Source organism: Eulemur rufifrons, chromosome 9 (assembly GCF_041146395.1).
Source record: "Eulemur rufifrons isolate Redbay chromosome 9, OSU_ERuf_1, whole genome shotgun sequence".
In the NCBI taxonomy this organism is placed as follows: domain Eukaryota; kingdom Metazoa; phylum Chordata; class Mammalia; order Primates; family Lemuridae; genus Eulemur; species Eulemur rufifrons.
The window spans coordinates 45,993,669-46,136,546 of NC_090991.1; the positions used below are offsets into that span (position 1 = coordinate 45,993,669).

At 48.2% G+C, this 142,878-nt stretch overlaps 1 protein-coding gene across 1 annotated transcript; it reads right to left on the reverse strand.

Moving 5' to 3' along the window:
* Window positions 1-44,975: 44,975 nt before the first annotated feature.
* Window positions 44,976-106,932, reverse strand: RGS9 (regulator of G protein signaling 9). Its single transcript, XM_069481646.1, has 19 exons — window positions 106,696-106,932; window positions 95,222-95,318; window positions 91,243-91,293; window positions 89,965-90,071; window positions 89,558-89,609; window positions 89,229-89,287; window positions 88,364-88,440; window positions 84,686-84,767; window positions 77,354-77,416; window positions 69,311-69,340; window positions 68,392-68,453; window positions 65,367-65,480; window positions 64,027-64,142; window positions 60,286-60,373; window positions 58,234-58,372; window positions 56,451-56,536; window positions 54,090-54,207; window positions 46,748-47,232; window positions 44,976-45,386 (listed from the first exon to the last, which is right to left on the reverse strand). Exons 1-19 carry the CDS (start codon window positions 106,750-106,752, stop codon window positions 45,236-45,238), a joined length of 2,034 nt encoding a protein of 677 aa, XP_069337747.1. The 5' UTR covers window positions 106,753-106,932; the 3' UTR covers window positions 44,976-45,235.
* Window positions 106,933-142,878: the final 35,946 nt, after the last annotated feature.

Sequence of the window (142,878 nt, forward strand, 5' to 3'; positions counted from 1 at the left end):
TTGTAAAACATCAGCCCCTGCACAAGGCTACTCACAGCTTGGCCGAGATGCCAGGAACGTTGGAGCAGAGCCCTTATCATAGGCAAATACACAAAGGGTGGCTTTTCTGTAATGCAAATGGGGAGCAGGTGACAGCTTGGGGCAGGTTGATTTGATGTGGAGGGTGTTAATCAGGAAGGACCACCCTCCTAGGCATGTGTGTCCCCGCTCCCTCCCTTTGAATAAGGGTTTACAGCCCCTCATCCGGGTCCCGGAACCACGTGATGCAGAGAAATGCAGCCCATGGTTCTGGTTAATTGCCATAATTTGCAAGTTCAAATAGTCAGCTGTAAGGTGGATGGAGAAGACAAGATAACCACTTCCTAGGAAATCACCAGCCTAAATAAAAGACAGCGAAGGAGATTGTTCCTCGAATGTTCTGCCAAAGACTGGGGTCCACCACGGCCAGCAACGCCCCCGGCACCCCTTTCCCTCAGAGAAGGATATCGGGGCTGGGGTGGACCAGGAATTGCTGGTGGACGGCTGTTCCCGCGGCGTCCTCAGCCTGTGCCCTGCTCTGCTCGAACAACTCCCATTTGATTTGTTCTGAATGGGGGCCTCATTCTCCATGAAAGCAATCAACAAACATTTACGGAGACACAGCTGTGCCGTGTGTCAGGTGTAAGTTTTAGGAAATAGTAGAAGCTTAAGTATGATCACCATCTTTCGCCAATGTGGGAGGGAGACCCCTGACCTTAAAATGCTCTGTCTAGTTATTCTAGTGAGTATTTTCATACAAGGCAAGTCCTTCCCAAACAGGATGAGCGGTATTTACAGACCCCAAGCACGCGGAAGTCCTCCCACACTCGAAGAGTAGAGAGCTAAAGACACGAAAGCTAAGGCGTGACACAGTCTGTTAGAAACAGTTTTATATCAGTGTCCTCAAGACAATTGGATGATTATTCCCACTTAATTGGTACAGACAGGTTCTGACAACGAGAAAGGTCACCATGGAAACCCTGAAGGCTTCTGGGAGGAGGAGGGATTTAAAAAGGTCTTCAGGGGTGAATAGGTTTTGACAGGCGGAAATCAGGAGGGGAGATTGCCAAGCGAGGAGAGCTGTGCAAGGAGTCATAGCCATTTTCCTGGAACAGGAAGTAAAACTCGAGGTGACGGGCCTCTATCAGGTGGACTGTGGCCAGTTGGCAATAGGCTTTGATGCTCCGACTCGAGTCTGGGCTTCCTCGGGTGCTTGGAGGCAGGAAGATTAGTAGGATCAGAGCAGTGCGTCTGGGAGGTCGCAGAAGGGAGACGGGAGTCAGGAAAAGGGATGAAGAAACCAGTGAAGTGGTTCTAGGGTGGCACAAACAGCAGGACAGCATGACCAGTTGATGCCCAAGGGGTGGGGCCCTGCCTGATCAGCCGTTATGGAGGCTTGTGGCATCTTTCCTCCCTGCTGCTCTTCATAGGGCAGCGAAGGAGATTATTCCTCGAATGTTCTGCCAAAGACTGGGGGCCACCATGGCCAGCAACGCTCCCGGCACCCCTTTCCCTCAGAGAAGGATATCGGGGCTGGGGCGGACCAGGCATTGCTGGTGGACGGGTTCAAGCATGGGACATATTTAAGGGGGCACCGTCAGACCTGAGCGTGGTCTTAGGGGATCAGGTGCAGCAGAAGTTTCCCCAGGGACGGTGGAGGGGCAGGGTCGGATAAGATGGCAGCTGACCCAGCAGACTGATTTCACCATGTTGCCTAAAGGACTGAACGCAAGTGGGGACAAACTCACTCAGCGCTGTCCAGTGGAAATATAATTCAAGACCTATGTGTAATTTTAAGCCTTCTAGGGGCCACATTGTAAAAACTAAAAAGAGGCCAGGCGCAGTGGCTCACACCTACAATCCTAGCACTTTGGGAGGTGGAGGTGGGAGGATTGCTTGAGGCCAGGAGTCCAAGACCAACTTGAGCAATGTAGCAAGACCTTATCTCTGCAAAAAATAAAAAAATTAGCCAGGCATTGTGGCATGCACCTATTATAGTCCTGGGTACTCAGGAGGCTGAGGCAGGAGGATCACCTGAGCCTAGGAATTTGAGGTCGTTATGAGTGAGACCCCTGTCTCTAAAAAAAAAAGGAAAAGAAAAAGGAAAAGTACAAAGAAAGAAGTGAAATTAATGTTACAATATATTTTAATTAGTGCAACATGTCCAAAATACTATCATTTTAACATGTAATCAGTGCTTAAAAATTATTATTTAAGGTTTTTTTGGACTAATTCTTTGAAATCTAGTGTATATTTTATACCTAGAGAACATCTCAATTTGGACTAGACACACTTTGAGTGCTCAAGCGTCACATGTGGCTAGTGGCTATTCAACACTGAGCTAACCACTAGAATATTGCTTCTCAACCCCAAGGACATTTGGCAATGTCTAGGGACAGTTTTAGTTGTCACAATTTGGGGTGAGGGGTGCTACTGGCAACTTGTGGGTAGACACCAAGGATGCTGCTAAACATGCTGTTAATACAATGCACGGGACAGCCCCCCACAACAAGGAATGATCCAACCCCAAATATCAATAGAGGCAAGTCAGAGCTCTACATAACGCTGGAGGAAGTGGGTGCTCAATGCCATGTTGTCAGGGAGATGTCACTCAGGAACCCAGGCCTCGCCTCAGACAGGGCAGCTTTCCAGGCGCCAGTGTCAGGACTTCCTGGTGCTTTGTGATATGGCCTGGACTACACCCTGAGCCATTCAGATAAGCCTGATTGTGTTTGTAATGATTTTAGTCCTGCAATTACCTTCACTCCACCCCACCCAAACCTCAGCATTATGATTGCCATACAGTGTAATTCCATGCAGGGCAACTGTTTGATGGAGAATGATGTGAACAGCACCCCCTGCAGTTGTGCAGGGCACGACCTATGCAACTGTCCATGGCAGCTCCATTCCCAGAAGCCAGGGGGCCGTGCCTCATCATCATAGCAGCCTTTTCTAGTTTTATTCTTGGCAATACCCACACTTAGCAGCCATAATGAAGTAGAGCAATTGATATTCATGCATGTACTAGAAAAAGGCTCTTGCTTTCAACTTGCGGGCCATAACTGGGAATTGGAAATGTCACCAAATTTCTGTCCAGGTTCCTTCTCTTAAGACAGGGCCCCTGGTCTGTTCACAAGAACAACCTTTCCTTCCTTTTCTCTTCCCTGCCCTTCCTACAAGTGTTTATTGTGGTGCAAAGTTGTGAGCTATAAGGGGGTTGGGTTAGGTCTCTGAGCAGATAAGGGCAGAAAGATCGTGGCTGGTTGCACAGACATCTTTGCGGGAAACCAAGATAAACCTAGAGCTGTTTTCAACAGAACCAGCTCAGTTGATGTTAACAGGTGATACAATTAAAAACAATCTGTCATCAAAAAATAAAGGCAACTCTGAGATAAGACAAAGAGTGTATACAGCATGGTGGTCACAAGCACTCACTCTGGAGCCAGGCTTCTTGGATTAGAAACCGGGATTCCCTATTTGTTAACTGTATTACAAGTTACCTAAGTGCTCTATGCCTCAGTTTCCCTGTTTGTGAAATGCGATAATAATTTCTACCGCAGAAGGTTATAGCGGGAATTTTAAAAAATTAGTATGTGTAAAGTGCTTAGAATCATGTTTGCCAGACAGTAAGTGTTTACTAAATGTTAGCTTGTAAGTTAAACAGGTGTTTGGGTTTTTTTTTCCCCCACTGTAGAAATTCTCAGAGCTTTTGACAAGCTTACATGCACTGTGACCCTCCTTCTAAGTGGAGAGGGTAAAATATGTATTATTTCCTAATCTTATCTTACCACTTTGGGACTGGGCCCTCTAGAAAACAAAGCCTAAAGAAAGCATGAAAGTGCTGACACTTTATTTGTAAAGCCCAGGGCAGTGCAGGTGAAGAAAGGGACAGGGAAGTGAGGAGACACGGGGAGCAGCACCACAGTGATAGCTTTGCTCAGCAGGGGTGGCTGCATGCCAGAGGAGTCCCCCAAAGAGAGAAAGAGGAAGAACGTATGTGCCCAGCTCCCTCTCGTGTCCCATTGGTCAAATTTCCCTCCACAAGGAGCTGGCCTCACCTGGTCGTGTCATCTGGTCCCTTTGCAGCCACTGCAGGTTCCACACCCAGAAGAGTGAGTTTCCACTGAAGTCTGAAAAAGGAGGAGTGGCCCGGGAGGTTGGCACTCTGGCCCAGAGGGAGAAAGGGCAATCTGAGAGGGCGCACGGGTTCACGTCTAATACGACCACAGAGCCATTCCGGGGAAATATTCCCTTAGTAGATGCCCTGCCAAATACTCTGAGCGAGATCTACCTGGAGAGGCTCCGAGAGCCACAGTCCTGAGCCCTCGCCTTTGAGGAACTTGCAGCTGGGGGTGGAGGTGAGGGGAACAGAGGACCAGCAAGCAGGAAATTGCTACAGCATGAAAAAATGTCATGTGTTTTGGGAGAAGCCGAGCTTTGGGGAGGTCAGGAAGCCACGTCTGATGTGGTGAGGCGGGAGGATCTGCGGGAGGTCGGCCGCCAAGGGAAGCCGGAGTGAACGTGGGACCGGGCAGCGGAGAGGTGCGGTCCGTGGCAGGGGCCACGGTCTTACTTGGCTGGGTTGGTATGAGTTTCCTAGGGCCGCCATGACACAGCACCTAGCACAAACTGGCTGGCTTAAAACAAAAGAGATATTTTCTTTCTCAGGTCTGGAGGTTAGAAGTCCAACGTCAAGGTATCTGCAGGGCCAGGCAGATATCTCTGAAGGCTCCAGGGGAGGAGACCTCCTGGCCTCATCCTCAGTTCTCGTGATTGTGGCCAATCCTTGGCTTTCCTTGGCTGTGGCTGCATCATTCCAATCTCTGCCTCCGTCTTACATGGCCTCTTCTCCCTCCAACCCCCCGTGTCTCTGTGTCTCTTCTTATCAGGACACTCGTCCTATTGGGTCAAGGGCCAACCCTACTCCAGCACGACCTCATCTTAACTACTTGTATCTGCAATGACTATTTTCAAATAAAGTTCTTCATACATTCTGAGTTTCTGGGAAGGACATGAATTTTGGAGGGCACTATTCAACCCAGTACGTAGCATGGGCAGAAAACAGGATCAAAAAAGAGGGCCAGAGTGGCTAGAGTGTCTCTTGAGGGCAGAAGCAGCCAAAATGGGACAGGATAAGAAGCGAGGATGTTCCCCAAGAGCTCTGAGAGCCGTTGGATTCTCCAGAGCAGGGGAGCACTCTTGCCAGATTGTCCTTTAGAGAAACCTTGGGCACCACATGGAGTACAGTTTGGAGGAGGCTGAGTTGGACAAATGCACCTAGGACGGCTGCAGGATACATTTGAGATCTGAGTTAGGTCCTGACCAGGCACCAGATTGGCAGGGAAAGTGGCACGGACGTTCCAGGTGGGCGTGAGGGTCCGGAGCCAGGAGCAGGTTGGATGTTGGCTCCACAAACACTTTCAACGCGGTTCTCATGGAGGCGCCATGGTGGGGCAGGGACAATGCGAGATGGACTCAGAGATCCAGGATGGGGCGTCCTTGTCGGAGCACAGACCCACCCACGGTGGCAAGACGACTCCGCTGGCCTGTGGGGTGGGCCCGTTGCCTCTGAAGTCGGACCTAGCTTGTCCTGAGCCATGGTCCTGTGGCTCCTGACTCTAGACATTCCCCAAAGGGCCCCAACATCTCATGGCAGCTTCTGGAACCTTTCCTAGACATGGGATTTTTTGAAAAAAAGCCACAGAGGAACTGCTGCTCCCTGTCCCTGGTGAGTGGCTGAGCCTTCCAGTCCCTCTTGCCCCCGCCCCTTCGTCTCTGGGGCTCCCTTCACACAGAGGTGGGGACGCAGAAGGAAGCTCTTGGCTGGAGAATGCTGGGGTCAGGAACTCCGGGAAAGAATGTCAAATATGAGAGGGTTCTGCTGACACGATTTAAGATGTGGGTGGCTGGAAGCTGCAGGGGATTTTAGATTAAAAGAGTTTCCAAAGACACTTCTTCAAGGTCAGTGACAGAAGGGTCCAGGCACATCTTGTGCCTCCTGCCAAGAATTCCAGAGGCCAGGACCCTCTTCTGAGAGCCGAGGTTGGAGAATTTCCCATGGAGCCCCCTGATGAGGGCAAATTCCAGCTTTACCCGTATTTTCCTCCTCTAGAATTCAAAGCGAGGGAGACTTGTGCTTGGGGTGGTGCAAAGCAGGCAGACACGGGTTTGAATTCCAGCTCCCCGCTTATGCGTGATCTTGGGCAACGGACCTAACCTCTCTGAGCCTGTTTCTTCGCTTACGAAAGCAGATGTGAAGATGAGCAGAGGCCTGTGCACAGTGTGTGGCACGTAGGACAGATGCTCACTGTCGTTTCCCCTGTGGCCTTAGGGGCCGGGGCGTCCAGCAGAGCTGCTCTCTGCTGTGGTTCTGTCTCACTGACCGCCTGTCGAGCCACTTGTTCAAAACATGGCTAATGGGGCAGGATTATAGATTATGGACCTCGCTACCAACGGGGACAGACCCGCCGGATTTCATTCCATCATTCATTCATTCATGTAACAAATAGTTATTGGAAACTACTATCTCCCAGTCACCGTCTCGGGCACTAGGGATTCACCAACGAGCCAAGCAGAGTCCCACGGGGCATGCCCTCTGGTGGAGGGAGACAGAAATAATCAGATAAATAAATATATCATATATCAAGTAACAATAAGTGCTATGTACATATATATACATATAAAATAAAGCAGTGCATGGGACCAGAAGCTGGGAAGAGACGCCCGGGAAGAGAAGGGTGGCACGTTAAATAGGGATGCTGGAATGTTCTCAAGTCAGATACCTTTAAAGAAAGTCCAGAACAAAGTAAGTAGCAAGCCAGACAGAAAGGCAGGGAAGAGCAGGCCGAGCAGAAAAACTACAAACACAAAGGCCTTGGGCAGAAGCAGGGAACAGCCATGAGGTCAGGGCAGCTGAGAGGCAGAGAACAGACGGGTGAGGGCAGGAGGTGAGGTTACAAAGATGTGGGCCCACGGGTGGAAGGTCTTGTTGACCACAGCAAGGACTTTGGATTGTACTCGCAGTGAGATGGGAGCCATCCTACCAATCCTATTTTCTTCATATCTGATACTAATTGGACTGTTCCCAGGTGCCAGGCATGGGGCTAAGCCCTTGACATACATTTAGCTCTTACAGGAAGCCCATAAGGTGTGCACCATTGCTGTCTCATCTTACAGATGAGAAGCACAAGTGCAGAGAATCAGAGCCAATGGCCCAGGACTCAGCTCAGAAGCCCCTGACTCTAAAGCTTCCTTCCAACTTAGGTTACGTTCCTGCAGTGCTCTAGCTGTCCCACTCGCTTCATTGCTATCAGAAGAAGGCGGCCAGGTAGAGACCATGGAAGATCGAGGCAGAGATTGGACTGATGAAGCGTCTACATCAGCCAACAAACACAAAGGATTTCCAGCAGCCACCAGAAGCTTGGAGACGGGCATGGAACGAACTCTCCCTCGGAGCCTCCAGGAGGAACCTACCCTGCCAACACCTTGATGTTGGACGCCTGGCCTCCAGACTGTGAGAGAATAAATTCCTGCTGTTTTAAGCCACCGACTTTGTGGTAATTTGTTATGGCTGCCCTAGGAAACTAGTACAGATTTGTGTAGAGTAATGGAATCAGCCCTGTATTTAGAGTCAGACAACCCAAACTTGAGCCCTGGCCCTACACCTCTACACCTCTGGCTAGCCACATATCCTTGCATAACTTCTTTACCTTTCCCCAGGGCTCAGTGTCTTCCTCTGTAGGATGGGTGCACGATCACCTGACTCCCAGGGTGATAGTGAAAAGGAAATAAAGTCTGGGATGTTGCAGGTGAAGAATCTGGGAGAGTTGGTAGAGCTCCTACTAGGTGGAGGCTGGTGCAGGTTTGGGGGGACGAGACAAGGAGATGGAATCCCTAGTGCTGGGGATAGCACTCAGGACAGAGGTTGGAAGTAGCAATTCCTGGGCATTTGCTTCCAAAGGCTCCAGTGTGTTTTTGGCAAAGTGGCATCTCCCTGACATCATCTCCTGAAGAGGGAGCGCCCCGCTCCTGGGCCAGGCAGAAGTAACCGTTTGGAGAGTGAGTCAAGGAGCCCTGGCACTTGGATACTCAGTCATTCCTTCCTGCCAGGAGTCTGGGTGTGTTTTTGGGAGGGAGCCCTATGCCAAGGGAGTCTTTAGGCTTCAAAGCCAAAGAAAAGGCAATTAAGTTTATGGTGGAATTAGTCAGGAAACTGTAAACCCAGGACATTGCCCCTGTACAGTAGATTCTTTTAGCACCATCTCAGAACACATTAAACAGTCTGGGCCTTGGATCCAAAATTGTCTCTTAAAAATCTATTTAGAGTCTAGACAAGGTCACCATGATTTCCTTGCCACCCGTAGGACTTCATATGTCACCAGGCTGAGGTATGTGCCCAGTGATAAACCACGATGTTTCAAGTTGTGGACCCCTAACCCAATCCTACCCCACCCTGGATCTAGCTTCCATTAAACCCCTCCCAATGGGGAGACGTAGGAAGGAAACTAGACCAGGTGTGGTGCGCAGCCCATCAGAGTGGGCCAGGCATGAGTGTGGCTTGGCCTCCCACAGTGCACTGACCTCACCTGGGGCCCCACAGTCTTAATAGGTGAAACTAAAGCAACCAGAATGTTGCCTTGTAGGCCATGGGCCAGGTATGAACAAAATCATTTCATAATGATAATGGGATCAACTAATCAAGAGGACATAACAATCCTAAACAGTTATGCTCCTAATGACAGAGCTTCCAAATATATGTAGCAAGATCTCACAGAACTGCAAGGAGAAATAGACAAATTACAATTGTAGTCAGAGACTCCAATATTCCTTTCTCAATAATTGATAAATCAGACAGGAAATCAGAAAAGATAGACTTGAACGACACTATCAACCCATATTGACCTAGTTAACCGGAAATAACCCAAATTGCCATCAACAGGTGAATGAATAAACAAATGTGGTATACGCAAACAGCAGAATACTATTCAGCAATACAAAAGAATAAACTATTGATCACTCAATGATGTGGATAAACCTCAAAATGCTTCAGTGAGAGTAGTGAACCAAAAGAGAGTATATACTATATGAATCTACATATATAAAACTTTAGAAATTGCAAACTAATCTATCACAATGTAAAGCAGATCAGTGGTTACCTGGGGAGGAGGGTCAGGGAGGGATTACCAAGGAACATGAGGAAACTCTGGGAGAGATGGATATGTGCATAATTTTGCTTGTAGTGATGGTTTTATGGAGATATACATATGTTGAAATTTGTCAAATTACACACTTTGTGTGCAGCTTATTATATGTCAATTATACGTCGATGAAGCTGTTTTTTTAAAATGTCTTATGCCTGTTCAGAAGGTAGGGGAAAACATCTCCACTTGGAAACCTTGTTTTGAAGGTTGTACAATCTGTCCGGTGCCCAAAGTCATGTATTTTGCTGCTGAGATACTGGTAGAAAGTATCAGACACCCAGCTCAGCATTCTCAGTTTGGAGTCAGCATTTCTGGGAGCCCAGTGTAAAGTGCCAAGTGTCCCAGGTAAAAATCTCTTCCATCCAAGAAGGGACTATGAAAATAGACACTTTGCAAACAACTGCAAAGATTTTACTGGGGGCCAGGCACAGTGGCCCATGTCTGTAATCCTAGCACTTTGGAAGGTCAAAGCAGGAGGATCGTTTGAGGTCAGGGCTTTGAGACTGACCTGGGCAACATAGCAAGATCCCATCTCTACAAAAAATAATTTAAAAAATTAGCCAGGTGTGGTGGCACACACTTGTAGTCCCAGCTACTCAAGGGTCTGAGGCAGGAAGATTGTTTGAGCCCAGGCGTTAAAGGCTGCAATGAGCTTTGATTGTGCCGCTGCACTCCAGCTTAGGGCAACAGAGAAAGACCCTGTCTCAAAAAAAAAAAAAAAAAAAAAAAAGATTTTACTGGGCCACAGTGACATACAGTTTTTTGGGGCACCAGGATTGGGCTTCAGGTACTCTTAACACCTGGAGTTGCAATACTCAGTTCCCCAAATGTCTCCATCCATCTGGGTCTTCGTAGGGACTGAGGACCTTCTAGGGAGAAAGCTTCTTGTACACAACCATCATTCAGCCATTCGCAGGCATATCTGGCAAATGTTGGGTGGTTGTGCCGGGAAGAAACCAGACGGAATCAGTCACATTGGCCAGTGGGGGTCAGACTGAGCCACGAGACCTGAAGATCAGGGAGGAGGGTAGTTTTGGGCAGAGTATGCTGGTCAGGTACCCTGATGCATAATTGTGAACCCTGGGGAAGAAAAAGGTTTTTTGTGTGAACCAAAAAAAAAATCATTCCTCTGACACCAAAGCCTATGGTCTGAATGATATAACATATTGACTTCCCAGACTACGGAGCTGCAAACCACTGCCCACAGGCCAAATCTGGCTCACTGCCTATTTTTATAAATAAAGTTTTATTAGAACATAGTCCCACCCATTCATTTACAGGTGGTCTGTGGCGGCTTTAGTGCTACAACAGGGGAGTTTCATAGTTCCGTGATTGCAAAAGAGACCATATTGGCCTGTAAAGGCTAAAATATGTACTATGTGGCCCTATAAGGAAATGTTTGCTGACGCCTGGCCCTACATGTCAGGCCTTATTATAGTGTGAATAATCCTTTTAACTAGTAAGTAACTTAAGACATTTTATTTAAAAGAAACAGATACAGACCAACAGATAAACGGAATGTGGTAGAGAGTACAATGGAATACTGCTCAGCCTGAGGCAGAGAGGAAATTCTGACACACGCTACCACATGGATGCACCTTGAGAATGTTATGCTGCGTGAAATAATCTACTCCCCAAAGGACAAATACTGTCTGATTCCACTCATGGGAGGTACTTAGAGCAGTCACACTCATAGAGACAGAGAGTAGGATTGTGTCACCAGGCGCTGGGACGTGGGGAGTGGGGAGTCAATGTCTAATAGGTACAGAGTTTCAGTTTGCAATATGACACGAGTTCTGTGGGTGGATGGTGGCGAGGGTTGCACAACAATGTGAACGTACTTAATACCGCTGAACCGTACGCTTAAAAACGGTTAAGATGGCAACTTTTATGGCATGTGTATTCTACTATAATTTTTAAAAAGGAAAGAAAAAATGAAACGGATATGTGAGGAGGTAAAACGTAATTTTCTATGAAATTTTTTTAGATAAAATATAACATTTCAAAATTAGCCAGGTGCGGTGGTGCACTCCTGCAGTGCCAGCTACTCAGGAGGCTGAGGAAGGAGGATGGCTTGAAGCCAGAAATTCAAGACCAGAATGAGCAACGTAGTGAGACCCTGTCTCTAAAAATAAAATTTTTTTTTTTTTTGATTAGCCAAGCATAGTGGCACCTGTCTGTAGTCCCAGCTACTTGGAGGCTGAGGCAAGAGGATTGCTTGAGCCCAGGAGTAAGAGGCTGCAGTAGGCTATGATTGTGCCACTGTACTCCAGCCTGGGCATAAGAGTGAGACCCCCATCTCTAAAAAAAAATATATATATATATATATATACACTATACATACATATATATAAATATTATTCATATACACTTCAAAGAATTTTTAGACCCCTTCCTACCTCTGCTGTTAAGGACAAGCAGGTGGAAGCCGTCAAGAAGCCCTGTGACTCCAGCCTTTCCAGGTGCTCTGAGGAAGTCAGTCAACTGCATTCTTCTTTGGTACAGGTGAGTCCCATTGGTTCATGGTGCAAATAAAGGCCATTAAGCGCAGGAGGGTTGGGTGGGGGGATGGTGGCTGCCTGCAGACTCCTGGGAGGGGCTGCCCGACACGGTGGGTGGGGTTCCTTGGGGGCGACATCAGCTCCAAGCCTGGCATCTTCCCCCCCCACACCAGCGGGGGTCTGTTGGGAGAAGCAAAAAGGATAACAGAAGCAGATATGAAAGGCTTTTAAAGGTTTAAAGCACTCGATGATGGCTGGCTATTTCTTCAGCCGCCAAGGGGCCCATCTGTTTTTGCAGGTGGTGCGGTGGTACTAGCATGGGCGAAGCACTCAGGGGGCCTCCAATCAGGCCCCAGCCGGCTCTGCGACCTACTGGCTTTGTGACCTTTGGCAAAGCACGTCATTGATCTGAGCCTGTTTCCTCGTGTGTGCCGGGGCACAGTAACACCTCTCGGGGTGGCCACGACAAAGCCAGAGCAGTGTTCTGCGAAAGCGCCCAAGCGCTCTGCCAAGGCAGCACCCTAAGTCACGGTGCTCCAGCGTCGGCCCAAGTTCTCAAGGACCAGCCAGCCCGTGGGCGACAGGCAGCTAGCAGATCCCCCTGAAAGCCACTCCAGAGACTGGCCTCTCTTGTGCCTCAGACCCGAGGGGGGCTCTTTACTGCAAGGGTGGTCTGAGGGAGGTGACCAGACACCTGCTCGGGGTGGCAGAGAGGCGAGCATCTGTGTAAACTGCCCCCACCCTGTGCCCACAGGCCTGCCAGCGTGTTGAATGAAGCCGTCGCAAGAGATCCCACTGTTCAGCCGACTTCTAAGTGAAACGGAGCTGGGTGGCGTGGCCTGGGGCGGCATTGATTATTGTGACAAGCTGATCTGCACTTGTCAGGATGGAGCCTTCTGCGCTAGGGGGCCCTCGGCCCACAAACAAGACTTCTGCAGCACAAGACACCCTCCTCCTGGCCTCTCCAGGGACTGCACCCATTGCAGCTGCTCCAGGGCTCCCTGTCCGGTGGTGGCCTGGAGCCCGTGACTCTCTCTGCAAGGGCTTTGGAAGGAGGCTGCTCACCACGGCTTGGGGCACAGAGCAGAGTCAGCTGCAGTCTCCTAGAGCTGACGGGCCACTGCCCTCAAAGTCTAGACATGCGAGATCTGGGAGATCAGAGCCCCTTCCTGTTGGAGCTGGGGTGACAGAACGGGGGGTGCTAGGTTGGATGGGGCAGATGGAGACAGACAGGACAACCAACCTGGCTTCATGGAAATGCAGACTCCTTGGTCTTATTTAAGAAGCCTCATGTTGACCCTTATAATCAAAACAGAAGTTAAAACCTAGAAATGAAAACAACAGTATTTCTGTGGAGATTTTTAAAAAATTAAATAAAGGGTGAAAGCAAAAGATAAAATAAAGCCGATGGCTCTGGGCTAAGTCTTCTCATCTGACTCTCAACCCAGTCGGCACGTTTCTGAGAGGACATTCACTCTTCTCCTCTCTCTGAATGCGGTTGAATTGTCAAATGACACTTTGTTGAAAATATTAAAACCTAGAGGTCACGCTGAACCCAGCTTGAAAGCAAGGAGACATTCTTTCGTCTTAGCACGAGTGCATATTTGGAATTGTAAATGCAAATTCTTTGGAGACAGACTTGCCTTCCTGGCCGGCAAGTACAGACAGAACATTTGAAAGCAGGTCTCGCTTTAATTTTTGACAAGTGTTAGGAAGAGGTACTCTTCGCAGCTTGAGAGCGAGGGGGAACAAAAGCCAGCCCCGGGTCAGAGTGTGTGGAGGGAGGGTGGAGAGAGGGGGACTGGCTTCTGGAAGAAGTATCTGACTCAGTTTCCACCCCTGCTGAGGGCTCCCTCTGATGATACGAAGGGGGTGGCAGGGAGGTCACTAGAAGTCAGGTGTCACCTTGCAATGGTGCAGGTACCTAGGAGTCTGGCAAGCGATCCAAATTTTTTTTTTTTTTTGTTGAGACAGAGTCTCACTTTGTTGCCCAGGCTAGAGTGAGTGCCGTGGCGTCAGCTTAGCTCACAGCAACCTCAAACTCCTGGGCTTAAGCGATCCTACTGCCTCAGCCTCCCGAGTAGCTGGGACTACAGGCATGCGCCACTATGCCCGGCTAATTTTTTCTATATAGATTTTTAGGTGTCCATATAATGTCTTTCTATTTTTAGTAGAGACGGGGTCTCGCTCAGGCTGGTCTCGAACTCTTGACCTTGAGCAATCCACCCGCCTCGGCCTCCCAGAGTGCTAGGATTACAGGCGTGAGCCACCGCGCCCGGCCAGCGATCCAAATTATTCTAGGGGAGGTGAGGAAGCAGCAGAGGCTTGGGTACCTGGAAACACATTGTAGTTCCCGGGCTTGGGACATTCATCCAGCTCCGAATCTTAGGGTTCAACTGCATTCTTATAGGGCTCGTGGGAAATTGCCCTTAGAAAAAATCTAGACCTGCGAGATGTGGCTGTGATCAGATTCCCCTCCTGTTAGGAGCTTCGGTAAGGGAAGGTAGGGGATGCAATCTGCCCTTCAGCCAGCCTTCCCCTGCTTGTGCTTTCTCATGTGTAAACACTGGGCTGTCACCACCCTGGGAAGACAAGGAGAAGGGAAAAGCAGGACACTAACATCGTGCACCACGTGCCTGGATCTTGGCACTGAGTCCTCCCACCAAGCTGGGTTATGGATGAGGAAATCGAGGTTCGGGAGGGCCAGGTTACTTGCCGAGCGTTTCCCAATGTGCAAAGGGCAGAACCAAAATTCAGTACAACACTGCCTGCCTCTGAGGTTCCTGTTCTTTCTTCTGCACTGAGCCACTTACATGTATAACAGAATATAAGGAGAGGTCCATTGACCAGATTAAAGTTACCCAGCAAGAGCCAGGTATGGTGGCTCACACCTGTAATCCCAGCACTTTGGGAGGTCAAGGCAGGAGGATTGCTTGGGGCCAGGAGGTCAAGACCAGCATGAGAAACATAGCAAGACCCCATCTCTACAAAAAATTAAAAAAAAAAAAAATTAGCTGGGTGCGGTTATGTGCACCTATAGTCCTAGCTACTTTGGAGGCTGAGGCAGGAGGATCATTTGAGCCCAGGAGTTTGAGGTTGCAGTGAGCTGTGACTGTGGCATTGCACTCTAGCCCAGGCAACAGAGCTAGGCCCTGTTTACAAAATAAAAATAAATAAAAAATTAAAAACCACACAAAAACATAATAAAGTTACCCAGGAAGGAAAGAAATGAGACCAGTTTGGTCCAATGACACTATGGACAAGTGACCTCTTGGATGTACCACTTACATTTGATGATTAAGGAAAATCCTAGGGTGACCAGGAGAAATGAGTTTCCATGCCTCCTAAGCTCTCATTTGCCCCTGTTAGCACTCTTACTCTATCCCCAAATTCACCTCCACAGTCTTCTCTAAAAATTGAGGTATAATTCATACACCATCAAATGCACTCATTAAAAGTATACAAGTCTGTGGTTTTTCATATATTCACAAAGTTGTGCAACCAGCACCACCATATAATTTCAGAATATTTTTATCGGCCCTGAAAGAACCCATTAGCAGTCATTCCCTACCCCATCCCCAAACCCCAGTCCCTGGAAATCATTAATATGCTTTCTGTTTCTATGGATTCACCTATTCTGGACATTTCCTATAAATGGAATCATATAATAAGCAGCCTGTTGTGTTTGGCTTCCCCAACTTCACATAATGTTTCCAAGGTTCATCCATGTTATAGTACATATCAGTACTTCATTCCTTTGTTATGACTGGAAAACATCCCATAGTAGATATACCACATTTTGTTTATTCATTGGTTGATGGATATTTGAGTTGTTTCCATCTTTTGGCCATTAGTCTATGAACATTTGTGTACAAGTTTTTGTGTGGTCATGTTTTCCATTCTCTTGGGTATATACCTAGGAGTAAAATTGCTATGTCTTATAGTAACTCTGTTTGAATTTTTGAGGAATTGACAAGCTGTTTTCCAAAGTGCGCCATTTTATATTCCCACCAGCAATGCATAAGAGTTTCAATTTCTCCACATCTTTGCCAATACATGTTTTTATCCATCTTTTGATTATAATCACCCTAGTGGGTATAAAGAGGTATCTCATTGTGGTTTTTATTTAAGTTTCTCTAATAACTAATGATATTGAGCCTCTTTTCATGTGCTTATTGGCATCTTCTTTGTATATCTTCTTTGGAGAAATATCTATTCAAATACTTGGCCCAGTTAAATTGGATTTTTTGTCTTTTCGTTTTTGAGTTGTAAGAGCTCTAGATACTAGACTCCTATTAGATATAGATATTTGCTTCCATGCTGTGGGCTGTCTTTCACTTTCTCGATAATGTCCTTGGAAGCACTTAATTTTGATGAAGTCCAATTTATCTTTTTTTGATTGCTTGTACTTTTGGTGTCAAATCTAAGAAATCATCACCTTATATGAGTTCATGAAGATTTACATTAATTTTTTTCTAAAAGTTTTAGCTCTTGCATTTAGGTCTTTGATTCATTCTGAGTTAATTTTTGTATACGGTGTGAGGTACGAGTCCATCTTTGCTCTTTTGCATATGCATGGCCAGTTGACTCAGCAGCATTTGTTGAAAAGACTGTTCTTTCCCCCATTGAAGGGTCTCGGCATCTTTGTCTAAAATCAATTGACCATAAGTATTTGGGTTTATTTCTGTATTCTCAATTCTATTCCATTGACCCATAGGTCTATCCTTCTGCCAGTACCACTCAGTCTTGATTACTACAGCTTTGTAGTACTTTCTGAAATTGGGAAAGTGTGAGCCCTCCAACTTTTTTTTCCAAGATTGTTTTGGCTATTCTGGGTCCCTTACATTTCCAAATGAATTTTAGGACCAGGTGGTCAATTCCTGCAAAAAAGAAAGCTGGGATTTTGACCCCGTGACATTTTATCTTTGAAAAGGGAGGAGAAGAAAAGCTGTGGGCAGTTAAGGGAAAAAATAGCGAATATGTGGAATATATGCCTCCACTTTCCCAGCACATGGATAATGGGAACAAGACAACGTCCTCCAGGCCAATTGTCTTATACAGGCTGACAAAAGCTGATGTGGCTGTGACTTACTGTGACAACCAAATAACACGGCTTTCTATACTAGTCAGCACAATAGGGGAGCATTTTATATTTGTCCACCCATTATTCTACGGCCACTTGCAAAGGAATGAACTGATTTCCACCAAATTTCATCTATGACTAAGAGTGTCAAGGTGAACAATCAATGTGATTTGGGGTCAGGCACGCCATCTTGAAATTAAATGGCATATCTTTGGTGATTTTAACAAAAGTCACTAAAAATTGGGCAAAGTAATGAAAGTGTGATTGTACTAGATTAGATCACTAATTAATGCAACAGTTAAATTATGTATGAATACTCTTAGACGTGGGCCTCAGTTTCCCTATCGGTAAACAGAGATGAGTCTTTGGTCTCTTTCAGCTCTGAAGGTCTGTGGTTTCAGTAATTAGCAGAGTTATGGTGAATGAACGGCTCCTTTCCATCTCTGGTATTTTCTCAGCACATGAGCCACCACCTCCCCGTGGGGCTCCTCATAAATGCAACTCCTCTAAGCTACTTCTTGGCTGAACATAGTGATGAGAGAGGACTTGCCTTGCTTGCCCACCTCCTGCTGCTCTGTGAGGTTCTCTAAGACAAAAGAGTAAACGTCTCTAAGGAAGGGGAAGATCTCCCCATTAGAGACCCTTGGGCTACCCTCCTCACACAGCTTTAGGTTATTTCAATTCAGGAGAGGCTCTTATTATAGGATCACCAATACTCAGCTTTCGCAGGGTTTCCTAAGTCCTAAGTCACTCACCAGCCTGCTTAATCCAGGCCCATGCGAATCCTTCCCAAGGTCTAGAAGTCTTTCATTGTTATCTTTAGGTTCAGAACAATGCCAAGCAAGCATCCTCTGACCTTCCCCTCTAGAAATGTGCAGTCTATATCAGGGAAGGAACTGAGTTTTTTCCTGTGCTAACTCCCATAGATTGGTAGTGGCTTCTTAGAGTACTGTGTTGAGAAGGATTCTGAGCTGGAGTTTCAGGCTTAGCAGGAAAAAAGGTGTCATGATGGAGTAGGCAAAGGTTAAGGGCCCGGAGGCATACAGTACACATATTTGCTATCCTTTCTTTAAATCCAATAGCAAATTCCCAATTTTTGTGAATTCTGAAGTAACTGTAAAAACTATCAATTTGTCTTTCTACTGAGCATTATTTATAGAATGAATTAGTAATGTCTTGTACATATATGTGCAATGATTTTCAAATATAAATGGATACAGTAATAAAATGCAAACTTACTTCAAAAAATTATTTAAAAATTCAGAATGGATTTCTTTCATTATATATTTTCTTTGTCCACAGATAAAGTAAGTCCAGCTACCAATCTGTGGGGATCCATTCAATATCTAAAAGGTATTCTCATCCTGAGAAAGGTGGGGAACCACTGCTTCATAGCCTTCCCATGAGCAAAGGCTGCAAGACGAACAAAGGCATCCGATATAAACATATCATGATGATTTGGCATGAATCAAAATGCTGAATGTGTTGTTTATACTGTGTCCTGACGTCAACATGGTTTTCCCAACAGCCAGGGAAGTCTATCTTAACTGTCTTGGGAGGGAGATCCTGATGCAGGAAGTTAACTCTATCCCATGATGATGGGTCCCTAGGGGTGAGGGAATGGCCCTTAATCCGAACTCTTCCCAACTTTGATCTCATAAAATATCAGAACCATGGAAGCTTTGAAATGTCTATTTCACTGGTTCTCAAATAATGCTGTTAGTAGCAGATTTCTTTTTGTCACGAAATTTCATCCAGAACTACAAAATATAAAGCAGATAAAAGACATCATTATGGTTGAGTGCAGGAGGAGGGATTAGACGACTCCTTGTTGAGCACCCCCCGGGTACGCCTGGCAATGCCTGCACGTTTCCAGGACTGGGTACCAACGGAATCTCAGACTCCTGACCTCATGGCCACCTCTAGCACATGGGGTAAGGAAACCAAGACCCGCATCCTCAGCCCCAAACCTCAAACCGAATCCTATCCGACTGCCCGGAGAAAGCCCAGACAGGCCAAGCATTGTTCTCCATTGTTCTCCCTTTTCCAAACTGGTAAGCTAAAAACAGCTGTGCATGGTGCATTCATGTTGGAATCGTCATGACACCAAAGAGGGTGATAGCCAAAATCTTGAAGCCTGAGCCCCACAGTGATCCTGAATCTTTCCAGCTTTGAATTTGTCTCTATCTTAAAAACTAATAATAATAATAAAATAATGTAAAAACCAGATGCCAAAATGCAGGCCTCTCGTGTCTCATTTATATCTTGTTATCGTTAGTGTGAAAACTGCGCAGAGACTCCGCCCCCTTCCCTTCCTTCCTTTCTCTCCCCTCTGTTCCCACCGCTTTGTTTTTCCCTGGAGCTGGGTTTGAGTCGGCCTCGCCTGCAGCAGCCGGCAGAGCAGTGAGGGCCCCCGACTCCATTCCATGCCACCCCCTGGGCAGTTCCTTGGCAGAGATTTGAAACGTTTCTATTTAAATGACATTTGAACAAACGCGGAGGGGTTCAGTTGCACTTCAATCAGATTCCGTGGGATCCAGTTGGGAGCCGGGTCCCCGTGGACAGTGCGCACGGAGTTCCCTCTGTTTTCTGATTTGAATTGCTTTGTTCACGTTCCAGGAAGGGGGAAGGAGGGGGATGCATTTGGCCTAAAATGAAACATTTCCCTTTTAAGTCAAAAACTTGAACATGGCTTGGAGGAGAGAGTTTAAGCTCCATAATCCCCGGTCCTGAGCAGAGCAGTAACATGCCTGCAATTTCCTTTTTGGAAGAGAAAACTCAAGGAAACAGCCACTGGGCAGAGCAGGCTGGCGCCCTCCGTGAGCCTGCTCGGAGCAGGCGTTTCACATGCTCCTGGGACCACTGCTCAGAAGTGGCGTCCTGCAAGGCAGCTCGGCCCGTTTTCTTTCGAAGTCTGCGTAGATACGTGCTGTGTTTCAACTGTTGAGAAAACAACCTCGCCCAACAGTCATCGCAGCGTCTCTAAGATACCATCCAGTCATCAAATCATAGCACTGGAAGGGATTGGAGCAAGTATCTAAGTTAGATTTTCTTGTTTTGCAAATGAGAAAGAGGGTATCTAGCTGAGCCCTGGCTTCCAGGCAGGAAAGTATCTTGCTAGTTTGACCTTGACCTAGTGAGTCAGACCCTCTTTCTTAATAGACTTGTGTCTATTGTTTGTTTAAACTCAACAGATACTTGTTTAATTAACGGGCAAATGTAGAGATGGATAGAAGGAAGAATAGCAACTCTATCAGACTAACAAATGTTTTCTATCCTGCCCAGGATTTCACATTAGTTATTATCTGAATGTTATGTCCCCTCAAAATTCTTATGTCGAAACCTAATCAACGATGTGTATTAGTAAGTGGGGCCTTTGGGAGGTGATGAATGTGATTAGTGACCTTATTAAAGAGGCTCTAGAGAGCTGCCCTCCCCTTTCTACCATGGAAGGCCACAGCTAGAAGATGCCATCTATGAACCAGAAATTAGGCCCTCACTAGACATTGAATCTATCGGTGCTTTGATCTTGGACTTTCCAGCATCCAGAACTGTGAGAAATAAATTAAATGGACTAAGATACTATCATAATAAAATAAAAACTACCAGAAACAAGTGTCACAGCAGAACCAATTCGACATGCCCCATCTTTCCTTAGCCATACAAGGCTCACTTGGCCATCATCCATTTTTTTCAGGCCCAGCCTTGCTTCAGATTTGTTCATTCTGAAGGAGGAGGAGATATTTTACATGGCAATTTTATGTCCTTGGAACATGGAAATTTTTTCCCAAGGAGAACATTGCAAACCTCTGATTCGATTCCTCCATGCTAATATTTATGGAGGAAGCTCACTACATCAATCAGAAGACTTCTGATTTCAAGTGTAAGAAACTAACTCAACCTGGCTTAAGCCCCATAGAGAATGTATTGGCATATATGCAACAAAAAATCCAGAGATAAATTTCCTCTGTGTATAGTTGAAATCAGTCCCATAAACCATGTGGTCAGAAACCCTACTCTCTCTTCAGTACGCAGTTTAGCTTTCCTCAGTTTTGACTTCATTATCAGTCAGGTTCTTAAACATGGAGCCTTAAACAGATGCTACACACCAAGTAGCTCCTTACAGCCAATTATCATAGCAAAAGGAAGAAAATCCCTTCCCAGTAGTTCTAGCTAAAATCCCAGGGCTAACTCTTATAGGCCTGGCTTGTGGCAAGTGACTATTCCTGAACTAATCACTGTGAATGGAAAATTAGAATAAATATTCTAATCAATCAGGCCAGGTTTGTGGTGGTGGCTACCTGTGAATGAGCAAGGACAAGTTCCAGAATTAACAGGAAGTGTTCTAAGTCCAGAAGGAGAGATAGAGACTACATAAAGATGCCAGCTGGCCACCACCCTGACTTACCTGTCCTGCCACAGGCTACAGCAACGTTTTCTCCACTTCTCCCTCGGACATATTTACCTTCATAAAAGTCACTACTATTCAGGAATAAATTTAACCAAGGAGGTGAAAGATCTGTACACTTAAAAGTATAAAACGTGGATAAAATTAGTTGAAAGAGACACGAATAAATGGAAAAATAGTCCATGAGATGGAAGACTTAATATTGTTAAAATGTCCATTATACCCAAAGTGATATACAGATTCAATGCAATTACTATCAAAACTTCAATGAGATTTTTCATAGACATAGAAAAACAATCCTAAAATGTTTGTGGAACCACAAAAGACCCTGAATAGCCAAAGCAGCCTTGGGCAAAAAGAACAAAGCTGGAGGCATCACACTACTTGATTTCAAAATCCACTACAAAGCTACAATAATCAAAACAACATGATACTGGCATAAAAACAGACAAAGGAATAAAATGAGAATCCAAAATAAACCCATGCATAAATGGTCAATTGATTTTTGAAAAAGTTGCCAAGAACATACAATGGGGAAAGGATAGTCTCTTTGATAAATAGTGTTGGGAAAACTGGATATCCACATGCAGAAGAATGAAATTAGACCCTTATCTTACACCATATATAAAAATCAACTCAAAAAAGACTAAAAACTTTTTTAAAAGACCTGGAAAATATAAAACTACTAGAAGAAAACATAAGGGGAAAGGTTCATAACATTTGTCTAAGCAATGACTTTTGGATATGACCCCCAAAGCATAGACAACAAAAGCAAGAATAGAAAAATGAGATTATATCAAATTACAAAGCTTCTGGACAGCAAAGGAAACAATCAGCATAGTGAAGAGACAGATCACAGAATGGGAGAAAATATTTGCAAACCATACATCTGGTTAATATCCAAAATATGTAAGGAACTCAATTCAATAGCAAGGAAGCAAATAACCCAACTAAAAAAAAATGGACACAGGACCTGAATAGATATTTCTCAAAAGAAGACAAACAAATGGCCAACAGGTATATTAAAAAGTGCTCAACATCACTAGTCATCAAAAATACAAAAGATAACAAATGTTGGTGAAGATGTGGAGAAAAGGGAACCAATGTAAATTAGTAGTCATTATGGAAAACAGCGTGAAAGTTTCTCAAGAAATTAAAAATAGAACTACTATACTACCATATGATCCAACAACCCCCCTAGTGGATATATATGCACAGGAAATAAAATCAGTATGTTGAAGAGATGTCTGCATTTCCTTGTTCATTGAGCATTATTCACAATAGCCAAGATATGGAATCAACCGAAGTGTCCATGAACAGATGAATAAAGAAAATGTGCTTTATACACAATGGAATAGCATTTAGCCTTAAAGAAAAAGAAGGAAATTCTGCCATTTGCGATATGGCTGAACCTGGAAAACATTATGCTTCCTGAAATAAGCCAGACACAGAAAGATAAACAGTGCATGATCTCATGTATATGTGGAATTTTAAAAAGTCAAACTCATAGGAGGAATGGGTAGAATGATGGTTATGGGGGGCTGAGGGTGGCAGGGAACTGGGGCGATATTGGTCAAAGGATACAAAATTTCAGTTAGGCAGGAGGAATAAGTTGGAGAGATCTATTTTACAAAGTGATGATTATAATTAATAACAATGTATTGTATACTTGCAAATTGCTAAGAGAGTAGATTTTAAGTGTACTCACCCCCCATAAAGTATAATAAATATGTTAATTAGCTTGATTTAGCCATTCTACAATGTATACATATTTCTAAACATCCTTTGTACACCACAAATATATATACTATTTTTTTGTCAAAAAAAAGATAAAAAGTATTTATGGCATGAATGAATAAATAAACATGATATGGATGAGTCCAAGTCCCAGCTCTATCATTTATAGAAGGCAAACTACAGGAGCCACTAAAATGTTCTGGCATTCAATCTCCTCCTCTCTAAAATGAAAATAACATACTCTGTTTCCCTCTTGAAATTGTTATTAGAAATGAGATAAATTTGTCAGCTGATCTGACTGATAGAAACAGGTGTTTGTGCCTAAGCATGACTTGGCCTGCTGGAGAGGTGACTCCGTGCCCCTGAGCTTGTCCCATGCCCACTACCCCTTCCAAACAAAGTGGCCGGAAATGGTCTCTGTGTCTTGTAGCACATTGTCTTAGTCCATTTAGTATTGCTATAAAGGAATACCTGAGGCTGGGTAATTAGTAAAGAGAAAAGGTTTATTTGGCTCACAATTCTGGTGGCTAAAAAGTTCAAAATTGGGCACCTGCATCTGGTGAGGGCCCCAGGCTGCTTCTGTTCATGGTGGAAGGGGAGGGGAGCGGCATGTGCAGAGATTGCATGGCAAGGACAGAAGCAAGTGAGGGGGGAGGGGCCAGGCTCTTTTTAACAACCAGCTCTTGAGGAAACAGAGAACTCACTCACCACAACCTCCAGGGAGGGCATTAATCTCTCCATAAGGGACTGCCCCCCTGACCCAAACACCTCCCATTTGGCCCCACCTCCAGCACTGGGGATCAAACATGAGGTTTGGAGGCAACAAACATCGAACCCATAGCACCTGTGATGCTGACACAGTTGACTGACATGAAGCAGCCATCGTGGCTGGCCCATGGCCCTTGAAGTGGTTTGGTGCAAGAGCTCTGTTTGCAGAGTGCCCTACAATGGCTGTGCAATCAGACCTCTGCCACTGGAAAGTAAGGCCTGCAGAGAAAGAGAGAGATGCAATTACTGGGGTGGGAAAAGCCATGGAAAGACACATGGAGAGAAGATATTACACAGAAGCCACAGAAACTCTGAGACTGTGGAAGCCTTACTGTGGCAGAATCCAGGAAGTGGGAAGAATCTAGTACCACTTTGTCAATTGCAGCAGGAGTCTGCTAGCCAAGCATCTAACTGATGCCTTCTGCTGGGTGACTGAAGTATCTGTTAAAACACCAGGACTCCCTGTGGTATGAGATGTTCCAGTTCTTTGTGGGGGTTGGCTATGGGACTGCTGAGACATTTCTTGTCCCCCTAGATTCCCTGTGTACCCATATGATAAGCCCCACTAACCACGGTAACCCAAACATGCCCCTGTTCCACACATCTGAAAGAACCTATCATACACTACACTCTACCTCTAACCTGCATTTTTAGCTAGCTAACATCTTAACGCAATAGAAAGTGTGACACAGACATTTATGCATCAGTGTAAAGTCTTGTGGGTACATGTAGTTTTGAGCAAGGAAACATCAAAAACCACACCACACAGACCACAGTGTCTAATTAAACCAATTGTAGATATCAGAATTCTACCATCTACAAAGAACTATAGTAATTATTCTTAAAATAGTACTCTCTAGAAAACATTTGAACAGAACTTCACAAAAAAGAATATCCAAATGGCCAATAAACACATGAAAGGGTATTCAGGTGCTTGATTTCATTAAGACAATGACATACCCACCAAAACAGAAAATACCAAGTGTTGGCAAAGAAGCAAAGCAAGAAGAGACTCTTACACACTCCTAGTGGGTGACTGTTGATACAACCCACTTGATACCACCACTTTGGAAAACTTTTTGATGGTATCTACCAAAGCAGAATATACACATAACCTATAACTGAGTGATTCTGCTCCTAGGTGTACACCCAAAAGAAACTCAAACATATGTTCACCAAACAACATGGAAAAATAAAAAGAAACAATGGAATGCCCAACAGCAGGAGAATGGGTAAATTCTACTGTATATACTCACATATGATAAATATATTCACTCAATAGAATACTATACATCGATAAGCATGAACAAACTTTATATAAACATCATGCCTAAATCTCATTAACACACTATATGGTCCATTTATGTAATGTTCAAAAAGTTCCAACTATATAAAGTTTAAAAACAGGCAAAACTAATTTCAGCTGTTAGAAGTCAGAATTGTTGTTACCTTTATTGAGGAGTAAGTATTAATAACAGGTTGAGAGCATGAGGGAGCACCTGGTCTTCCTGGAGTGCCTATTCTCCATCTAGGTGCTGGTTACATGGGTGTGTTCACTTTGTGAAAATTCACCACGCTGTATCCTGGGACACTGTGTGAACCTCTCTGTTTATGTCAAACTTCCATGAAAAATGTACCTTAAAAAAAACTGCCTAGTTCAGAAATTATACTGAGTAGATCAAGGTTGATGGGATCCATGTGCCTTTGTCTTTCAATAGTTCGGTTCTTTCAAGAACGATCCTTCCATTGCCACATCACTATAATCCATCATGGCAAGTTTTTCTTCCTCCCTGTACAGACAGTTATGTCTGCAGGCCCCACGCTGGCCACCCCGCGGAGGGCTCTTCTGCTCCCTGGCAAGGCCAGCTCTGCTCAGCACCTGCGTGCATTTGCAGTCTCTAACCCCATCCCCAGACACTTCGGCTAATTTTGCGTTCAGTGGGGAAAGTTCCCCTGATGGACAACGGGGTGAGGTATAAAGAGCATGGCATTTCAAGTTAAATAGACCTGGACTGTACCACATCTCTGCCACTTCAGATGAATTGCTGAACTTTTCCTAGCCTGAGGAAGCAATGGGGTAATATAAAGTGTCCAGCCCAACGCTTGACACATTAAGCTTCCTTAATAAATGCACGCTAGCATTGTTGTCATTGTTGGTGGAGGAAGAAGTAGTGGAGAAAGATTTTAAATAACATCTAATTTCAAAATTAATGTTTTATTGCAAATAAATAAATAAACACGGAATGCACAGGAAAGCACCAAGAAGAAATCACTCAGGGATAATCAGTGAATCCTAATTTTGTGATAGGTCCTTTTACCCTGTTCCTATGCACAAGGAGTGGGCATAAACCCCAGTCCATAGCTCCAGGTGTGCAAGAAACAGATCTTTATTTCCTCTAGCTCAATTCGATTTCTGTTCTGAGCCCACGTTCCGCTGCGGGCAGGACTCCAGTCTCCCCGGCTGAGTCTCCCGTCTTGGCAGAGGACAGGGAGGAGTTGGGGGTTCGGGGATCTGGCCCTGGATGGATGCCTAGATCCACGGCGCCTTGCCCCCAGCACCTCCCCTCCTACGTTTCCACTGCTTTCTATTTCATTTCCCTTCCCTGAGGCAAAAAGCACCAAAGAGCTGAACCTTAATACAGAGGATGGGGGTAGGGAGGAGAGTCAGCAAACGGTAAAAGGAAATGCAGACACAAAAATATTCCTTAATGCTTTAAAAATTGTCTACACACATACTCCCACACACGCCAGTGTAATGTAGCTTGGTGGCCTGATTTTTCCACTTAGCAGGGTATTGTGAACTCATCCCTGTATCATATAGCATTTTTATTGTCCACACACTATGCCATTCTGTAGAGCTACACTGTACTGGAGAAATGGATTATTTCCATTCATTACCATAAGTAACATTGCAACGAACATCTCCTGGACATGCCACTCGCAAGCTATGGGTTCAAAGGCAAGGGTAACAACCTCTCCAAGCCTCAGTTTCTTGACTTACAAAATATATGCAATACTTCACAGAATGGTTGAAAGAATTAAATGAGACGATATATGTGAAATGTTCAGTAAATACACATCCAACAAAGGATGACGGTGGTGATTTTGATGACAATGACGACAACACAACTTCTTACAAGTCCACAATATATTTCTCAGGATAAAAACCGAAAAACAAAACTGCTGGATTAAGCAACAAGCACATTCTCTAAAGTCTCCTGGTAAATAATTTGATTTACCCCCCATAGTACCTTGCCCAGAGCCCCTTGGCCAGGGTGACGCCCCCCTCTCTCTCGGTTGCTGTGTGTTGGCTGTGAACGGCCCAGAGCTGTCACCTGAAGACTAACTGCCCTTGGCCTGTTGCAGCAGCCACCTAGGTGGGGAGTGTCTGGGGTATCAGTCTGCCCCCCTAGAGGCAGCCGCAGCCCATGGCTGACTGACACGGGGTACAAAGGCCAGCCCCTTGTGGTCTCAAGCCAGGGCTACCGTGCAGTACCCTTTGTACAATGGAGCGCCCCATGGGATCAGGCTAAGACCAGACCTCAGGTGAGCCACACCTGAGCTTGGCTTCCTCCTGTTGTCTACCCTGCTTCCTTCACTTCCTTATAGGTTGTCGTCCCCAGAGCCTCCTTCAATAAGTCACTTGCACGCGAATCCCTGCTTCTGGCAAATCTGTCCTAAGAACACTTCCAATGCCAGCGTGTGAGGGTGGCAGGAGGGGGCCTTTGTGTAGTGTTGCTCTTTAAAGCTGGTGGAATGGGGTTGCAGCCCCACGGCACCCCTGCTCAGAATGGTTGCCTCTCCCCCTCACCCAGGAAGCCAGGGGACGCTCCGGGCCGGTGCTGAGAGGGGAGGACACGGAGCTGTCCCGCCCTTCACAAAGGGAGGCCACGGAAGCCATGAAAACAGAACCCGGGGAGGCCAGGGGTGGCGATAGGGGTGGGCCGACTGAAGGTGAACATCAAAGTAGTCAAGATCAAGTTCAGAATGGGGCCAAGGTGAAAAGGGAACAAACAGTCTGACCTGGTTCATGCACATCTGTTTAACAAGGACACGCATTGCTGAGCGAACCACCTGATGCTTGCATTGGAGAAAAAATAATAATAAAACACCTGGTACTGCCTTTGGGTTGATAAGCCAATATCTTTAATCTTTCTCTTTCTTTCTCTCTCTCTCTCTTTTTTTTTTTTTCCTTGATGACTGAAGTACCCTCTCTGTGCGGCCTTCTGCTCAATCCACACTGGTAATAGTGACAAGACTTTGATGTCCTCCTCCTTCAACAGAATGTTGTTTAGTTCAAAGTCAAGAACAGAGGCAACTCTTTGCTTTTAAATTATTAGCTCCCTAAGTCTTCTGTAATGATATAGTTTGACTGAAGTGTGCAGTTTATTAACTACATAAAGACGACATTATCAGAGCAGAGAAAGGCCGCTGTGAGTTTTGCCTTTCAGCCTAGCAGCAGGGGTTCCTGATACTTTGATCTCAATCAATGCTAAATGTCTTTGTGAGATAGAGAGAGAACTGAAATTATCTTTGGCATGGCGGCAGCATCAATTATTCAAGCCCTTCTCCTTATGAATTAAAGTGTTCTTCAACTTCCACCCCACTTGTGAGTTTGGGTTTCTTTTTTTTTTTTTTTCTTTCTTTCTTCTATTGTTGTTTTTCCAGCCAGGAAAGGCACTTGGAATAAGTCTCTAAGAGTTCCCTAATCAGACTCTGCCTGACCTTTGAAAACCCATATCCACTTATTCTCCTCCCCCCTCCTAATTGCTCTCTCTGCCCTCCATGCCCGGCCCTGGTCTTCTCTGAGGTGACCCGAAGGACTGTTCAGAGAAAAGGGAAACATTGTTTCCATTGGGCTTCATGCCAAAGTGGTCAGCAAAGACCAACCGGGTAGCCCCTTGACGAGAGGCGTCAGTTCAAGATTCAATGACATGAAGGCGTCTACAAAACCCTCCCAGCTGACCTCAGCTGCCCGTGGTGCTGGCCAAGGAGCAGTTCAACTATCAAATTATGCTCATGACCAAGACCCAGTTCTCCTCACTACGCCCACCCTCTGGATGATGATTTTCCAACTACAAGCTGAGACCCATGAGTGGGTGATCAAACCAGTTTAGTAGGTCGTGTCCGGCAGAAGAGAAGAGTGCATTTGATGTATCAGTGGAAGCTTCTGTTTCAGACATGAGTGGGCCGGATCACTAGACATCGTCACTGTCTCCCTTGGCCCCAAAGAGACCCTGAGACAAAGATTTCAGAGTAAGTAGTTCATCTGGGGAGGAGGTGATTCCAGAAAGTACTGCATGTGCGGGAGTGGAGGAAAGTCAGTCCGGTGTTGATGACTGGGCCACCACTTGGGGCCACTGGAGCTCAGGCCCACTGAGGCCCCTTGGAGAGACCCTGGGGTCTACCTAAGAGTTGTTCTGCCAAAGGTGAGGAAGCGGAAGCGTCCGTCCACAAATGCCCACCCTGCGTCGGTCAGGGCCTCGCCTGGGTGTGAGCCCCCTAGCACTTTTAGGATATCCCTCATATGGACCAAGTACTAGAACGCCCACAGGCAGAGAGACAGGGCAGCTGTCAGAGTGCAGAGGAACTTTCTATGGTGACCTTGGGGTAGACGGAGGGGATACCCATGGAGCACCAACAGTGTCAGCTCTGCTGCGTAAAATGTATTTCTTACCTGGTTTGATCACCCACTCATGGGTCTCAGCTTGTAGCTGGAAAATCATCATCCAGAGGGTGGGCATAGTAAGGAGAACTGGGTCTTGATCCTGAGCATAATTTGATAGTCGAACTGCTCCTTGGCGGGCACCACGGGCAGCTGAGGTCAGTGTGGAACCACAGACGGATCCTAAGCAGGGTATTAGGATGCTCAGGTCTGTGTTCTTAAAAACTCATGCTGGAGGTAGTGTGGAGAGTGGGTTGGGAGGATTGAAGGCAGGGAGTCCAGAGAGTAGGAGGTAGGCTCTGCCAGAGACTGCCATGATTAAGACAAAAGTTGTAGCAGTTGGGTTAAATAGAAGGTGCTTCTTAAACTGTAATACCCGGTGTTACAGAGGTGAAAGGAGAACTCTCGCATTCTGCTGATAGTATTCTCCTGGAAAGTAATGACCAACAGGTATCGAGAGCCTTACAAACTTTCTTCCCATTTGACCAAGCAATTCTACCCCTAGAAACCTTTTTAAGAAACACATCTAAAAGTAAAAAATTAGAAATATCCCAAATAGCCAACAAAATGAGACCAGTTAAATAAATTCTGCTATATCTCTACAACTGAATATAATCCTATTATTAAAAATGACATCGAAATGAATATTCATTGGCATGGGAAAGTGTTCATGACAAGTGGGGAGAAAGAGCAGGTATTAAACTGGGGGAGAGGCTTCTAACCAGCAGTACCTGGGACTCTCTCTGAAGGCCTGCCCTCAGGTTCCTGGAGCTGCTTTGTCCAAACATGCGGAGGTGGAAGTGCTGGGCTCACGAGGCGAACCTCACACTGCAGAGTTGCCCTGTGAGCGGAGACTGAAGGTACCGTGCGTGCTACCGAGAGCCCACCTTGCTTGGCTGCTCCCTTCCCTGTCCTGCGTCGCCACCTCCCAACTGCTTTCTCCTGGAAGCACGTCTCTAATAAATCATTTGCACGTGGGTTCTCAGCTCAGGATCTACTTTTGGGAAACCACCCAAGACATGGCTGTTGATGTTTTAATGCATCTCCTTGCATTCTTTTTTCTATACATGTTGTGTGGCTCCCACACCCAGTACTTTATGGGAGATTTGGCTCTGATCTTCCCAGAAGCTGGAGCTAAGGGAGAGTCATGAGTGGCCACATGATTCATTGCCTCCATGGGATTAAAAAAAAAAAAAAAACTCATGGCTGAGGAGCAGCAGAGGTATTTGGGGGCACTGAGAAAAAAGAAAAATTTGTCCTGTACATCACAGAGAACCACATCCTCAACAACTTCCTGTAATAATCACAGAGACAAATTCCATAAGATGGTGGCAAGGAGCCAAAGCAGTGTGGTTGAGGGAAAGACCTCTCTTATGCCCTAATATGATCCCAGGATTAAATTCAGCATTTAATCGGGGATCATACAAGCAAATGCCTATGGGGACAAAACAGCCGTATGATGTAAATGAGGCACCATGTAAGGAAAAAATAAGTTGAGGGCACATTTCCTGTTGAAGGGAGCCACTGCTCAACTTCGGTCAGCAGTTGCCATGTGGGAACATTGTTGCCAGTCTTCCAGTTTTCAAGAGGACCTGGGAATCAGAATTTATATGAAAAATGTCTCAGTTTTAAAATATTGAAAATAAATTCTTATTATTTTTTAAACACTGTTTTAAACTTATTATTTTTTAAACTTATTATTTTTTAAACACATATGACCATGAGCCAAATTAAAACCATGATTGACAATTTGCAACCAAAGTTCTAAAGGGGAAAATAATGCATGTCGTTCAGATAAGCCATCAAAAATCTACCTGTCACAAATTAGCTTTTAATTGTATTTTTTCTATATTCTGCTATTTTCATTTATATCATTTATCTTTATATCAAGCATTTTCGTATATCATTAAACACCATTTATAAAAAAAATTCAATGGCTACATTACTCAAGTACCATGATTCACTTAACCATTCTCCATGTTTGATAACTTAAAAAGTGTTGGTGTTTTATGTGTTAGTAAATAACATTGTATTTCAGCTGAAAATGGCTGAAGCCAGTCCAAACTGCCTCAAACCAGACCAGACCAGATGAAACTAGTTCAAATCAGCTAAAATCAGAACAAACTAGCTAAAACCAGCTGAAACTAGAACAAATAAGTCCAAACTGGTCCAAGCCAGCTGAAACTGACCAGGCTTGTCCAGTATGGCTGAAACCAGCTGAAGCTGGACCAAATCAGCTAAGACCTATTGAAACCAGTCTAGATGGGGTAGAATCAGCTGAAACCAGTTGAAACTGGTCCAGCGTGGCCAAAACTAGTCAAAACTAGCTGAAATTGCCCAGAACTGATTGAAACCAGCTGAGACCAGTATAAAATGGCTGAAACCTGTTGAAACCAATTGAAACAGGCTCTAACTGATTGAACCCTGTCTAGACCTACTGAAATCAGCTTGAACTGATTAAAGCTGGTTGAAGCCTGTTGTAACTGGCTGAAACTGGCTCTGACTGGCTGAAGCCCGTCAAAGCCAGCAGAAACCTGTTGACACCCATTCTATTCCATTTATAATAGCTACAAAAAAATATACCTAGGAAGGAATAAATTTAACCAAGAAGTGAAAGATACCTACAAGGAAACTTATAAAACACTAATGAAAGTGGCCAGGTGCGGTGGCTCATGCCTGTAATCCCAGCATTTTGGGAGGCCAAGGTGGGGCAGATCATTTGAGGCCAGGAGTTCAAGACCAGCCTGGGCAGCATAGGAAGACCCCATCTCTACAAAAAACTTTTTTTAAAGTGCCTATAGTCCCGGTTACTTGGGAGGCTGAAGCAAGAGGATCGCTTGAACCCAGGAGCTCCAGGTTGCAATGAGCTATGATGGTACCACTGCACTCCAGCCTGTGACAGAGCCAGACCCTGTCTCTCTCTAAAAAAAAAAATTAAAACTAATGAAAGAAATTAAAGAGGACACAAAATTGGTATGATATCCCATACTCATGGATTGGAAGAATAAATATTGTTAAAATGTCTATATTACCCAGAGTGAATTCAACACAATCTTTATCAAAATACCAATGACATTCTTCACAAAAATAGAAAAAAAAAATCGTAAAATTCACATGAAATCACAAAAGACCCCAAATAGCTAAAGTGATCCTGAATAAAAAAGAACAAAATTGAGGTGATCAATGTCACATACCCTGATTTGATCATTGCATATTGTATACATATATCAAAATATGACATGTATCCCCAAAATATATACAATTATGTTATATCAATAAAAAAATAAGAATTTTTTAAAAAAATAAACATAATGGGGAAGATTGACATTGGATTATATGGATTCTATTAAAATTAAGAACTTTTGTTCATCAAAAGACATTATTAAGAGACAGGAAACAGAATAGGAGAAGATATTTGCGACATATATAACGGACAAACATCAAATCAACAAGAGAAAGACAAACAACCTGCAAGAAAAATGGGCAAGAGACTTGAACAGGCACTTCGCAAAAGAGAATATCCAAATGGCCAGGCACAGAAGATGGCTTCATTCGTATCACATCAAGGCCATGAACATGGGCTTCAGAGTTGGGCAGATCTGGGTTCTAGGCCCACCTCTGTGGTCTGTGACCATGGGCAAGTTACTTAATTTCTCTAAGCCTCAGTTTCCTCCTCTGTAATATGGGAAATGTTATAGGCTGAATTGTGTCTCCCCACAAATTCATCAGTTGAAGCCCTGACCCCTAGTCCCTTAGAATGTGACTGTATTTGGAGACAGGGCCTTTAAAGAGGTGATGAGCTTCATCCACTGGTGGACATTGAGGTTGTCTCCACTTTTCAGTGGTTATCAATCATGCTGCTATGAGCATGCATGTGAAAGTCTTTTATAGACATGGTTTTGGTTCCTTTGTGGGTCACATAATAACTCTAGATGGGCTACACATTCTAAAAGAATAAAACCACAAAAAAATCTTCCCTTGACCCTGCTAGCATCTCCCATTGGCATCTTCAATCATTCTCTTTGCTGCCAAATTTCTCAGGCCTACACCATTCGTTCCTTAACTCTTGAATTTGGGTTCCAGAAATGAGTGGCTTTTTCTCAGTCTTCAATCCTCTGGAATTCTCTGCTGGAAGTGACCATGTATGTAGCAAGTGCTTAGCACATGCCAGATGCTTCTGGAAGCTTCTCCATGTGCTTCTACCACGTCACTGCCCTTCCTCACCATGATCTTCCTCACTGACTTATCTTCCGAAGGCCAGCTTCTTTTCCTCCAGATTCTTTTATGCTTCTTCTCTCCCCTCCCTCTACTCTTTCCTTCAACACCTTCTTCTATTCTAGGACATCAATATTTTTATTATTTCTATGAGGATGTCCCCAAAGGCTGTATCTCCAACTGTGTCTTCTTTCCTGGAGCCAATTCAGTAATTTCAAATTTAACGTGGTAAATTCATTTTCCCCCAAACCACTTCCTCCTCCCGATTTCCTAGTCCCATGCAGTGGCAGTGCCTTCTCTAACGCACTGGGTTTCATGGTCTCAGCCACCATTGACTTCGCCTCTCTTTTCCCCCGGGGTTGCATTGTGTGTCCTGTTCACCCCCTTCTGACTGTTCTTTCCTCTCTCAACCCAGGACTGTCATGTCACCTAACACAGTCAGTCCCCTTACCTCTTCAGTCCTATGGAGATTTCGAAGACTTACGGTCACTTTGCTTCTCAGTCCATCATGCACCTGCCCCCAGATTCATTCTCTAGAGCGTACCTCTGATCAGGCACTATCAGGCTCAAAAGTCTCCTGTGGCTCCCTATTGCCTATTGGATTAAGTGTAAACTCCTCAATTTGGCTCTGGATCAACCTCACTTTACAGCATTATCTCCTACCATCCCTTTAATAAACTGGACTCCTGTGGTTCTCCCATGCCCCCCGCCCACTCGCCACACTGTTGTTCTCACCGCATCTTCAACTAGATGCTTCCCTTTCCTCTCCCTATCGTTTAAGGTTCAACACAAATTCATCTATGAATATTGCATCAGTGGGGCGATTCTCTCTCTCTGAAATGCTGCAGTCTCTAGGCAATTGATCACATTCTGCTTTGTATTACTTCGGTGCATGCTTTAGTGCCCTGACAGCTTGGGAAGTCCTCAGAGCCAAAGCCACGGGAGCACTTGCATCCCCAACATCAACCACACAGTAAGTCCTCAGTAAATGGGTGTTGAATGAATGTGGAGACTATTAACAGTACTGAGACTAAGCTAGCCCACACCTATTTATAAGCCACCCTCTTCCTTAGCTCTGCTACTGAACACACACATAAGCCGTCTCATTTGCGCTTTTCTCTCAAGTCAAGCAGTGCATACACATCCCCTCATTACAGCCCCGTCTGACTGCTCTCTCTTCAGATGAGATCTCTTGCCCTTAGGCTCGAGCCAACTCCCTCAGACGAGAAGAGAATCGCAGTCTCAGGGCTTAGCCCACTTCTGAAGGCCTCGTTCTCTGTCTTGCTGTCCCCTGCTTTCTGCTTCTGGGACAATCCCCAGGCCCAGGAGCAAAGCCAAAGCTGGGTCCCAAGGCAGTGTCCCCTTAAAAGCAGCTAAAGAGCAAAAGAAACCCTGCCTTCCCTGAGATCAAAGCTTTGTGCAGCAGGATCACCGGTGGCCTAATGCCACGCTGCCATGGCAACGTGAATTTTAAGCAGTCATCGGCAGAACCTGCCTCCTCTATTTCAACAACCCCAGAGCCAGCCTCTCCAGGGTGAGACTCCCCACAGTGAGGGGCCGGGGTGTGCCTGAGGCACCTGAGTCATTTTCTGGGGTCAGGCTGACCTGCCCAGGTAGCCGACATCCTGAGGCCTGATTCGATAGGGGAGTGGGATGTCACGTTTGCATTTCCAGAGACAGAATGCAGCATTACTGGAAAAGACATGGGGGCACCCGCAGTCTCGGGGCAGAACCCCAGCAAGAAGGCTGAAACAGCTCCCCATTTCTGCCCCTCCGGGAACAAGGCTCTTCTGTATCCAGGGACACAAAGGACACTGCACAGTTCCCAATCCCCTGACTTCACAGGCTCTCAAGGAGATAAGTCACATACTGAAACGATGCAACGTGTGATGTGACTGATATCATAGTAAAGATTCTCTGATTCCTATTAAGCTTTGCACTAAGATCACTAATGATGGTGGCACCAAATGAACACAAAAAGCCCCACCGAGGATGGGTCGTCTTTGAAGGCTGGGATGTCCCAGAGAACAGGCAGGGAGGCACATGCCTGGCAGTCTGTCTGGTCATCCTCACTGTCTCTGTCCTCCCAGGGTTAGGAGTCTTCTGGGGACCAGACTCCTGACATTCTTGGCCTGGAAGAGTGTGCTTAGGCCCAGGTGGTCTCACCACTGCAGTAAACACTAGCCCTGACAATGTGAAAGTATTTACAACAGTTCTAGCGAGGATGTAAGGAAATGATAAACCCTCATCATGCGTTGTCAGTAGCAATCTAAATTAGCATAGACTTCTAAAAAGGCAATTGGTATGGTGGCTTGGTCTTAACATATGCACACTCTTTAACCCAATGATTAGTCATTTTAGTTTTTGTCCTGGGATACTTAGAGATGTGCACAGACAAAATGTGCAAGGATGTTCTTTACAACAATGTTTGTTTTCATGAAAAATTGCAAACAATTTATCGTTCATCTGTAAGAGAATAATCAAACTATGGTATAATGCAAGCATACTGTATGAGTTTCCCAGCACAAAGCTAGGTGGCTTAAAACCTAGTAATAAACAGAAATTTACCTTCTCACAGTTCTTGAGGGTAGAAATCTGAAATCAAGGTCTCAGCAGGGCCATGCTCCCTCTGCAGGCTCCGGGGGCGGGGAGGCCCCTTCCTTGCCTCTCCCAGCTTCTAGCAGCTCCTGACAATCCATCGTGTTCCTCGGCTTGTAGCTGCCTCATTTCAATCTCTGCCTCCATCTGCAGGTGCCTTCCTCCCTCTGTGTGTCTCTGTGTTCTCTCCTCTTCTTATAAGGACTCCAGTCATTGGACTTATGGCCCACCTCACCCCAGTATGACTAGTGATTCAGTAAAATCACCTGCAGGGATTGTCTTAGTCTATTTAGTGTTGCTGTAAAGGAATACCTCAGGCTGGGCAATCTATAAAGAAAAGAGATTGACTTGGCCCATGGTTCTGCAGGCTGTGTGTGCAGCATGGCACCAGCATCTGCTTCTGGTGAGGGCCTCAGGCTGCTTCCACTCGTGGTGCAAGGGAAAGGGAGCCGACCTGTGCAGAGATCATCGCACTCATTATGTATGTGTATGCCCCTCCCCCTCCCCCTCCCATCTGCCCGACACCCAGTGAATGTCATTCGTATATGTGCACTTAGGTGTTGATCAGTTAAAACCAATTTGATGGAACGTTCACGGTCACTCAGCTAGGACAGGGTAGAACCTGTATCTGACCTGAGGCAGTGTGATGCCAGAGTGTGCTTTCGGCTGTCATGCTGTGCATGCTCTCCTAATATAGTGTATTGTAATTCTTTGTTTAAAGTATGCTCCCATCTAAACTATCAGTTCTTGAGAGTGAGGCCCAATTTTATTCATGACAGCATACAAAATACCGAGAGGGCCCTCCATGAAACTTGGCTGGGTGCATGGATGTGTGGATATGTTCAAAGGAAGAAAAATGTTTCCCTCTACCAACTTTGGTTCAGTGCTTGGGGGCCTGCGAATTAACTGACAAAATACAGATTAACAGGAGGAAAGACCAAATTTATTTGCATACATGCAAGTGCACATAGAACTGGCTCTCCGAACAGCTAGAGTTAAGGGTTTATAAATCATCTTAACAAGAAGGGGGATTAAGACTTTAAGGGAAAGCAAAAGACAGGAAACCAATGAGAAACAAGTGGAAGGTATGGAAAGTTTTGACAAAGTTTTGTTTATGTAATTAACCTTGGTGGGAGTGGTCCATCTCCTTCCTGGCTATGAGGCTCCTGGAGAGGGGTTTGTAGCAGCTACATGTTTGGGAGACTTTGTCAAATCAGCAAGAAAAGTTTAGATAAAGGATTTTGTGGTGTGTGTGTGGCTGCTGTTTGTTCCAATGTTTTCAGCTTAAAATAACCTTCAAATGACACTAGTGGGTCCAAGTGGACCATATCAGATGGATGGACGGATGGATGGATGGGATGATGAGGGTGGATGGTGTGGACGCATTTGTGTGTTCAGGATGGAGAGTGAAGAGACATTTCACAGCAGGGTCAGAGCCAGAGTCAGTCTCATAAGGTGTCCGCCGAGGAGTGTAAATCTCCCTGCCCCCAAACCACCTCCACAGTTTGTTGTGGTGCCTACAATTCTAAGTTTGGAGATGCGTGCTTTTGAGCCAGAGGTCCCTGTTAAAATGGAGCTTCATGGAAAGGAAAACACTGTGATTTGACAACTTAGAGCTCTGTGTGTGTGTGTGTGTGTGTGTGTGTGTGTGTGATATATATAGGAGTTCATGGGAAATATATACATGTAAATATATGATGCACGTGCAGGCAGCTGTCTTGTGGTGGAAAAGAAAGCCCTGGGTGGGCTTCCAGCTCTAGCAACAGAACAAGCTAACATGGACTCCCCTCTGTTACAAAATACTGATTGAAGAGAACAATTCTTTAGTACATAGGCCCCAGGGGAGAGAGCAGGAGATGGCCTGGGGCCCAAAGTCTTGGAGGACCACACCTAAGACTCCTCCATCGGCTGGGATACCTGAAGGGCTTCCCAGGACAGGAAAAGGAGATGGAGAAGAAAGGAGGGGCTTCTCCCTAAGGTATAACAAACATGTAATGGGAGCCACCAAAAGAGAGAACAGAGAGAATGGAGGGGAGGAGGGAAGCCTTATCCAAAGAGGAAATAGATGAGAATTTTGAGAATGGAAACAAGACATGAGCCCTCAGGTTGAAGAAGCACCGTCCAGAGCAGGATAAACACAAACACACGTGCACCTACACACTGCAGGGAGGCTGCAGAACACTCAAGGCAAAGACCAGTTCTTGGAGGCAAAAATAGAGAAGAAAATCTATAAAGCAACGGCAACTGGGCTTCTCATCAGCAGCAAGACGGCAGAAGATGATGAAATAGTATTTGAAGTGCAAAGGGGAAATTACTCTCAACCTATCATTCTTTATTTCTTTTTCTTTCTTACTTTTTTTTATTTTTTTTTTAAAGACAGGGTCTCACTCTATTGCCCAGGCTGGAGTGCAGTGGTGCAATCATAGCTCACTGCAGCCTCGAACTCCTAGCCTCATGCAATCTTCCTGCTTCAGCTTCCTGAGTAGCTGAGACTATAGGCACACACCACCATACCCAGGTAATTTCTCCATATTTTTTGTAAAGACAGGGTCTCACTATGTTGCCCAGGCTGATCTCCAAACTCCTGGCCTCAAGTGATCATCCTGCCTCAGCCTCCCAAAGTGCTGGGATTACAGGTGTGAGCCACCACACCCAACCTAACCTATCATTCTTTATTCGGCTAAATGATCCTTTAATAATGATGATTAAACTCATAATAGGGTAAAATAGTAATGAGGGTAAAATAAAGCTATTTTTAGACAAAAAAAACTGAGTTTCCTTCATGAGGCCATCAATGAAAGAATCACTAAAGGATGTGCTTGAGAACAAAGAAAATGGGACCTGGAAGGAAGAAGTGAGATCCAAGGAGCCATGGTGAGCAAAGAGTCAGGTAATCTTGTAATTAAAGCTTAAAAAGTATTGACAATAATACACAGTAAAAACATTCATAATGATATATTTTGTTTTAAAACATAAAACTAATAACATGGAACAAAGTTCAACAAACTTTGACCCTTGAGCTAAGTCCAGCCAGCAGCGTGCTTTTGTACAGCTCACTGATAAGAATGGTTTTATGTTTTTTATTGTGGTAAAATATACATAACATAAAATTTATCATTTTAACTATCTTAAATTGTACAGTTCAGTGGTATTAAATACATTCACACTGTTGTGCAACCATCACCACCATCTATCTCCAGAGCTTTTCATCTTCCCAAACTGAAACTCTGTATCCATTGAACACTAACTCCCATTCCCTCCCTCTCCTACCCCAGCCCCTGGTAACCACCATTCCACTTTCTGTCTCCATGAATTTGACTACCCAGGGTACTTCATGTAAGTGGAATTACACAGTATTTGTCCCTTGGTGTCCAGCTTATTTCACCTAGTGTAATGTCTTCAAGGTTCATCCACATTGCAGCATATGTCAGAATTTCCTTCCTTTTTAAAGCTGAATACTATTCCATTGTACGTGTATATCACATTTTGTTTATACATTCCTCCATCAATGAACATTTGAGTTGCTTCCATCTTTTAGCTATTGTGAGTAATGCTGCTATCAGCACAGGTATACAAATCCATGTTCAAGTCCTTGCTCTCAATTCCTTTGGGTATTTACTCAGAATTGTTGGATCATATGGTAATTCCGTTTTTAATTTTTTGAGGAACCACCATACTATTCTTCATATTGGCTGCACCACTTTACATTCCCACCAGCAATGCCCAAGAGTTCCGATTTCTTTGTATCCTCACTAACGTGTTATTTTCTGTTTTGTTTTGTTTTTGTAAGAGCCAACCTAGTTGGTGTGAAGTGGTATCTCCTAGTGGTTTTGATTTGCATTTCCCTAGTGAATAGGGATGTTGAACATCTTTTCTTGTGCTTATTGGTGGAGAAGCGTCTATGCAAGTCTTTTGCCCATTTTTCAATCAGTTTGTTTGTTTTTGTTGGTTTGGGGTTGGAGGAATTCCTTATATACTCTGGATATTAATACCTTATCAGATATATGATAGATTCTACATTTTTTAATGGTGGGAAGAAGATGAAGGAGGAGGAGGAGGAGGAGGAGGATTTGAAGGCAGTGGTGGTGAGGAAGGAGACAGAGACCAAATGTGGCCTGCAAGGTTTAAAATATTTACTAACCGATCAGTTACTGAAAAAGTTTGCTGACATATAAGATGGGAGTGAAGGTGGATGACGGGAGGAGAATAAAGATATTGTTTTCCACTTTTTTTAAGCATTAGAAGTAATTAGAGCAAAATGTTGACATTAGCCAATTCTAAGTAATGTGCTGTGGGTATTTGTCATAGTATTAAAAATGTACATATAGGGAATATATGTAATAGAATATATTATATACGTATATGCACAGAGAGAGAGGAAGACAGAAAGAGGAGAAAGTGCATTATGCTTCAGTTGGAGTGTTTCTACCACCAATAGGCAAGGAAATCACATCTGCAAGATGAAGACAGTCTCTCTCCCCTCTTCTCCAACACGGGTCTCTGAATTCTTAAGGGAGAATCCCAGCCGCCTCTCTTTGGGAATCTGCGAGCCTCGGACTCCCTCTTCTGGTGAAGTGTGACAGCGCCCAGAGCAGAAGGCTGGGCCTCCGCGGCTGAGGGGTTCCAGGCCCCCTGTTCCCCTCCCGACCCCAACTCATCTTCGGGGCACCCAGGCACCTCTCGAGTACTAATGACCCTCTTCATTTCTTTCCGAGCACATAAGCAGCACTGCCTGCTCTCAGGGTCAGTGAAGCCACAGCCCTAATGGGCCACCAAGGGTCCCCTCCCCAGAGGGCAAAGGGGCAACAGCCTTAGGGATCCTGGAGAACCTGCTCTGCTTGTAGATCCTCAAGAGAAGGGAAATAACCATGTCCTGGAACTCTGACCAATGTAATGGGATCTTACAATGGGATTCTTCTGTCTCCATGTCTGCTGGGACCCCAAAAGCTGGGAATATATAGTAGGTGCCAACTACCTGCTCCGTACTAAATGGGCTGCAGGGCCCCGTAGGCAGCCCTCGCACAGGCTCTGGTCTGAGAGTCACTCTCGCAAACCCACCTGCTGGGAAGGGGGCTTTGCCCTCTCTTAAGCAAAGTGAGGGTTTTCATGGGGCCACTCAGAGGATTTGCAGTGAAGAGGCAAGCCGAGGCCAGGAGAGAAGGAGGACAGGGCTGCCCTGGAGGTGCAAGGTCTGTGCAGAAGGCTTCATGTGCCGGCAGAATTTGAATCTTGCTCCAGACGACCAGGGATGTGACCACAGGCGAGGTGTGGACCATGGACTGCTCGTGGGCTGCAAGAGACCCTCGTGCAGCGGCTGGAGGAAAGCTGGGGCCCGGCTGACCAAGGAGGCTGAGGCCCGGCCCCAGGAATCTGGGAAAAGCCCCACCTAAGTGCAAGCCAGCAGGGGGCCCAGGAGCACCATGATGAACGGAGTCTGCATTGGTCAACTGAGCGTATTCGAGCTCTCCCGCCCCACCCCTCCCTCTCCCGCAGCCCCCGAATGGGGTCCCAGCTTGGAACAGCCCAGGCTGGAGGAGGGAAGGAGCCTAACTTCGGATGAAATTCTGGATTTTGCTTATTTCACTCATTTTTGAACTGTATACAGAGCTAAATTGAGACTGTTCTTGTCACTGATAGTGCCTGGAGGATTTTTATTATCCGAAAATGACCGGAAAAGTGATGGGACTCCTCAGAGCTTTCATCCAGGGGTGGGCAAAGAAGCAACTCACAGCATAGGTTTAAAGGAAGCATTACATGGAAAAAATAAAGTTGTTTTCTTCTTGCACTGTATAAACTTCCGAACAGGCAATAAAGTTATATATGTATCATCCCAGTCTACATGCTTCCAGATAGCCCCGTGATGAGGGTCAAATTGTCACCCCCAGTTCACAGATGAGGAATCAGGAGCTGATCCAAGATGAAAGGGGGCCGGGCAGGACTCTCACACCCCCAGCCTGGCTGCAACCACGGCTGGGAGATACAACCTCCCCAGCTGGCTTCAGAGCAAGGACAGCAGCTCCATGGGGGAATCAGCTTCACCCCAGCACCATGCTTGGTGTTGACACCCTGCAGGCATTCAGTCTCAGCGAGTGAAAAGCCACCAAACCACGGCATAAAGCATAGCTGCGTTTTATAGGCATTTACCAAACATTTGGCAGAAGAAAAACTAAACAGCCACTCCTGTCTCCTCTTGCCCCACCTCCACCATGCTTTCCATTGCCCGCAAGACTCTGTAATAGCTCCAGTAGGGGAGAGACCACCGGTGTCCATCCTCCCCATCTTCCTTCCTAGTATTCGAACCTCCAGAAGTTTAGCTACTCACACATGGGTCTAATTAGAGACTCCATTTCCCGGCTCCTTTGCAGCTAGGCGTGGCCAAGTGACCAAGGGCAGACCAATGAGTATGAGTGGAAATGGCACATGCTACTTCCTGATTGCGAACTTAAGAAGGAGCTGGCTTCCTGCCACTTCCTCTTTTCCCATTAGCTCCCTGGGCATGGACATGAGCGTGGGGGTGGTGAAACAGCTGTAATCACTACCTCAGGGCAGTGGTTCCCAACCTCAGCTGGACATTGGAATCACCTGGGAAGGGCTCTAAAAAAAAAGTCCTAAAGCTGAGACCCCAGAGATTCTGATGTGATTAGATTCCATGTGGCTTGGACATGAGGATCTTTCAAGTTCCCCCAGTGGATTCTAATGTCCAGACAAGACATAGAATCATCAGACCTGTGACTAGGAATTGGGTGAAGCAATAAGATGAAAAACTGTTGGTCCCTGGATTTCTTCTCTTCCCTGGACTTCCCATGCCCTAAACTACCCTCCTGCCTTTGGGCGACTATGTGACAGAGACAGACACTCCTTCATGTCTGAATCATTTCCTTCCCTTTGAGGTCTGTTTATTACTGAACTTTAGCCTGGACTTTACCTAACCCAACCTGTGTATCCTAGAGCCTTGTCATTAAGGCTGCGGAACCATGTGGGTTCATGTTCTCTTTAGGACCCTGGGGGCTTAGGAGTGCAGCCCCATAGACACCAGCATCCACATCTAGGGTTGAGATTTTTCTTATTTTTTGACACACTGGCTGGTCATAGACTTAGGGTATGGACTGCTTCAACTTTAGTCTCATTTTAGAGCAGCTTTGCAAATAAAGGCATCAAATTAATCAGCCCATTCACCTTCTAAGAAAGACCCAGACCACTTCACTTACTTTCTGGGAGAAGAGTTTCCTCAACCCTTGAGGAGTGACTCTTTGGTGAGCCTGAGGGAGCAGATGTCGTAGAATGTGGAAAGAGCAACACTGTGCGTATTGAAGCGTCTGTGGTTTCCCTGCAGGGATCAGCCAGTCCAGGCTTCAGCCAGGAACCTACCCATCATTTATTTCTAGAAGTGCACAGAGAGATGATTCAGCAGCCCCAGTATTTATGGGCCGAATATGATAAATTGTCAGAGGTTAAAAGCAAGTCAGGGGCTCTAATCTACTAATTGAATTCTGATGAAGATGGGGGTTAAAGGGGAGGAACATAATGGGTGGTTTGGCAAACCGCTTAATTCTTTTCTCCTGTGAGGACCTTCCATGCAACTTTTAAGAATTGTTTCATTCACCACATAGCCCTTAACCTCAACCCACTGTCCAATCCAATTATCATCCCAGCAGGACCCGTTGGTGCTCCAGGGCTTGGGCAGAAACCAAAGACAAGGGTGTAATCTGTAGCCTCTGGTTCAGGGTTTCGAGACAGTGGCCCCACTGATATTCTGGACCCACAATCTTGTTGGGGGGGTTTATGCATTGCAGGATGTTTATCAGCATCCCTGGCCTTTACCTATAGATGCCATAGCAACCCCCACCAGCTGCCCCAGTCTTGGCAACCAAAAATGTCTCCAGACCCTGCCCAATGTCTCAGGGATGGGGGTGGGGGCAAAATTGACCTGCTAGAACCACTGCTCCAGATGAATTCCATGAAACAAGGAGTCCTACTCACAGCTACATCCCCAGGGCCCAGCACAGCACCTGGCACATAGTAAGGACTCAGTAAATACTTGTTGAAGAGGAACTGAGGGAAGAGGTTGGGGGTGGGGGGCAAACCTCTGGAAGTGCCTATTGGCCTGGTACGGTGGACGTAGAAATGAGTGCTCAGAGCCCCTCCTACAGGGAGCACGTGGGCTGATGGCCTGGCTGCTGCGGCTCAGGACCCACCAGTGTGTCCACGCCATGGCCAGGCTTCCCACGGGGCTCCCAGGCAGTGACGGTGCATAGTGGGGGTGCAATGCAGGACCATTCCCAGGAGATGCAGGACCCCTCCGACCATGATTTTGGCTTAAGGACACCCCAACAACCTGGCCAAACTTTCTTGGAACCACGCTGCCATTGGAGACTCTCCCTGGCCACTCCTCCTTCCCCAGAGGTCACCCCTGCACCTGCACAGTCCGGAGCCCCCAACCCCCATCTTCTCCAGCTCGGGCCCTTTATCTTCCCTAAGTGTTTTCCCCAAAAAATCTCTGGTCCATCAAATCACAGCTCGGTGTCTGCTTCTTGGAGAATCTGAATGAACACGCCTGACCTTCTAGGAGTGTGCCTTTCCCAGCCCTCCCCCCACACCCCGGGACAGCCTTGGGGTGCCCAGCTGATGGAGCCTCACACACAAACCCATTTAGACAGCGATGGAGCTCTTGGAAGTGGCTCGATGACATCCTTTTTCCAGAGAACTGAAGGAGACGTGAGTTTAACTCATATATAATCACTCGTAAATAACTAATAAAACCAGACACACACTAACATTCCAATCCAAGAAAACTCTTCCAAGTTAACCTTTTATCGGTTTTAAGGCAGCAAGGAAAGTCTTCTGGTCCACATGCCTTTTTTCTGCCCAAGGGAGGGGAAGTCAGGAGGAGAAGGAGTCGGCCACTGGGAGCCAGCTGGAGCATCCTTTGCCAAAATCCAGTCCTCAGACATCGTCCTAACGTGCTTTGGCTCCCGAGCAAACGCGTCCTGCGGCCCCACCCTGCGGCGCCTGCCGGGAGCGTCCTCCTGGTCCAGCCCTGGCTCAGCCTGCCTTCCCTGCAGCCTGGCTCTCCCAGGGGCAGATGACCTCCTTCTCTATGGCCCGGTCACCCGCTTCTCCTGTCGCCGTGTCCTCCGAGTCCATCAGGCAGAGCCCGCTCTCCGTGGGCACGTCCATTTTGATCTGGAAAAAGCTTCAGGGGCAAGAGGAAAGCAAGTCATGTAGGGGCAGGAGGGACAACAGATCCCGGATTATCCTGATGTCCCTGAAGATTAGTGCCCAGGTGCGTTTACCAAAAGCCGTGTGCGCAGCAATTGGCTTCTGGATCCCTTTTATTGAGGGTTCATATTTGTCTGTTGAATTAAAGATAATTCTGAAGATGCTTTATTTTCGTCTGCAAGGGGCTTGAATGTTTATGGGTTTGATGAATTCAGGATGTCCCTGTAGGACATGCCAGTCCTTTAAACTGCCCTCTGAGGAAGTGGGGACCCCTGAGAAGGGAGCCTTTTAAAAGCCCACGGGTGAGGCATAGCAGTGGCCACAGAGCTAGAACATTCCTTCTGTAGGGCCAGGTGGGAAAAACCAATAGACACACTCACACTGGATCCTGACCTTCTCCTAAGGCACCCAGAGTCACCTGCCCTCCCTCTCCCCCAGCAACACAGGCAGGTGCGAGTGACAACCTCCAGGTGGCCATGCACACTGCAGGCAGAAGCCACGCTCCTCGGGTATCTACGGCAACCTAAGACTCTGCATGGCGCCCCCTTCTCCAAGCCCAGGCAGGGCCAAACACAGGAGCGTGGTGACTGGTGCAGGGGTGTCCCTAACCGCCTCCCCCAAAACCCAGTAAGGTGGGGGCTGGTTCTCTGACTTGCATTGTTTGCAACTTTCTTCCTGGCACTGATCCAGGCATTGTCAAGCACTCCTCAGAGCCTCAGCTCTGCACCCCGTGGACTGCCGCGGGGCACTGGGGCTCTCGGAGGTCAGCCTTGCAGGACTACCCCAAATGCAGCTTAGAGGGGCCACTGCTCAGGCAGAAGTTGGGCACTTTCATTTCCACAGACATAACTGCTGGCACAAGGATCCCCACAGCCCCTCTGAGAGATGGTGCCGGTGGATGCAGGAGGGGTGGGGGGAGGGGAGACAAGGCACTTAGGTGGGGGAGGGGCTGAGCCCCTGGACCTTGCCCTGGGCATCCTACCACCTGCGGCTTTCACTGCTGCCCCCAATTCTCCCCGCTGTTTACAAGTGCAATGGATTTATTAGACTAATAGTCTTGGGATGGGGCAGGGTGAGCAAAAGAGCTTAGAAGGGGGAAAGATGGAAAAGAAAGTTGCTTGCTCTTTCTCCTTCTTCTAGGGAAGACAGGGGAGGACAAACTGAGTTTCTGGAGACCTTCGGGGGGCCCAGAGATCAGAATGGCCCATCTGGGTGTCTGCTCTCCATGCCCTCCCACCCGGCCCCCACCCCAGGCCCCCCACCCCAGCCACCAGCTCCAGAGCACCCAGGACACTGGGGCCCGGTGCACACACGGCACGCCCCCCTGGTTCTTACTTTGCTACTCTCTTGGATTTCAGCCGTGGCAGCTGCTGGCCCACGTCCCCCAGGGGCTGCACCTTCCCATGGGACACTGCGGGGCACTTGGGTGAGAGTCTGGCGAAGACGGGCGAGGCCAAACAGCCTCGTCGCAGAAACCTGCTGAAGGACAGAGCCATGCGGGCCTTGGGGGGGGGCCTGGGCCGGCTGCGGGGCCAGGGGCCGTCGACGGAGCTCTCGCTGCCCTCGGGGTCAGAGGGCCCATGGGGGGCCCTGGACCCGCTGGGCTCCCCCTTCTGCTCCACGCCGGAGGAGCTCTCCAAGGCCACTCTGATGGGCGAGGGGCAGATGGTGCTGCTGGGTCGCCGAATGAAGCGACCTGGCGACGGGAAGGGCCTCCTGGGGGATCGGCAGGAAGAGGCGAAGGGGCTGGTAGGAGAGGGGGGCACGCAGGTCCCGGTGTACACAGCCAGGTGCGGGCTGGGAGCCAAGTGCTGGCCCGGCTGTAGGGAAGGAAAGGAGAGCCCTCAGTGGTGGCTTGTGTGGGCTGCTCAGCAGGGACCCCGGGCTGCCCTGCGCTAACCCAGCCCCCTTCCGATGGGGAGAACGCAGGCCTGGCCTGGCTACCCCTGGAGAGGTGGGAAGGGTGCCCAAAGCCACCTGTGACAACAGCACAGCCACACAGAGACCTCCTGCCCAGGGACCTGCCTTTCCCCCAGCCCTGGCCACCATCGCTGGGGCCAGCCAGTTGTATCCCAGGGCACAAACTGACCTTCCCCCATGTCTGGCTTGCTGCAGCGTGGCCAGGCCGAATTCCCGATCACCCCCCCACTATTGTCCCCACATGAGCAATGCTTAGTACCTGCCACACCCCACGTCATGCCTTCCCATCCTTGGTCCCCAACCTCAGGTCTGGAGGCATTTAAAACACTGTTAGCAGAGCAGTGGAGCTGCCAGATGTCCCAGCTCCTGCCCCACTGACTCCTCCGGGACTGAGGCCCACTGTGCCCAGACTGGGGTCCGCACTGACAACCCCTTTGGGGGCGGCCGAGGCCCAGCACCTTCCCCAGCCGCCCCTCGGCCGGGCAGGGGTATCCAGGAAGGAAGGCTGAGCACAAAACCAGGCCGTGCAGGTGAGATGGAAGCAGGGAACACAGGGTGAGGAGTTATTCACCGGAGAAAAGGGAAGTACTTCAACCTCCCTGGGCCACCAAGGCCCAAGCCCCAGAGCACGTGGGCAGGAGGGGTGGATGGGGCATTTTCAACCCAAGGAACCTGAAAGAGCTTTGTCTGAGCTGACAAAAGGCAATTAAAATTGAAATTTTCAGCAGGTTGCTCTCTGCTATCATCTCTCTTCCCTTGGCAGAACCCATGGGACACCTGGGCCGTGTCCCCTCCCGAAGGCCTGCTGTGGCCCTGTGCCACGTCAAAGCCCAGCGTGAACAGAGCTGGGATGTGCTGGTCCTGGGAGAAGGGGTTGGGGGCTCCGCGAGAGTCAGCCCAGCACCGCCTCCGAGAGGGAACTCAAAGTGACTGCAGTAAAGAACAAACCCTCTTTTAAACTGCCACAGCCACACGGGCGTCCTGCTCAGAAGCCTCCTCCTGCCCCTGCGCCCTGGCGCTGCCCTCCCACCTGCAGAAGGAGGCAGCCCCAAGGACTAGCAGGAGGCTGCTTGCTCCCACAGAGGGCGGCCTGTTTCCAGATCACCTGCAGAGGGAAGGGCAGGTGCACCCACAAACAGCTTTCTGAGGAAGAGAAAGGGCAGAGGGCTGCAGAGGCCGGGCTGGGATGTGGGGGGAGGGGCCTCCATTCTCTAACATTCACGTCCTGAATTTCAAACAAGATTCTGTTCTGAAACTGCAGCCCAGAGTCCCTGCTCCACAGCCCAGACTCCCACGGGCCACCTGGGGCCACTGGGTTATGACACTAACAATGACGTTAATTCACAGCCAGGACTCAGCAGGGGTGAGGCCCTGGGCCGGGCACTTTACTCGGCAATCGTGGATTATTGCACTTACTCCACAGAGCCCCTCAGTGAAGCAACTGTTATCATCCCCATTTTATAGATGGGGAAACTGATGCTGGGAGACGCCAACCCCCTCCCCCAGGGACGCCCCTCTGGAAATGGCAGGGCAGGCTTTGAAACCCGGCTCCCTGACTGCAGAGCCTGCGCAGTGACCGCCAGCTGGGTGCCTTGGTGGCCGACAGATCAGCCGCACCAGCCACCCAGTACAGTATTTTGTTATAGCAGCCTGGACAGACCGAGACACCAGCCAGGCCTCACTTGCACGACTGTGAGCGAATAAATGGCTGTTGTTCGTGGTCTTTGCTTGCACAGCAAGGGAACACTGAAGCGATGACTAAATGAGAATCTCAGGCCAGGTCTGTGTGACCCAAAAGCCCCTGTTTTTTCTACTGACCCGTATCACCATCCTACTGCCTACGGGATTCAGATAGGCCTTGGGGTCCTGGAGAACGGGCCCAAAGTACAAAAAGTAAAAAACAGACCTTGTCAAAATAGAGAGGTATCAAAGAGGGGCCCCCTGGGTTCACTACATTGAATCCCACTTCCTTAGAATTTGTAATAAACTGTGATGATCCCACTTTACAGGTAAGAACGCCGAGGCTCATGGAGGTGATGCAGCTTGACCAAGATCACACAGCTTAGGACGGGACTAGCCTCTCTGCATAGCCCCAGTTCCGCGCCCTCCTCCCTCCTCCTGCCTCTCTCTGTCCCTCTTCTCCCCGCCCCACCCTCCCCTGGCATCTTCTCTTTTCCAGGATGAATGACAGACAGGTGAGGAAGGTGGCCACTTACCTGGCCTGAGATGGGCCTTTCTTCTGGGCAAATGGCCATTGGCCTCACCGGGCCCGGACACTCTAAGCAGGAAGCCTTTCCCACCCTCTCCCACCGGGAACCAGGCACCCGCCCCTCCAGCCCGTGCCCCACCTCCCAGTGGTGCGAGGCAGCAAAGCAGCGGCATGCAGGACAGGCAGCAAAGAATGTGACACGACACAGACAGTGAAGGAGAGCTCGGTGCGGCTTTTTTATTGTGCCAGGGAACCCGGGGGTGGGGCAGAGCAGGCAATGGAGCCGGCACGTTAACACAAGAACACAACCACAGCTTGTCAATGCACGGCCAAGCAGATGGTGCGCAGAGATGTAACTCGTGTTCCGTCCTCGGAAACTGGGTGAGAATTTGAAGGAGACACTTTGGCCACCTGAACTCCCACTTCCGGGGAGCAGAGGGCCACATCCGGGCGCAGCATGCAGTGTGCAGTCTCCCCTCCCCGTCTCCGCTGCCCCCCAAAGCAAACTAGCCAAGCTGGCCCCATGGGGAAGAATCTGCACGGGCGAACACGCCATCCCTCCTATCGCTCACCCACCCGACAGCGTCCCCATCAGAACTGACCCTGACTGCAGTCACGGAACTCGGGGCCACAGGACTGAACAGCCCCTACGCTGTTGCCGGTCAGTCCTCCCCTAGGAGCTGCAGACAGAGGACACGACACCAACCCCTCACCCCCCTCCCCTCAGATACATCCTAAGGTTCCCCGGAGAGCTGGGAGGGCCACACCGCGAGACTCTGGGAGAGCAGAGAAGGAAGATGGTCTGCGACAACAGTCCTTTAAATGCCCCTCGGGAAATGCCTTAAATAATAAAGAATAATGAGCCACCGTATCGGACAACGCTGTCAGAGGGAAGAACGCACAAGCCTGTTCTGAGACCATGAGGGTGAGGATGGTCATGTGTTGACGGTGACAGTGAGGGTGAGGATGCTGGTGAGGATGGCAATGATGGTGATGGTGACAGTGATTATGATGACGGTAGTGATGGCGATGAGGAGGAGGAGGATGGTGGTGGTGATGCTGATGATGGCAAGGAGGAAGATGATGATGATGGTCATGATGATGAAGGTGGGGATGATGATGAAGGTGGGGATGATGATGAAGGTGGGGATGATGATGAAGGTGGTGACGGTAACAGCAGCTAGCATTTACTGAGCACCGACAATAGGCCAGGCATGGTCCTAGGTACTTGACTCATTTCATCCCTGGCCCTTGCGTTTTCATTTAATACAACGAAAGCTGTCTTTTCTCTAAAAGTCAAGCTGGACAATGGAGTTCTATAAAGGAAATCCTGGTACCTTGTAGAATAACTTATATTCTAGTGTAAGTTAAATTGTTTAAAGGATGGCATTAAGGAATTCAGACGGTGTCTAAATCCATGGCATAATATTGATTTAAATATATCATTAATATTTTCCAAATCAATACTATTTCTGATGCTATTGGAGATTCGCATGGGCCCTCATTAGCGTGTGGGACCCGGGTGTCTGTCACCGAGCAGGTTTCCAGCAACACCCAGGGAGGACCTTGTGTGTGCCTGACACAGAGCACACCGCAGCGGGCAGCGGGATGAGAGACGCCGCGAGCGCAAGCCTGTGACACGTGGGGTGGCAGGTAGTTGAGCTAAAGATGAACAAGATGTGGTCTTTGCCCTGAAAAATTCATGATGTATTCGACACCCTCATCTCCATTCTGCCAGGTGTGGAACCTCAGCTCGTACGGAGGAACTAGAAGGGACAGCAACTATCCTCTGCATTCGTGCTTCTCAGACATTCCCACCAGAGTAGGCCCAGCGGCAGGAGAGCCGGGGACACAGGCTCCCCCGGGGTCCGAGGGCAAAGCCTGAACCTGCCACCGCCAGGCACAAAACGTCTTTGAAGTCTCAAATTGTATCTTAAAAAATTCATGGGCATTTTGCATTCTACTTCATAATATATTCATAATTATTTTAATGTGAAATTTTAAAAATTACCTAATTTTCCTCCCATTCCAAATCTTCAAGTAAAATGGATGCCCCAGACTGGTGCCCTCTTGGGATTCACAAAGTGTGCTTTGAGAAGTGTGGGTCTGGCCCCATTTCACACACGAGGAAGCAGAGAGGTTAAGGGACTTGCTCAAGACCATGCGACTGGTGCTAGACCCAGGACCAGGGCCCAGGACGCTTTCTCCAGATCCAGGGCTCTTTCCATTCATTCACCCATTTGTTTGTCATTCCTTTGTTCTGCTATTCATGTCACACATGCTTGTGCAGAATCTGCAAGGTCTCCAGCATTAGGCTCCAAGTAGTGAAGGAGATAACTATGGTCCCTCCTCTCATGTTACTTAGTTTACAAAGGTTCATTATCTGAAATGTCTGCCTGGGGGACCCTCTGGAGTTGGGGGACTCCAGTATTCTTCAAAAGGGAGGTGCATAAAGCGTATCTCTCGGTGCTCTTTCAGAGCATGAACTAGCCTATGACTGGTGAAAATGGGAAGCGTAAGCTCCCGCCTCCTCGGTTGGAATCATTTTACTAACAAGAAACCGATGATCACAAACTCCTTACGGACAGCCGGGAGGTGTCCAGTGACCCGGCCCCTGCCCACTCTGCAAACTCGCCCTGTACTGTTTCCCTCTCATCCGCCAGGCCCCATTCCCCTGGCCTTTCAGTTCACTCTGAGCCACCTCCCGTCCCGTGGCCACTGCCCACGAGTTCTCCTCTCCTTACTACGCTCTCCCTGCCTGGCCCAAATGTCGGCCACCTCTTTCTCACCTTCTGCTTCTCTGTCACCGCCTTGGAGAGGTGCACCCTACACACAAATCCCACTTCCCCATTACAGAACCATGTCCATTTCCTTCATCATCCGCTCAACGGGTTTTATCTTGTATTTGTGTTGTGAACTGCAACGATGGACCGGATGCTTTAGCTGTCCCTGTGTCCGTGCCTTTTGCCTTGAGACTTTGAAACTTCTTTCACTAGAGATAGAGTCTATTTACCCACCCCTGGAATCTGGGCTGTCTGGATGACTTGCTTCGGCCAATAAGATGAAGTGGAAGAGTCTGTGTGAAGCCTTGTGTGTTCCCACTGGCTCCCCTGAAATTCAGCCCCCACTGTGGCACCACGCCCAGCTCTCCCGTTGCAGACAGGAGAGACGTGAAGGAGAAAAGACTCATCCCACACATGGGCTGCCGCAGATCGACCCCCAGACACGTGAGTGAGCCCAGCCACGATCCACGGAGCCACACGGATGACCCCCATATGCATCAACAATAGATGCTTCTTTATGCCACTCTAGTTTTGTGGCTGGTTGTTACCCAGCAACAGCTACCTGAGAATTTGCTTAGTTACTTCATATCAATCCTAGACTATAAGCTCCATGAGTGACTTATTCACCCATGCCTTGCACACAGCAGGTGCCCAATAAACGTGCTGAGCGAGTGAATATTCCTGCTTGGCAGAGCTGGTCTCTCGCTCACCTCTGGTCTTACCTCTCTTGCATTCTTACACAGGTGTAGGGAGCAAGCCTAACTTCAAGGATGACCTTCTAGACCTCCCAAGGTCAGGGTTCGAACTGTGCTCTCTCTCTACCCCTGCCCACAGGGCTGGCCTAGTCTACACCTACCGAGGAGAGAAGCACCAACACCTCGAAAACACCCCAGGGAGTATTATCTTTGATCCTGACTCAGCTTTAATGCCACAGACATCTACCACCCTTCTTCCCATGAATGAAGACACATCAGCGCCTTTGTTCCGTAGCCAAAAAGATGCTCCTCAGCGGCTATCTGGCCTGACTGCCCTGGAGGCCTAAGTCTTCCATTGCTACAGCTACTTATTTCCCCAGCACGTACAAGGGGCTGGGAAGACGGGAAGAAGAGAGCCCACCAGCGCTCAGGTCACCGTGACGAAGAACAGACTCACCAGGACAGATGTCGTAGCGGGGCCCTTCCAGGCAGGTGCGACAGAGGGGCTCAGGGCAAGTGCTTCTCTAGGGGAGCCCTGCAACCCGTCCCCTGGGGGGATCTCAGACTGCTCTAGAAGCGAGAGTCTAAACTGCACAGACAGGATGAGGAGCTTCATAAAGCTATTTTAAACAAATGCTCCTAGAAAAACTACGCCTTGGGGGTGGGGAGAGGCCTTCTCTTTAGTTTTCCAAAGCAAAGAGTGGTACACGAAGCAGCCTGTTTTCCCTGTGGTTCTCACCGCAAGCACTCGCTCAGGCAAGACAGGCAGGCACGCAGCCACTGAGTCGGGCGCCCCCCACCCGCCACCATGGCCGCCCCCGTCCCCTGCTGAGCCGGGAACAAGCTCTAGCTGCTGTGGCATCAGCAAGTCCGCCACGAAGGAAGTTAGAGGACGACAGGATGGACCTGATGACCCTACTGCGCCATGCATGGGGAATGGAATCTTCTAGACTCTGGCCCTGCCTCTCTTTGCCCCTCCCAAGTGCATGCCCCCACCCCCAGGAACCACAGATTTATTTAGGAGGCGGCTCCTTCCTGAGTTGGCTCCTACGGTCCAGCTTGCTCATGACCTGGGTGATGTCCACCGTGTTGGCGGCTTCTCGAGCCTTGGCCTCTTCCTCCAGCTGCCTCAGGATGACGGGGCTCGGGCTGGAGCGCAGGTGACGCCGCATAAACGGGAGGCTGGCGCTGGAAAGAAGGACAGATAGGTGGTTGGTGGAAAATGACACTGCTTGCCCAACGATGACACTGTCACACCTGGTGGGAGTGGGGGCTGGGAGGCCAGAATCTGGATTTGTTCCCTCCTTTTCCCAGTGAAACTCAGGTGGGGTCCTCAGGGCCATGACCAGCCTTGGCTCCATCCTCCCTCCGGGGAGGATGAGACCACAGTGAGCACCAACTGCCACCAGGTTTTAGGTTGGGCTCAAGGAAGGTTCTTTGGATGGCGAAGATTACAGACAAACCTTCCATGATGTTTAGAAACGAACTTGTTATCTTAACTTCCTGTAAGATCTTCATGAGAGAAGGGGGCTGGGAGGGCTTGGGTGCTGGACGCCCAAGGCTCCAGCCTCAGGAGAGAGCTGGAGTATTTGTTTTTAAAAAGCTAAGACTCTGGGAGGGAAGGAAGGAGCCGGACTGTCCAAGAGGGCCAGGCCTCAGTGGACAGAGAAAGAGGGAAGGGCCCGAAGGGAGCGGTGGGCTGGTACCCTGCTCATGCACGGTATCTTTGGCACATGTCAGAACCTTCTTCAGAAGCCAGACATGGATTCCTGGGACCAACTCTCTCTAGCATGGCCTTAGGAGCCAGGACAAAGCTCTCGGTGTCTGAGGGCTGCAGCGGGTGGTGAGCAGCTGAGACACCTGCCTTGGAGGCCCCACACAGGCTTGGAAAACATGCATTTCAGCAGCAGTTAGACCAAAGACCTAGGACCGACTCCACATTTCTGGACTACATAAGTGCCTAGAACTCTTGTGTCTATCCCAGGGAGGAGGAGGGCTCCCCTTCCAAGAAGTAAAGCCTCACACTGGATCTCTCACTAGCTCTGCCAAGCGGAAGGCTTGGAGCTGGGTTTAACTTGTCCTGGGGAAAATTATGTTTTAATACGTTGTCTTATACCTGCAAGTCATGGAACAAACTCACATTTGTTCACACACCCGCTGCAATCCCTGCGTGGATACAGGCCAAGCTTCACACTTCACAAAAGCATTGACACATGATTCTCACTCACAATAGTGAAGACAACGTTACAATGCCCCCCACACTAAAGCCAAGCACCCCACCAGCGGTCTCTGCCACCCCAGGAACTCACGGCCCCAGCTGTGCCCCAGAAAAGATCCCAGCTGAATTCCCATGTCTGCCCCAAATTATAAACTATCTGGAGAGAGAAGTACAAAACTCCCCTTGCTTTCCCCGTTACTTTCTGGCAGAACTTCTGGAACTATTACGGCCCTTTCTTCTGGCTCAAAGGAGAAGCTTTTAAGTCCCCAGGGACACTGAACTCCCTTCCTCACTCTGTAAACCTAGAAGAATAGCCCCACAAAGACCTCCTTTCTCTCCTTTTCATAACAGGGTCATTATCCTCAAGAGTGAAACCAAGTTGGGTGTTTTTTTAAGCCCTTTTGATAAAGGCTCTGGTCCAGCCACCCGCCTTTTGCATTGACTGAAGACATTGGAGAAAAGCCCAGCGGGGGCTGAACGGGAACATTGACTGACCACGGGCCGGTGGGGAAACCTCTGCCAGAGTCCCACGACTTTGTTCAAGCTGTCATTTGGTTACTCTTTCGAATCTTCAATCCCTGTAGAGTACTTTTTTCCCCCCAAAAAAGAGTTCAATCTGCCCCTCAGAACATTATTTCCTCCACTGTCCCAGTAGCTCTACAAGAAGAGACGGTCCACATCTCAAATGAGGAGAGTGAGAATGAACGAGTTAGTGGACTTCCAAAAGGCAGTCCCCTGGGGGCAAAAAGAATACTCAGGATGTCACCGTTGGCTTCCTCGCCATCTAGCATTTTCTCTTGGGGTGCCATATGCTATTCTCTCTAAAGACTTGGAACGATTTAAATATGAGGGTGTAGCTAAATTCACTCCCATACATCAGTTTGAGGGTGGAGAAGTACAGCCATGTTAATAAAAAAACCAGTGAGATGCTTCCATTTGTGATAAGGGTAATTATTGATCTGATGATCAAAACTGTTTCAAACCAGCGTTAAGGGAAACAAACTCACTGGCGGGAATTACTAAGCAAGTCTTGCTAGAGCGATGTCACAGCATGCTGAAGCAGAGGAGGCACTTGTCCCCTAAGCAGTACTCCCCAGTCCCCAATATTTTCATCAAGCAAATATCTCAATAAGAGCCGTTTGGCTGCAAGAGACCCTCACTCCTCTGTAAACGAAACAGCGGTCGGCCAGCAATTACAGACAACTCCACGTGCCTTCTCTTGGTGGTTTCCTGAGGTTCAATAGCTTTGGCCAGCATTTCCTTATAGATGGGAGATTTTAAATAGCGAGCGTAAGAATCCTGGAGGGAGGAAGAGAAAAACAGTAATTATGAGAGAGACACTGCCAAGTCAAACAAATATGCTTGCCCCATTTTCAAGCCCTCCCTCGGCAGCAAAATGAAAACTGTAAGAGAATTTGTCTCCTTGTGCAAAAGGTGTTTGTTTGGGTAGGTGCTGAGAGCAGGGTTTGCAAGTGTGGTTCCCGGGCCAGCAGTGCCAATTTCACCCAGGAACTTGTAAGAAATGCAACCCCTCCGCCCGCTCCAAGCCAAGCCGGCTGAAAAGTCTAGTCGCAACAAACACGGGACCACGCCCACCGCAACAACCCAAGGATTGAGAATATATTTTTTTAATTTATTGAAATGGCACTATTCTCAAGACAAAGTGGTAACAATAAAAGTTATGAGAACCAGGACAGAGTCTGGGAATAGGAATCACGGAGCCACTGGGTCATGCTGCGTTTATGGCCACAGGACGCGGCTATGGTGACGTCGAGTCCACTAAGCACATATGTCATTTTCGAGTTACCTACGACTCTGTCCCGTCCTGGCCAGTGGCTGGCCTCCCTGGGCATCCCCTAAAAGGCCCTGTGAAAACTACATTTTTGAGAATCAAAACATTTAAGAACATATTAAGTAGGGATATTATTAAAGAAACCCTGCTGTGAATCTTATACTAGCAAAAATATGGAGAAACCAACCCCACTGATAAAAAATAAAAAAACGAAATGGTAAAAAATGGCTAATCTGGCTTGGTGAAAATTCCGAATTATTACATGTTTTCAAGGTAAAGTAAAAATATTTTTATAATGCACTAAAAGGCTAAATAGAAGAAATGTAAATCAGGGAAGCTAACACTGACCACGCAAACCCACATCGTACGGGTGGGTTTGTTTATAGGGACGCTTTGCCGTTGGAGACGTAACTGCCGCAATGTGCAGTTGAAGCCCCCACAGAGAGTCTTGTCAGGGGTGGCCCCAAAGAAGACCCCAGACTGGACAACTTCCCTAAGGCTAACTCTGAGCCTCAAATACTAATTTCTTATGAACGTGACTGATTTTCCCGCAGGTTCCCTTTATTTATGTATTTTTTCATTCCTGAAAATTCCCACCGTGTTCACATGCGGTTACTAACCCAGAAGGCTATCTGCATTCTCACAGGGTTTGACGACGATCACACCTAATTTGTCTCTTTTAGACACTACACCCCTGTATGCACTATCTGGCCAAGGCCGTGAGAACTGCCGCTGCTCCACAATAGGGCTAAGCGCTCGGGCCTGGGACTCAGACCCGAATGGGAATCCCAGCCCACCTCTGGCGAGGCCTTGGGGGGCCACTGCATCCTGCAGTCGCGACGCCTACTGGTGGCTTCCAGCACACAGCTCCGTGCTCTGCCCGGCACTCGCGCCTCCTAAGCCCTCGCCTGACGATGGCTATCGCGATCACGCTGTCGCTGCTAACGTCATCACTACCAGCTGTGCTGCTGCCGCCGCGTGAGGCCCCACGAACGCACACGGCTTCTGCGGGAGTCCTCCCCGGCCAGCGCGGGAAGGGGTTCAAGAGGGGTGGAAGGTGGAAGAGACGGCTGACAATTCCGCATCCCACCACTGGCAAGGTGCCATCCACGTGTCATCTCCCTTGGTCCCACATCTAAGGAACTTTCCAGGTGCGGAGGGGAGGGCCCCCTGGCCCCTGTATCCCCAGCACAGACCCCCCTACCTTCTTCATGAGCATGTAGATGTGGGTCTGCGCCGCGTCCAGCACGTAGCGGTGGGGGTGCCGCAGCCCCTTCACCGTGATGTCCATGGTTTTGCCGTCTATGTTGATCCAGCGCCTCGCCCCTGGGGCCAGGAACAGCCTGGGGCGGGGGTGGGGGGGGGGCCGGGAATGTTAGCGAAAGGAGCTGAACCAAGTCCATCAGTGAAATGCTCAGGGGTGCTTGGGAGGGAGGGACGCGACCAGGTTACCCAGGCTGAGGGTGGTCCTTTTTATTAGGAGACACTAAAGAGGTTGAGCTTTTGAAGAGGTTGTTAAGCAACTTTTCCCAGAAGCAAGAAAGCAGCCGTGTAGTATTGGGAACATGAATATTTCACTGTGATGTTCCCAACCTCCAGGAGAGAGAGCAAAAAGGGGGAGGGGGCTGGCAAGTCCAGGCTGGGTTAGGCCTGACCATGAGGGTGAAGAATCCAACCTCCAACTTCACACCTTCTGCCTCCTTACTCACCAGGATCCCAGGGCCAACCTGGAACCAGATGAAGGCACCTCCAACCAGGTGTTCTGGGGCCCTCTGCTCTCCCTCGGCCCAATCTCAAATGCTGAGTTGGGAGGCAGCCCATAAAATCCCAGCATCCAGAGGCTGGACCCCTGGGCAGCCAGACCAGTGGCCCCAGTGAAACCAAACGTGGCCACACTTTGTGAGTCCTGTGGCTCTGTCTGGGATTTGGGGCGTGCAGACCTCTCCTAATACTTCCCTGAGTCGTTGTGGGGTTAGAAACACTCACACGGGTATTTTCCCACCCTTCTAAGATGTACATTAAAATTTTGGAATTCAAACTAGGATTTACATAACTGGGGAGGAAGGAAGCCGATATAGTGGTAGAGGCCGCAAGCTCCCTTGCAGCGGATTTCTGGAATTAGGAGTCACGCATGTGTCTTCGTGTGCGAGGCAGTCAGGAGCCTGCTATCCTGGGGAAGGACATCATGGGACCTTCCTGGCCCTACAGACCTCCCATCCCCACCTCACCCCACCCCATTTCTCGGGGTGTGCGAGCCCCTGCCTATGGGAGGAGATGGGTGAAGTTGCAAGAGCGTAAATGTGAGAAGTGAGACTTCAAGATCTTCCCTTCTATGTTCTTGGTGCCTCTCTGGAAATTGGGGTGGCCCAACCTGAGTCCACTTGAAGGAAGGACATCAGCGGTCCCAAAGGCCAAGTCCTCAGAGAGGCGGAGCTGCCCGACCTGCTGTCCAAGGCTTCCTGCACAGCCTGGTGGCCGCAAAGGGCTGGTTTCAGCCCACAGTGGTGCCTGGGCTTGGAGAACCACAGCTATGCATGAGTCTGAACTAGGAATGCTGGGTCCTCAGGGCCCAAGGCCACTGTCCACCGTGGCCAGTGCCGACAGGAGGAACTGCAGAGATGGGTGCATGGCAGGACAGCAGCGCCCACCAGGATGGAGGGGGCAGGAGCATTGGGGGTGTGGGAGTGTGACTCTCAGCAACTTCAGTGGCCCCATCACACATGCCTCCCTATCCTTCCACCTGGCCATTAAAAGCAGGACTGACCCCTTTAAAAGGAACCCTTGGCTCCTGAGCAATTTGGAGGCAAGGCCTGGAGAGGGATATATTTGTGCCCCAAGCTGGGCTGACTGTCCCAGACACATGGGGGGACCTCCCTTCCCTGCATGGTCCTCGAATCTCTTGGGCAGCTTGGGGAAGAACATTCCCCGTCTCACCTCTTCTCTCTCTCATACACACACACCCCTCTCTCGGGAGACCTCAGGGGTTAGTCAAAGGCAAAGCATTTTGCACGGTAATTTGGGGTTTACGCTTTTTCAGCCCCTAGCCACGTTCGCATAGGAGCAGGGGAACCACATCAAACGAACGAGAGGAGCCCCAGACCTCCCAAAGCGGCGGCAGGGAGGTGTTCACAGCACGGCAGGTCAGTGACCGCCACACCAGCTGTGGCCACTCCCATCTTGTCTCTGACTCCAAGGCAACAGGGTGTCAGCAGGAAGCCCAGGGGGAGCCTTGCCCAACCCTCTGGCCAGTCCTCACTTGTAAATCTCCTCGGCTTTCTCTTTGACCTTGGACTGATCTCCGTACTTCAGGTCCTCACAGGCTTCCCAGAATCCCAGGTTCTCCCCTGCACCGGGAGGCAGGGTCCACGTGGGCGAGAGCCAGACAGGAAACAGGTTGAGAGAAGAAAAGAAGAAATAAGAGAAATGGGTCAACTGGGATAGATTCGGTTCCCTGGCTCAGTGAATGTCTTTCCTTCTGCAAAACAAGCCATGGCACACTGTGACACCAGACAAAACACTCCTGCGGGGAAGGAGCCACATCTCACTTCTGGGGCCTGGAGGGTATCGGGAACCTAGTACCTGCTCCACATGTGGTCTCTGAAATAAACTAGACGGGCACCCCCGAGTCTGCAGCACAGAATCCTCACTGCGGCTGCCGTCCTCCCCCCGCAGTGAGGTCAGAGCCCGCACTAACCCTCCTGAGGCTGTCACATGCTTTTGTCCTAGAATTTGGCTGCAGCAAATACTGCCTGAACAGGTTCGCCTGGGCTCGCCCACAGTGTTGCTACACTGCGGGTTTTCTGTTTGCTTTTGCTGTTTGATGACTGTGGGTGGGTTCTGCCTGCTTTGTGTGGCTATGTAGAGACCCCTTCTCTTACAGCCCCTCACGAGGCATACTCCAGCCCAAAGGTCCTTACAGAATGGCCGCTTGAGCAGCAATCCTGAAGGATGGGACCCTCAGGGAAGGCCTGGCCATGAGGGGGACTTCACTGAGCATCCCCTAAGCTAGAGGGAGTCCAGTCCTCTGGCCCAGAAGGAAAGCCAGCTCCCTTCGCCTCCTTCCAACCTGAAGTTCTCTAACCCTTCTCCACAGCACCCACTAGCATTGTGAATACAGCGATCCTGGGGTGGGCAATCTGTGCCTAGGAAAATGAAGATGATCACACCAATGGGAGAGCAAGAGCCTGTGTGCGTTGTGTGTGTGTGTGTGTGTGTGTGTGTGTATGTAAATCGTGGAGTGCCCCTGTGTGGGGAAATGGTCAAGAGAACACTTCCTCTCCTGTCATAGTACAGTTGACCCTTGAACAATGTGTGGCTTTGGAGCACTGACTCCCATGCAGTCGAAAATTCACATATAACATTGTGTTTTGGGTTTTCTTGTTTTGTTTTGATTTTTTGAGACAGGGTCTCGCTCTGTTGCCCAGGCTGGAGTGCAGTGGCCCAATAACAGCTCACTGCAGCCTTGAATTCCTGGGCTCAAGTGATCCTCCTGCCTCAATCTCCCCAATAGCAAGGACTGTAGGCACTTGCCACCATGCCTGGCTAATTTCTTAAAATTTTTTTAGAGATGGGGTCTTGCTATGTTGCCCAGGCTGGTCTCAAACTCTTGACCTCCCACCTCACCCTCCCAAAGTGCTGAGATTATAGGCATGAGCCACGGCACCCAGGCACATATTACTAACTTTTAACTCCCCAAAAACTAAACTACCAATAGCCTACTGTTGACTGGAAGCCTTGCCAATAACATCAACAGGCAATTAACATATAAATAGACCAGTATCTATTAATACATTTATTTTATGTATTCATGACATACATGCATTTTTTTCCTAATTTTTTAAATATTTCTAGGCTATGCAGTTTGTCCGCAAGTTTTTCCAAACTGTGGTAAATCCCCCCAAATTTTCCAATATATTTATCAAAAAAAAATCTGCATATGAGTGGACCCATGCGGTACAAACCCCATGTTGTTCAAGGGTCAACTGTCGTTTGTTTGCTTTTTTTTGAAAGCTGTTTCAGATTTGAAAAGGCTGTACAATTCTAAACTAGTTGACATTTGTCACATAACTCTGCAGAGGTCCTTCCTCTTCAGCATGAACTTGAGGATGCTCCTTGAACGGGGGTCATAGGCCAGCATTGTGCTGAACCGACAGGCAACTGAGCTGACAGCGAATGCAATATAGACCACCTTGCCCATAGCAGGAGGCAGTTTATTGCTTAAGGTATTAAATAAGCAATTATTCACAATAGCCAAAAGTTGGGAACCACCCAAATGTTCACTGATAAGGAACAGATAAACAGAATGTGGTATATCCATACAATGAATTATTATGTGGCCATAAAAAGGAATGAAGCGTTGTTACAGGCTACAACGCAGAAACATGATGCTAAGTGAAAGATGACAAAAGGTCACATATTATATGATTCCATTTATATGAAATGTCTAGAATAACCAAACCCACAAGCATGGAAAGTAGATTTGTGGTTGCTCAGGGCCGGGGAGGGAGGCAGGGGAGCAGTGGGGAGGAGGTGGGGGAGAGGGAGGGAAAGGGGATGACTTCTAACCGGCAATGGGTTTCTTTTTGGGGTGGTGAAAATGTTCTGAATTAGATAGTGGTTACGATTGCGCAATTTAGTGTATGTACTAAAAACCACTGAATTGTACACTTTAAAAGGTTGAATTTCATGGTAGGTGAATCACATTTCAATGTAAATTTTTTTAAACAAAATCAAATGATTAACCTGATGAGTCTTCTGCCCTGTTCATACCCAGACTTATTCCTGACCCAGAGTCAGGAATCTCATGAGGAGATTGGCAACACTACGGTTTAAATAATGCAGGTAAATACTCTCACCTGTTTCTGGCTTTTAAGGCAAGCATGCGAGATAAACTTAGGGTGTCGTTTGTAATTTTGCCACTAGATGGCACCATAACCACGTATTCGCCAGCATGCCCCTTCTCCATCCATCTTTTCTGGGTTTTATTATATCATGGCAATTAGGCTTGATTAGAGAGAAGGATTTTCAACAATCCACATTATAGTGTAATGTTCTGCATCTGGCAGTCAACCAGGCTAAAGGCATGTCCAGTAGGATTAGCGTCAGGAGCAACCCCACAGATAAGTACGTGTTAGGTAGCAGGCGGCTGAATGTCGAGGCTGGAAAGTGAAGCTCCCCGGGGCTGGGACTCGGGAAGGAAGTAAATGTATCTTATAAAAATAAATATTTCAGTGGAGGTGGTGAAGCCAATTGAACGCACAGCCTAGTGAAATTGGTTCTAATCCGGCCTCTTGGTTTTCCCAGGTCTGCAATATATTCAAGAACTCCCAGGTGCTCCCACGAGAAGACATCCAGAGATGGGATATGAGATGTGGCCCTTTCCATTCCATTAAAGTCCGCACACTCCCAAGGCCCTGAAGAACTCAGGCCAGGAGCTAAGGTGGTGCTTCTCCGTCACCTGCGCACTAGAATCCTGTGGGGAGTTTTCAAAACTTCAGAGACTCCAACCCCAAACAGTAAAAAAGCACTCTCTCGGGATGGAAGCCAGGCAAACACAGGCTTTAAAATACCCCCAGGTGAATCAAATGTGCAGCATCACTGAGCTAAAGAAAACCAGGCTGCCAGGCAAAAAGAGGAGGACTGCCTGTTTCCATTCCCTTCTTCAAGGTTTCCCCAAAAAGCTGTGCTTAGAGGCAGGAGAAGGAAGGACCCCTTGGGTGACAGTAAAGACAGCCAAGATGGAGCCTTCAGAAGTGTGGGGGATGCTAATGTGGATTTTTTGAGCAGATGCGATTTTCCCCCAGACGAGGGGGCTTCCTAGAGCCTATGGAAAGAATGGGTCCTGCACTCCGGTACCATTCTTAAAGCTGTCAAAGGAAGCACCTATTTAAGGGCATAAGCAAAGCTATGAAAACACCTGCCCAGAAATTCCCCAAACCCTAGGCCAGACATTAAAGGAGTGTTTCTAAAAGAAAAAAAAATTTTTTGAAAGACCCACCACTGAATTCTTTCTTGAGAAAGTACTGGAAGCTTTGTCGACCCTTGGGGTCTCGGATCAACTCGCTGAAGTTGAAGGCCCATCGTTCTACTCGCATCTTGGTTGGGATTTCCACCCTGCAAGGACAAGGATGTGTTAAGGCACTGACACTCCATGCGAGGCGGGGGCTGTGCCAGGCAGTCGTCTGGGTGGGGGTCAAGGGCATTAGCTCCTCAACCCCCATGAGTCCCACGGCCCAGGACTCATCCCAATCCCCCTCCTCCCCCCATCACTGCATGAACACGCAAACCAAGTAATCACTCGCTACGAAGATGCAGCCTCAGACAAGTCCCCCGGGGCTCACATCAAGGACATGGCCATCCCAGAGGGAAGGAGGGTGCCCACATGTGCCCACATGCTCGCCCTGCTCCCTTAGCCTTCAGGGCAAAAGAACTCAAATGCCTCCAGTCACCCAACCTCCCTCACACACTCACGCCATCCCGTCTCCTGCCCCCACCTTCCCGAGTTGACCCACAGACCCTTTTCTTCCTCCTCCCTCTGTTAGCCCGGACTCTCCTCCTGCAGTTCTGCCCTCACCCCGTCTTCCAAGCACCATGTTTGTGCCGCTACAGTTGCCACAAGTGTTCAAGACTCACAAACAGAGCAAAAGGAAAGGAGTCCCTCCCAGGGCAAGTCTAGGGCCCTGCCTTCCTGGAACTTGGATTTACTCTAATTAGATACCAGACATGCAAAGCCATAAAGATAATTTTTTTCATTTTCAAAAATAACATATTGTTAAACACAGTCATCATTTGACTCTGCAATTCCACTCCTAGATATATACCCAAGAGAAATGAAAACAAAAACCTGTACATGAATGCTCATTGCAGCATCATTCATGGTAGCTAAAATGCAGGGACGACCCAAATGTCCATCAACAGAGGAAGGGATAAACAAAATGTGGTTTATCCATGCGATGAATATTATCCAGCCATACACAGGGGTGAAGTACAGATACATCCCACTACCTGATAAGCCTTGAAATCATTATGCTAAGTGAAAAAAGCTAGTCATGAAAGACCACTCAATGTATGATTCCATTTTTACAAAATGTGCAGAACAGACAAACCCATAGAGACAGAACAGAGATCCGTGGTTGCCTAAGGCTGGAGGAGTATGGAGTCTCATTTTTGGGTGATTAAAATGTTTTAAAATTGATCACAGGGAGGAGGGAACTGCTCTGTGAATATAATAAATAGCACTGAATTGTACAGTGTAGATAGGTGAACTTGCACAGCATGTGAATTACAACTCAAAAAGCTGTTTTTAAAAAAAAATATATATATATATATGATACATACAATTTGGCATTTAAGTCCCAGAACTGCGTGTCATCTGTTATCCAAGGGTTGCTGGGGAGGCAGCCCGACATGATGGCATCATTGGATGAGAACTGCTCACTGTATTTAACAATCCTGAAAAGCAAATGGAAAACAATTTCCTAGAAGCTCAACACCTAAGAGACGAAATCAATACTCAGGTTGATTGACCAGCCTGTCCGCCTTTTCCTGTATTGATGTAGTTACACATGTGTTCCTGTCTTCTCAGAAAAATGCTTTAATAGCCCTTGGGATTGGCAGGTATTTGACAAGATCTGTCCCTATTCTGCTTGTGAAACAAAACGTCATCTCCCAGTCCAGTTCCTTTGCCATTTCTCTGTGCCTATTTCATTAAAATGTGGCCTCCTTACATTTTATCAGTTTTTTTAGACTCAAAGCCAACTCAGTCTGCCCTGTTCAAACAGGTGTCTCTGCATCCACCTTGGAAGCAGGAGGTGGCCACAATCTGGCGAGGTTCTACTCTTTGTCAGGATAACACCTGGATTTGGGAACTTAGACCCATTATTCAAACCTGCGGTTTAACTGAAGTGTGAACCTCAAATGAACGGTTTGGGGAAAGAGCTAATTCATTCTCTTCTATTTGCAAATATATTTTATTGTTAACTATTGTTATCCTACAGTGGTACAGAACACTAGAACTTATCCCTCCTATCCAGCTGTCATTGTGTATCCTTTAACAAATCTCTCCCTCTCTCTCTTCCCCTTACCCTTCCTAACCTCTAGTATCCTTGGTTTTACTTTCTATGTATTTTCAAATAGCTAGAAGAGAGAATATTTTGAATGTTCCCAACACAAGGAAATGTTAAATGTTTGAGACGATGGATATGCTAATTACCCTGATCTGAGCACTATACATTGTAAGTATCAAAACATCACTGTGAGCCGGGCACAGTGGCTCACACCTGTAATCCCAGGGACTCAGGAGGCTGAGGCAGGAGGATCAATTGGTTGAGAGCAGGAATTTGAGACCAGCCTGGGCAACACAGTGTGACAGCCCTACACACACCTTGTCTCTAAAAAAAAAAATGAAAAAAATTAGCCAGGCATGGTGGTGCGTGCCTGTAGTCCCAGCTACTTGGGAGACTGAGGCAGGAGGATCACTTGGCCCCAGGAGTACAAGGCTGCACTGAGCTATATGATTGTACCATTGCACTCCAGCCTCGGCAACAGAATGAGATCCTGTCTCTTAAAAGAAAATCACAATGTACCCCATAAATATGTACAATTATTATGTGTCAATTTAAAAAAAAGAGTTAATTCCCTTGAGATGAGTCAGATCTTCTGAGTCAAAACGTTCCTGGTGTTGGGGAAGTGTGGAAAAACCTGCTGTGCCTCTTCCTCCCGGTGGGGAATTGTGCCCACAGTGGATTCATAAGGCACCTACCGTCTACCCATGGGATTTTTTTTATGGTGATTCCATTAATTTATTTTTTTAATTTTTAAAATTTTTAAATTGACAAATAATAATTGTACATATTCATGGGACACATTGTGATGTTTCAATACATATAATGAATGTATGCTGATCAAATCACAGTAATTAGCATATCCATCATCTCCAACGTTGATCATTTCCCGGTGTTGGGAACATTCAGTATCTTCCTTCTACCTATTTAAAACTATGTAATATGTTACTGGGATTTTGATAGAACAAGATCCATGCCCTCGAGATAAACTACAGCACTATTGCATTTGCAATTTATGCAGAACTCAAGCCCTTGGCTTCATTTTTCCCAAGACTCTCTTATTCTTTAATCAGACATTTACCAGTCAAGCAGCTAGAGGGAAAAAAAAAAAAGCAACTGGTCTATAAGTTGAAACACTAATGGTGTCAAAATTATGGTAATGAGGCCCTGAGACAAATAAAAATTGGAAAGTGGGTCTAAGAAGTATCCTTGACTCTTCTTCAGTTTTCTTTCTGTTTGGTTTCATGAAACTGTGTTGCTGGAACATCAAAGTAAATAGTTTTGACTTCATCACAGAACAGGGATTATCATTATAAACAAAAGTGAGCACCTCCTGAGTACACAGGTGCACTCCCCCTGGCATGAGGTCTCAGCAGCAGAAAGAGTCGCTGAAAGATATAGGTAGGGTCAGGGCACCTTTTCTTGGGCAGGTGACGGTTTTGAAAACTAGAGATTTGGGGAGATATAAAAGATTTTTACAAGACTCACTAACAAGCAGACTCGGGGGAAAAAAAAAAAAAAGATTTTTACAGGAGTCCAGTGTCTAGCTATATTTGAAGGAAGACACAACACAAAACCGAATCTTTGGTCTCAATCAGTACTGTAACTTGACTCTTACAGGGGCTGAATAAATGATTAGTCACACTGTGCCTCCCCAGAAATAAGCCAAGCTCATTTTCATGTGTGCAGGAAAACCTCAGAGTTAGCAATGTGGTCCTGAAATGAATTCCACATTGCACATTTCAAAACGATAACTGCTTGCCCTGGGGAGGCCCTAAACCCTTTTCTGACTCCCAGATAATGTCCCATGGGGTACTGAATCAAGATGGCCTGAAAATTCAATAAATCAAACATAAATTTCCAATTTCTTCTGATTGGATTTTAAATCAAGGTTTAACAAAGGACATGTAACAGCACACTGAACCAGTAAACCTAACCCACACATCCCTAATAAATTTGAGTGGGTAATGACAGGAACACAGGCTGTACCCATAGAGTCACAGACTTCCAAGTCTTCCCACCCTCCCTACCCACTCATTAGTGGATTCCAAAAAACATGACATACTTTTATGGAACCTCACCAACCCTTGATTTTGTCTAACCCAAGATGAGACCTGAAGACTTAGATTCCGAGTGAAGAGCTAGGAACCAAACCCCCAAGAGATTGGTTTTGTCTCTCTCAGTTCGTTGGATCTTAAATCAGTCAGCCCGTGACCTGCCAGGCTTGCCTTAAAGCAGAAGTTCTCCTCTAGCCTGTCTATTGCTCGCACGTCAGCAAGACCAACAAATCAGGGACATACCCTCCAAGGGACACTGAAGACTTCACTGTAGACCTCATTAAGGCCTGTTGGTAATACATGATCTGGAAGAGACACAGTAGTTAGAAAATGTCCCACTTCCCCACGCTTGAGTGTCACTAACACCAACACATATGGCCTCCAAACCCAGAAGCCATGTATCCATAACACCACCCCACCCTGTTCCCTTAAGCCAGCTACCTCGGGACCAGCGGGACTCAGGCCCACGGTAGACAGCCCACCCAAAACTCCAAACTAGTGGCCTCCTTAACCCATCATGTGTTGGCCTGGAAAAAAAGCACCAGCTGAAAAAATAAAATGTTCTAAAGAACAATAAACTGAGACACGAGGACAGATGCTTGGCTTTTCCCTCATGTTCCTCTGGCTGACAGAAGCAGAGGGTGGTCCCCACCACAGGTGACAACCTTAATCCCCCCATCCTGCTTCAGCAGAAGCAAGCCATCCCCTCCTCAGACACCTGTTTCCCCATTCAAATATTGATGGACACATCCTGCCTCAATGGCCAATGCCTCCCAGGGCTCTGTCTTGGGTCCTGGATACAAGATTTGCTACAATAGGCAGTTTGCCATTCTGGGTAGATTCTGAACGCCCTGCATTTACAGCAGCAGGGGCCGGGTTGAGGATGTAGACACTGCAGCAATTGTTCCCACTGTCCTCTCTGGCCATGGCCTCCTCTCTGTGCCTTTGAGGGATATTTCACATCCTGAGTTTCCACCAGCCCCACTCAGATCTTACAGAGGATGCTTTGTCATTCTGTGGTGTCCATTAACTTGGAAACAATTGTCTGAACCTTACACATGGTTTTCATTTCATTACTGAGTGCAGAGCATACAGCCAAAGTACACATAATTTATTAGAAGATTTCAAAATCAAACTTCATTGGAACTGGAAGACTAATTACCTCTTTTTTGACAGCAGTGATTGTTTGTTTCTGTAAAACAAAGAAGCAAAACCATTAAACAGATGTCACTAAATCGTTACAATTCAAATACCCAGTTGAAAAATAAAAATCGTTCCCCAGGAGAAAAATGCCCATCTTTTCTTACTTAAAATGTAGGATTTCCCATTACCACTGCCTCCACCCTATTGTATATAAGCACTGGCGAATAATAGCAACTAAGAGATTTGGTAAGGGAAGTAGTATAATTTATAACTGCAACTTTACACTGTTCTCCTAAAAGCCAAGATGAACTAAAGACTAAGTTTGGGGTGGGTTCCAGTCTAGCATGGTGCCTACAGAATGGTCTGCAGAGCCAGAAATAAAGATTCCCATCTGCAATATGGAATGAGAGAAAAAGATGAAGAAACTAGCATGGAGCTGGGGTGTTTGTTTCCTGCCTCATGGGGAAAAACTCTGAAAGAATGATGAGATGCATTCTTCAGGTATTCATAATAACTTGACCAACACAAGTTGAAAAAAAAAAAAGCCATGTTGCCAAAGATAAAGCACACAATTAAAAATGCTTGAGACCAGCATCCTCTGCAAGCTGAGTCCCAGAGTTGAGCTGCAATGTGGAAGATCACATCGTGCCTATCCCCTTGCTGAAGCTGCTGGATCAAGTTCACACTAGGGATGAGCTTCAAGGTTTCTTCTCTCTGGCCTTTTTGAGTTACAGCAGAGAAAGGATGTCTCCAAAAGGGGCTCCTTGTTTAGGCTCCTAGAAGCTCCTGAGAACCATTCAGATCTGTCTCCAGCTAAAATACGTAGATCTTCTACAATCTGAGAGAGGCATGCTTCCTTGGTACCACATTTCTGCACCATGTAACTCTTCAAGGTTGGCCACAGTGGTGATTCCAGTCTCAGTTTTTGTAGGTTTGGTTGTGTCCAGGGGCTGGCTGGTGCCAACTCTTATACTTCAAGCTGAGTGTCATGATTCCTGGCTGCCAATATCCATGCTGCTTAACCCAGCCAAGTCTTCACTTGGAAATGAGTCATGAGTCCAAGGAGGTCACTTACTTCCTTTTAGCCAATTAGCAAAATAAACACTGGCCCATGAGCCCTCTGACAAGGAATGCAGCAGAGTCCAATGTGGAATGTCATGTACTCGCCTCTCCTTTCTAATCCATGCTGGGTTTCATTTTTGCTTCCCTGGACTACTTTTATATAATTTACTTCCCTCCATGGAGGAGTAGGGAGAGTTATCACAGAAAGGTAAAGCCCAGGTAGGTCTCTCTGTTTTAGACCCTCACACAACCTGACTTTCTCCTTTGTAGCACTTATAACAATTTTAATTATGTATTTATTAGTGTGACTCCTTGTTTAATGTATGAATCAACATTAAGGCACCATTATGAGCAAGGAGAACATGTCTGTCTTCCCCAACATAATGTCTGATGCAGAGTAGATGCTCAATAAATATCAAGTAAATGATGACTTCAGGTGCTTGGAGGCCTAGAAAAATGGGGACTTTTTCTAAACTTAATATAATTTTTTCCACTTAAGCAATTGAAAACACTACTCAAATGATCCAAATATTTTGGCAACCACACTTAGTATCTGTTCCCATTCTCTCCCAACATAAGCCGCTGTTTTAGAAGACACACATTTTAGGTAAAAAAAAGACCCTGGGGCCAGAGTGGACTTGCATTCAACTCTAATACTGTATAATCACGTCCCTCTGTTGGAATCTTGCTGGAGTGGATTATTCAGAATAGTATCTACAGGTCTATGCCTTGTGCTCAAAGAGGAAGCTGGATTTTTGCATAATAATAACTGCCTAGCACCTACCACAAAGCAATGTACACCTCTTTGAGCCTTTACAAAGCTTAAGGGAGGGAGATTTTATTATACTGATTTTCAGCTGAGGAAACCAAGGCTCTGAGAGGCTGAGGGTAACTTTCTCAGTATCTGGTCAGTAATTGGTGGAACCAGAATTCAATCCCAGCTCTGCCCTTTGCAAAGCTGAGGAGTGAGCCAAGAGAAACAGAAACTCATTGAACCTATTCACTTTCTCCAACCTAGCCTGCCCTCTGCCCATTCCTCCCTTGCCCTGAAGCGGAGAATGCTGCAGGGTGGAATGACTCTGTCCAGTCACTTAATTCAAAATTAAAACAAAAAGAGAGCTAGAGCCCCAATCATGACATGAAACTCAAACACAGGGAACACTTGCTCATGAATGCCCATGATGGAGAAGATGGAAATTGCGCTAGGCTCCCACTCAGCAGCCAGTGTCAAAAACACCTTCAAAGTGTCCAAGCCCCACGACCAAACTTCCTGTCGGCTGCTGTTCTGTGGCCAGCACCTGGGGGCCCAAGGCTCTGAGTGAACAAACACAGATGTGAGAAGTGAGATCCTGGCTGTCCTGTGTTCTCTGAGCCCCGCAGGGAGCTACCCTTGCCAGCCACAGCCGAGCACACTCACTCCTACCTCTCCCCGTCTTCCTTTGGCCTAGCGTGTTTGCTTCTGGGACCACTATCTCAGTCTTCGGGGTTTTGCCGTGGTTATATTTTTATTCACTTCATTTGATTTTATTACCTTTTTAGGGCTCTGCCTATGTGGTGTAGTTTGCTGTTTGTTTTCGGATTCCCAGAATTACCAGTTATCTTCTGGGAATCCGGGCTGCAGTGTGCGCTCTAATAATGGGATTCGGTTGAATCTGAGGCTTCCCCACCTCTAGCCGGGAGCGTCTGCGAGGATTTTAGCTTTTACTTCTAGCTTTAAAAATAGCTGTTTTGGCTGGGAGCGGTGGCCCACGCCTGTAATCCTAGCACTCTGGGAGGCTGAGATGGGAGGATCACTTGAGGCCAAGAGTTTTAGACCAGCCTGGGCAACAGAGCAAAACTCCCATCTCTACAAAAAATAGAAAAATTAACTGGGCGTGGTGGCATGTGCCTGTAGTCCCAGCTACTTAGGAGGCTGAGGCAGGAGGATAGCTTGAGCCCAGGAGTTTGAGGCTGCTGTGAGCTATGATGATGTCACTGCACTCTAGCCCAGGCAACAGAGCGAGACCCTGTCTCAAAAAAAAAAAAAAAAGAAAGAAAGAAAAAAAGAAAAAAAAGCTGTCCATGGGATTGGCTTCCTCTAGGCTGACATACAGGTATCTCCGCCCTTCTAGAGGTGTGTGTATTGGTGCAGTGAGGGAAAACGGGTCTGGACTTTTCTAAAAGGAAGAGGCAATTTGCTCTCTATCAGGGGGAATGGTTAAAATCCTGGTTCTACCACTTACTGGCTATGTGACCTTGGATGAGTTCCTTAGTATCTCAGAGCCTCCGATTTCTCATTTGTAAAAGGAGAATAGAAGAAAGGGGGATTAAACGAGATGACAGACAGAGGCGACAGGAACACGCAGAAACTCCAGCAACAGTGGCTACTAAGTAGGATTAACACACCGCTGCAGAGCGTGTGCACGGTGCGATTTTAGCCCTCATTACAAGATAAAATACAGGACGCCCAGGCAATATTTGGGACATACTTAGAGGGAGAAGAAATTATTCATTGCTTATCTGAAATTCAAATATAACTGAGAATTCTGTATTTTTTATTTGCTAAATCTTGCAAACCTACTATCAATATGACGATTCCTTAGCCAAAGGCCATAAGAAACATTAAAGTTAAGTGAAGCTATTAAAAGATATATCTAATTCTAAGCAATTCAAAGCAAACCATCTCATGCTAAAATGAGAAGAAACAAACTTTTTTTTTTCCACCCTGGAACTCGCACACAAATCGCTTCCCTTCTCAGCAGTGGGCCCTCCTGGAGCGAAGCCACTTCTTTTTATTCTTCATCCTGGTGACACACTTCGCTGCAGGAGGAATATTCTGCCTAAAGAATCTTTGAATGCTCTGCATTCCTGGAATTCTAACAACTTCTTATTTTTCCCTTGCAGAGTTGCCCAAATAGGGACACAATCTAGACTTGTTTACACAGCTCTATAGCCAGCCGGTTGGCCGGAACCTCCATGGAAGATGTGGACAATTGTCACAGGGCCACTGCCAGGCAGGGGCATGGGAGCCCAGGGGAGGGACAAGCGGGGACCTCAGGAGAGGGCAGCCAGGCAGGAGTCTGCAAAGAAACGCAGGTGGAGGGTTGGGCGAGCCGCGGAGGGAAAGCGAGAATCTGGCAGCACAGCCATTGAGAGCACAGAGGGTTCCGAGGTCAGAAACCGGGAGATGGGAAACCGAGGTGGTTAATGCAAAGCAGACACGGAAGGAGAGGGAGGCAGCTGTCCAGGCGGACGAGCATTCGAGGTTGCCAAACTCTGCAGTAAGTATCTGTCCCGCCAGGTACCTCCCCATCAGGGGGAGGAGGCAGGATTGCTTACAATTTGCAGGGCTCAGTGCAAAATGAAAATGCAGGGACCCTGTCCAGAAAAAAGTACAAAGAATTTCAAGATGGCAGCAGAACATTAAGCCACGCAAGGGCCCTTCTGAGCATGAGGTCTTGGGCAACTTACAAGCCACCTGCTCGAGAGGCTGGCCCTGGGCGCAGGACTGAGGCCGTGGTGGAGGGTGGGGTACGTGGGCAACAGGGAAGAGCATGAGCCACAGAACTGCAGGAACTCTGAATCCCGGCCCAGCCACCTCGGACAAATGGTGATCTCTCTGTGTTTTGGTTTTTTCACATGAAAAACGAAACTGATATTGCCTCTCTTAACAGATATAAGAAAATCCAGCAAAGCTTCTTAGAGTCGCACAATGGATATCAGAAAACGTCAGGCAGGATACAGAGCGGGCACTGCTGGCCGTCAGCTGAGGTTCAAATCCCGGCTTCAGCATTTCCAGCTGTGCGTCCTTGGAGTTACCTTCCCTCCCCCACCCCTTCTCCCTCAGCTAGGAAACAGGGGTGCCAACACCACTGTTTACCTCCTAAGGCTGCTGTGAGTCTTAACTGAGCCCTTACTAGGTGTGAAGCACTCAGCCCCTGCTTGGCTGCAGCGAGCTGTCAGTCCTTCCCCAGCCAGCCACGCCCACACAAGAAGCCACTAGAAGAAAGCAGTTTGTCCCCTATTGGTGGAAGCATGGGTGGGGGGCGGGGGGGGAGCTTTTGCACACTGAGGGCTCCAGGCTAGTGCTCTGCAGAGCACAGTATTTAATACCGGGGGGGCCACATTTCTGCCTTTTGCCCAGAGACCTGTGTGCACACCAGTGCAGACTGTGCCGTGTCAGCAGCTGCTGATTGGACTAGGCAGAGAGGCTGAAATTGGTGTGTATCTTCCTCCCTCCAACTCCAACCAGGACACAAGTGTGAGATGGGGTCAAAACAGAAGAGGAAATTGGCCAAGGCACAGCCCCTGAAAATGGGGTCTGAGGTCTACCGGCCCCATAAATTCTCCCTTGCGATGTGGCGACAGTTATAATGATGGCAGCTGCTGTTCCTGGAGCGTCTGCGTGCTGATTAGTGTTCTAGACACATCACATAAATGATCCCGTGTAATCTTCTGAAGAAGGAACTATTGTCATTCCCATTGTATAGATGAGGAAACTGAGACTTCGAATGGCTCAAGAGTGTGCCCAAGATCACACAAGGCCAGGGAGTAGTAGAGTGGGGCTGACTGCCCTCGTCCCTAAATGACAGTGGTGACCCCGTCAGAGCAGCCCCCTGCCCCATCTCTCCCTGGGGCAGAGGGGCTGGGGGTTTCGGAACTGAGAGAGGACACGACGTGCCCAGGGCCGGCTCCTCCCAGGACTGGCAGCCTAGCTGACGCTGCCGTCAGCCTGAGGAAGTGGGTCACCAGGGCCCTAGGTACCGGCCAACCTAACCACCTCCTTTCTCATGCTTGATGGGCTATTTGCCTCTAAGGAAAACAGATATCTTTTCAAGAATTCACAAAAAATGACCTCTCTCTTCAAACCAGCTCAGGCACCGTGAGTTCTCTGAACTGAGACAAAAATCCAAAACCTCTGCACTCGCAAGGCCTCGTGGAGACACTTCACGTTCTCGCCGGCCCTCTCCTCCCCAGCCAGGTCCACATGGGACAGCGGGGACACTCAATGCTGCAAGCAGGTAAGACACGGCCCGCTGGGGCTGGCCGAGGGGAGGGCCGGGAGGGAGCCGCGTGCAGGAGCAGCGTGGTTCTTTGCTCTTCTGAACACGGCACAGCGGCTGCAGTGCACAGACGGGAGAAAGACAGCTGGGGAGAGAGAGAGAGAGGTGACAGTAAGCAGCAGTGCGGGCCCAGCCCGGGCCCAGCCCCACACGGTCAGGACACACTCGGTCTCACACCCAGCATGTTCTCTCGGGCTCTGGGCTGAGGGGACCACCAGTGTCCAGGAAAGGGGACCTGAGGCAGGGGGATGAGGGCCTTCTCAGTGACGAGGGCTGTCTGGCCGCCTTCCTTGGAAGTCACCCTAACCATCACCCCAGGACGGGACGGAGCAGCGGGCTCCTCAGCTCCCCTCCCAAATTGCTCGAGTTAAGGTCCCACCCCCCCAACACACACACAGCTGGGGTCGAAGATGGGGGGCCCCTACGTCCCCATGCCCCCCACATCAGGGTGGGTGACCTGCTTTCTGCCCCTGCCCTCCCCTCTGCCACAGGAAAGAGGTTTCCAGAGCTGCCAGTCAGTCATAACAAATGCAAATCTTCCACCCAGGTTCAGTATTTTACTGGAAGATTCTGTTCCCATGGCAACCAAGCCTCCAGGGCCCCAGCAGTGATCTGTTATCTGACAAGGGGAACACGGGAAAGGCTGCCTGGGAGCAGCTGAGCAGAGGCTGACAGCGCCTGTGAGTATCAAAGGAAGGGTCTCTTTGGCTTGTGGACAGGGGACCTAATGGTCCCCCCCGCCAGGGATGCTCTCTGGGGACTCGATGTCTCTCTTCACAGATCCTAGTTGGCAAAAGCAGACACTGTCCCAGAGCTGCCAGTTTCCTGCTCTGTTCTCTGTCCCCTCCCACTTCCCTGCACGTCCCCCCCAGGGCCCCACTCACGCTGGAAGGCATTGCCAAGCCCTGTGGACAACACACTAAGCTAAAGAGGTGACTGAGCCCTGGCTGCCCAAAGATAGCGTTAGACAGAGAGCAATGAAAGCATCCAAGACCAGTCTGCATGGGTTTCAGGCTGGCTGACTGGGGTCAGTGGCTTTCAACCAGAGCAGTTAAGACTCTCTCCCAGGGTGTGTTGGGCAATATCTGGAGACATTTTTGACTGTTGGGACTGGGGCGGGCGGTGGGCAGGGAGAGGGCTGCAGGTCCTGGTATCTAGAGGGTAAAGGCCAGCGATGCTCTTAAACATCCTGCAGGCACAGGACAACCCACCACACTACCACCAAAGAATTATCCGGCCCAAAATGTCAATAGTGCCACAGTCTCAACAGTTTATGAACTGCATCTCTTTAAATTAAAAAAAGAAAAGTCATAGGAAATTGGCCATCCATCATGAAAGGTGGCCTATTTGTAGAAAGAGTCTTTTCAAAATAAAAAGTATCAGAGAATCTTTGCAAAGATCCTACCCCGCTGGGATGTGAAAGAAAGTGTGACACTACTCACTCAGCTATGAAATAGGGATGCTAACGCCACTATTTACCTCCTGCGGCTCCTGTGAGTGTCTCAATAGCAGTGGATTAAGTTTTAAATTTGAAGTTGATTCAAGGGTTTTGAGCCTGGGCCCTGTCATCTTCTCAGGGTCAAGGAACTGGCTGAATGTGTGCAAAATGTCTGTCTGTGCCTCTTTGAGTGGAATGGGTGCATAACTTTCATCAGATTTTCAAAAGGGGAAGTAAAACTCAGAAAAGTCTGAAAACCAATGATCTCGATCCTATCTGCTCTGCCCTGCGCTCTGCGTTTTCTTGTCCCTCTCCACTTGTAATCTCTCTTTCCCAGGACCCTTGCCATGGCCTCACCTCTCCCTTGACCCTGATTCCACAGAGCTTATAGTCCTTCTGTCTTTGGCATCTCAAAGGGGAGATATCATTGCCCTAACAGACATGAACAGACATGTGGACACATTCCCAGCCTCAGAACCTGACCTAGGCAAAGTGTCCAGCAGAAACGTACCTAGTTTACCTTAACTTCATTCGGATCGGTCACTCGGTCCAGGCCATAGTCCAGCACATTGTGCATTCCTGGCTGAATGGAATAAAAAAAAAAAAAACATAAGGATCACTACAGGGTGAGTCTCTGGTTTCTGATTAACTTTGGGTCTTGGCCAACCTACCAATACTGAAATTGAGCCAAGAAGGTCTTGTGGCCTAGCCCACGGGGAGCCATGAGAGTGTGTAAATCCTCCAGGTGAGCTGGTGAGCTTCATGGGAGCTGTTCTGCACCCATAGCATCCCCAGTACCTAACACAGTAAGATGGATAAATGGATGGATGGTTAGATGAATGGGTGAATAGATGGATGGACGGGTGGTAGGGTGGATGGATAAACAGAAGGATGGCATCTCCAGCATCATAGTGGGATGGATGGATGGGTAGATGAATGGATGAATGGATGGATGGGTAGGTGAATGGGTGAATAGATGGGTGGTAGGGTAGATGGATGGACAGATGGATGGCATCCCCAGCACCACAGTGGGATGAATGGATGGATGGGTAGATGAATGGGTAAATAGATGGACAGACAGACAGGTAACTCTATTGACAGATAGAAGGATGGCACCCCCAGCATCATAGTGGGATGGATGGATGGATGGATGGATAAATGGATGAATGGGTAGATGGATGGGTGAAGGGATAGATGGATGGGTGGGAGGGTAGATGGATGGACAGAGGGATGGCATCCCCAGCATCATAGTGGGATGGATGGATGGAAGGATGGAGGAATGCATAGTGGGGTAGTGAGTGGGTGGATGGATAGATGTGTAACATTCAAGCCCAAAAAGAGTTGACTGGGACTAATACATGGAACTCTTGACTCCTCTCACAGTGCTCCTTCCCCACACTCTGTGGTTTCTGTCTTGGGATGGATGGGCAAAGAGATGTAACAGAGCAGTGCTTGGGAGAGTCAGGCACCTCTAGGTTCCAATCCTGGTTCTTCAGCTTCCAGCTATGCAGAAGATCTTAGAAACCACTTATCTCTGCCCTCGCTGACCCATCTGCAAAACAGATGATGCCTCCTACCTGGCAGGTTCATATGAAGATTTAACGAGATAGGGTGTGAAGCTCCCAATAGAGGGTAGCTATTACTGAGCAAGGGACTGCATTCATTTTAAGATCATGTACATAAAGGTCTGGCCCAAAGCTGGGTCTGCAATCGTCGTCAACTCCCTTTTCCATCAGGTCATCCAACCCTCCAGAAAATCTTTCTTGGTCTCTCTCAACTCCTTGACTTCATGAGGCCAGAGATTTGAGCCTTTCACTTCCCTCTGTGTAGCTTTGGTGCCAGCATTCACCTAGTGCTCAGCACCTGTGGCCAACCAGGCTGACTACACTGAAGCAGAGAGTTGGGAAGTGACAGGGCTCTGTCCCCATCAGGAGCAGAGGTAGGGTCGCCAGATAAAATATAGGATGTCCAGTTAATTTCAGATAAACAGCAAATGATTTCTGTCTCAATATTCTTCTGCTTGTTGTATATTCATACTAAAATATATAAAATATATTTGAATACAATGTATATCTTTTATAAGAGCTATTTGTTGTTTAGCTGAAATTCAAATTGAACCAGGCACCCTATATTTTATTTGCTAAATCTAGCAACCTAGCTCAGTAGGCTACCACGGAGGTGAACATTGGGCATACAGCCTGGGCAGGGAGGAGAAAGTGGAAGGCAACAGAAAGTGGGTGGGGAGGAGGACAGGGAAAGGGAGAGGCCATCATTACCCTAGTCACAGGTGGCCGTCAACCAACAAGTACTTTGTGCTCAGCCCTGGGGAGCCGTGGCGGACATGCCCTGAGACCACTGCTATTGAGGCACCCCCAGCAGGCACGTGGAGGCACTGCCAGCCTTATGGGGGAGGCAGCCACTCAGCAATTAGTCACACAAGGGATAAATTACAAGTGCCCCCAAGCCAGCCCTCAATGGATCCAACCTAGCACGGGGCGGGGTCAGTGCCTTTGTCTACAGCGGACTCCCCCCAACAAAGCTGAAGACAGACTTCACACACACACCGTGACACTTTCACACGCACACACACACACACACACATACACACACTCACACATGCTCCCATACATGCACCCCCAACCCACCGACACACACACAGAGCCCACGCCCCAGCGCCCCCACGACCGCTGTCTGCTGCCCTTCCACAGGCACTCAGCGTGGCGCACACAGCTTCAGTGTGGCCGTCTTCTCCAGTCTTGAATCAGTTATCCAGCTCTTTCCTCTGAACTCACCCCCTGCTCGGACATAAATTCCACTGCCCTGGTGCTCAACAATGCACCTACATCACTGAGATCGATACCGGGGTGCCCTCGGCTGCCCAGACCTCATGGCCTTGGACTCTCAGACCTGTAGCTACCCACTGGGCTTTATTACTCTGCGTGCCTGTCCGGTTCCAGGCCCCTGTGACCTCCGCTTTCCCCACCAGCCCTAGGGAACAGCAAGGCACATTCCTCCCGCTGCCCACTGCCTGGGCTGCTGCCTCATCCTGGCACCCCTGTGGGCAGAAGCCCCAGGAGTCTCAGTGGTTCCTGATAAGCAGGGGTCCCATCTCAGCTGCCTTGCCTTCAAAACTCCCCCGGGGGCTGCCTTCTGCCTCTGCTGGTTTGGGAGACTTCCAAGCTCCATTCATTCATTCATTCATGCACCAGATAGTGTTAAGTCTTTGATCCACTGTGACAGTCACCAGAGCCGCTACTGACGCAGTTTCTGTGCTTGAATGAGGGCAGTCCAGAGCTCACTGTCAGCGCACAGGAAACGAGAGCAGTCTCACTGCCTGCAGTGTGTGCCGGCAGACAGAGGCACGCAAGCGCTTTCTGCCCCTGGTGCCGCATGCAGGAAGCCCTCCAGGGACGTGCAAGCTTCCCCTCTTCAAGCAGAGGAACTGCGAACACCAGAGCACGACGCCCCAACAACATCCCTTTGGCATAAGTCAAAGAGGCAATTTGCAAAATGCCACATCATTCGGGTTAGGAAGGGACCTTCGTACTCGTGACAACTGCCCAGTGAGGTGACATCGCAGGAATCAGCATCCCAAGCAGGGCCAGTGTGGAGCCCACAGACATTTCTTGGTGGCACTCTACCATGTCCCTCCTGTCCCTTCTCTAGTTCTGATACGCTCCTCTCATTTTCCCTCTTGCCCCTATAGGATCAGACCCTTTTGATACATGAGACAGAAAGCAATAAGAAAAACACTAACCTGTTTGATAAAATAAAACAGGGGAAAGAAATAGAGAGAAATGAGCCTAAAAAGGGGGAAATGATTTTAGGTTAAAGGGTTCGAGAAGTCTGCTCCAAGCAGATCCTGGCTTGAATGTCACCCTCTGTGGAGAGGTGTTCCCCAACCCTCCACCCGACACACGGCCCTGCCACCTACAAGCTGCCATGGCATTCTGTGCTGACTCATTCACGGTGTGATAAATAGTTTCAGTCTCTGTCTCTCTACCAGACTGTAGAAAGCTCCTTGAGGTAATACACATATCCCCGTTGCTTGGCATAGATTGGCCATTCACAAAATATATGTTAAATTTTTAAAAATTTGGACCAGGGTATGTGGAGCATTCCATCCTGTTTTTATGTTATAACATTACAGGTCAGACCATTTTCCTAGGTCATGAATGGCTCTGAAAATATTTTAATAGCATCACAATGTTTCACCGTATTAAATATACCTCAATTTATTTTGCCATTTTCCATTCTTGGACATCTAACCCAGTCTCAACAGGAAATGCAGGGCAGACATCTCCTTCCCTGGCCAGTGTCCGCTGAAACAAGAGCCATTTAGCTTGATATTCAGACAAATGACTACTTGATTTAGAGCACATATCACCAGAAAGCAGCCTTTGTCCACAAAACCAGGCCTAAGCAGTGGACAGTATCTTCAGGAATCATGAAGTCACAGATGGCACAGCAAAGGTGCAGGGAAGGCCCCCAAAATGACTGTCTAGAGGAGCTGCTTCTCCTTTTGTTCATTTACAAAACTAACTGTTGTCTGCATCGTGCTCAGATCTGTACTTCGTTCCACTTGGGTAATCGCTTTCCTCCATCACAGGATGCTGAGTCACAGGTGGCATCTGAGCTCTGGATGGGAATTCAGGTCAGATCCCTCCACGACCACCACCCACGTCTGATCTTGCCCTCTGCCCATGATGACATCCCTGACACAGTGTCTGTCGGACACTTTTTCCCTGTTTCCTAAATCAATACCCCCGCACTGAGCCCCTCCCACACTTGGGTCTCGTCCCTGGAAGAGAGGGCGCTGCTCACCTGTGTCACGGCAATCTGCATCCTGAGCTCCTTGAGCTGAGAGAGGGACCACATGTGGGTGCTCCTTGCACAGCAGCAGCAAATCAGGCTTTGCCATCAGACAGATGTGGCTTCCTCTCCCAGCACTGAGGAGGCTACAGAACCTCTCCGAGCCTTGATTTCCCCACGTGAGTAACAGGGACGGTAATAATCTTACTTCATAGCATCGCTGGCAGGTGCACTGAGAGCTTAACACAGGCACGCAGCCGTGCGCGATCACTCCCAGCTGTCATTTCATGCCCAGCTCCTAACCCCTCACCTGGCACTGAGTCAGGGGCCAGTGAAGGCTTCACAGATCAGTGAATAGAAAAATGAACAAGTGAACGAGTCGGTGCAGTGACGACAGGCTGTGTCGCAACCCTACAACAGTTGGTTACAGTCAGTCCACAGAGCGGCCATTCGACACTGCACGGAGCCAAACGCTTTGTCTGCCTTGGCTGGCTGTCTTCCCACTAGACTGGCAGACTGTTCGAGTCTCCTGGAGACCGTCTGACAGGCTGTGCGCTCCCGAGCATCCTGGGCTCGTCAGTCAGATTGCTCAATTCCTAGGCTGAGATGCTCTCCAGACAGAGCGCCACCTACCCCGCCCAGGGCAACGAGAGATGAGGAGTGTCCTAAGAAAGGTGGGGAGAGCAGGGACACACTCCTGCCAGATCTTCAACCACGGGCCTGGTTTTGACTCAGGGAGCGGCCGTGAGGGAGAGATTAGATTCGAAGAACAGTTTTGTGTTCTAGTTTTAGGACTACTCCAAGTTCATCAAAGCCTCGTCCTGAACTTGGGTCCCCAGGGCTGCAAAAGAGGGACCAGGCACATTTGGACTCAGGCATTATGTTTCTTCGAACAGCAGTGACCCAGGCAATGTTCTAATGGCCAAGGGGGTTACAAAGGGACTAAACTGCACTAAGACATCATGTGACATCTCATGAGAGGAGAAGGGCACAGGGGCTGAGAGGGAGGGTTCACAGTCAGCAGCGTGTGGGCTCAGACCCTCTGGCACCTACTAGCTGTGTAGCTGGGGCACATTAGCAACATCCCTGAGCCTTCACTTGCTCATCAGTAAAATGGGAATAATAACACTGTTTTCTGCACAGGGCTGAAAAGATTACATAAGACGGTGAGTGCAGAATGCTTAGCACGGTTCCCAGCACGCTGCGAGTTCTTAATCCAGGTCTGCTGTGATGATGATGGAGATCATAACAACAATGACAATGACAACAAAAGTAGTGGAGGTGGCGGAGAAATTTCAGGAAGTCAGAGAGGTGGTCGAGGTAGGGGAGGGATAAGGGAGGTGATGGAGGGGGAGGTGAGATGATGGTCATGGCGGTGGAGATGGGGAAGGGGAGGACGGTAGGCAAGGTGGGGGGTGCCACAGAGACACGTAATCGTTGTCATCTTTATATACTTCCACATCATGCGGTGAAGAGCCACTCAGCCAGTTGCCTGGCGGGGGCTGAGAGATTGCCCCAGGAGAACTGAGAGGAACCCAGATGATCTGTTTTTCATCTTCTTCCCTTTAGACCTCTTGGTTGCCAGGACAGAGGGGAGGACAGAGACCCTGGGTGGATCGTGTGCATACACAGCCTATGTTGCTTTGCAGGGAACACAGTCACAGCGACATTCCCACACCGTGGAGTGTCTTCCCAGGATAATAGGGCAGCCATTCTCCACCTTGTCAGGAGCAGGCTTCCCTCAGTCATGCTGCCACCGGGCACGGGGGCATCTTGCCAAATGTGGCATGTCCGCCATTTTCCCTCATCTTCACCCAGGTGCTTTGTCCGGAACACATGAGCCATGTGCAGTTCCCTTGTCATACAAAGATCTCACTCCTAAGCTACCAGCAGAGAGATGTGTACTTGTCTCCAGGACCCTGTGCTCTGTCACCCAGCCCCCACGATCCTGTGTCAGGAATCTGCAAACTGGTTTCCCTAGAGGAGGAACCCTGAAGCAAAGAAAAACCAAACGAGCTGCTTGGGGATCAACCCCAGGACCTTCTCCTCAGCAACACAGCATCCAAACCCACTCCCCTGCAGAGGGAACCCCTCACAAGGATCTGCTTTGAATGCAGAAAGAAAATAAGTGAAACAGCCAAAATCTGATAGGCTTGAAGTTCAAAAATCTGTAAACTTTGCAACCATGCCCCACCCAGCTCACGTCCTTGTTCTCAAAATTTCTGGTATGTGACAGGCAAGGAAACTAAAGGAAGAGGAGGAAGAATGTTTATTTTGAACTCTTCAGTTTCCAAACTGTTTCACATCTCCAACCTCCCATGAGCCAAAGGCACCATACAGGTCTGACACAGGAGGAAACTGAGGCAGCAGAGTTAACCCCAGTGGGCAGTGGGCAGAGCCTGCTCCTCTGTGCTGGGGGATGAGGCTACCATCCCCCAGCAATAAGCAAGGACCAGTCACATCAGCTGTGACTGTGAAAGTCCCAAAGCCAGAGACACAGTGTGCTGCAAGCAAGGAGAAGCTGAGCGCACACTTACTCCTTCTCTCCTCCCATCTCAGCTGCTGTGACTGAGTCTAGGAGGGAAGAGGAGAGGGAACAGGACACACACAGGACAGATTTGCAGATGGCTGTGCAGTTTCCGTTCTCACAGCATCCTATTTTTCTGCTTTGGAGCCTACATTCTAGCTTTTCTGCTTATATTCCTTTCCCAAAGGATGGTATCCTGGCCAAAAAAAAATTAAAAAAACAAACAAGCAAACAAAAAAAAAAAAAAACGTCCCAGCCCTCATAAAAGACAAATCCATTCAGGTCCCTCCCTCCCTAACGCCAACAGGAGGAGCCGGGAGCAGACCCCATCCGGACACCGCACGTCCTCTTCCTGCCAAGAGGCACCTGGACGCTAACCCCACACCAAGTGGTTCCTTCTGCGGAGCCAATTCCAGGCCGGGAGCTAGAGGCATTGGCAGCAGGGATGGGGACGACAGGAAGGGGGCGGGAGGCGTAGGAAGAGACGAGGAACCCAGGGAGGAGGATACTCACAGGGCACCGGTGCACCAGCCAATACGCCTTCTCCTGGCAATCCAGGGCGTACCTGTCGGCCTTGTTCCGCTCCTTTCCAGCCCTGAAAAGCCAAAGGCCACGTGTAAGGCCAGGAAGACTTGGCGTCTTTGATCAGGGATGGCCCCATTCCTGATGACCTGGGCCACTCTCCCCATCTGCCCAAATAATTCACGTGCGCCGCGGTGACAGCCAACAGCAAACGCCGGCATCACACCGTGTGCCAGGTACCGTCCTGACTACTGGTACACATACCAACTCCTTTAACCCGACTTAATCCTCCCAGAGACATTTTCTCACTTTGCAGCTCAGGGACAAAGAGGGGCCGCCCGCCCTGCCAGAGCCACGCCGTCGCGAGTGGCAGGAGCGTGCGCTGCGCTGCGACGAGATCAACCGCGCGAACTTCACCGCGGGGGCGAGCACAGGGGTCGGGACCACCCGGCTGGCTCGATAACCTTTCCTGCCTTGGCCAACATCGCAGTGAAGTCTGGACGACCAGGCCACCCTCGGGTGACTGCGACGGGGAAGTGCTGGCCTTGGGCGCCCTCCTTCCTCCCCACCTGTCATTCTATTCTGTTGCGCCAAGGAGTCTGTGCCATGTCTGAGCTCAACTTATCATTGTAAAACTGCAATAGGTTATTTATTTTCCCTCTTATCTCCCAGCCCCCTCCTCGCTCTTTGTGGATGGGAAATGCTGCCGGGCGCTCCTCGTCCCGGAGCGAGGTCACGCTAAGGATCACGCGGGCCACCCCGCCCACTGCCACGGCGACCGGCGCTCACGCTTGTCAACGCTTGTTTTCCCAGGCGGCGTGGGATGACGCGCATGCCCTCTGCGTGGCAGAGCTGGCGGGTTTATCTGCCCGTTAATGTGCTGTGAATAACATAATAACACCCAGGGAGCCAGATGGGGGAGCAGCGCCATTCCAGCAGGGTGTTTTGCCAACCTCCTTTGGAAATTAAATATAAACGCTGTCGCTTGAACTTCCCCTTGCCAGCCTAACCGGATTTGCCACCGGCCCACGTCCTCAGAGGATGGGCGGGGGTCTGCCTGGGGCAGACAGGAGTCACCCTGGACAGCCTCTGGCGGGGTCCACCTCTAATTTTCCCTTAAGGTCCTCTCTGCCTTTGCTTCTCTGCTTTTCTGTCATAGATATTATCCGAGGACAGTGAGGATCAATGGAATCCAAGAGAGCCAGTAACGAGGAATTACTTTAGTTTGTCATAGTATGATTTTTTTTTTTTTAGCAACAGCATTTGCGTAATCACTCATTCATCCATGTAGTTATTGATCTACTGCGTTCCAAGCCCGAGAGTCTACTGGTGAACCAGACAGACATAGTCCCTGCCTGTCAGTAGATTTTGGTCTAAACATTATGCAAATCGTCAAAAAAAAAATGTGCTATCAGGAAACATTCAGGGTACTATAATATAGAATCAGGGATGTCCTCTGGGGTGAGTTTTAAATATGTTTACAATTCTTGGACACTCTCTCCATGGACAGAAGGTCTATGTCCCCTCCTGCTGAAGCAGGTGGGGTTTTGTGATGGGTTTCGACCAACATAGATATCAGACATGGCACTGTGTGATTTCTGAGGCTGGACCATAAAAGTTGGGACAGCTGTCACCCTCCTTACTGGAATATGTGCTCTTGAAGCCTCCACCCACATAGGCAGTGTGACTGCCTGATGCCACCACGCTGTGAGGAAGCTCAGGCTACACCACAGGGAGAGGCCCAGGGGCTACAAGAGGAGAGCAGGGACTGCCAGCAGCCCCCAGCTGCCCCAGGCCCCCAGCTCCAGCCCTCTGGAGAGAGATTCTGAGTCAGAGCTGCCCAATCCTTCCTGAATTCCTGACCTCTGGAAATAGTGACAGATAATAAAATAATTGTTGCTGTTTTGAGCCACTGAATTTAGGATGATCTGAGTGCAGTAATAGCTCATCAGAAAAGCCTCTTTGAGGAAGTGACATTGGACGTGAGCATTCTCTCTGATAGCTTAGAGAAGGTCAAGTAACGTCATCCTATTTGTGTCCAAACATGGGGCAGAATGGGAGCAGAGAGGCCACTGCCACGGTCTGGCTGACAGTGGGTTGGTATGACCAGGGTAGGGGAATAAGGGAGGCAGACAGGAGTCATATTGAGTGAAAGGGACTTTACCAGAGGCAGCAACAGGACCAGATTACTGGACATTGACACTGGGGACGGAGGTGCATGGTGGCTCCTTGCACTGGTGTGGGTAATCGTGGAGGAAGAGGCTGGAGAGTGAGGGAAACACATGTTCACATATGGACAAGTGAAGTTGCAGGTGTGACATCAACATGAGACCCTGAGTAGGCTGCTGGGTGCTGAGTCCGGAACTCAGAAGAGGGGGCTCAATGTAACAAAATGACCACCTCGGGGCTGACCTATATGGCCAGCCTAGTTTTGTGAGGCCCTAAGTCTAAAATCAGAGGCAGACTTGGAGTTAAGCCTTGGAAAGCCAGAATCTCGGAAGGAGAGAATCTCTTAGGAACCGCTCATCCCAAGGCACCTAGAAGAGAATGGAGGAGGGGAATGTCCCAGCCGGACTCACGCAAGTCTAGACCTTCCAGGATCCAGACTCACCAGGGACAGTGAGGCTGGGCCAATGGGACCACTGGTGATCACTGGTGCTGGTCACCAGATTACTCCTGGCTCCCCCACTTCTCGGGCACATGGTAGGACTGTAGGTCCTCACCCACTGCCTCTGAAGTTGGGCATAACCATATGACCTGCTTTATGAATTACGAGCACAAGTGACAGGTGTTGCTTTGACCCACACAGGCTCTCCCTCCCCCTGCTATAGCAGTGGCCAAAGCCCCGATGGTGCTGCTTTTTCTGCGTGGGTCCTGGAGTGGGGGAAAGAGTGTCAGGACACGGAACACAAGCAGGAAATGAACCTTGTGGTTTCCAGCCCCGGAGAGCTGGGGGCTGTTCGTTATGATAGCCTGACCTCATCCTGACGGAGACACTCTCCCCAACACTCGCCGTCCTCCACATTTACAGCTGGCTCTCACTGGCAAGACAGAGGCCTCCAGGGGGCGTTCAGCTCCAGTTCTGATGTGGATGACGGGCAAATGCAAGCAGTGGGTGGTTCTAACGTGCAAATCTGATTACTGTGTATCCCTCCCCTGTTTAAAAATCCTTTTGTGGCTCCCTGAGGCCCTCAGCACAAAGCCCTCTCACGATCTGCTCTTGCTAACACCTCCGGTTAACATCTTGCTAACTTTTGCCGGTTCCACGCTTTGCACTCTCTGCTGCAGCCACCAGGAACTGCTTACAGCAGGCACTCTCCTAGCTCCAGGTTCTGGTTCTATCTGCTTAGAACACCCTTCCTCCCACCCCACCTTTCCTGTGCATCCACCCACCCCTACCCCTGTCCCTCACCTGGACACCCCCCATGCAGCCACCAGGCTCAGTGCCATCCTACAGCTCCTTCTGCCACTCCCGCACTCGGCCCTCATCTCACGGCAGCGTCGTGGCCTGTTCACACATCTGCCTGACCCATGAGACTGTGTCTTTTTATTCCCTATGCCCAACCCAGTGTTTGGCACATACACACTCAATAAACGTTTATTTTAATAAAAGGAAACAAAGACAGGAGGGAGGACACCAACGAATGAGTGTGAAAGCTGTTTACTCACTTGTATTGCTCCTTGGCCTGCATAATGACGAAGTCCCACTTGTAGTTCATTTTTTGGTTCAAGAAATTGTAATTTTCCTACAGAAGGAAAATAAAATAAGATCAGTGAGCCCCAAGGCATATGCCATGTGCCGCAGAAGGAGGGCATGCCTGGCGCATGGCAACCGCAGAGCCAGCCCAATGGCGGACCCCACTCAAGGAGTAGCACTGAATTCTCAAACAGCTTTCACAATACATCTTACTTTTCTTGATTTTGTTTGTTTTAAATAAATGTATCCCAAATCCGATCAGGAAGAGAGGATTGGGGATGAGGAAGAATGTGGAAATTCAATATTCAACAACAGCATCACAAATCCACAAAGATAAGCCCAACACTGATGGGATGCTGGCCCTTCTAAAAACATGTCTGTAAAGAATAAAAACACAGCAAGATTGCTGCCCTCTGCCCAGAAATGCTAGCCTTTTGAGGGTTGGGGTGTGTTCTTTGGCAAACCCGACTTACCCAGCCTAAAACAAAAGTCTGAATCGTACTATTGTTTCCCCATCATAAGCTCAAGTTCCAATAATCACATCCATTATTATACATATTAATTGAGCCATATTGTTTTGGGACAGCAAAAGGAAGCAGGTAACCACGTGCACCCCAGTAGCCACTGAGACAGGGGCTTAAATTATAGCAGGAGAAACTGAAGTTAGACATGGGGAAGAGTTTACTGCAGTGAGCTGCTTCTAATAAATAAATGCATGGGAGGGTGGGCGGATGGATGGTAAAGAGGCAGATGTAGTTACATGCAGCAGAGGGGAAAATAGCTCAAGACCATATTCCATTCAGTTTTAACAACCTCTACTTGAAAACACCCCTGTACCTTTTCATATTCTTCTAAAACCCCTTTCTTCTTGATATTTCGCTTGGCCAGGTAGATGGCTGGAAAAGAAAGCAGTGACATTTTCCATCATCGTCACATTCTAACACCCGATCTGCGGCCTCCCTGTGCTGGGGGCCACTTTGCTCGGAGAGGTGGGGAGAACACCCTGCACCCCCGGTCCTTCCCCCCAGGAACACGCCCAGTGCAGATGTGAGCTGACATAAAGGTCACGATGACAGCAAGACAAATGTCACCGAAATGCAGCAAGTAAAATAAGCAGCGTGTTAAGCACTACTGAAGGCACAGGTAGGGGGCGGGCGGGTATTTACCATAATCTGTATCTTCAGCCGGCCACTGCTGGGTGGGCCAGAAATACGGCGTCTGCAAAAGAAACCAGAGAAACCACACTTTAATACTGGATTGTGACTCCATGGACCACCCCCCTGCCAGCCCTATAACTAAAGAAATAAAACTGTTCTAGCCCCCTCCTCCCTTTCTGAAGTCCTGATCTATGAAGATATGAAGCCAACCAATTGCCTTTTATTTTTTTTTTGAGATGAGGTCTCCCTCTGTCACCCAGGCTGGAGTGCAGTGGTGTCATCATAGCTCACTGCAGCCTCAAACCCCTGGTCTCAAGCGATCCTCCCACCTCCCTGTGATTACCAGTGTGAGCCACTGTCCTGGCTCCTTTTCAAGTGAGATCAACCCCACAATAACACCCAAGGCCAGGACCCACCTGAAAGCGGTAGAGGCTATTGTCAGGCTTGAGAATGAGATTCTTGGGGTCTTGCAGCGGGTAAATGTAGCCGTACTTGACAATGAAGTTGCCCAAGTTCTGTGCCTCTGGGGAGAAGCGGTTCAGACACGGACGTCAAAGCAGGGACAAGGGCAGAATCTCAGTGCCTCATGCCCACACAGCACCCCAAACTCAGGGAGAGCTGCCCCATCCTAACAGCACTGCATCTGAGGAGTGAGGACAGTGGCTCCTGAACTTGGCTGTGGACAAGTATCAGCCGGGGCGAGTGCCAGGAGGAGGACTTCCCTGGTCCTAGTCCTAGCAACGACGGCTCAGCAAGTCTGGACGGGAGCCAGCGAGGCCGAATGCTGACAGGTCCCACAGGTGGCCTGCCGCAGGTGGTGTGGGGGTAACAGTTGGGGAAGCCCTGGAGAAGCTTCTCTAAGCCCTGTGGATCTGGGAAAGGTCACAGGAGCAGGAAGAAAATGTTTCTGTTGGACCAACAGACACTTTCTCACTGAAAGAGTGAGGAGGGCCCAGGCTTATTGTCAACTTCTATCCCAGCTTCAATTCTGCCTGCACCCCAGGGCCAGGTCCCTCCTCTCCTGCCCACTGTGCTTAAATTCCCACCCCCTCGGCCTTGTTTCTGAATTTGCCTCAATTAAAGGAAAATTTTCCTGGTTCTGTCTCAGAAGCAGCCACAAAAGCAGGTATCTCTCCACCCTCTGGAGGGGACCCCGTCCCTCCAGTCTTGCGGGGACCCCCTTCCCAGGGACCCAACCCGCATCCCACCCAGAGCTCGGCCTCCGTTCAAGGCATGGGAAGACTTCCTCCCTGGCCCTCCTTCTTCATGTGGGAGGTGGAAGCCAGGACTCCCGATTTCCCCTCTGTGCCCTTCCATTGCCTGCTCACTCCATCCGACACCATTGCTCATGTGAGTCTCCGGCCAGGGAGAGCTCCCGTCTCCAATTCACAAGCATCGGTCACATCTTTCCAGAGCAGGTGTACACAGCACCCCTCCAAGAAGTCTTTCTCAACTAGGTCCTCCCCGATTACCCCTGTTATTTACATGCCCTCAATAATTTGTATAAAATAACTCTTTTGTCCCCAGGTTGTCCTGCCCTTGCTTTTGATTCTGGTTGTTTTATGCATGACAGCCGTGTCACTCCAAGTAAAATGTAAATTTCTCATAGACACAGGCTAAGCGTCCATTCAGTTTTTCCCGTGGCGCTGTACACTCGGCCGCCCTCGGTGACTGAGCGCGGGACGAGCTCTCACCCAGATTGGAGATCCAAAGCCGCTGGACGATCCACTGCAGAACATCACTTCCTGCAAAACAGAGAAGTCTTTGGTCATTGTCATGGCTCCTGACACTTCCCCAGGCCTCCCGCTGTTGCTTGCCTGGTGTCCTCCCTGCTCAGCTGTGATCTTGTTCCTCTTATGCCCAAAACCTCCAGGGACCCCCAACCGACAGTTCCAACTCTGCAGCCTGTGATTCGGGCCGTCCAGGCTCTGCCAGCGGCAGGTCTAAGCTGCACCGCCCCTGCACACTCGGTCCTGTCTTCCCTGGTTCTACTCATTATCTTTCACGTCACAGTAATTTGTGTGTGGACTGTCATTCATTAACGAGACAGTAAACAGACTAAGTCTAAACACTGAAAACAAAGCCAGACCGAAGGCCAGCTGTCTGTGGGGCTCTGGCTGGAACCTGGACACGTGGGAATAAAACAGAGCCAGGCCTGGGAGGAGCAGCAGAGGCTGCAGGCAGGGGCTGGCTCTCCCCCGCCCTAGGCGCCAGGCAGAGCTCCGAGGAGTCAGAAAATCCCATTGTGAAGGTACTTCTGTCTAAATAGGAGACGGGACCTATTTTAGTAACACTTTATAGGTTGATTTATAACTCTGGACGATGGAATCTGGGTACCACTGGTGCTCGTGCCCAGGCCCTGCAAATCTCAGAGGCTGGCCTGAGAGCAACACAGAGTGAAGGCTGGCGTGAAAAAACACGGGAAAGGCAGGCAGGGCCAAGGTCAGGAGAGAACATGCACCCCCCCCACCCCACCCCCAAGGATACAGAGTATCTAAGGGCCAAGAAACGCCCAGAGCTGCTGCAGGACCCCATGGCAGCTGTGAGACCCCTCCTCAACCCGGGCCCTCTGACCTCATAAGCAGGAGATGTGCCTTGCAGGAGAAGGGCAGCACGTCTCAGAAGAAAGACAAGGTGCCCTTGAACCAAGCACCCCAACTCAGATGCCATCTTGCTAAATGCCAATGACCACATTTTCTAGCAACCTCGGCCTGCTTTCCGAAGGCCAAGCTGGGCCCCTGCCTGCAGGAGAACCGGCCCACAGTGCACGCCGAGGCAGGCTTGAGACCCTGACCAAGCTCAGGGCTTGAGACCTATCCTTACGGCCAGTCGAAAATGATACTTTCTTCCTTAGACATTTCTTCTGGTGCCCTACAGGGAGGGCTCCCATAGCCCCCTCACACACCCTCGGCCTAATTACCTACCCGCCCCCTCCCTGCTATGGCTGGGTGTGGACAGCCTGTAACTCCTCCCTTCGGGTCCACACCCTGGGCACAAATGTCCAGCCCCTGTCTCTGTCAGCACCCGCATGCACACAGTATTGCTTTCAGCGGGTTCTCCTTCTGTTGCTCCTAACGTCATTCACCCCTGCTTGGCTGTTCAGAGGCAGAATTCTTCCTCTAAAATCCTTCTTAAAATCCTGGGACTGGGTACTAAGACTTTCCACACTGTCTCTCTTCAAATGATACCCAGCAGTGTGCGGACAGAGAGGCCCGGCAGATGTCAGACGGATCAGCTCTCTGCACCAAGGAGCCCAGGGTTTTCTCATCCTCTCGACTGCTTCCCGAAATAGGCTAAATGAGATTACGGTGCCACTGGCATCTGCCCCACGTGGTCTGTGCTGACAGCAAGGCGGGCGGCCCAGGCTGCCACATCAGCCACCTTTAACCCCAGGAAGCCCTGGGTCACCTGCCATCCAAGACGTTGGATGGCGATTTGCTTTTGTCAGTGCTGACGCCGCAGAACCAGTGCTTCTCCCTGTGTTCTGTTTCTACAGCAGCTGGAATTCACCCGTGCAGGAGAAATAAGGGCAAACATGGCTGGGTGGGCAGCTCGCCCAAATCCAGGAACCAAGTGCACCCCGTGTGCGAGGACAGAAAGCAGCTCCCGTACACTGACAGCGGGTAAGAACATGGACTCTGGAGCCACATCTCCGGGCTCAAATCCAAGCTCACTCCTGAAGGAGCTTAGTGACGTGAGGACAAGTTGCTGCACCTTTTTGCCTCTGCATGGCCCATCTGCAAAAACGGGATGGTCATGTCAGCCCTTAACTTTACTGTGGGTGCTGACAGGCCCGGCGTGGGAAGGTGCTAGCTACGGCCACCCGTCCTCAGTGGCTGCATGCTGAGCACCGGCACAGCACAGTCTCATTTAATTCCTTCAATCATTCTCTTAGACAAAGATCGTAATTCCTGCTTTAAAAATGAGACAACTGAGAATAGGGCTACACCGCTAGAAAAAGGCACCTGAGGCCTAGCACAGTGGCTGTCGCCTGTAATCCCTGCACTTTGGGAGGTCAAGATGGGAAGATGACTTGAAGCCAGGAGTTCAAGACTGGCCTGGGCAACAAAGCAAAAACCCGTCTCTATAAAAAATGAGAAAAATTAGCCGGGCGTGGTGGTGTGTGCTTGTGATCCCAGCTACTCGGGAGGCTGAGGCAAGAGGATCGCTTGAGCCTAGGAGTTCAAGGTTGCAGTGAGCTGTGATTAAGCCTATACTCCAGTCTAGACGACAGAGTAAGATCCTGTCAAGAAATGAAAAGAAAAGAAAAGGAGAGGAGAGGAGAGGAGAGGAGAAAAGAAAGGAAAAAGAAAAGCAGAAAGAAACAGGCACCTGAAGAATTCAATCTAATGTTCTTTGCACTACGCTAGACTAGAACTGATGTGTACATTTGATAAATTTTTATTACCCATCCCTATGAACACAGCTATGTTAAGCATTGGGGTTACCCAGATAAGCAAGATCAGATACCTCCCCTTGAAAGGCCTCCAGTCCAGTATAGAATTCAGGCCAGGATTAACGACAACCAGAGGCAGGGAGGGGGCAGGGGACAGGGATGCCTTCAGGAAGAATTGCTACAGCTGCATCCTAAGGGATGGGAGGGGCAGAGGCACCCTGAAAAGTCTACCTATCAGTCCCGCTCTGGGGGTGCCCATAGCTACTCTAGTTCCCAGTTTTTCCCAGGTCTGGCTCATCAGTGTTTCCTTTTCTTCCGTGAGCTGCCCTGTAGCATTCCAATTAATTCCCCTTCTGCTCCAACAAGCCAGAGTCAGTCTTCCGTTGCTTGCATGAAAGGAAACCTGCACATTGCTGGTGGGGCTCCCTCTCTTGCAAGCAGTCAGAAAGGGGAAGGGGAGGCAGGTGGGCCAGCTCGTCTCTGCAAAGACTAGGGCACTCTGAGAGAAAAATGAACAGGGTGGGATGGGGTATGGAGGGAGGCTCACAACAAGCACGGCGCAGTGGTGAGGCCCTGGCTTGTGCTTTGGAAGCTGTCAGCTTCTGCAGGCGATACGCCTTGGTACAAAGCATACTCTTTCTGCATAACCAAGGTCATAAAACAAGCAAAACACATCAACCAAAATGCATTCCTCTTTGTCATCCAGCCCCTCCTGTGCTCTGCAGACACTCTGCCCCAGCACGGACAGGAGGCAGTGGCGCCATCCCCTCCGGTGGTTAAGGAGGCCCCAATGTGAAATAGAAGGTAGGGAGAGGTAGAGCAAACAAAGGCCAACTTTTTCTGCCAAACAAGTTTTTTTCTGCTACCTGATTTCATTAAAGCACAACAAACAAAACAAGCAAACAGAAAACAACAGTGAAGATTTCTAAAGTGACCTCCTGAGAGGAATAGCTACAAGAAGTGACCCATAGTCCTTTTCTCCTCCTTTCTGATCCCTTCATCAGGAGAAGAGTGTAGTCCAGGAATCAGCAAACTTACTCTGTAAAGGGCTAAACGGTACATATTTCAGCTTTGTGGGCCATACGACAGTCTCTGCACAGCTATACAGTGTAACTCTGCCATTATGGTGTAGAAGCCGCCATGGACGACACGTAAACGAGTGGTCGTGGATGTGTTCCGATAAAACCTCATCTGCAAACACAGGCTGTGGGCCGAAGTGTGCCAGCCCCCTTTGTGGTGTCTGCTCCAGGCCAAGGCTAAGCCACGAGATACGTCACCTGTCATGGCGTGAGGGACGCTGGTGACCAGGACCCTCTGGTTCTGCATTCGGACCCCCGTGTCCGGGTTCTGCATGTCCTTCACGAGCGCTTCAATCTGCAAGACAGAGCGGGAAAAGCTGGCTGACGGGAACTATCTCAGAAGCTAAGTGAGGCCTCTCCGCCTCGCTGCGAGGCATCCAAAGGCACAAAGGTGGGCGCAGGGGCTCCTGACCTAGGAGGAGCCCGAGGGGCCGGGACTTACCACCGTGCAACCAGAACAGAACGTGCCCCGTGGACACGGACACCCTCCGGGGGGTGGGGGGGGAGCTCTGAGAGATTCCTTCTCATTGGGAGATTTTGGGGAGGCTTTTAAGGGAAAATGGGGCTTAATAAGAAAGGATTGTGCCAGACAGAAAGTGAGAGAATAACAGGAGCAAAGGCATGGGAGGGACAGAAAACAGTGGGAGAGGAAGCTGGAACAGCAGGTGGGCGCCAGACTACAATGGGCCGTGAAAGCCATTCCTGGAGGGTGGATTTTCCGGTGGCTATTCCTGGAGAGGAGTTCGGAGGTAGGAAAAGCAGTGGGGTGATCCATTCACAGTTATTGCAACATCCCAAGAAGAAAGGAGAGGGCTTCTCCCTTCATGTATTCTCAGCACAGCAGCCGGAGGAGGCTTTCCGTTATTTTATAATATTAACATACCACTCCTCTGCGTGGCCATTTCACTCAGAGTAACTGATAAAGTACCCTACTTTGGTTGAGCCCTCCTTCCCCTCTGACTTTTCTCCTACCACTCCCCAGTGGCCCCCTCTGATCCAGCCACACTCGCCACCTTGCTTCCCCCAACCGAGGCAAGTGTGCTCCCAGCCTGCCCCAGGGCCTTTGCTCTGGCTGTTCCCTCTGTCTGGACTCATCCTCACAAGAGATCTCCATGGCTCACCTCCTCCTGACAGTCCAGGGAGCACCACCCCCCCAACCATCCTGCTTAAAGCTGCAACCTGAAGTCCACCCGTTGCACTCCTGACCCCCTGCTCACTTTTTCTAGAGCACTCACCTTCTAGCGCACAAAATAGTTTCCCTATATATTAAATAGTTTATTGTGCATCTCCCCTTGCTCCTACAAAGCAAGCTCTTAGAGGGCAGGTCTTTTGTCTGTGGTTCGCTGTCGTATTCCCAGGTCCTGGGAAAGAGCCTGGCACGTAGGCGGAAATCAATAAACAGCTGGTGCATGAATTAATAAATAAACGAAGGCAGTGGCCAGGAAGATGGTAAGAAGGCATGGCCTTCAGAGCCCTAGAAGAGCAAAATTTACCTGAACTTGCAAGTGACTGGGTAGTTCAGTGAGGGTGGCACAGAACAATGCCGAAGTTTGTGACTTCTATGACCAGAGTTGCCAGTTGCCAAAGCAGAAAATAAAAAACAAGGAGCACCTGCAAAAAGCCTTCTGCTTTGGAATGCTGACTGCAAAGGGCTGCTGAGATTTTCACAGTGTCGGCGGGTGACTGGAAATGACTGCCCCACATTCAGAAGAGATAAGGGTCAGAAACATGAATTAGAGAGTCAGGATCAGTGAACTGTCCGAGGAAGACAGGGCTCCACAGGACAGTCCTGATTGCATGTACAGTTGTTTTTATTTGTATTATTAAAAAAAAAGAATTTTCCACCTGGAAAAAAATTAAATGGAAATAAAAACAACTGAAAGATATTTTAAAACAAACTGGATCTTTGACACTATTCAAAAGATAACCCAGGTGTTCGTCTCATCGTTTGGTGTTTGCCATTGACATTGACAAAACCTCACGTGCCGAGGTTTCAAACCTCGAGTTCCCCATGAAAGGCCCTACTAACGGGGAGACCATCCATGCCTTCTGCCCCAGATGAGCTTGTCAACAACAGTCAGTCAGTCATTCAACAACCAGTTACAGCCATGATCAACTCGGGGAAACCAAACAGAAGACACTGTGGTCCCTGAGCCCAAGGAGCTCACTGCCTAGTGCAAGGAGATTGTAGGACAATGTGTCATATCACGGTGTCGGGTGAACACAATGTGCCTGTCAGGGGGGCAGGACTCCTGAAGTGAATGTTACGAACCTGAGTGGGAATTAGGCAGTGGAGAGGGTAGAGGAGGGTGGGTGAGGGTACTCCAGGCTGAAGAGCCGCAGGAACAGAAGCCCAGAACATGAACCAGCAGGTAGAACAAAGCCCTTTCCTGCCTTCATCGGCCCAGAGCTCTCTCCTGAGGCCCAGGCCGCCGTGTGCAGCTGGACACACCACAGGGAGGGCTGCGCCTCCAATCCAGCCTGTCCACGTTCCAGCCATTACCCGGAGTAAAGTGGCTCACTGCTGTTCCTGCCTCTCCTCCGCGTAACTACCTTGGCTACACCATCATTATTCTCCTGTCATTTAATAAAACAACATCCCCCAATACTGTATGGCCCATTGCAATTTACAAAGTCCTTTTACAATTTGAAGGTGCTCGTGGTCCAAAGAAAAAGAACCCAGAGTACTCACAGCCTCCACAAGATTTTCATTCTCTACTAACTGTAGGATCTTGGCCACTCAAGCCCTCTGAATCTCCTTCTGCTACCATAAAATGGGGACCATGATGGTGTGTGCCCTACTAATTGATATGGTTTTGTAATCTCTTAGAATCTAATTAAGTGATTGTGTCAAAATGTTCTACAAGGAGAGATATAGGTTATATATGCATAAAGATTTATAAGCATAAAGACATATGCTTTATAAGGAGAGACACGTTAGTTGTTACGGTTAGAATCATTATATTAATGATTAGCATTCATACAATTAATGCATTTTTGTAATTTTGCATGCAGGGCTGTGTTTAGATGCCTAGGAATAGAAATCCAGTTCGATGAATGGAACAAATACAGACATTTATTGAGCACGCATCAAATGCCCAGCCCTGCAAGGATTCTACAACGTAAAAGACATCTTCCCAGTCCTCGGAGAGTTGGGTACATACATAATGAGTGCGATGTGCACCATCTAGGGGATGGACATGCTTGAAGCTCTGATTCGAGGGCAGGAGCAAAGGCAATATATGAAACCTAAACTTTTGTACCCCCATAATATGCTGAAATTTTTTTAAAATGTTCACTAATATAAAAGCTAGGGATCTGGGTGAAGAGAAAGCTCAATTCAAATCCCTTCTCCAATTTAGAAGCTAAAGACCTTAGGTGTATTGCTAAATTTCACTAAGGCTCATTTCTCTGTAAAATAGAGATCAAAATATCTACATCATCGCAGGGATGTTGTGGAGACTAAACGAGATTAAGGAGATAAAGCACTTAGCACTGTGCTGTGCACAAAGTGTTTACGAACTAGCAGCTGCAGCCTGGCGGAGATGATCCCAAGAGGGTGCACAAAGGGTGAGCAGGATTTCCCCAGGTGGTGGGGACCAGGCTGCACTCCAAGGGAGGGGTGGTGTGAGAAGGACCCAAGCTTCTCGGTGCAGGAAAGTGAAGAGTTGAAATTGGAACCCTTGTGCACTGTTGGCAGAAATGCAAGATGGTGCACCACTACAGAAAACAGTATGGATGTTCATCAAAAAAATTAAAAATAGAACTACCGTATGATCCAACAATCCCACCTCTGGGTATATATCCAGAAGAGTCGAAATCAGGATCTGGAAGAGAGCCACGCACCCCCGTGCTGATTGCAGCACTACTTTCATTAGCCAAGTTGTAGAAACAACCTAAGTGTCTGTCCATAGAAGCATAGATTAAGAAAATGTGGTGTATGTATACAATGGAATATTCTTTGGCTCTTAAAAAGAAGGAAATTCTGCCATCTGCAACAACGTGGATGAACCTGGGGGATATCATGCTGAGTGAAATAAGCCACATTTCACATACATGAAATATCTAAAATAGGCAAATTCATAGAATCAAAGAGCAGAATGGTGGTTGCCAGGGTTTGGCGGGGAAGGGGCAATGGGGAGTTGCTAATCAATGGGTATAAAGTTTCAGTTAAGCAGGATGAATGTGTTCTAGAGATCTGCTGTACAATATTGTGCCTAAAGTTACCAATACTGTATTGTGCACTTAAAGTTTCGTTCAAAGGGTAGATCTCATGTTGAATGTTCTTATCACAATAATTTTTTTTTTTTAAAGAGAGAGATTGACCCAGCTTCTCTGGAGGTGAAGGATCATTCAAGGGAGCCCTGAACTGGAAAAGTTCAACCCACCACCTCCCACCCAGGCAGCCTGCTCCAGAAGCTGGAAGGATCCCACCTTCCCAAGGAATGTGGAACAATGTCCTGATTCAACACTGAGGGGTGGGATTCCCTCTTTCAATCTTTGCTGCTAAACCAGCATTTACAGCTGGACCACATCTCGAGAAACGGGCTGAGATCGGGTGCACGGTCGAGGCTGCTCCGGGCACAGTGCCAGTGGCCCAGCCAGCGTGCGAGACCCAGGAGGCACCAGGTACTTGCTATGCAAGACTGCCTGTGAGCTTCCTCAGCATGCATGCTTTCTCGGCTCACAGAATAGCTTTGGAACAGAAAACATCCATGAAGGCTCCATTCGGACCTGCAGTCCTTGGCCTTCTGCAGTGGCAGGACCTGGCAGCGTCTCAGGTCACTGGGTCAGCCATGGGGCAGCAGCAGAGAGGAGAGCAAAGAGACAACCCCAGGAGAGTGTTGAGGCAGGGGGCTGGGAGGTGGCCCCATTGCTCTTACGGATGGCCAGGGGACCCAGGAGCCATGGACAAGCTCTTTCCAGAGTTGTCAACAAATCATGAGCCTTTCATATATATGGTACCCTAAGAAGTGCCTGATTTTCTGATGTTAGGGCCCAAGACTCCCCTTTCCCACATTAGCTGCCAGATGAAACGCTGCATTCATTCCAAAAAAAAAAATTTTTTTTTGAGACAGGGTCTCACTGTGTTGCCCAGGCTGGAGTGCAGTGGTGCCCTCATAGCTCACAGCAACCTCCAACTCCTGAGCTAGAGATATCCTCCTGCCTCAGCCTCCCGAGTAGCTGGAACTACAAGCACATATCATCATGCCCGGCTAATGTTTGTATTTTCGTACAGACAGGATCTCACTATATTGCCCAGGCTGGTCTGGAACTCCTGGCCTCAAGCAATCCTCCCGCCTTGGTCTCGAAAAGTGCTAGGATTACAGGCGTGAGCCACCACATCCAGTCTCCTTCAAAATTTTTTATTAGATGAAACAACAGCATTTCATGGAAACAGGGGGCCCCCATATTGGAGAAGAAATATAATCCTACTTTAAAAGTTAGAAACCTGAGTTTCTTGGATAGAAAGTTGGCAGATTTGATTCCTTGTCTTTGTATTAAAAAACAATCTAGCTATAAAGGGTTTGAAAATAACCTTCAGAGGAGGATAATGAGAGTTATTTTAAAAACACAATGAAGGGAGTTAGATTTCTTTCTAGCAGGTGCGTCACCCTTCACAGAAAGGAAAGGCTGGGTGGGAGGACAGAACATCACGTCACATGGACCTCGGGAACTTTTCTTTTAGAGACAGGGTCTCGCTCTGTCGCCCAGGCTGGAGTGCAGTGGCACAATCATAGCTCGTTGCAGCCTCAAACTCCTGGGCTCAGGCTATCCTCCTGCCTCAGCCTCCCATGTTGCTGGACTACAGGCATGCACCACCATCACCACGCCCTGCCCTGGGAACACTTTGAGAAAGTTCAGCCGATTGGGATTCCAATCAATTGTCCTTAGGCCTTTCCCCTTTAAAGTCCTCTGAGGCTTCTCCTCTGTCACCTCACAAGGCAACAACAAGACTCCAGCTCTACGGGCTGAACTGTGCCCACTCCCCACAAATCCATACGTTGAAGTCCTAACTCCCACACCTCAGAATGTGACTGTTTTTAGAGACAAGGCCTTTAAAGGGGTAAGTGGGGTAAAATGAGGTCACATGGGTGGACTGTAGTCCCATATGACTGGTATCTTTATGAGAAGCAATTAGGACATGGATGGGTACAGAGGGACGGTGACATGAGGACACAGAGAGAAGATGGCCACCTACAAGCCCAGGAGAGAGACCTCAGAAGAAACTACCCCTGCCACACCTTGATCCCAGACTTCTAGCCCCCAGAATTGTGAGAAAAGAAATTTCTGTTGCTCAAGCCACTCGGTCTGTGCTGTTTCGCGCTGGCAGCCCCAGCAAACCGGCACAGATCCTGTGCTCTGCCCTCAATCAGACACAGCCTTCCCCATCCCAGAGCGGAGAGAATCTGGTTTCCCAAGTTCTCCAGAGAGCGAGAAGTCCTTGCCTTTCTGCTCCAAACTGCTGCAGGCTCTCGCATCCTCCTCGTGCCCCGTGGGTGTCCCCCTGGAGACGAGGGAGAGCCCCGGCCATCCCCACCCTGACACCAACGCCCCAGCTTCCCGGCTCCTCCCAAGATGAAGCGTCAGCCCCACCTCATTCCCAGGCAACAAGTTCATGCCGCAGAGCTGGCCACCACTGGACCCTGCTCCTCCATGCTGGGGACCATAGGGTCGGGGTGTCAGCCCACCCTTCCTCCCTCAGATGCCAGTGTGCCAAGGCATGACTGTGGGCGTGCCAGGGGCCCCACATCCCAGGGATCAGAAACGATGGCTTTGATGTCTTCGACATCCCACCTACCATGCCCACGCCACTCCCAGCATTAAGGAGCTGTCACTCACTGTGGAAAATCTTCGGGCTGGAATTTTCCTTTAAGCTCTGGGGAAGGCTCCCAGGGGGACAGTAATAATCAGTACTTTTCTGTACAAAGACAGGGAAAGTGACCCAGAACCACAGGGCTGCTTTTCTGACAGAGGAGACCGTGCAACTGCTAACAAGCCTGGCCACACAGGGTCCAGTCAGCCTCCCGCGGACTCGCCCCACCGTCCCCCAGATGCTCAGACACTCGAGAGCGCCAGGCCTTAACCAGTACTCGGTGTTCGTTCCCCAAAACCTGCTCTTCCCCTCCTGGTCAGAAGCCCAGGAAGCATTCCAGATGACCCCAGCCAAGATGTGGCCAACTTCTGCTGATTCTGCTTTTGTTCGCAACACGTCTCTTATCTGCCCACTAAATCCTGCCTCAGTGGACCGTCTTCTAACCTCCCTCCTAGACTACCAGTTTCTGCCTTTTAACTGGCATCTGTCTCCAGCCTCCAGTGTGCCCTCCAGCCCAGGGGTCCCAACGCTGCCCCGTCGGCATTTGGAGCGGGATCATTATTTGGGGGAGGCGGGGGGCTCTCTTGTGCATTGCTAGACATTTAGCATCATTTCTGGTGCCAGGAGCACCCCCAGTTGTGATGTCCCAAAATGCATCCAGACATTGCTGAATGTCCCCAGGGGCCTCCATCCCGGCTACACATCCCAGACCAATGTTGGGCCCCACGCCCAGACCAAGTAAATCAGAGCCTCTAACTACCATGACTTGATATCAATATTTTTAAAAGCACAACCAGAGTGGAGAAGTACTCACACACTCTCCCACCGGAATCCTCTTTCTAGCATGTAAACCAACGCATCTTATTCATCCCTGATTTTAAAACAGCTTCTCGTTACACACAGAAAGCACCAGACTCCTCAGCCTGCTATATGAAGCCCTCCAGTTCCGGGCTTACCTACCAGCCTCCCCGTCCGTCACCTCCAAACCCGCCTGCTGCCCACTCGGGGCCAGCCATTGCAGCCCCCCTCGGAGTCTCCAAACCGCCATGCTATTTCACGCGTCTCTGTTTTCTATTTGCCTAAAATATCATTTATCTTTCCATCCTCCTGACCAAAAACTACTGACTTTTTATCACTCGACTCAGTTGCAAGCCCCGTTGTGAACCGTGTCCTGATTCCCAAGTCCCTGCACCCCAGGTAGAAATTGACCACTCCCCGCTTAGTGTTGTATGTATCCTCTAAGCATGTCTGCCAAACCTACGTAACACCTTTTCTCTCCTTATTTATACATTTGCCTTTCTCCACTAGACTCTAAGCTCTTAGTGTCCCCGGCACCTGGCGCAGTGCCTAGCACATAAGTGCTCGCTTGTGTGTGTGTGCTGAATGAAGGAACAACACAAGCAAGAGATACCACGCTCTGCCCGAGTGTCCTCAACATTTCTGCTTCTGCACTTCCTTTCCAAGCAAAAAGAGATGCCAGAAGCCACAGGGGAAAACAAAGCTGTCTAACAGAAGGCTTCTCCAGGTGGCACCAAGAAAGTCATCCCATGTGAATCCCAAGGGCAGCGGTAACGGGTATGGCCGGGATGGGACCAGCATCAGAACAAGAGCCCATGGGTGCTGGAGCCACAGGAGGCCACCCACCTGTGCTCGCCTGTCCATTGCATGTCACCAGCTAATGCCCTAGCAAAGCCATGGACAGGCGGGCCCTCCACCGCCTCCCGCCACATCTGGAGCAAGCCCAGGCATCAGAGGTGGGTGGACATGCTCGCCCGGGCTGCAGCAAGCCTGAGACGGAGGCATGGGCGTGAAAGCCACCCCAGGAGAAGGAAGAGCCCTTCTAACCAGCATCACTCTCCCTGGCCCCGTGAGAAACTGCCGTTTCCCAAGTGGCTGGAGCAGCAGGGGGCACAGGACCCTGAATGAACTGTCTTAGCTCAAGGAAAGGAAAACATCCCATCCATTCCTCTCGCTCACACCAGTGGTCTTGTTAATTGGCAAATCTGCCCTATCACTTGCCTATTCCAAATTCTGTCCTGGCTCCCTACAAAAGCCACCTTCAAAAAGTTCCAAAGGTGCCTGAGGATCCCCTCTATCTCAGCCTACCTTTCCAGCCTCCCTCTCCCTTGTACTTCAAATTCCATCCATTGCAGAACAACATGTCCTCAAACCCACCAGGTTTCCCACGCCTCAGTGCCTCAGCACATGCTGTTCCTCTGCCTGGAACACCTTTCCCTTCCTCCCTGCCTGGACTCCCCTGTGTACCCTTCAGTCCTCAGCTCTGTGTCCCCAAGCCCATGCAGCCAGGCCTTCCACAGCCCCCATGCTCTGCCCCACGTTGTGGGGAAGTTCATAGCCTTGTATCGCACTTGATAACAGAAGATGGCCACTCTTGTATTTTTTCCTGGTTTCACCACTTAGTGGCTGTGTGACTGGCAAGTCGCTTAACCTCTCTGAGTCTCAGTTTCATTCTCTGTAAATGGTGATCATAACTGCTGGCTTCTGGAGCAGATGAGATAATGCACGTAAGCCCCCTGCGCACTGAGTCCACACTGAATGACCGAGGCACCCTGGTCCACATTCCTTTGGTCTGGGCCCTTCTCCAGAAGGCTGGATATCTCGTGCCACTGGGTCCTCATTAAGGATCCTTGGCATCAGCTCTTGAGACCCGCTCTGCTGATCTTTATTTTATCGCCAGCTCTAAGGAGCTCTGTGACATGATCAAGGACCTGGGAGTACATGGACAGGGCCCTTGCCGGCATGAGGCAAAGGGACAGAGTGATGCTAGAGGTCAGGGCAGAGTCTGCTGGGCATAAGGAGGAAGTCGTTCAGCTCAGGGGACGGGAGAACCGGGCTTCACCAAGGAGCAGCGGTTGAACTGGGCATGGGCGATTGGCAGGGGAGAAGGGGAGAAAGGACTTTCCCAAGAGGGAACCTGAGGCATGGAAGGGTGTGGGCTTCCTAGAAAGGTGAGGAAGTCCTGAGTGCCTGTGGCTGCTTTGTTCTGTTTCCTGGAGGGCGGGTGTGGAAGACAGGTAGAAGGGAAAGCCAGAGAGATGGGCCACAGCAGGACCCTGGGTGGCCAGGCTGAGGAGGTGGACTTTATCCTGTGAATGTGGGAAGACAATGGAGGGCTTCAGGTCGAGGAGGTCACAGTTAGTTTGAGAAAGAAAACCAGTGTATGAAGGATGTCATGGGAGGATAAGGGGAGGCTGGGGCAGAGGAGGGGCACTGGGGTGGAGGAGGGAAGGTTGGGTGGAGGAGGGGGACTGGGGTGGAGCAGGGAAGGTTGGGATGGAGGAGAGGGGCTGGGGTGGAGGAGGGGGGCTGGGATGGAGGGAAGGTTGGGGTGGAGGAGGGGGGCTGGGGTGGAGGAGGGAAGATTGGGGTGGAGGAAGGGGGGCTGGGGTGGAGGAGGGAAGATTGGGGTGGAGGAAGGGGGGCTGGGGTGGAGGAGGGAAGATTGGGGTGGAGGAGGAAAGGTTGGGGTGAAGGGGGGGGCCGGACTAGAGGAGGTGGGAGGCTGGAGACCACAGCACCAGGCAGAAGGCCAAGGTAAAGAGAGGAGAATTTGCCAGATTACAGTCATGGTGGCAAAGAATGCTAGAGATTCAATCAACAAAGTGCACATCTCCAGACAATCACACTCCCAGCCTCTGAGCCAGAGCCGTCCTGCCTGGGAGAAGAAGGCAATCCTGGGATCAATCCTGGAAGGTGATTTAAGGCTTTCAGATACCAGACTTGAGTGGTTTCTTCCCCTTTTAGGAACTAGTATCTGCCATATAGGCTCTCAGCGCTTTTTCTGAGTTAGACAACATTCAGCCTCTCTGTTTTACAAATGATCCTCACACTTCCACCACCTGGAATATGCACTCAAGCTTCTCGAAATAGGTGGACTGAGTGTGACCAACCGTGGTCCCAGTGTGCCCGGGACTGTCCAGGTTTTAGCTTGAAAGTCCTGGGCAGATCAGGACAGTTGGTCACCAATTTACTGAGCTCCATGGGCTCAGGGGAGGGCCCAGCTTGTCACAAACACTCAGCTAATTCTCCTCAATGAGATAAGCCTAAGAGGATGGACACTGCGCTGTGGAAAGTGGCCATGGATGGGAGGAAGGGCAAACAAGCGACCTGGGACCTAATCCTCCATAAATCTCTTCTGACACTGGTTATCTCAGAAGCTCAGAACAAAATGAACCACTTTGTCCCCAGACACACAGCCAGACGAGTGCATTCCGCCTCCCACATGCCCATCCAGGATGGACACCCTGTGCCTGGTCACTGGGTCTGAGAAAGCATCTGCAACAGACGGGAACAGGTTCCGACCTCTGCCTCCAGCACAGAGAGGGAGACGCACAGATACACACGCTCAAAAGAGGGGTCTCAGGGCATTGTAAACCGGGTGGCCCTTTATCCTGCAAAAACACACCTTTTCATGGTATAGGTGTACACACGCACACACATTTTTAAATAGTGCAGTTTGGGATCCGAATAAATGGCAAAAAATGTTAATGAAACATCTGGGTGTCTTCTAACAATATCAGCAGGCTGTCTCAAATCTGACACAGCCTGGGCTGAACTGCCTTCTGGCACCCTCCACTCCCGAGTAACAGGTTGTTTTCACCCTGCAGCAGACCATCAGCGCTGGCCTCCGAGTCCCCGCTATAAACAGGTGACATGGAAACCTAATTAGTACAGTCTTCAAAAACCGACACACACAGCAAATTAGTCAATTAATAAGATCAAGCAGCACAAACCGACCACAGCGACGCCCTCCACCCCTGCCCAGCATTTCCTCCGCACTTCCCAGACCTGGCTCCCCGCCCACCCCCAGGGCCCAGGTGGGGACCAGGGTTACCTTCTGCAGAAATGCCATCCTCGGCCTGTACTGCTGGCCTTGGTGTCGGATTGTCATCCTGGACCCCGGATGAATTCACAACCAGAGCACTGCTGCGAGGGGAGAGCAAGCGCCCCCAAGTGCAAGTGTCAGCGCTCCAGGGCGGGCCGGGCGTCGGCAGGGAGGCGGCGGAGCGGGCAGGGCAGGGCGCGGGCTGCCGCCGGGGGCCCCTCGACTCTCCCTGGGCGCCCGCGGACTCGGGCGGCAGCTGGAACCCGCGCCAGCCAATGGGCGCGCGGCGCCGCGGGCTTATTAGCATGCGCTGCGCGTGCGCCCACCCGCCACCAGGGGGCGGTGTCCCGCTCCGCCCGCGCCCCGTGGAGCCTCAGGTGAGAGCGCAGGTCGGGGCGCGAGGGGGCGGACCTGTTGCAAGGAGCGAGCCTTGTAGCCTGGGGCGGAGTTCTGTGCAGAAGTGAGACAGAGTCCTCCCTAACAAAGCGCGGCGGAAAACGCGGACTTTCCCATGCCAGCTGCCACTAGTTAAGCTGGCAATCTTGGGCAAGTTCCTTAACATCTCTAAAAATCAATTTCCTCATCTGACAAGTAAAAATTTAAAAATGGGATCATAATAGCCCACAGAAGGGTTGCTTTATCATTGAATGGGGAAATGGGGTAACACAGTACTTGCCCCTCAATAAATGTTTAGAAAAAAAAAATCAGAAGTGGTGATTTATTGACCAAATGGAAGAATTGGTAAGGTGTTGGCTTGAAAAGAAAAGAAAGGAAGTGAAGAAGGAAGGCCCGTCCCTGTCTCAAGGAGCTCACAGTTTAAAGGGGAGAAGAATACCTAAACAACAAACTCTACTTGTGATGGAGATCCAGTCAATGCAATACAGAACTTTCTGGAAGGGAACTTTATCCAACTTGAGTGGAAGAGAAGACTGGGGAGACTTCCTGGAGGAGCAGTCTTAAAGGAAGACGGGAAGTCAACCAGGTGAAGGGGCAAACGATGGTTTCTCACAAAGACCCGCACGAGAAAATGTGCAGAGGCAAGGATCATCGTGATTCGAGGGTGGCGACAATGGGTTTTTTGGACACAAGGTCAGGAAAGTAGTGGGGTTTGGAAGTTTTGGTTAAGGGATTGAATGAAAAGGGGCATAAGAACTTATCGGAGTGATGAAAATGTTCTGTATCTTGATGAGAGTAGTGGTTATACAAATGAATAAGTTCGTCAAAACTCATCCAACTCTATTCTTAAAATTACAACATGTCATTGTGTGTAAACTGTACCTCGGTAAAAAGATTGACCAAAAAAAGCAAATATTACATTGCACTATGGGAGAGGGACACAGTACTACAATGAAATCCTCCTGTGACTCAGCCAGATAAAGGGACATCCCAGCATCATCATCATCATCAACAAAAGGCTGTGATTCAGGCCCTAAGCTGGGGTCATGCTGTTCTGGATATTATACAATGTGATCTACGTAGTCCTGGACTTTGTCCCCTGTAGGACAAAACCTCATCCAGGTACAATGATGTCATCTAAACAGCACATACAAACAGCAGTGCCCTTTAAAACCCAGGTCTAAGATCATCTCAATCAAGTGCCCCAACAACGCTGGTCAACTCAACAATTTAGTTCAGTCCACTGTGCCGAATGCAGAGGCTACAAAGCTTAAAAAGACGAGCTCCCTACATTTGTGCCCTCTCGCAGGCGGGGAGGGGAGACAGAACCCTAAATGGTTCATTTCAGCACGATGGCTATATCGGACCCCTTCCAGGCAGAGACTTCCATAAAGGGGCTTCTTAGAGGTGGAGCCTCTAAGGGATGTTGAAGCCCCCGGAGAATAGCCACTGTGGGAAGCCCTTGCCCATTGTCTAGGCACAAAGGGATGGAGAGCTGGAGCCGTCCCTCTAGGACAACAGCCACTGCCAGAGAGGAATAAATAGGGGAATAAATGTCCCGGCTCTCTCTCCTCCTGCCCTCAGTCTCCTGTCGGTGACTCCCATTATTCAGTCCTGACCCGAATCCAGAGAGCAATGGAGCCTGGGTGACACTGTCTTTTAGGGTCAGCCTCCTGGAGCGAACGTAGAGTCAGGCAGAGAAGCACAAAGGATTTGGGGGGTGGGAGAGACACCGGGGAGGCCCACTGCCCAGAAGCAGCACAATGGGTTAAATGTCTGTGATAGTATGAATGCCCAGAGAAGTCTCAGAGTTCATCCTCTGTCCCCAAGCAGTTTGGACAACTCGGTGACAGCACTTTCCACACCTGCATGAGCAGACATCTCCCTGACTTGGACATAACGGTATCAGATTCATCTGACTCCCTGGGCCACTGCCCGTCCTCTGCCCCTGTTACATTTCATGTAATTCTGTCTTGTTTGAAATTGTTACAAGTGTATGTCACATTTGCAATTTTTAAAAAATCGTAAAGGAAAAAAAATCCCTTAGATGCATGAGTTTTTCTTCCCAGCTCCTATTTAGAGAGCCAATAGGTCATGAAAACATGCTGTGGAGGGGCACCCAGAGGGCACTATTCTCCACGCAGTGCGCGCACTGGGCCACTGGGCAGTTCAGCAACAAAGGCAAGTGAGGGTTGAACGCACCTGCCCTTCTCCCTGTACTTTCACCTTCTCCACAAAGAAGCTATTTTGGACCGCTAGAAGCTAGCCACACCTGGTGGCCCTGGGTGTTTGATCGGGGGGGAAAAAGGAGAAAAAGAGGAGTTGGAACTTCCTGAAAGGTTTCCTGCCTCTTCCTCCCCCAGGGGTTGTTCAGAAACTATTTCGACCTGTGCGGACCACCAGCTACCACCATAACATACAGTCCCGTAATAGAAACGCCATTCCTCTTACCTTTTTTATCCTAAATTAAATTCACTGGATGCATTTAGAAAAGATACTTTTCACAAGCCTTGCTGGAGATGAACATAAGAAAAAAGAACAAAATCACACCCTGCTCTGCTTCCGTCCTCCTCCCAATTCCGTGGGGCACACTTCTGTCTGTGGACCAGGTCAGATGTTAGCTGTGGGACAGCATTAGCTTGTTTTTGGTAAGGGTGTTACTATTTTTCATTATAAACACTTTGGAAATACGGAGTTTTTAAAAATGACACCATGGGAAAAGTCACTTCTATAACTTGAAATAGGCTTTGGTTTTAAGACAGTGCTGGGGTTTGGGGAAGTGTGAAGCCTTCAAGGCACAAGATGTGTGTTCTGGTCCCTTCTCTGCCTCTGACCGGATGGGTGGCTTTGGCTAACAGCTTTATCAAGGTATAATTGGCATATGATAAACTGATAAACTGCACATATTTGAAGTGCACAGTTTGATAAGTTTTGATCTATGTATGCACCCATGAAACCATCCACACACTCAAGATAGGGAACATATCCGTCACCCCCAAAATTCTCCTTGTCCCCCTTTCTGGTCCCTCCCCTCTGCTGTCCCCACAAAGCCACTGATCTCTTTTCAGTCACTATGGATTGGTTACATGAGTGACTTTGAGAAGGTTACCTAAACTCTCAATTCTCTAGTTTCTTACTAGTCATAAGAAAGAATCAGACTTGATGAATTCAAAAGTCTCCTCCAATTTAAAAATCCTATGACATCAGTATTCCAAGTAGAATCAAAAGCTCAATCAGCCCCAAAGAGTGGCAGAGGGGATTAGTGCTCCTTATAAAGCAAGGCCCCTCGGGACTTAGATCAGCCACCCCAAAATGGGATTCCATGCGGCAGACACTCAAAAGAGCTGAGTGCTACCATCAACATACCCCAACCATTCCTGCCACAAGTGATCAGACAGGGATGGAGGGGGTGGGTGGGGCAAGAGGGACCCACTTTAGGAAAAGAGACCCCAGGAAAATGTACTGCTTGGTGAACTTCATTTGTATTCATCTTATCAAAGCCCCTTTCTTTTGTCAAACACACCACTCCGGCAAAGGAAGCTTAAACACAATGCACACCAGCCAAGGGGCCTCCACTGACACTGGCCCCCAAGATGCACCTGGAGGCTTGTGGCTTCCTGGGTATTTCTGACAATAGCAGATGCACTCCATGCCCTGACAGTTATGGGATGGCTCACGTACCACAGCGGGTGGTAGGGAGACCTGAGGGATCCCAGCCGCTCCCCCTGCTTCCAGCACCACTGCCGCCCTTTATAAGGAGCTGAGAGAGCAGTGGGGAGCAAGTGTCTTTCTCATGGCTTTTCAAGGCAAGGGATTTTCCAAAGTTCCTGGCCCTTCTGCTTTTTTACCCCTGGTTTCCCCAGGAATGGAAATGTCTAGAAGGGTACTCGAAGATGATTGATACAGCAGATGCAAAGAAAGTAAAAACATTAACCCCTGTAAGAATTGTTTTTTAAATCCACGACTTCCACTTTATTCAGATGTTGCATTTGAAGATCCACTTCCCCCATGCTCGCTTCTCTTTGCTTCCAAGTGCAGATCTAATACTGCTTTAACTATCTACCTACCTGTCTATCCATCCCCAGCCAAACCTCTCCTTGTATCAGCTGAACCTTGGAAAAGCTAATTGTGCTCTTTCTTCTTTTTCCTTTATCTTTGATAGGCAACCCTACAGACACCAAATTTGGTGTTTCATAAAAAGTACAAATGCCTAGGGGAGGAGGGAATGGGAAGTGACTGCTAACAAGTATGAGTTTATTCTTGAAAATGCTCTGGAAGTATTATAGATAGCAGATAGTGATTCTGCTATCTATAGCAGATATCCACCCTGTGGATGTTCCAAAACCATTGAATTGTGTACTTTAAAAGGATGAATTTTATGGTATATAAATTGTATCTCAGTAAAAAAGTACAAACACAGAGATTAACTCTTCCCAGGTATTGCTACTATAATGTTCCTCCCTTGCTCTTACTTGCTTCCCTAATAAAGTTCATTCTTTCATAGTCAGGCCCAATTTGATTTTCCAGCCGTAGTTTCACTGCTCCTTAACGTGAACTCTCTTTTCTACCCAGACCTGAAACGCTTTTTCCCTGGTGTATGGTGGATTTTCCCACCTTCGGGTCTTCTCTCGCCAGTGTTCTGCTGAAAAACTCCCTCTTCCATATTTTTGACGTATGAAATCCTATCTCTGCTGCCTCTGCCTCAAAACCCAAACCAAGTTGCACCATTTGAGGAGATGCCTCCTTTTTCACACCATTGGCATTGAGTTTGTGCCACACATTGTGGTACTTTCCACTTACAACGTTGAGTTGTAGATAATTAATACATATCTTACATCCCTCCTAATCAATGAGTTTCACTAAGGGTAAGGGCAGTTGGTGGCTTGTAAGAAGTAACTTCCAGGTCTTGTTTTTCATTTTGTTTTTGGCAGTGGGTAGATCTGATTGGTGTCGTTGCCAATTTCTGTGGTGTAAATAGTCCTACCAGTGTGACCTCGCTGACTGCAGAATCACGCACTGGAGTTGGGAAGAAATGCACACCATCAGCTGTCATGCACGTGTGCAAGCTGACTCCAGCACACCAGTGCTCCTAAACTCTCTCACAGCCTCTCATCTCTACCTACTCCACCCACCTCCCCACCTGTCTATCCTCCGCTTCTGCTGTATCCTCAAGAGCATCTTCATAAATATAGTCCTCTTGGTCCCCATAGAATATTCTACCAGATCTTCATTGTAAGTGCAACTGGGCTTGTCCCTCAGGATTGCAGGGGATGTTGCTTCACTCCCCTGTCATCACCTCTATTTCCAGGCTGGTACTAGGAGTTCCCCAAGCTTCTCATTGCCACTCCTAGCCTATAACTCTTCTACTTGTACGCTAAACCCTTCCTCCTCTGAGGCTCACAGGCCCATCTCTGCCACCCTCAGACTTCCTTTTGCTCTTGACTTCCTCCAGATTTCCTTGGGAACTTGGGCACCTCACCCACATCCTCCTCTTATTCTCATTCTGCATGATTTTGGGGTCTCCGTGGATGACCTGCCAAACTCCTGAGTCTCACAGATCCTTGAACTCTTTCCTCCAGTGATCTTTGCATCTTCCCTTCAGCCATCCACTTCCACAGCCACCCACTTCCATGGCCATATCCCGGTTCTCACCCCAAACTGAGTCATCTGGAAAGCCTGAACTCCTATATCTCGCCCTCTAAGTCCAGCATCCAGTCCTGTTCAGAATTTACATACCTGTTCATCATCGTCTTGGGAACCTCCAAGGCCCAGAACCCTCTGTTTGCCCACATGTCCTAACCCTCATGGGAGATGTCCCTCACCTCCCTCCTCGCTCAGCTTGGATCTGCCGCCTGCACTGACTTCTATGAGAGCCCTTCAGTCCCTTCACACTCTGACAGGCTTGTCCTAACATTCCTCAGTCACGGATCAATCCTATATCCAGAGAGACTCAGCCAGAATTTATTTCACTCAATTTACATCACTGTTACCTACCAGTTCAGGATGGCAGAGCACTGTGGCCACGGAAACAGTGCAGGATTTGGAATGAAAAGACCCATGACTGGGTCTTGGTTTGGCTGTTTACTAGCATGTGTATCCCCGGGCAAAGCCTCCACTTCCTAATGATGCCTTCGCTCGCTATGGGGAATCGAATTGTAATTATAAAATGATCATTAACATGATATGTGAAAATATTTGATAAACTGCAGAATCTGGTGGTGAGAGAAGTTAGCTAAGTCAAGAGGTCCTTTTGTACCTGTTAGGGTCAGGCTGAAGCATCCAAGATTGCTAAAGGTTACCAAAAGCCCCCTCTACACTTTGCATTGTATCTATGAGCTTTTGCACATGAATATTGGCCTTGCAGGGCGGTACCTGATATCCTGAGGGTAGATTTGATCTCTCTGAAGAGAATGGTCATTTCTCCTGCCAATCCCCAAGGGAGAAGTTGGGCTCCAAGGCAGAAAAAGGAAGCAGTAATTCAGAACAGACTGCTCAGGTAGGAGTCTGCTACTGGAACCCATAATATGGGAGCAAGTCCAGGGCTAGGAAGAAATGGAGTCTGCAATTCCCAGGGATTAAGCCCCTTTTTGTAAGAAAATTGTTCTAGCTTCATGTGATTCTATTTCCCTTTTGTTTATCATCTAGGATTTATTACATTTTTATTAATTGTTCCAACTTTCTCTGCCCTATTTTAGCTAATATTCAGTTTTCTTTAGGACAAAGGTGTCTTCTGGACAAACCTTTATTGAGCACCATTTCTGAGGTGAGAACTGCGTTAAGCACCCAAGGTACAAATAAGGGGAATAAGACACAGTCCAGCCTTCTGGTATTTCCAGTAGGGAAGAAAGACATAAAACATGATTTCTGGGATAATGCAGTAGATGATATCGGAGTATGAGGAAAGCAAAAAGAAAGGGAAAGAAAAGAAAGCTGGAAAGAGCCTGCTAGGCATAGAAAATATTCATCAGAGGCATGGGGGTAGGAAATGGCAATGGCAGTACAAACAGGTATTATTACACCTACTTCATTCATTCAGTCTTTACTCCAAACCCATGAGATAGGTGTCCATTACTGATGTGCCCATCCAACAAACGAGTACACTGAGACCCAGAGAGGCTAAATAACAAGCTGACACTCATGCACCTGTTATGCAGCAGAGCCAGGATGGGGACCCATTCAGCCCCGCCCAGACTTCATGTCTTACCGCCTTGCCATGGAGGGATGTTCTGGTTGGCCAGGCCTGGGTCATGTGCCCGCCTTGGAAGTGGATACAGAGAGCAGGTTTCCCACAAAAAAAAAAAAAAATTCCTAGTTTTAAAATCAGAAAAAGGGAAACTGAACAAAATCAACAGTTGTCTGTTGTAGAATTACTTAAGAAATGCAGCTTTCCTTTTCAATTGCATTATTTGCTTGGGATAAATTTTCACAGATGGGATCCCCTGAGTCAGAATGTCTTGATATAAAATGCATTAGTAGTTTTTCAAAAGTGTCGCATACATTTGCCTTCTGTTTGCTCGGAAGGAACTAATTTCACCACACCCTTCTTTGTGTTGGATGCTATACGTTTTTTAAACCTAGACAATTTTAACGTTACCAGATTCTGCATGGTTTTCCCTTTCTCTCCGAATCAACAGATGAGCCAGCTGGGCCCCCTCATGCCTGTGGGAGACGCGAGAGCAGCACGTCCAGCCCCAGCCTGGGGTTTAAGTTCAAAAGGTATTTCCAATGTTAAACCCCGTTTTTAAAAAATTATTTATTTAGGGCCATCTCAGCTGTTTTATTGCATGAAAATTAGACATCATCTGGATTTTAAAATGCATGTGCACGTACACTAAGGGAACAAAGCTCGAAAACGGTTGAGGAGTTCTGGGGTGCCCTGTTGCGTCCCTGCATCTTCATTTTCTTAATTCGCGATGAGAACAGTTTCCGAGCCCAAGCTGGCGGCGCTGCCAGGTGCGCACGCGTAAGACAGGGTAGGAAAGGGGTCCAGAAGAGAGTGACCACGGCTATTTCCGGCCTTGCCGGGGCGCCCCCTTTTCTTTCTGTTCGAGGGCCCGGGGAGACCCCAGACCATAGAGGTGTGGAAACCTCCAGCCGCCTAGAGGGGAAACGCAGGCTCCGGGAGGCGGGCTTCCGCCGGCAGCCCACTTCCGGTCCCGGCCCGGCAGCGGTGGGTGTTGAGTTTGCGGGAGTTGGCGGGAGGCTTGGCTGACCTCCTCCTGGACCCCTGCTCCGGGTTCTCTGGAGGTCTTGCTGGGAGGGCGCGGGGCCTCCTTCGCTGGCCTTGTGCGCCGCGGAATTGGGGGCCAGGGCGGAAGGCTTCACAGGGGGCCACCTTGAAGCCTGTGGCTCCGGGGTCCCTTGCCCCGAAGTGCTACCTCTTCGCGATCGGCCTCTCGAATACTCCAAGCTGTAAACTTCATTCCTTTTTATAATCCCTCGAGGCCAGCTGGCTCGAAAAAAATAATGATGACAGTCCAATTTAAGTGTGTGGTTTAGGGCCCGTTGTTCGTGCATCTGAGAGAACGACTGACTAGCCCATTTAAAAAACTCAGGTAACTGAAACAACAACAAAAAAAATGTACTTTGGTATTTAATTGTGGCCTAATATGAGAGAGAAGAGTTAGATCAGCGGTGAGGAATCGTGAGCCCGGAAGAAGAGTGGGGAGAAAAGGAATTCTGCAGACACTGCGGTTGGAAGGAGGACGGCAGGTGCAGGGGTAAGAAGGGGTCGTAATGTCCTCCCTGTGGGAAAGGAGGGTGAACACTCAAAATCAGGAGCGCTTACCAAGGCCCAGGGGGACTTGTGATTTTAGAGTACTGTTTGCAGAATAGTAGCTTGGGTTCTTTCTCTGCCATGGCAGCCACTCACCATAGGAGCTGGCTGCCTAAACTTTTTGCACTCGAGTGTTCTCAATTTAAAAATGAGCATAGCCATCCTGTCCCTCTGTACGTATTTGTGCAGTGATATATGTTCGTTTGTGAAACCGATATACCTTCTCTGGCACTACTCTATGAGATTGTATTGGGGAGTATTTCATATAAAGAAGCTTTTACCATAATGTGTTTCTTTTTTTTCCCCACAACTTTTTGTGAATCTGGATACCACGTGTTCCTGAGAAGAAAATAAGAGAGGGGCAAATAAATTTGGGATTTGAACTATATAGTCTCTTAACACAGTTAATGACAGAATATTAAATTGTAGAAGCCATGCAGTAATGGGACTCAATTGTGTTTAGTCTGGTGTTTCTCAAGCATTTTGACCACAGAAACTTTTGAAAAACGCCCTATTAATATCTGTGGTTTTCCCCAGAACACATTTTGGGAAAGGCCAACATAAAGAAATCATTCACCTGATAAACGCAGGTCTGCTTAAAAGGCATTTCAGATATACTTTTGAGAAATCATCTGACTGGATTCCAGTAAGGATAGTTTCAGTTTTATGTACACTCCAGAAAATGGTCCTTAATCAATGAAGTAACACAAGAGATACAACAGTTGGAAAAGGAAAGGAACAAAGTCTATCCTCCTTGCCCTTTCTCCTACATACATCATGAACAGCAAGTAACATCTCAATATTATTGAGCAAACATTAATATATAATTACTTATAAAACAATGGAAATAATTATTTGGAAAAATATGGATTGTGCCAGGTGGAAATTCTATAATCAGTACAGTCAGGGATTCTTGATGACAAATCTAGGAAATTTGTTCATGGACTCCTAGATGGACCTACTGTAGTAACACAAGATTAATATTTTCTCACTGTATAAATAAAATGCAGCTAAAAACCATTTAAATGTGTTGTATGTATGCATTAAGTGACAGTTACTGGAATCTTGCTCTGACATTATAGAATAAAGTTTAGAACAATGCTTGTCTTGAACATTAGTCAAGACAGCTTAGTTACTGAAGTACCAATAGAAACCCTTCATAAGGTAGTTTCACGTGTTTGGCACAAACCTCCTTCAAGTAGAGCTGTGAAATGACTTAACTAGTATGTTACAGAACTGTCGCAGTTTCAAATAAGACCTGCCTGAGAATGACTGGGTAACGATCCTAGGGGTGTCCTTGTTCCAGTGTCTGGTCCTCCTTCTGTGGGGCCAAAAAGCTAGTTTCATTAGTTCACACAGAGGTTAACAGGCTCCAGATAACACATAATGCTAACCAAATTCAAAAGAGGTTGATGTATAAATTAAGGTGGTATGTCAATTTTGTTGCGAGACATACTATCATACTTAAGGTAGAAGTGACCCCTGATTGGTCCACTGCATCTGGTTGGGAGAACTCTAATCCCTGATAGGAACCCACAGCTTTGGGCTTTCCTGACAGTGGTGACTCACAACTGCAGGGGCTCCAGAAGCCAGGCCCATGCAGTTGTCACAAGAAACAGTGGCTCCTGTGGGGAATGAGGCCTTTCAGCCAGGCTGGTTTTCACATCCACCTGATTTGGATCTCGTCTCCTGTATCTGAGCAGTTACCTGGAGAAAAGATAGTATTTTGGACTGCTGCAAGGACTCCCCTAGAAAACGAACCCTTGAGTCTGCTGCGCTGGGCATCTGCACTTCCTGTCCTGTATCTTTCTGAGGAATTGGGTGACAAGTGTGGCTTATGGGGGTCTTGTGAACCTAAATGTTTAGGTGACCCGCCTGGGAAAACCCTGTGGTGGGCCATGGAACTGAATTTCATGCCAACTCAGGAATGACAAAGAAGATGCAGACCCTGCCTTTGTGACAGCAGGAGTGAAGGACACATAAATCAGAGCATTGACACGTTCAAGGTGTTAATGCCAGAAATCTGTATTCGGACATATGGCAGGACATATGGCAGGTGTGTTGGGGATTCCCAAGACCACCCAAGACTCCCAGGTTCAGTGATTTGCTTGGAGGCCTCACAGGACTCAGCATAGAATCGTCCTCATGGCTATGATTTATTACAGTGAAAGGATACAAAGCCAAACTACAAACAGGAAAAGTCACATGGGGCAAACTCTGGAAGCCACCAGGTGCAAGCAAGCTTCCAAGTCTTCTCCCAGCGGGATCACACCAGACACATTTAATTCCTCCAGCAGTGCCTAATGACAAGTATGAAATGTTGTGAACCAGGGACGCTTATTAGAGACTCAGTGCCCGAAGGTTTTCTTGAGGGCTGGTCATGTAGGCAGCCTCTGGCTGGCATGTACCAAGATTCCAGACTCCAGAAGGAGTTCAACTTAAACCACATTGTTTGCACAAAGAGTCTGGGCACAGTGAGCCACCCTTATCAGGAAATCATGGGGACCCTCCTGAAATCCAAGTTCCTAAATGCCAGCCAAGGGCCAACCTTGGAAGCAGGCCTTTCTAAGGACAGCAGTCTCAGGCCTGCTGTGGTAACTCTCCTCCGCACAGCAGAAATGGTGAACTTCCTGCAGAAGCTTAGGAAAGGTTTTAGAGGGGAATGATGTCTGGGATGAAACCTGAACACTGAAGAGATCATTAACAGCTTGAAAAGAGGAGAAAGGGGGCTTCCAACAGAGGGAAACTTGTTAGCAAGGCAGAGAGGTGGGGATACCCGATACCATTGGAGAAGTGTGGGTGGTTTGGGATGACTGGCACGTGGGTGTGGATGACAACCACTGACCTGATCCAAGTCGCAGTCTCCCCATCGACTCAACATAAACCAGTGAGAGAGCTGGCCTTTCCAGGGCTTCCAGGGAAAATGGTAACGGCTGAGTCACAGCGTGTCAGCAGCTGAGACACGAGGAGAAGACGTTGGACCTACAGCAAAGAGCATGAGTTAGATGATCCAAACCCTCTGCACTCACTAGCTGTGTGACCTCAGCCAAGCTACTTCTCTGAGCTTCCATTTCCTCATTTTAAATGGGATAGTAATAATCAGAGAATTGTTGTGAGGATTCACGAGACAATGTGTAGAAGTCTCAGGCAGAGAACCTGACAGCAGTAGGTGCTTAATGAATGGTGACTGCTAAAATGTTAACGTTCAGTCTTTCCTCCCAAACAGCTCAAGCTCCTGTTGCTGGACCAGTCATCACTGTCACAAGCCTTTTTAGTCCCCAGGAGGCTAAACCACAGCCAACAAATGGTGCAGTCAGATGGAGGCCGCACTGCCATGACCAAGCCACTTCTTGGAGCAGCCATGAATGACATCAAGGCTCCAGATGAGCTCGGGAACGACAGACAGGGTGAGGGTCACGAAGCATGGCTCCCTCCCTCAGGGCAAAGGAAGCCAGAAGGCTGATGACCTTGGCTCGTTTGCCTGACACAGAGACGAATTGAATCCAAGCAAGCACCTTGAGGAGAAGAGAGAAATCAAGTCACAGATGGAGCAGTCGGGGAGGTCTGATGAAGATGGCCACATGGTGCGAAGTCATACACACTTGCTCGGGAAGCCATCTGCTTGAGTAGTAAGTAATGTGTTCGTGAGATGCAAAATTCTGCTTCTTTAAAGAGAAATTAATGTTTTAAAATATATGTACTACATTGTGTTTGTGAAAATGTATTGATCTGCATGTTTTCTGAGTGAAAACCACATTTCACTTAGAAAATATATACACACATAAGACATATTAATCATAATGCTATTTTACTTTGGTCTTCCTCGCCTTCATGCAGTATTCTCAAATAATGTTCTTTAGGCTCTTTGCCCTCCCCCCATAAGAGATATTCCTGTGTCCCCCAATTTTATGTTTGCAAATGATTTGAATAAGGAAGGGGGATAAGACAAAGGACAAATATAATATTTCTACTAATAGCATAAAACAACAAGCAAAAAATTTTAAAACAGGCCAGAGAAACTCATAGTAAGTCTGCAGAATGAAAATGAATAATCCTAGTCAGAAACACGGAAATGCAGGGAGGAATGAAGAATATCAAAAAGGATGAATATATGGGTAATTATTAATGAATATTAAGTGTCAACCCAACAGTTATAATGTCTTATGTAATTTATTATAAATATATGTGTAGATATAACAAAAATATATGACAACAAAACAAAATGAGGAAGGGAATAAATAAAACTAAAGTTTCCTAATGTTTTAGAAGTTTTGGGCAACTGGTAAAAGTATTATAATAATTTGTATTAGACAGAAATAAGTCAAGATTGCATATTGCTTAATCTCTAGGATAACAGTTAAAGGAAAAGAATGTATGACTAACAAGTTTGAGGTAGAAAATAGAATAATAGAAAATATTTTATTCATCCAAACGAAGACAAGAAAGAAGAAAAACAGAATATAAACAGATGGGTCAAGTAGAAAACAAATAGTAAGAATAAACCCAACTTTATCAGTAATGATTTATATTTAAATGGACTAAATAATCCAAATGCAAGACTAAATTTGTCATACTGTGTAAAAAAACAAAATCTAATCATATGTAAACCTTCTAAGAGAGACATTTTATGTGGAAACAGTTGATTATAGTAAAGGATGGGGAAATATAGATGATAAAATTCTAACAGCCAATCATGGTGGCTCACACCTGTAATCCCAGCACTTTGGGAGGCCAAGGTGGGAGGATCAGGAGTTCAAGGAGTTCAAGACCAGTCTGGGCAACATAGTGAGACCCCATCTCTAAAGAAAAAAATAAGAAAAATTAGCCAGGCATGGTAGTGGGCACCTGTAGCTGTAGTCCTAGCCAGTCGAGAGCCTGAGACAGGATTACTTAAGCCCAGGAGTTCGAGGCTGCAGTGAGCTACAGTCATGCCACTGCATTCCAGCCTGGGCAACAGAGTGAGACATTATCTCAAAACAAACAAACAAACAAACAAACAAAAAACGCCCTAACAAAAAGAAAGCAGGTATATCTGTATCAGTACCAAATAAGGCTTTAAGGCAAAAAGCATTACTAGAAATAAAAAGGTACATATCATAGTGGGTCAGTCCAACAGAGAGATATCAAATCATAAATCTGTATATACTCAATATATAACTTCATAATACACAATGCAAAAACTAACTCAAAGAAGAAAGAGACAAATCCATAATCACAGTGGAAGACTATAACATAACACTTTTCAATAGCTTATAAACCAGAAGATAAAAGAGCAGTAAGGATATAGCTCTAAATAACACAATTAACAAACTTGACTTGGTTACATATCAAAATATGTACCCAAAATGATAGAATTTATTTTGTAAGTGTACATGAAACGTAACGAAATTGATCATGTAGTAGGCAATAAAGAAAATTTGTTTTAAAAAAAATTTAAAAACATTGAAATCAGGGGCTGGGGGAAAAAAAAAACATTCAGAGAATGTTGTTTGACCAGAATGGAGTTAAGTCAGACATCAATAATAAAAAGATAATTTCCACTTATTTAGAAATTATATTTCTAAATAATTCATAGATTAAAGAAGAAATCCAAACAGATATTACAAAATATTTTGAACGAATGTCACCAAAAAAAAGACATAAGTTATTAAAACTTATCAGATGCAGCTAATGTAGGGCATACAGAGAAATTTATAAACTTAAAAATGTATATATTTAACAAAATGGAAAGGCTGAAAATCAATGATTTATTCTTCTATCTTTTTTTTTTTTTTTTTTTTGAGACAGAGTCTCACTGTGTTGCCCTGGGTAGAGTGCAGTAACGTCACTGTAGCTCAGTACAACCTTAAATTCCTGGGCTCACGTAATCCTCTTGCCTCAGCCTCCCAAGTAGCTGGGACTACAGGCGTGTGCCACGATGCCTGGCTAATTTGTCTATTTTTAGTAGAGACGGGGTCTCGCTTTTGCTCAGGCTGGTCTCGAACTCCTGAGCTCAAGCAATCCTCAGGCCTTGGCCTCCCAGAGTGCTAGGATTGCAGACGTGGGGACAAAGACCAGTCTCTTTTTGTGTGGTATAATAAAAAAAATAAATATTTGGTCTTTGTCCCCAGTTCTTGATACTCCAGCCTGGGCAACAGAGGGAGACCCTGAGACCCCATCTCTTAAAAAAAACAAACAAACAACAACAAAACAAAACAGGAGCCTGGCAAACAGGTACTATTTAACAATTAATTATGGTATCAGGTGCTCTGCTAGGTACTGGGGGACAAATATGACCAGGGGTCCTGGAAGATAAAGTAACTCATCGAAAGTCCCACTGCTGGTAGGTGGCAGAGCTGGTGTGCACCCAGTCCGGCTCCAGAATTCATACTCTTAACCATTCTGTGTCACTAACTCTATGTGTCCAAAACTAACCGTAATACTAAGTATTAAATGTCAAATAGACATAAGTCACACAGGCCATGAAATCACAAAGGAAAGACATTAATTCTGACTGGAGGTGGGTTGGTTCTGGAAGGCTTTTAAAGAAAGAGAGAGCAGTTGAGACTTAAAAGATGAAGACTTTAACTGGCAGAAAATGAGAGTACATTAGTGAGGATAAATTAGGTTACTCTGCGGTGACAAAGGTTTAGCACAACAAAGGTTTCTTTCTCTTATGAAAATGCTAATTCAAGCTGGGCAATGTCCAGGGCGCCCCCTTGATGTCTTGACTCAGCAGTCCAGGCTGCTGCCATCTGGGGTTCCTCCCTCCATCCCAGGCGTTCACAATCCCCATGCAGGGGAAGAGAGAAAAACAGGGAGAACTCATACCTGCCCTTCAAGGCTTCGGTCTGCGAGCCCACACATCACTTCTGCTCACGGCCCATTAGTTGTGACTTAGAGCACATGGAGTCTTTGGTGAGAATTTATTGCCTCTGCTTAAGAGAAAAGGAGCAGTGCAGACGCAGACTGAGGGACGAGCATGGGCGAAGGCATGCGTGGATAAAAATGCCTGGTACGCATGGGGAAGAACAAGAAGGCCAGGACACAGCAGGCCTTCAGTGTCATTGCAGAGGCAACTGGGAGCCGTCGGGGAGGAGCATCATCATCTGCCTTGTTGTGCAAGACCGTAGATGGTAGCACAAAGGAAGGCAGCTGAGATGAGAGACCACCAGTGCGCTGGGCATAGCAGCAGCCCAAGCAGAAGCGGTGAGGAGGTAAGAGAGTACGGTCGCGAGAAGCACTATAGCTGTGGACTCTCTCATACTGGGAGATTGCATACGATTTGGTGAGGACAAGAGGACATGATTCCAAGGTTTCCTGCCCCTCTGCCAAGGAAATAGTGGTATCAGTATCCAACACAGAAACGCAGAAGCAGCAGCCTGCTTTGGAAGAGGAAAACTTCAGTTTGCGCCATGCTGCTGGAACGTATGCAGAGAAATGTCTAGGAGACAAGTGGAAATACAGCCTCAAGCTCCGGTGAGTGAGGAAGGGCATCCCAGGATGAGGGCACAGCATAAGCAAAGGGATGGAGGCCAGAAATATCAGGGTGTACGCAGAGAACTACAGGAAGAACAAAGGTCTTTCCTCAGCCATTAACTCTGTCCTTGCCGCCCTCCTCAGAGCCACTTCCTGCTGCCTGCTATGCAGCTGCACCCGGAGGGCCCCTCAAGTGCAACCAACTGTCTGGCTCCTATCAAACCAAACCATGCAGATGGGTTGCTCCCACTTGGTTTAACTGTTTCAATCTTACAGTAGCTATTTTTCTGCAATTCATCATAACTCTTTGTAACATTGTGTGAGCCCTCCATTCACAAAGTCTGTTTAACATGCATGCATATACCTGTGGTCTGAATGACATCACTGGTTTTCCTAGACTTAGCCAGGGTGAGAAATAGAAAGTGTCAGCTGTGTGACCCTGGGCCAGTCATTTGACCTCTCGGACCCTCCATGTTTTCATCCACTAGGGAAAGAAATTTAATACCTGCTCCATCTATTTAAAAGGGTGGATATGAAGATCAAATGGAAATAATGAATGTGAAAGTCATATAATCTCTAAGGCAATGCAGGAATGATGACAGTTGGGGTGGGAGTGGTAGTGATACAGGTTATTATTATCACAATATGCCCTCTAGGGACCGGCCAGTAAAGCTATATAAGAAAAACTCAGCTGGACAACTTAATGCAATGAGAGATATTTAATTGAATGCTTCTTATGGATCCAATTCTATGATTGCTACAAATAAACAACATAATCTTTGTCTTCTAGGAGCTGGGCTGATAAAGTATATAGGCAGAGAAGAGATGACTAACACACAGCACAGAGTAAAGTGTGCTCCATGTGAGCCATACACATCCTTTGCACAGGAGCTCAAAAGAGCCAACAATCATAAGATAGTGCTGTGGTTTGAATGTGTCCCCCAAAAGTCCGTATGTTGGGAACTTAATTGAACAGTATGAAGAGGTAGGGCCTTTTAAAAGGCTATTAGGTCATGAGAGTGGAGTCCTCATAAATGGATTAATGCCTTTCAGGAGTGAGTTAGTTCTTCAGGGAGTGAGTTGGTGCCCTGAGGTCTCTTTTGCTCACTTGCCCTTCTGATTTTCTGCCATGTTACAACACAGTACAAAAGCAAGGGCCAGAAGCTGCCACCGTGCTCTTGGACTTTATCAGCCTCCAGAACTGTGAGCCAAATAAACAACTTTTCCTTATAAATTACCTAGTCTCAGGGATTCTATTATAGCAACAGAAAATGAACTAAGACAAATGGTCAAGGAATGCTTCCTGGAGGATGTGGACTTTGAAGGGAACCCGTGGCATGATGAGGCCAGGTGGAGAGGAAGGAGGTGTAGACTGACCTAGCTGCACTGAATGGAAATAATTACGCAGAGAGAATTGAATCAGAAAAACTCTACCTACCATCTCCCCCTCAGCCGGCCTGCTCCTGAGGCTGGAAGGCTCCCACCTTCCCGAGGAGGAGAAGAGCGTGGGACAGTGCTTAAGCCAACACTGAGGGGTGAGATTTCCTGTTTCAATCTTTGTTGCCAAACCAGCATTTGCAGCTGAACCACAGTCTCAAGAAACGGGCCAAGATCAGGTGCACAGTGAAGGCTGTGCGGACAGCCTCACCACTCAGCGCTCCGGGCACAACGCCAGGCGCTCAGACAGCGTGTAAGACACGACTGGGGCTCCTCTTGCAAGACTGACTGCACGCTTTATCTGCATAGACACTTTCTTGGCTCACAGAATTGTTTTGGAAAAGAAACTATTCATTTCAGCTCTATTTGGAGCCACAGACCTTGGCCTTCTGCAGTGTCAGGGCCTGGCAACGTCTCAGGTCACTGGGTCAAGCAGCAGAGAGGGGAGCAAAGAGACAATCAGAGGAGGGTGCTGGGTGGGACTGGGAGGCGGCCCCACTGCTCCTAGCGATGGTCAGGGGACCTAGGAGCCACAGGCTGTGGGAGTCACTCCTTCCAGCAGCAGCCAGCTGTCCCCTCCTTCCCAACACACAGACACTGTTATGCTAGTTTCTGATGACAGGGCTTAAAGCCCCCTCATCCTTGCAGGCGTAACTTTTCAGGTTGTACGTAACTGTACTTCATGGGGTGAAACCACCATATTCTTAGTAGGGAGGCAGAGGGAGCTGAGGATTGTGCCTGCTTTGCCAGTTAGGAATTTAAATTTCTCTAATAAAAATATCAGCTGCTTCATTCCTTTCCCTTTGTGTTTTAAAAAATCAATCTATGAAGAATTTGAAACTAACCTTCAAAGGGATTAACAAGAGCTATTAGTAAAAGCACAATAAAGGGGGCCAGTTGCTTTCCAGCTGGGAAGTCTCACTCTGCACAAAGGAAGGGTTTGCTGGGAAGAGGGGAACCCGGGCCATGGACGTGTTTAGAGGTCTTCCCCTTAGGGTACAAAATAGTTTTCCTCTGACCTTTTTCTGTGTAAATTCACTGAAGGGTTCCCTTTAAAAATTATAAGTCTAAAGTACATTAGTCCTAGCTACTCGGGAGGCTGAGGCAGGAGGATCACTTTGAGCCCAGGAGTTGGAGGCTGCAGTGAGTTATGATCACAACCGCAGCTCTCCAGCCTGGGCAACAGAGCAAGACCTTGTCTCTTAAAAACAAAAAAAATTAAAAAAAAAAAATTAAAGGAAAAAGAGAAAGTACAAAAAATGTATGACTGACTCCTTGGGTCTGGAATGGTGTCAGAGAGGTGGTCTTGGCCATCTCCTTGTCACAAGCAGAAACCCTACCCACCTATGACAGGAGAAAATCCACCCTGATTCTCAAGCGCCCCAGGAAAGGTGCTGCTGTGGCCCCTCTCCAGGCCCCCTTATCTCTGCGTCCTGTGTGCCTCTCCTGAGGCATCTCCTTTCATCACAGTGAAGACCCCCAGCCCTTTCCCACACTGTCACCTCCCCACCCCACCCCACCCCTGCTGACCAGACCACAGCTTCCCGGTTCTCCCAGAATCCTGGCTTCTCCATATTTCCTGAGGCCTCAAACAAATGCTGCAAGCACAGGGTCATCCTTGGCCCCTAGGTGGCCCTGCCTCAGGCCTAGCATTTCCCCCGCTCAGATTTCAGCGGACTAAGGTATGACAGTGAGCATTTCAGAGAACCCAGACAGTCACTAAAAGTATCAGACAGTGATGGCTTCACCATCCCGTCACCCCATGCTCACAGTTTCTTCTCATAGTAAGTGGCTGTCACTCTCCATAAGATCTCAAGGACTGGAATTTTCCTATAAACCAGAGATGGCTCCCTTGGGAACTATCATAGTCGTGTACTTTGCTGTGCGTAGTCGTAAATATTGACCCAAGCCACTGCACCCTCTGAGTAGGTGACTCACATCCCAGCTACAGTGCTACCATCCACAGTTCAAATGCCCAAGTCCAATGTGCCCCAGCTGCACCCAGCCTCAAAAATGTCCCCCAATTCTGTCGCATTCTCACAGACCAATGTGATGTGTCTTTCAAGTCTTCCAGAAACTCCCTCCAGAAGCAGAACTGCCTGCTGGACATCACCATCTGGCTCTGACCACAACTGACATGCACTAGATCCAGGGCTAAATTGACGTTCCCCCTCCTCTGTCCCAACCCTCTTCCCGGCATGGCATCTGCCTCAAGAGCACCCTCACATCCCCTAAGACCCAGCCAAACCACCACCAAATCTTCACAGATCCTTTCGTGACACTCCACCCGGGATACAGTAAATGGCCACACTTAGGCACTTCCTTTACCCTCCATGGCACGCCCTTGAGTTGTGTGCATGTGACTGTCTCCCATTCCTAGACTATAACTCACCTGAGGACAGGGACTGCGTCTCAAAGTCTGTTATCCTGGCATCTAATAATATCTGACACATGGTGCTCAGTAAATGTCTGTTAAATGGTGAATATATAAATGACACAAGCAACTCTAAAGTCCACCCAAGCCTCATGAAGGTCCTTCATCCTGGTAGTCCTCACCCAAGCCCAACTATTTCCTTAAGTCAAATAGGACAGCATTTTAGAGGGCCAGAGGGATTTTTTTCCACCTCACCCCCAAATGGTCAGGGCTGCTGGAACACAGAGGGTGATAAGCTGGACAAGAACCTTGCAGGTGCCAGAGGCCACAGCAGGCTGCCTGGCCCTGCTGTTTGGTTCACTGTGTGGCATCTGCTACCTCCCCCAGGCACTTCCCCTGGACAGGGCACCTCTTTGCCTCCTTCCACCACATCTTAAGCCCAGGCATCAGAGGTGGGCGGCAGCTTAGCTGGAGGGCACCCCTGCCCAGGGCTGCATCGACCCCGAGATGGAGGCATAGGTGTGAAGGCCTCAGGAATCCCAGGAGAAGGATTCCTCCTCACCATCACCGCTCGCCCTGGCCCCATGAGAAGCTGTCATTTCCTAGGAGACGGGAGTTGCAGGGGGCACAGGAGGACCCTGAGTGAACTCTCTTAGCTCGGGGGAAAAGAAGACATCCCACCCATTCCTCACATCAGAGTCGTATTTGGAACCCGGATCTGACTACAGTGTTCACCCACTCTTTGGGAAAAATGGGACCACCTTTGTAAGGAGTCATAGGAGACCATGTGATCCACCTCTGCCTGCCTGTCCGACCTCAGGCTCCCCTTGTACAACAAGCTCAGCAACAGCGAGCAACTTGCCCTCAAACACGCCAGGCGCTCACGCACCTCTGTGCGCACGTTGCTCCTGCCGCCTGGGTCTGCCTTCGTCTGCCCGGCAGAAGCCACAGGCGACATCCTGCGAGCTCCGGGGCTGTCTCCTCCATGGTGCCTCCCCTGCGCCTCACACAGACTCGGAAGCTGCTTCTCGCTGCAGTCTTAACTGTGTGTTTCTACCACTGTTGGGAGACCAGCTTTACTGTATCACGCCAACCGTTCTGCCAGTGTTGGCCCTTACTAGCCTCGGTTTCCTTACCTGTAAAATAGAGATAATAATCAAACCTATCTTTTAGCTTGTTGGGAAGATTGATCCCAGGAAGCTGCAGTAGGTGTTTGGGGAAGTGGGAACAGGGAAAGTAAGGAGGGCAAGAGAGGATACATTCGTGAGCAGGTGACCCCTGTGGGCGGCTGGAGTTCTATCCTAGGAGCCTCTGGGAGAAACAGTACAGAACACCCCCAGAAGGGCCCCATCCGAGAGGGGAGGAAGCTTGGTATTTATTAATATTAAGCATCTCCCTTTCATTGTCAGCTGCAGGCTGACCCTAGGGACATCCATTCCCTGGCACTTTGGCCACACATGTGCCAATCACGTTCCTATGGCCAGAGAAAAACCCCTGAACACACAGGCTCTGGCACTTGCTTTAGAAGTCCCTGCTCTGGGTAGGATGCTGACAGTATCTGACCACCTCCTGCTCTGCCACTGGCAGGCCGAGTGAGCTTGGCTCATCTAGAAAGTAGGTGTATTTGACTAGGTGCCCCCTACGGTCGCTTGTGGTAGGCCCAAACCTCAGTCAGCCCACATCCCCCATGCCTGGGCACCATTAAGCCACCAGTGGGGTTTTTGAGGGTGGGGGCATGCCTGATCTGCCCATCACTGTGTCCCTGATACTATTAATAGAACAGTGCTCAGCGTATGCTGAGAGGAAATGGTGCAGAATGAGCTTGTGGCACAAGGAAACCTTGACATTTAGACTCAAGCCCAACCAAGGGGCCCCAAGCAATGGAAGACGGTGAGCACGACCTTTGGAAATGCGTGTATGTTGTGGTCTATGTGTGCAAGACATTTTAACCTTCAAATATCACAGTTCAGATCCAGAAATGGCAACGTGTAGGAGCTATGACATTAGTACGTGGGCGTCTCCTTACCTTATGTGACTCAGAGCTGGGACGGGCCCAGGTTAACTGCAGTCCGTGCCCTTCTGCTCCTGGAGACAGGCTCTTCGCCCTGTCACACTGTGCCCACGCAGCGCCGAGCCTTTAGGACCAAGAGGCGGCTTGGAAACCTGAGCAGATGCTGTCTTTATCACAACTCATGCCATTTAATAAGATCAAGCAGCACAAACCGACCACAGCGACGCCCTCCACCCCTGCCCAGCATTTCCTCCGCACTTCCCAGACCTGGCTCCCCGCCCACCCCCAGGGCCCAGGTGGGGACCAGGGTTACCTTCTGCAGAAATGCCATCCTCGGCCTGTACTGCTGGCCTTGGTGTCGGATTGTCATCCTGGACCCCGGATGAATTCACAACCAGAGCACTGCTGCGAGGGGAGAGCAAGCGCCCCAAGTGCAAGTGTCAGCGCTCCTGGGCGGGCCGGGCGTCGGCAGGGAGGCGGCGGAGCGGGCAGGGCAGGGCGCGGGCTGCCGCCGGGGGCCCCTCGACTCTCCCTGGGCGCCCGCGGACTCGGGCGGCAGCTGGAACCCGCGCCAGCCAATGGGCGCGCGGCGCCGCGGGCTTATTAGCATGCGCTGCGCGTGCGCCCACCCGCCACCAGGGGGCGGTGTCCCGCTCCGCCCGCGCCCCGTGGAGCCTCAGGTGAGAGCGCAGGTCGGGGCGCGAGGGGGCGGACCTGTCGCAGAGGCCAAACCCTGAACCGCACCACTAAAGCCTGGGAAAAAGAAAACAGTATGAACGGGCATTGGGTCCCTGGCTAGCCCGCCCCCAAGTCACTGAATGGCCGTTAGCAAGTTGCTTAAACTTCCTAAGCGTAAGTTTCCTCATCTAACCTGGAAAAAGCAAGTGAATGGGTAGGAAATGACACCCTGTCTGTCAGGTGCTGTGACGACTGAGTGAATAACTGAGTTAAGACTGGCAGTGAGTGTGGTTGATGGTGAAGACTGCTGCTCACCTGCCACCTGGTGAACCTGGGTTTGCCACTTAGCTGTAGGATCTAAGCAAGTTACGGAGTCTCTGGGTTTCATTTCTCTCATCCTATCAATGAGAACAATCGCACCCTCCTGGTGAATGAGGTTTTCTTTGGTTCTGGTTTGGTTTGGTTGTGGTTTTTTAAATGCATAAATACAAAGTAAACTGACATCTTTACAAACTTGCATTTTCCTAATCAAAAACAAATACACCAGGGGTATATTTTCTGGGAATACAGAAGACTAAATGTTCAGAAAAACTGATTTTAAAAATAATTTTTATTTCAAAATATTAGGGGTTACAAGGGTTCTTGTTACATGGATGAATTGTGTAATGCCGAAGTCATGGTTTTTAATGTGCACATCACCAGAATAGTGTACACTGTGCCCAATCGGTAGGGTTTTTGTCCCTCATCCCCTCCCCTAGTTTTGGTTTTAAGATAACTGAGCTGATGCATACGCAAGCACTTAGAACTGTGATCTAGACATAGTGAATGTTCAATAAGCAAAAGTTTCTCTATGTCTCTTGGGACTCTTTTAAAAATTACCATGCCTAGTGGTTCCATTATACACATAGTCTGATATATATATATATAGTATACACATAGTATGATGTATATATACACATGGTCTGATATATATATAATATATACATAGTCTGATATCTATATATACACATATATAGTCTTATATATATATTACTTTCAGAATACTGTGGGAACTGTTGCAGTAGTAACTGGAGGTAAGAGAATAGGCTCTAGATTCAGATTACTTGGAGTCAAATCTCAACTCTGCTACTTACCATCTGTGCGACTTTGGGCAAGTTACTTAACCCCTCTGTGCTTTAGTTTCTGTACAATGGGGGTGGTGCAATGACAGTGACTACCTCATAGGGTTGTTTAGGGGAGATGAAGGAGTAAAGAATCAATAAATATAAGTTGTTACTATTATTAATAATATTAAAATTATTAAGGATAGTGTAATATTAAAATCATTGCAGATAGTATAAATTTGGAATGCCAGCTCAATTTGTAATAGGAGGAGACCTCCCAGGTCTAATACTAGGATGTTCAGGATCAGGGACATGCCTGGTTTTTATTTTTAGAACTACGTGGCCTGAGCATGGCAGATAAAGCTGATGTCTGAAGAGACCATGTGGACGTTTGTCCTAAGAGGTGCGCTCAGCAGATACCTCTTCCGATCATCTGATTCCCATCCCTGTGGAAGAGCCAAGTTCCCACTAAACTGTCCAGACATCTTAGCTCTGAATTAAGGCGCTGGGATAACCGTTTCAGAAACCAGACTCTGAAGTCTGGTTGACTCATTGGGAAATGACTTGGCAGAAATCCACGAGATGTAGCTTCCAGCCCCGGCTTGGCACTGCCGTGGTGTATGACAGCGGGGAAACCACTCATTTCATCCAGGTTTTCAAATTTATTTAGGTTATTGAATGGGTTAAGCAAAGTCATTTCAAAATCGTTTTAAATGTGTATCTTTGATTGCTTCCCCCATTCTCTTATTTTGCTGATTTGGGCTGGCTCTTTTGTTTTGTTTAGGTTAGATAGTGATTAATCTAGTATAATGGGTTGCTGTGTCTATTTTTTGGCTTGAGAACCAGGTTTTATTTAAAAGTTAGAACTTTAAGATTACCCAGTCATTGGATATTTATGCTATTTAAATTAGTTAACAAGTGTGAGAGGCCTCTGTGAACTAGAAAAAACTTTAGGTCTACAGAGTGACCACCTGTGTCAGGTTGCACCTGTTGTCCTGAAGTAGTTAATGCTACCCTCTTGTACTCTCAAAAGTGACTATGTTGGGATGATAAATCATATGGTCACCCTAAACGCATGTTAATTTCCTCCTCTAACAATGATCTAACCAAGCCTAGTTGTTTCCTAAATGAGGAAGACAGCATGGGGTGGTGGCAAGTGCATATGACTGGACTCATGACACTTAGATTCTAATCCCAAATCTGCTACCAACCAATGAGGGGACTTCAGACAAAGCTCATCACTTCTCAAAGCCTCACTGGTCAGAGTTGTTCAATATTTCCCAAAGTTGCTCCACAATCAACACTTCTCAAACTTTAATGCAAGTATTAGTCTCCTGGGGATCTTCTTAAAATGCAGATTCAGATTCAGTAGGTCTTGGGTGGGGCTCGCTGTGTGATGCTCAGGGCTGACCTCGATCTGAATAACAAAGTTCTACACAGCAGTGAGGTGGAGGGGAGGATTATAGTCAAACATATGCAGAAGTCTTTGTGTTGACCACAGTTCAAAGAGATTATTTGCTGCAGTATTCCCCCAACGCCTCTAACATACTTCCAAACAGAATGTCTTGAGCAACTCAGAAGAAAACTTTTTCAGAAAGGCAAAGGGCTGGGTGTGGTGCTGCAGCCTGTAGTCCCAGCTACCCAGGGGGCTGAGGCAGGAGGATGGCTTGAGCCCAGGAATTCGAGACTGCAGTGAGCTATGATCATGCCACTGCACACCAGCCTGGGTGACAGAGCGAGACTCTATCTCTAAAAAAGAAAGACAAAGGTCTTCATTCTATCTTTCTTTTAAAAACCAGTGCAACAGAGGCAAGAGGGCAGCTAGTTTCCCCACCCTAGTGCTGAGTCCCTCTCCCAGATGCATGGGTGCTGTCTCACCATGTTTAACATATTGACTGCTACACACAAAAAAATCAGAACCTTTTCCTTGGGGGCCACAGTGTTTTATTATGAAAATAGTATAAAAATTTCGAGTGTAATTTAAAGGTAAACAGAAATAGAAAAATGAAATTTGTTGACTTCTATTCATTTAATCCACATTTTTAGAAGTGTCAATATTTGTTGCAACAAGTGAGATTTTATATGTGCTTCGTGCAGCACCTGAGTCAAAACTAGACTGAGTTAAATACAACTCTCATGGCAGTTAGTGTGTTAAACCTCATTTCAAGGAAACTGGTTTCACCCACAGCTCCCTTTGCATCCCCCCTGCACCCATTAGCTCATAATTTGGACCGTGTGACCTGACCAGCAGACTGGCTGTCAACCGGCCCCATGGCCAGGTGTAAAGGGATGAACTGGACCAACCAGATTATCGCTATTGGGAATAGCCACTTGAGCCAGTTAGTAGAGGTGGACAAATCTGAAAAGACTGCAAGGTGGAATCAGGGTGGTGATAAGGCAAAGCCACGTGCAAGCCAAAGTTATAAGGGAGGCGAATTCTCAGCACGCAGCGGGAACCAGAATGGAGCAGAAGACAGAGAGATGCCCAGGTACCCTGAGAGCACAGAGAAATGGAAATGAAGGTCACCGGAGGCTGTTGTTAGGTCAAAAAGAGCAAATTATATCATCTTCGGTGTTTCACGGTGGTATTGGACTGTAGATTAGGGGGACACTAGAAGAATAGAATAGTGTTTCATCAGGACATTTGTGGATCAGAGACAAAAAAGTGAACTTTGACCCCTCCCCTCCAGGAAGCCCAAAGCTGATGTGCAGCCAATTGGTAGCAACAGTAGCACCTGATCGCCTTCATATCCCCATTTCGCCCAACCACACCCTATATCCGCCCTGGTCTTGATTCCATATTGAATTTGTTTGCCTTGTTCTGATTTTTAATTTATGCCTTACCATTTTATTTTATGCATCTCCTGTATGTCTCATGACTCAATTGTGAAAAGAGACACAGTATGAATAAATAAATAGATCAGATCAGAACTGAGTTAAATGGATTCGTGTCCGAATGATTATTTCCCCAATTCCTCCTTGTTAATCATCATTGCAGGCATTGAGATAGGTCTCCAGTGACATGTCACAAGATTCACCCAAAACTGCATCCTGTTACAAATCATAATAATTTCAATGACAACATTGATGACACAGAGTTCCCATTTTCAAAGATGCAAAAGAATGACCAATACATGAGAAAATAGGATCTGCATCCAGAAGTGCTTGCCAATCTAAGCTTAATCCAGTGTGCTTTCAAGAACGGATCAGATGTCCACACTGAATCAGCATCTCTGGGCTAAACTTCAGTGGTAGGGTTTCCCACTGTTATCAAAAGTCATTATAAGAACTGGTCATGTGAATTTCTCTTTGAAAAAATTTGGATTTGATCCGAAACTGTTGTCAAAGTATTATGTCCTCTATCTTTCTGCAATGTGGCATAGTAGAAATTTCTTTCAAAGTTCAGTACCAAAGAAAACAGTTTTCCCTGGAAACTCTGTTGATCAGAGAAAAGAAAGTGATCACATATCTCTGATCAACAGATTATGTGTATCATGTTTCCTTTTTCATCTTGACCAACACAATGCTTCAAATCTGGTATTAAGCTCCCTTAGAGCAACTGGAATGAACATTTGGGGTTTTTTATGGTTTTGAGGGGTTTTTGGTTTTTGTTTTTGCTTTTTCTGAGACAGGGTCTCACTTTGTGACCTGAAGCTAGAGTGCAGTGGTGTTGTCATAGCTCACAGCAACCTGAAACTCCTGGGCTCAAAAGATCCTTCTGCCTCAGCCTCCCGAGTAGCTGGGACTACAGGTCCCAGCCACCACACCTGGCTAATTTCGATCTTTTTTTTTTTTTTTTGTAGAGACGTAGAGAGGAGGTCTCGATAGGTTGCTCAGGTTGGTCTCGAACTCCTGACTTCAAGTGATCCTCCCACCTCGGCCTCCCAAAGTGCTGGGATTACAGGCGTGAGACACAGCTCCTGACCTAGAATGAACATTGGATTTCTAATTTTTTTTCCACTGTTTTCCTTTTTGATTCATATACCATTGGCTTCATTGTCTGAGCTTTTCTCTTTCCATAAGCTACAAGAACTCTTTTTTTGGAATGACTTGGGATATAAATGTATAAATGTTGTTTGAATGATGAGTGGCAGATGGCTTGATGAATTAGACAATGTGGGAGAAGAAACGAAAATAAATGAGCAATCTCAACAGTCTAAGATGAATAACTATGTTTATCAAACTGATTTTTTGAACCTACATTGTTTTATTTCGGTCCAAAATACCCGCTAGAGGGAGAACAGTCTGGTGAAATGCATTTGGGTTTGATAAACTTCCTCACCTTGCTATCCTTATGAGACAATTGCTTAGAGCCCCTCTGTCATCTGAATCGGTTGGCTGTGCTTGACAGTAAAAGGATGTCTTGTTCCTGCAAGCCTGGAACTCTGCTCTCCTCCCTGCACCGCCATCATTTCCAGGCAGCGTAGGGAGTGGGGGGGGGGGCAGGGCTTCGGGGATTTCATGGAGAATGATCTGACCTCAGTGAGACCCCCAGGAACCCCCAGGATGCCATCCTGTAACATCCCTTAGGAGTTTCCCCTTCCGCCTTTCCATCCTAAGGAGTGGAGTTCCTGCAATGAGTCCAGGACAGAAATTCCCTGGAAACACTTGCTAGAAACTATCAAAGGCAAAGATGGCAATTCTGTCTCATCGTCTGTCCTTTCTCCCCTTGAGATACCCCATATGCCTCCCTTGAACCCACATCAGATGGATTCTGCTTAATAATATTGATGTCTCTCACGTTTCTTGTTTCCATCATAAATATTATACATGCTCCCTACTGAAAATTTAGAAAATAGAGAAAAATAATTTTTTTAAAAAAATTTAATACTATCAAATCTGGGAAAAGACATCTGAAAGACTTGAAGTTGAATGTATGATAGAAAGGGACATACGGAGAGTCAGGAAACTTGGATTATGGTCCCATCTCTGCCACACCTACCTGGGATGACCTTGGGCAAGTCACTTACGCTTGCTGATTTTTCTCACTTGTAAAAGGCAAAGGTTGGGCTGGCACGCCCTGTCTTCTAGCATTCCAGGAGCACAGAATGTTCAACAGGAGACTCTGCAGCCAGACTGCCTGGGTTTACATTCCCAGCACTGACATTTATGAGCTGTTTGACCCTGGATATGTGCCACAGACTCTCCATGTTTCAGTGGCCCCACCTATGAAGGAATAATGATCGTATTTCTCATGTAGTGATGATTCGGTGGATGTTGGCTACCATCATTATCTTAAACACGGCCCAGCCTGCCTTTGCAGCTCTACCTCATGTCACAAAAGACCTCTCCTCTGAGAGCCACGTGTCCTAGATTGTCTACCCAACACCACCATGAGCTCACATGTCATTTGAGACCTCAACTTTGTGATGTCCAAAGCTACGAGTGACTAATTCCTGGGTCAGGCATGGTGGTTCATGCCGGTAATCCCAGCATTTTGGGAGACTGAGGCAGGAGGATCGCTTTAGGCCAGGAGTTTAAGATCAGCCTAGGCAACATAGACCTGTCTCTACAAAAAATAAAAATAAAATAAATAAAACACAGATAAATAATTCCTGTGCACCTCCAAACCATGCCTCCTTCACTGTTTCCTGTCACAGCAAACACCACCAACACCCACTCACTTGCTCTGCCCACAAACATGGGGGTCCGCCAGATACCTCTTTCTCCCTTACTCCTGAGAGCCAATCAATCATTCAATTATGTTGACTCTGTCTCCTCAGTACTTTTTTAATACATCTATTTCTGTCGTCTTCACTGTCACCAGCTAAATCCAGCCTACCAGCACCTCTTGCCTGGGCCACTATGGTGGAGGCACCCAGTTGGTCTTTCTGCGGACACTGCTGCCCCAGCCCCTTCCAACTTCCAATTCATTCCTCCCACTGTGGCTGGATTTTTTCAGAAAACTCTATATATTTGGGCATTTCACTTTCCTGCTTAAAGGACTTCACTTGCCTACCCCCACTCTTAGGAAATAGCCCATTTGTAATGAGTCCTACAAAGCGCTCAATCTGGGCCCACCCTCTGCCCCCCTCTCTGGATCTCTCTGCCCCATCACACTGGCTCCCTTTCCATGTCTGGGACAACCCAAACCTCCTTCTGATTTGGGGCTGAAGTGTGGCCAAAACTATTCTTTACTTACTTTTCACCCTGCTGACTTCTCATCCTTTGGATTCCAGCCAAAATATCAATTCCTCCAGGGAGAACCTTTCCTGGCTCCCTCCCCCTACTAGGTTAGGGCCTTCCATTATGCCTTTTGTGGTTCCACTTTCCTTAATTATAATTTTTTCACATGTAAAAGGAAAAGGTTAAATTTTCATAGCAGTGTCATTCACAACAGCCCAGAAGTGGAAGCAACCCAAGTGTCCATCGATGGATGACTAGATAAACAAAACGTGTTATATATACATGCTTGAGGGCAGAGACTGACTTCTCTTATTCACACGCTCATCTCAGCACTTGGCTCCATGCCTGGAGTAGAGCAGTCCCTCGGCAATACATGGGAGAAGGAGGAGATTGAGAAAGAGGCAGACAGCAGAGATGGGGACCACACGGCCGCAGGAGCCTCCATTTCCGCCAGCTCTGCTCCAGCCCCAGAGAAGCTCAGCTGTCCCCGTCTCTGCTGCCTGTCCACAGAAGCACTGAACGTGTAATTAACATTCCTCTACTTAAGGTGGCATGAGGGCCTTTCTCTTCCTGGAGTTCTGGAACTTGGGCTCCTCTCTGCTTCAAAAACCCCCTTGAGGCTTTCAGCTAATAGTATCAACAAACACTAATAGAGTCAACCTTTAAAACACTCACTCACTCTCCACAACCAGCCCCCAACGGGGGCATGATCCTCACTGTTCAGGTGAGAATGTGGAGGCCAGGTGGGAACCTGGCACACAACTGGGAAATAGCAGAGGTCAGATTTGAACCTGGGCAGTTCAGCTTGAAAATCCATGACTTAACCATCATGCTGCATTGCAACTCCCTGCTCTAGGTGTCGTGTAAATGTTTGTGGAGTAAAAACATAAGAGCAGCTGAGTGCTAGGGGCAGGCTGGCTCTCCCCTCTGTTTCCTTCCTTGAGTCTGCCCCCCCACCCCCCAGCAGTAAAACCCCCAGGCTCTGCTCCTTTGCTGGCTCGGCCCTACAGGAGGAGGAATGACGCATTGGATTAGCAAATTTGGAAAGAACTACCACCCCCTTTCCTCTTAGGCATTGAGTTTCCTGCAGGCAGCATCTGTTCTGCGTTACTCCACCCGGAGCAGCTCTGCCCTGGGCCAGTGTGGCTGTGACCAGGTGGGAGAGAGTCCTCAGGGGCCGCCTGCTGTGTCCTGTCTGCCTGGGTCAGTGCAGACAATACCGAAGGACAATGCTGAAGGATAATACCCCACCTGTACCGGTGTCACCGTTCCACTCATTTAATTCTCACAGAAACATCCCTAGGAGGAAGCTACAATTATGATTCACATTTTCCAGATGGGGAAACTGAGCCACAGAGGCTTGAACTCACTTGCCCGGGTCCTTGAATGGTACAAGGCGGAGCGGGTGTTGGGCCCCAGGCAGGCTGGTTCTGGAGTCCGCACTCCTAGCCCTCGCCCCCCACTGGGGTTTCTTTGGCCAATGCCACGCCAGCTGAAGGCCCTCAGGGACTCTGGCCACCAACACCTCCCCTGGGGTCCCGATGTCCCTGGTGTTCCTGCCACAGGCTCAGGCTCAGCCCCCAGCCCCTCCTGCACCCAGCAGGTGCCACCGTCCTCCAGCAGCGGATGGGAGAGCAGGAGCCAGTGTGTCCACCCGAGACTTTCCAAAGCGAGGGACTTTCCAAAGTCCCATCCTTGCTGCTTTCTGCCCCTGATTTTCCTGGAAATGGCAGTGACATCTGGAGGGGTGCAGGAAGATGACGGGTCCAGGATACGCAAAGGAAACAAAAGCAGGAGCACCTGCAAGGATTTTGTTTAACATCCACAGTTCCACTTTCTTGATTTAGACAGGGAGTTTCGAATTCCATCTCCTTTGCGGTCAGTGTCCTCCCTCCCTGGCGGTTCTGAGCACCCAGGCGTGGACCGTGGACTGTTTGTGCTGTCTTTCACAAAACACAACTGTGAGGTCACAGCAGGACACTCCCGGGGCTCACTGTCTGACTGGGGTCCCCAAACTGCTCCCTCCTCAAGCCCCTGACCAAACCTCCATTCTCGGCAGGCAACGTGGCATTTGCTTGGCTAAGCAGCTGGCAGCCTTGGCTCCACAAGTGACCTGCCAAATGCCAGCTCCAACTGCTGTGGACAGCTCTACTAGGACGCCCCTCTGACTCCTCCTCAAGTCCAAACGGAGCTGATTAGCGCCACACTCCCCCACTCCCACCCACAGGCCCTCAAGCAAAATGGAAACCTCTTCCTCTTCATTTCTCTTCCTGAATTGACAGCACCAACAGTCATGCATTCACCCAAAGCCTAAACTTCTACATTCTTCCTTCTCCGTTATCTTCTATACTTACGTGGTTACCAAACATGGTCAGTTCTACCCTCCTAAGTTTCTTTCAGCTCTGCCCTTGCCTTCCCAAACCTTCTCTGAAGCTTTAGTTCAGGATCAGAGCATCTCTGGCCAGGGTGTTACCAAGTCCCTGCACCCAGCCTCCTTCCAGCCCCCAGCTGACCCCCGGTCCGGACGGCTTTCCTGTGCCCCTCCGATCCTCTCTCCATCTCCACAGGCTCCACCACATGCCCCGGGAGCTGCTTCCCCAGACTCTGCCACCTGGGCTTCCTAGCCTTCAGTCTCACACTGGGGTCAGGAGACTGGAGGGTGGGGAGAGGTTGGGGTATTTAACCACTGAGCCTCCCAGTTGTCAGTGGCTGCTTTCCTCCACCAAAGCCCATGTCCCCAGCAGGTGGCCGCTCCTCCAGCTGAGATTCCGTTCTCACTCTCTGCTCGCTACTTCCAGCCTGGATGCGCTAACAGTTCCCTGCTGTTGCTACAGCTGGGGTGCTGCACCACCCTTTGTTGCTTCCCTAAGTCCTTCCCAGTCCTTTTTACACAGCCCATTTATTAAACTCTCCTGGGTCGCCCAGTTTAAGTGTGTTACCTGTTTCCTCCAGGACTTGATACCCCCAAGCCTTGAAATATCTCCCTGCCACCCACAGGAGATGAATAAAGCCAGTGCTTCTTTGGAGAGCACAGGAAGCCGTCATGATCTGTTCTCTGCCTACTCTTTCCAGCTCACCTCCCACCTCTCCTTCCCTTGCACTTTACAGTCCTACAATGCCAGGTTGCCTGCGGTGCCCTGAATAGGCCCTATTGTTTCACACCTCCATGCCAACGCCTGCCAAACTCTTCTTAACCTTTAAAACCCTTCTCCAGGTGTCACTTCCTCTGTGAAGCCTCCCAGGCCTTCCTCCCTACTCCTACTGTACTTTGTACATATTCCTGTTATTTCTGGTGTAACACTGTATTGTAATCACTTATTTAGGTCCATCTCATCTTTGCTGCCCATAGACTGCCTCTCAAGGTAGGGACTATATATATATACATATATATATATATATTTTTTTTTTTTTTTGAGACAGAGTCTCACTCTGTTGCCCAGGCTAGAGTGAGTGCCGTGGCGTCAGCCTAGCTCACAGCAACCTCAAACTCCTGAGCTCAAGGGATCCTCCTGTCTCAGCCTCCCGAGTAGTTGGGACTACAGGCATGCACCACCATGCCCAGCTAATTTTTTCTATATATATTTTTAGCTGTCCATATAATTTCTTTCTATTTTTAGTAGAGATGGGGTCTCGCTCTTGCTCAGGCTGGTCTCGAACTCCTGAGCTCAAACAATCCGCCTACCTCGGCCTCCCAGAGTGCTAGGATTACAGGCGTGAGCCACCACGCCCGGCCCCATATTTTTTTTTTAATTGAACAAAATATGCACTGAACCAAGCATATTCTAGGTGCTAGATATATCAGCAGTGACTCCTTTCTATACACACTGTGAGAAAGTGTCCCTGTTTTAGAGGACACTCAGCAGGTTCAGGTTATGGTGATATGTCAGGTTCAGAGAACTGGTGAGAGGTTTGGACTTAGTGTCAAACCAAGTCTTTCTAGCTCCATGGTTCGTGTTTTTGGCCACAATTTACGTTGCTGTGGATCTTGCCAAGAATAGTCTTACAAGGGTGGTGTTATGGGGTGGATTGTGATGCCTCAACTCCCTCCTCCACCAAAAAGAGATTAAGTTAGAGTCCTGACACCCAGTACATAAGGATGGGTCTGATTTGGAAATAGGATCTTTACAGCGGTAATCAAGTTAAAATGAGGTCAGGTGGGCCCTGATCCAATATGATCAGTGTCCTTACAAACGGGAAATTTGGACACAAAGATACAGGCGGCAGATGGCCTGAAGACACAGGGAAAAGACGGTCATGTGAGTAGTGTGGTACCAAGAATTCTGGCAAACAACAGAAGCTGGGAGAGGCGAGGAAGGATTCTCTCATCTAGCGCTGTCAGAGAGAGCGTGGCCCTGCGGATGCCTTGGTTTGGGACTTCTAGTCTCCAGAACTGTGAGACGATAAATTTCTGTTGTTTTAAGCCACTCAGCTCTTAGAACTTTGAAGCAGCCCTAGGAGACTGATGCAGCTGGGGAGGCTGACCCTGAGAATGGCTTAAATCCCTCCTTGCTGGGAGGCTGGGAGTCTTAGAGTACTAACTGGATGTGGAGTCTCCCGGGGGCTCTACTGGGAGTACTGAGTAGATCCTGGCAGTCACTGATTTAAAATTGTGCTTCCAACTGGCCCTCATGACCACAGGTATCTGTGACATACAGCATTTTGCAAACATGAGGATATATTCTAAGCATGTTCAAATCCTCACCTCAGCCGGGTGCAGTGGCTCATGCCTGTAATCCCAGCACTTTGGGAGGCTGAGGCAGGAGGATCGCTTGAGGCCAGGCGTTCAAGACCAGCCTGGGCAACATAGCAAGACCCCATCTCTACAAAAATTTTAAAAATTAGCCAGGGGTGTTGGCACATGCCTGTAGTACTAACTGCTTGGGAATCTGAGGCAGAAGGATCATTTGAGCCCAGGAGTCTGAGGTTGCAGGTAGCTCTGATCACACCACTGCGCTCCAGCCTGGGCGACAGAGCAAGACCTTGACTCTTATTAAAAAATAAAAATTAAAAACAAATAAACAAATAAAACAAATCCCCAGCTCCTAGCACAGGGTCTAACACCCAGTGCTGGGTATGGAGTCAGTGAACTCTGGTCAGCTAAGCCACCAGGAGTCTGCGGAGAGTTCGGGGTTTCGAAGGGTATCCACGAGCCGGGAGTAACTTTTGTGCACATTCGCCCAGCCCAGCCCCTGGGATATATTCCAGTCTCATGCCATGGTCAAAACAACCAAGTAAAGTTTCAGGATGCTCTGGTGGATTCTGCTAACTACTTCCCAAGGGTGAGTCACGGCTCTGCAAGGAGAAGCAGGCTGAGACCCAAGGGCCTGTGCTTTCTTTTTCTTTCTTTTGTCTTTCCAGGAAGCCCTTGGAACAGGATGTAAAAGCAGCAGTTTCCATCCAGCCTGACATCCTGCTTCCAGATGCACGAGGCTAAGCAGGCCACCACGATCACTTTTAAGTGGCTCTGACCACGATGTTCCAATTTGAAACCTGGAGTCCAGCAACTTCCATACGCACTTGCTCAACGCCTCCCCCCAGTCCAGGCCCTCAGAACGACCCAAATAATATATTACATTTTCGCCTGTCCTCCTCCAGAGATGTCAGCAATTTGGAAGGCAGGGGCCTTGCCGTATTAACCCTATGGTCTGGGGCTCTGCTTCTTGTAGGAGCGCCACAGATGTTGGGTGGAATGAGTTTTTGAAGCAGTTGTTGAGTTTTTGGGTCAATGTTGCAGCAAAATGACACAAAGGAAGCGACTTGGCTGTAGGTTTCCTGGCTACCCATCCTGCCAGGCTCCTGCCGTCGCCACTCGGCTGGTGATCCTCTTAAACAG

Coding starts and splice junctions, on each gene's coding strand:
- RGS9 (XM_069481646.1), bottom strand. CDS start 106,752: ATGACAATCCGACACCAAGGCCAGCAGTACAGGCCGAGGATGGCATTT. Junction 90,072..91,242: donor GCTTTGGATCTCCAATCTGG/GTGAGAGCTCGT, acceptor GCTTCTCCCCAG/AGGCACAGAACTTGGGCAAC. Junction 65,481..68,391: donor TCTTCAGTGTCCCTTGGAGG/GTATGTCCCTGA, acceptor TTTGCTTTTCAG/GATTGTTAAATACAGTGAGC.